At 45.2% G+C, this 118,031-nt stretch overlaps 3 protein-coding genes across 4 annotated transcripts in view; 1 reads left to right on the forward strand and 2 right to left on the reverse strand.

Moving 5' to 3' along the window:
- Positions 1-336: 336 nt before the first annotated feature.
- MSN (moesin) lies at positions 337-88,677 on the reverse strand. The gene is made up of 13 exons (XM_070759595.1): positions 88,563-88,677; positions 37,791-37,874; positions 27,444-27,539; positions 24,736-25,010; positions 22,587-22,670; positions 21,545-21,691; positions 18,835-18,931; positions 11,289-11,452; positions 10,118-10,248; positions 9,875-10,035; positions 7,636-7,728; positions 4,857-5,090; positions 337-3,552 (listed from the first exon to the last, which is right to left on the reverse strand). The coding sequence occupies exons 1-13, from the start codon at positions 88,572-88,574 to the stop codon at positions 3,388-3,390; spliced, it is 1,743 nt and encodes a 580-aa protein (XP_070615696.1). The 5' UTR covers positions 88,575-88,677; the 3' UTR covers positions 337-3,387.
- A 19,467-nt stretch (positions 88,678-108,144) lies between these two features.
- LOC139171388 (voltage-gated potassium channel KCNC1-like) lies at positions 108,145-115,610 on the reverse strand. The gene is made up of 2 exons (XM_070759596.1): positions 114,866-115,610; positions 108,145-113,553 (listed from the first exon to the last, which is right to left on the reverse strand). Exons 1-2 carry the CDS (start codon positions 115,358-115,360, stop codon positions 112,753-112,755), a joined length of 1,296 nt encoding a protein of 431 aa, XP_070615697.1. The 5' UTR covers positions 115,361-115,610; the 3' UTR covers positions 108,145-112,752.
- A 296-nt stretch (positions 115,611-115,906) lies between these two features.
- LOC139171389 (voltage-gated potassium channel KCNC1-like) overlaps positions 115,907-118,031 on the forward strand; it is a 12,497-nt gene continuing 10,372 nt past the window's right edge. The window contains exon 1 of one of the 2 annotated variants that reach the window (XM_070759599.1): positions 115,907-115,927. The gene's annotated coding sequence lies outside the window, so the exon portion shown is untranslated. Of the gene's footprint in view, positions 115,928-117,232; positions 117,352-118,031 lie in introns of those variants that run through there. The other variant, XM_070759598.1, reaches the window with a different exon arrangement.

Genomic DNA, 118,031 nt, shown 5'->3' on the forward strand with positions numbered 1-118,031 from the left:
ACTGCGTTCCACCCCGTCCTGCCTGCTGCCCACCCCTTAATGTGCACGTCCCCTCACAAGATTTCAGTGCATTTTTGCTACCTGAGCATGTACAGAAGCAAAAACACATGGGGACATGTGTGCATAGCACACGCACATAGCGCACGCATGCACACAACCAAAGCTGCATGTGCAGCGCACCAATAGTGGCAGTATTAGCAATCCTCCCCTGCAGAGCCCACTCCAAACCCACCCGCCGTGTCCCCCCAGAGGCTGCCTTCCGTCCTCCCGCAGAGCAGGGGGCCAGTTGGAGCATCCGGGCTAAGAAAAAACGAGGCGGGAGGAAGAGGCAGCATCTGCCTTGTCTAAACTTTATTGGCACTGATACAAAGTGGGGAGGGGAGGGGGGTCAAGTCAAACACCTCGGACAGTAGCAAGTGCTGGGGGGTTTCCGCTTCCCCCCGCAGGCCGCCTTGCAGACCCTCCCCTGAGAAGGCTGGTGCTTCGACATTACATGTAAAAAGGATGATCCAAAAAAAAAAGAAGAAGACATAATTTACAGCAAAAATTCCGTAACACAAATATAAAGCTAGACAAAAAATAAAATAAGATGATGATGAGTTGGGCAAACTCCCTCCCCCAGAGGGATAGCACATCCCCAGGTGTAGCAGTAAACAGATGGGGGAGCGGAGAGGGACCAAAAATGCCTCCGTGTTTTCTAACCCAATCATTATTAAAAAAGGGAAAAAAATCTAAAACTCTCATTGTAATACTGAATGCATCTTACATTAATTTTTTTTTTGCAAAATATCATCTTTACAAACACAGTATACATTTTCTATGAAGGGAGAGCAGAGTTACTTTCCCCCTCAACACTTCTGAGATTAATATTTTCTAATCATGCATAGCTAGAAGAGAGCATGAAATCAATACCATTGTCACTGGAATACATAATACTGGTTAAAATCAGGGAAAGAGCTGAACCAACTACAGAGGAGGAAGAGGGGACGAACTCACACCCCCTGGAAGCGTCTGGACGGCAGCCCCCACAGCGCCTGGGACAATGCAGAAACCACCTGGGAGGCATTTTTTTTTTGGAGGGGCAAAGAAGGGAAATCCAAGCAGGCCCCTGGCAAGCTTAGGTTGACGGGAGGGCCCAGAAACCAAGTCAGCACCAGCAAATTTTAATGCTAACTCAGAGACACAGAAATCCCCCTCAATGAGAAAATTTGTAGGGAACTGGTTCAAAGCCATGGCATTGTTGTATTTCAGGGGGAGGAGGAGATGGTTGGTCCACACCCTCTCATCCGTCCCTTCCCAAAGGCACGTGGAATCGGAAAGAAGGGGAGGAAGAGGAAGAGAGGAGGAGGGGGACATTCTGAGGGGTCTTTCTTTGGAAACAAGTTGGGCTGCTTACACCGAACGCCCTCTGAGTGCAAGGCACACATCTTCCAGGTACCGCCTAAAGGCCCAGGGTTTGGGGTGAGGCTTCGGGACAATTGTGCGGCAGCTCCTTCTCACCACCTTTAGTGCACTTGACATTGGCCAACCTTGACTTTGGCCAACCTTGACTTTGGCTAACCTTGACTTTGGTCAATCTTGACATTGGCCAACCTTACACCCAGTACAATTTGCTTTTAGAGCTGTGGTCCTGTTTCAGAATAATACTTTTTGGATAAATGCAAGCTGGGATTGGTGTGTGAGTCAGTGTGTGTGTATGTGTGTTGTGTGTGTGTGTGTGTGTGTGAAGGAGGAAGGCCGAAAAAGGCCAAAAGAGTAGGGAAAGACTTGAAGAGTGCTAAGCAAAGGGGGCTTTCAGGAGGAGGCAGGAAAGATTCCCTGCAGAGGAAGCCATTTACAATGAAGTTTGGAAGAGGAGACAGAAGACCCCAGACTCATCTCCAACCCTTCCACATCCATGGGAAGAGTCCCAGGACAGGCACCCTGGGACAATTCAAAAACGAGACTCCTTTGAAAGAGCCAAGCAGCTCAACCACTGAGAGACCCTTCAATAGTCCTGTGAGGCCAACTACCTGTCTTTGTCTAGAGCCGCAGACCTGCAGCCCCCCCCCCCGCCCCAAGGGACGAGGTCTGGAAATTGGGGGAGGGGGGCAGCCACCCTTCTAACAGAAAAGAAAACAGTAGGAGCGGCACCTTTTCAAAGCCTAAACCTCACCTTCCTAACAGCAAAACGGCTGGCAACTTGGGAGATGGAACAGACAAAATACATCTTTGTGTAAAAAGTATTTTTTGGTTTTGCACTATTGGAACTAAAGACGACTTTCGTGAAATGTTCCTCACCCAGAGGAGGGAAAGGGAGTGTCATTAAGGCACCATCAGGCACATCCATGGGCCCAGGCACATGGGAGGCATGTCCTAAAAGGGCTGAGCGGTGTAGTTTTGCAAGCCGCACCGCTTGAGATTTCCAGATGGACCCAAAAACCTCTCTGAAATGTTTTTGACAAGGTTGGCAAAAGGAATTGCGACCGCTCCATGGCCAAACTTTTTTCCTTTTTGGGAAGACAACTCGGAAGAAGGGAAGGAGCATCCAAATTTTGTTCAACGGTCTCAGTAAGGAGCACTTGGAGAACGTTAAGGGAGACCGGAGGGACTGGCTTGGTCTGCTCAGCGGTTTTGCTCTTTGGCGCCAAGAGGGGAGAAGGCACGTTTGGCCACCGCCCTTGGCAGAGGTGGGCTGCTCAGGTGGAACGGTGACGTGTGCTCGCCCCCATGGCTCTGAGTGCTAGTGCAATCCAGCGCAATTCTGCTACTGCAGCTGTGCAGGTAGGAGAATGGTGCACGTAGACGCAGATGCGCCGGTGCTTCGGCATGGGGGTCTTTTCCCCCCCGGGCGCTCAGAGCCACGGGGGCGAGCCCACGTCCCCGTCCCAGCTTAGCAGCCCACCTCTGACCCTTGGGTGCTTCCTTCCCTTCTCCACAATGCCCTCTTCCCAAGCAGAGCATCTACTTGGAGAAACAAAAGCCCCGGCAGGGATTTCGGCAAGGACCGGAGTTAGGACAAAGCAAGGCCATGCCCCTCCAGAGCCCGGCAACGGAGCTTAGGAGGGGGAAGCGGTCCATGGTTAGGCAGAAGCTCCACCAGCAGCTCAGTGGTGCCGGCAGCAGCAGCATTAATAGTTTTCTTATAAGCAATTAAAAAAAGCATCGGGATACATAAGCTCACCAGCCCTGCTAAACAGAGGCAGGCCGATAGAAAACTGCAACAATAATAAGGCACGACTGACTTTTGCTTTTTCTTCCTGTTTGGTCCTATTTTGAACCCCAGCCAAGGAGGCCGATCTATTCACTCTCCTGTAGTGGATGGTTCCAGCATCGCAAATTTGCATGGGGGGCAGAGGGGGGTGGGGCAGAGGGATGGGGAGGAAGGTACAGCAGAGGCCGGAATGACTACATGGACTCAAATTCGTCGATACGCTGCTTGGTGTTGCCCTGACGGATCTGGCGGAGTGTCTTGTACTTGTCACGGCCCTGCCGCATGTTCTCTGCGTGGATCATGTCGTTGGACGTCTTCTTGGTGTCGTCCCGTGCATTGGCCAACTCGGAGGTGAGAGCCTGCAGGGTGGGAAGGGAGAAGGGAGAGACGTCAGCCACCCGAGGCATCCAGAGGGAGCCCGGCCAAGACCTTTCCTCCTGGTTGGGACGGGTTCTTTCTACCTTTGGGGCCCAAGGCTTCATCTCATTGACACTCTCCCAGCAGGGCGTGATCAAGAGTTGTGTCTTGCCCTTGGAAACCTGTCATCTTTCAGCTGTGGCGAGGGGCCAATTGCAGTCCTATCTGGACAGGGAGTCTCTACTCACAGTCACTCACGCCCTTATCACCTCGAGGTTCAACTACTGCAACACTCTCTACATGGGGCTACCTTTGAAGAGTGTTTGGAAACTACAAATTATGCTGAATGCAGCCGCACAAGTGGTCATGGACATGCAGGTGCACCATATAAATACTGCTGGGTGGGTGTGGAGTACTGGCTCAGCTGTTGCAAGCTGTGTTGAAACTTCCTGTTACTTGGTGGGGTAACACCTTGAGTAATTGATGCAATATATATATATATATATATATTCTCCTGCTCTCTCTTTTTTTTAAAGACCCAACTGCAAAATATTTGCCTGTCCCTGCCCTATATTCACAGGGTAAACAATTATGTAGCCACCATCTCTGGGGTGGGGACCGTGAATATAACATCTTATCACATTTGATTTGTAACTGATTCTGTATCTATGTGGGTTTGGTTGGATAGTTCGTTAGGATTTATTATGGGTTTTTACTGTTCTTATTATTAATATCTGACTTTGTTTATTGCATGTACTATTTTCTGTTGTAAGCTGCCCTGAGTTCTAGCATGGAAGACAAATTAATTAAATTAAACTAAAAAATTAAATTAAATCTCTGAAGACCCTGAAGCCATCCATCTTCTGTCCCATCCAAGGGCAGCTCCAGCCCTGGTGCCTTTGTCTTTCTCCTTCGTCTAGCGCAGGGGTAGGCAAAGTTGGCTCTTCTATGACCCGTAGACTCCAACTCCCAGAATTCCAGGGGTAGGCCAAACTTTGCCTACCCCTGGTCTACTGCTTCTCCTCTGCGGCCACTGGAAGGTGTGTTGACTCCAACTCCCAGCATTCCCTAGCCCAGGGGTAGGCAAAGCTGGCTCTTCTATGACTTGTGAACTTCAACTCCCAGAATTCCTGACCCAATTGTGCTAGCTCGGGCATTCTGGGAGTTGAAGTCCACATGTCATAGAAGTGCCAACTTTGCCTACCCCTGCCCTAGCCAGCAATGCCAACACATCTCCAAGCTGCCGAGGTGGAGAAGCACCGCCCAAGTCCATCGGCTTCACCAGGCCGAGTGAAGCCTGCCTCACCTTCAGGTGCTTCTGAACCCGCACATTCTTCTCCGCCTCGGTGGTGCGCTGCTCCTCGCTGCGGTCCTTGATGGAGGCGTGTGCCCGCAGTTCCGCACTGGCCTCGGCCGCGTTCTCGTCCTGCTCGTCATCGTGCTCGTTCTCCGACTGCATGGGCTCAGACACGTGTGGGGTGCTGGTGACGGACTTCAGCTCCTCCTTGGTCCTCTCCAGGTCCTCTTGAACCAGCTGGGCCTGCAAGAGAGAGAGAGAGGGAGCATGCAGCTGGAAGCACCCCGAGAAACCCGCTTGGGTCAAGAGAGCAGAAACTAGATCCGCGAGGAGATCCAGCCGTTTGAGAGAAACACCTCCCTCCGTGACGTCAGAAATGTGGACTTTTACAAGCACTAAAAGCAAAAGCCGCCCTGAGTCTTCGGAGAGGGGCAGCATATAAATTTAATAAATAATAATAATAATAATAAAATGTCGGCTGATGGGTCCTAGGGGAGGATTCTTCTCCCTCTGGAATCAGCTCCCCCCAGGGATTCGAACTGTCTCCACCCTCCTCGCCTTCCGGAATAATCTTAAGACTCATTTATGTCTCCAGGCTTGGAGGCTATTAGATTCTTGCCCCCTTGGCCGATGAATGTGCTGAGAGAAAGTTGATTGAATGGGAATGACTGCTTTTTATGGCTTTTAGATTTTATTAATTGGATTAATAAAATTAATTAATTGGCTCTAAAATGTTATACATTGTTTTATTATATGTTGTAAGCCACCCTGAGTCCTTGGAGAGGGGCGGCTTTTGACTGGCGAGAAAGCTCCAGAACAAGTGGAAATCACACAAATAGCACACTGTGCAGAAAAGTCGCTCTGGGTGCCTTTTCAAAACAAAGGTTTTGAGATTTGAACTGCTGAACTACAGCTAGCAGTTAGCTGAAGCAGCCTGCAGTGCTGCACTCTAACCACTGCGCCACCCGGGCTCGATAAAAGCAGGGTCTCTACGAAAATCTTTGGGATTCTGTCACCAGCCAAAAAATTACCGGTAAGGAATTCCCAATGACCCATTTTATACCCTTTGCTGAGCTGCCCTGGAAAAAGGCTTAGGTGTCTGTAATAACTTTGCCTGGGATCAAAATGGTTTTCATTATTTATATTCTCATCCACCAAATTTCCCTGCCTAATTTTAGGTTATCACAAACTGTTTAAAAAAAGGGCTGCTAAGTGTAGAAACTACTAAGAATCTTTTTTGCTTTTTTGAGGCTCAAGGAACTTTTATTGAGATACTTCAGCAAAAGGGTCTCACCAACAAACCCCTGAACAGTGTAAAAATTCAAATGTTATAGAAATAAGATTAAGGTTCTTTGACACCCGTTTCTTTTGATTTCTTGTCCCGGCCTACTCACATTCCTCACATATTGCATATTAAATGCTAATAAGCTCTAGTAAGAATCTTTTAAATCAAATTAAAATTGAAACACGATTTTCCTGACAATTAAGAGAAAAATAGCACTGCCAGTTAAAAAGAAAAAGGGGCTCCCTGCTTCCTCTTCCCCCAGAGCAGGAATCCAAATTCCAGCATCCCAGAGCGACCTGCTGATGCCCAGCGAATGAGCTGCCCCTCCAGCCAAGCAGCTGGCACCTGTCTGCCGGGAGATTTTTATGCATTTAGCCCTCTGGACAATGACTGGATTTTTCTCCCCTCCTTCAGCTACCTTCCAGGATCCAAAATAGGCAGGCCACAATGTTTGTACAAATTGTATCCAGCCACTTTCATTTGCTTTTGAGAGGCAATTTCTGACTACTACAGCTACTACTCCAAGTGGATAAGCAAGCTAAGTTCCCTAGGGCCCACATGGGCCTTAGTGAGGCTTCCAGAGCCCTTGTGCCAGTATTGGCTTCCTACCAGAGGTGGGCTGCTAAGGTGGAACGTTGACGTGTGCTCGCCCCCGTGGCTCTGAGTGCTAGCGGAGTCCAGTGTAATTATGCTACTACACCTGGGCAGGTAGCGAAATTGCGCGTGGACACACAGGGGTGTCTGTGGAGCTTCTGCGTGTCCGTGTGCGATTCCGCTACCTGCCCATGTGCAGTAGCATAATTTCCCATGTCTGGTTCCTACCTGGATGGGGGCGGGGACACAGGGCATTCCGGTATCGAAAATGGAGCGGCACTCATAACTCCAGGATGGTGGATAGGTGCACATGCCAGAGCATGCACCGGAGTGAAATTTGGCTTCTGCACATGCGCAAGAAGCAAAATTTCAGGAGAGGAGTGCGGGTGCATGAGATTTTGGTGATTTTTGGTGATTTTTTGCTTCCGCGCATGTGCGAAAGCAAAACACATTTCCTGAAATCCCACATGCCTGCATTATTTCTTGCAAGATTTCCTTCCTGCGCATGTGCAGGAGCCAAATCTCACTCTGATGCACACACGCACCCGTCAGTTACCTAGAGCTGTGCGCACATCCACACTGGTAACAGAGGTAAGTTGCAAGCCCCGCCTGCCTTGTGCTCCTCGGCCCAGAAGGACAAGGGAATCTCCGGGCGAATGAGTCAAAGCAGGTGATGTAGGGGGGGAGAAAGAGCGGAGCCCGGAGAACAAGAAGTCATGGCTGTAAGTATTTATATGCACAAGTTGCCAGCATCGGCGTAGGTTGGCTGGACACTGTTTAGAAAACAGTCTTGGCTTTCCCACTTCTCTGGAACAAACACGGCCATTCTTTGAGCGTTATTCCAATTCCCCAGCCCCCTCCCTTCCCCAGTCCTGGTGGGCAGGGCAGAGGAGAGCAACGGGCACTCACTTTCTGCTGCCACAGCATCGCTTCGCTCTCCTTCTTCTGTTGCGCTAATTCCAGCTGCGAGATCCGGGTGGTGAGTTCTAACATCTCGGTCGTCTGCAAGGAGAACAGAGCAGCCCAGTCAAACTTCGGTAAGCTTAGAAAAAGGCTGGCAAGCCTCGGGGCCAAGGCCTCCCTCTCCAGCCTCAGAGGTCGCCAGCTGCACCTGGAAGGCCACTTTTGGGTGGCTTCTCGACCACCAGGAGTTCCAGGCCACAATTCAGGGACTAGTCAGAGCCCTCTCCCCCCCATCAATCTTTATACACCCATTTTTATATTGTCCGGATTAGCTGTTAAATCACAGCTGCAGGAGAAAAAAATACGATTTCCTGAAACTCTCATTTCTTTTCCCTGCTCCTACTTGCAAGGCTCCTTCTGTTGTTTACTCAGCTGCAAAGGTCTAACCTCTGAACAGACCTGCCTTATAAGTCTACGAGTGGGCCAAAGTGGAGAGCAAGGATGGGAGTGGGAGAGACAAGGTGTGTGTTGTCTTAGCATGGCATTATCCAAATGTATGTGTGGGTGGAAACTGATAGGATTTGAGGAGTTTCCTTCCCCATATTTCTGGAGACAGCATCACCACCAGATGAATTTGTAACTGAGAGGCCCAATCGAATAAAATGAAGGTCAATGCAGGGAAAAGTAAAATCCTACACCTAGGTAAGAAAAACCAAAGATGTATACAGTGATCCCTCGAGTTTCGCGATCTCGATCTTTGCGAAACGCTATATCGCGATTTTAAAAAAAAATTAATTAAAGAAAAAACCACTTCCGCGTTTGGCTTCAGGACTCAGCTGGGAAGCGGCGCGGCTGTTTTAAAAGGTCGCAGCCGGCCTGGGGGGCTTCCCAGCACCCCCCCGAACCCCCAACCTGGGTCTTCCCGGCCGCCCACGCAAAGGGGAAACCCCGGCTCCTCGCTGATGCCCGCCGCTCGCCCGCCCACCAGCAAGAGGGGGAAGACCCAGGGAAGGTTCCTTCGGCTGCCCAGCAGCTGATCTGCTCGGTAGCGCAGCAGCAGCGAGGAGCCGAATTGGGTTTCCCCTTTGCGTGGGCGGCGGGGAACGCAAACTCCACCATCTACGCATGCGCGGCCATAGAAAAAAAGGGCGCGCATGCGCAGATGGTGTTTTTACTTCCGCAACCCTACATTGCGAAAAATCAATTATCGCGAGGGGTCTTGGAACGGAACCCTCGCGATAATAGAGGGATCACTGTACTGCTCAAAAAAAATGAAGGGAACACTCAAATAACCCATCCTAGATCTGAATGAATGAAATATTCTCATTGAGTACTTTGTTCTGTACAAAGTTGAATGTGCTGACAACAAAATGAAAGTGATTGTCAATCAGTGTTGCTTCCTCAGTTTGATTTCACAGATGTTTGATCTACTTGGAGATATATTGTGTTGTTTAAGTGTTCCCTTTATTTTATTGAGCAGTGTGTGTGTATGTTTTTTCTATCAGATAATTTTAAAAATTCAGCAAAACCATATATATATGTATATGTATATATATACAGTATATATACACACACATATATACGTACACACATATACACACACACACACACACTAAATATATACTATTAAATAAAATACCTGGTAGTATTTTATTTAATTCGACTTCTATGCCGCCCAGTCCTTTGCGATTGAGTGGCACAGAAGTCAAATTAAAATAAAATACTACCAGGACAACATTTTGAGAGGTGCTTCTTGGGGATGTTTTCTAGATTTGCACCACCACTTCACATTGCTGACCTCGGGCTCTAGTCCACCGGGCCGGACACTTCCCTGTCCTGTGGAGCACAGTGATGCACCTCCCCTTTGGCCACCTTGGCTGCAGAGCTGACCTTCCCATTGAACACCCCTCAATGCAGGCCCCTCTAAAGCTGTAGTGTTCTGGAGGCACACTAGAGGGCACTGTGTGGAGCGGGAAAATACTTGGTTACGATTGGCTGCCACTTATTTAGCTCCTGTGTAAAAGGATGCTGCCATCTAGTGACAGCCGAGTTCTGTCACTGCATTCTGGTGTTCAGTTAATAAAGTTGACTTCTATTCAGTATGCCTGCTCCTTTCTTGATCCATGACATTACTTCTGGCGACGAGGATGGGATTCAAACCATGCATGCAAGAGGCTTCCCTGGCATTTGGGCAGCTTGGAAACTGTGCTAGATGCCGGGGCTGAGCTTTTCCCAGGCAACCTACCAGCTGTTCCTGGGTTGTCTTCTGATCATTGGAGGCCTTCAACAAAGCTTCCTTGGCTTCCTCAGCTTCCTGCCGCTCCCTGGCCAGCTTCTCCGCCTCCTCTTCAGCTCGCTTCCTTTCCTGCTCCAGCTCCAGCGCCCTGCGCGTTTGCTCCTCCAGTTCTGGAGAAAGAGGCCGAGACGTCAACCCCTGCCTTCTGCCCCCAGCATGCCTCTCCCGAGGCCAGCCCTCCTGCCTGCCTACCTTGCTGAGCTTTCTTAGTTTGCTCCTCAATTTGTCGGAGCTTCTCCATCAGCTCTTCTTTCTCGCGTTCAATCTTTTCCTTCTCCTTTTCGGCCATCTCCCTCTTCTTCTTCTCATTCTCCAGCAAAGCCCTGAGAGGAAAGGAAACAAGCCTGCTAAACCTCTATAGGCGCTTTAGGTGTGCAATTTCTACTTAGTCAAAGTTGAAAAGGGTCTCAGAGGTCATCTAGTCCAACCTCTTGGCCAATACAGGATTCTCCCTAGCCTACTTCTGACGGATGATCTCACTTTCCACCAATTTCTGTCTGAAGACCTCTAGCGACTTCTAAACAAACTGAAAAAGGAAGACTGGGAAAACTTGTCCCATCCAAATCTTTTAATTCAACCACATAATCTACATATCTCAAATTAAAACATGGCTTGGAAAACTGATCTCTCCAGAGGATTGTACACTTCCTTTTTAAATTTTTTTTTAAAAAAAATTAGATTTATTTACATTTAAAAACAACATTGAAAAAGAAAATGAAACACCAACTTTACAAACAATACAACTAACATCACACCCACACCAGAAAGAAAGAATTAATAATAATAATAATAATAATAACAACAACAACAACAACAATAATAATTTATTAGATTTGTATGCCGCCCCTCTCCGAAGACTCGGAGAAAGAAAGAAAGAAAGAAAGAAAGAAAGAAAGAAAGAAAGGTATGCATGTTTTTTAAAACGATATTATCTCTTTTATCATACTGCTGATTTTATTGTTGTATTTTTACAGGTTTTTTTTTACTATTGTTGCATTTATAACTGTTGTCAGCCGCTCTGAGTCCGTTTCAGAATGAGCAGCATATAAATACAATAAATAAATAAAAATAAATAAATGCCTATCCACCAGGGCGGGAGTGAAGAAAGGACTGGCCACGCTGGCACGCTCTGAATGGACAACATGACAAATTTGTGGGTGGGAGACAAGGGATATGAACTTTCAACTAGTGAGAAACTCATGTTCAGGCTTCCCTGTGTAGGCGCCAGGATGGCTCCGGAAATAAATTTGAACTCTGAGGAATATTGACTCAGATTATGATTTAGTTCGGATATTACCTGGAACCTTGACATCCTGGCCGGAGAATCCCAGCCAGAGGGCAGCTGTCTGCTCAGCCAACTCACCTCTCCATCTGTTTCTGATGCTTCTCCTCTCGGGCCTGGGCCTTCATCTGCTGCACCTCGATGGTGTCCGGCTTACGCCTGCGCATGTAGAGCTCATGGTTCCCCATGCAGAGAGCCAGAATGCGCTTGTTAATCCTTAGCCGGGGAGCATAGAAGACAAAATCCTTGGCAAAGGAGAAAGGACAAGGTTAAGCCTTGAATGTAGCTTCCCTCAGCCCTCTTCTTCTTCTCCAGAAGTAACAACACAACTTGATTCCACGGGCTTTTGATTTTTAGGAAATTAAGCATATCTCCAAACAAGTATTTCCTTTTGCAGCATCTACCCGTATGGACTATTCAATTTCTTTTATCTTTTGTAACTTTTAATTTGACAAAATTAGTGTGTGTGTCATTGTTCTGTGCACGGCCCTTGAAGCGAACCCACCAACTCAAAAATCCCTTATTTTATGATAAAATCAAATTCTTTATTGAAAAAAGCACAAATGACAAAAAGCAGATTTTGAACAGTAAAGGAAAGGGAGTTTTTTCTCTCTTCAGAGATAAACATAAACAATGTCTGGGAAAGGCACCAAATTTGGCCTAATCAGCATTCCTTAGATAACAAAGTCCATTTATCATTTAAGCATATGAATTTGCTCACCGAAGTCCCAGACAAAAATCATCCAGCAGAGAATGTCTTTTATTGAGGCAGAAATCATTGTTTTGAAGTCTTGTTCAAGTACATCCCCAGTCTAATAGCTCTTTCATTGAGCGGAGTTGAAACTCCACACTCAATTACCCAAAATCCTTTGCCTCTATACAGCCTGGAAATGACATCACATACTGTGCAACTCCTCTCGCCTTCTCAGCAATCTCCTATAGCGAGGGTCTATCCACTGACTTTCCACTCTAATGTCTTCCTCATCCTCCGACTGGGACCACTCCCCCATTGTCACATCATCCCCCTCTAGTGGTTCCTCGGCTCACTCAGGTCACTTTCCCCCTCACTCTTGCTCTCTGCTTCAGCTGGCACCCCTCCTGGCCCAGGGTATCCAGAGGGACCTGGTTCATCCTCCTCAGAATCTGACATGACCTGAGGTGGACAAGGAGCACTCACAACAGCCATAAGACAATAATTTTTACAGCAAGTGGGCAAACTTAAAGAATGCATCCAAAATAGGGGACTCCTGTGGGATTTGAAGCTTGCCACGGTCAGTCAGCTGCAGTGACAAGATCATCACTTCCAGCACTCCCTTCCCAGCTTCCCAACAAGCAAAGTCATTGAGAGGTGCCAGCAGAAAGTTGCAAGGCCAAGACCAGAAGGCAGGTGAGTGGCTACTGCCGGGTGGGGGAGGGAGCACATGGGAGTGGGAGAGGCAAGCACTGGTCAAGGAGGACACACAAGAATGCAGCACCGATCAGAGATGGTACATGTGGGGGTGGGGTTTAACTCAACACAAGAACAAAGGGACTGATGGGGGAGGGGGGGCTACTAGCCAGAAGACCTGACTGGCTCACCTCCGCGGCTCTGGAGGTCCTGTCAGTTCGAGTGGAGTTATGCTGCTGTGCCATTTCAGGTAGCAAAATCATGCATGGAGACACAGGTGCACCCATGTTCCGGAGAGGTTTTTTGCTTTCCTGTGGTGCACCTGCATCTCCGTGCATGATTTCGCTACCTGCCCAGGTGCAGTAGCAGAATTGTGCTGGACTTCGCTAGCACTCAGAGCCATGGGGGCGAACACACGTCACCATTCCACCTTGGCAGCCGACCTCTGTATGTATGTATGTATGTATGTATGTATGTATGTATGTATGTACGTATGTGGAACCCACCCAGAGTTGTTCATCACAAGGTGGGCAGTAAATAAATTCAGTAAATAAATAAATGTACAGTGGTACCTCTACCTAAGAACGCCTCTACTTATGAACTTTGCTAGACAGGAACTGGGTATTCAAGATTATTTTGCCTCTTCTCAAGAACCATTTTCTACTTACAAACCCGAGTCTCCGAAACTGTAACCAGAAAAGGCAGGGAGAAGCCTCCATGGGGCCTCTCTAGGAATCTCCTGGGAGGAAACATGGCCGGAAAAGGCAGGGAGAAGCCTCCGTGGGGCTTCTCTGGGAATCTCCTGGGAGGAAACAGGGCCGGAAAAGGTGGGGAGAAACATAGAAACATAGAAGTCTGACGGCAGAAAAAGACCTCATGGTCCATCTAGTCTGCCCTTATACTATTTTCTGTATTTTATCTTAGGATGGATATATGTTTATCCCAGGCATGTTTAAATTCAGTTACTGTGGATTTATCTACCACATCTGCTGGAAGTTTGTTCCAAGGATCTACTACTCTTTCAGTAAAATAATATTTTCTCATGTTGCTTTTGATCTTTCCCCCAACTAACTTCAGATTGTGTCCCCTTGTCCTTGTGTTCACTTTCCTATTAAAAACACTTCCCTCCTGGACCTTATTTAACCCTTTAACATATTTAAATGTTTCGATCATGTCCCCCCTTTTCTTCTGTCCTCCGGACTATACAGATTGAGTTCATTAAGTCTTTCCTGATACGTTTTATGCTTAAGACCTTCCACCATTCTTGTAGCCCGTCTTTGGACCCGTTCAATTTTGTCAATATCTTTTTGTAGGTGAGGTCTCCAGAACTGAACACAGTATTCCAAATGTGGTCTCACCAGCATTCTATATAGCGGGATCATAATCTCCCTCTTCCTGCTTGTTATACCTCTAGCTATGCAGCCAAGTTGCTTTCCCTACCGCCTGACTGCACTGTTCACCCATTTTGAGACTGTCAGAAATCACTACCCCTAAATCCTTCTCTTCTGAAGTTTTTGCTAACACAGAACTGCCGATACAATACTCAGATTGAGGATTCCTTTTCCCCAAGTGCATTATTTTACATTTGGAAACATTAAACTGCAGTTTCCATTGCTTTGACCATTTATCTAATAAAGCTAAATCATTTACCATATTACAGACACCTCCAGGAATATCAACCCTATTGCACACTTTAGAGTCATCGGCAAATAGACAAACCTTCCCTACCAAACCTTCCCCTATGTCACTCACAAATATATTAAAAAGAATAGGACCCAGAACAGACCCTTGTGGCACACCGCTTGTAACCTGACTCTGCTCAGAATACTCGCCGTTAACAATAACTCTCTGATGTCTACGCTTCAGCCAGCTGCAAATCCATTGAACTATCCAGGGATTAAGTCCAATCTTCACTAATTTATCTATCAGCTCTTTATGTGGAACCGTATCAAAGGCTTTACTGAAGTCCAGGTAGGCAATATCCACGGCACCACCTTCATCCAACACCTTTGTGACATAGTCAAAGAAATCAATGAGATTAGTCTGACATGATTTGCCTTCAGTAAAGCCATGCTGATTTGGGTCCAATAAGTTATTGTTTTTTAGGTGCTGATTTATCCTCTTTTTGAGTAGAGTCTCCATCATTTTAACTACAACTGATGTCAAGCTAACTGGCCTGTAGTTACCAGCTTCTTCTCTACTGCCCTTCTTGTGGATAGGCACAACACTGGCCATTCTCCAATCCTCAGGAACATCTCCTATTAACAAGGATTGGTTAAACAAATCAGTCAGGGGGGTAGCAATGACAGATCTGAGTTCTTTAAGAACTCTGGGGTGGATGCCATCTGGACCCATTGCATTATTTATCTTTAATCGTTCAAGTTCTTCTAAGACATCGGCTTCTAAGATCACTGGAGCTGAATCTGTACAGCTGGAAGCAATGCTATATCCCTCTATAGTATTATTTTGTAAGGTGTCTTTTGAGAAAACTGAACAGAAGTAGCTATTGAAATGGTCAGCGATCTCCTTATTCCCATTAATGCATGTCTTATTCCCGGTACTAAGCTCCGTGATGCCGCAGTTTTTCTTCTTCTTATCACTAATATATCTGAAGAAGGTTTTATCCCCCTTCTTTACAGATTTGGCAATTTCTTCCTCTTTTGAGGCTTTAGCAGCATATATTATCTGTTTCGCCTCCTTCTGTCTCATTTTATACACCTCCCTATCAGCTATACTTCCAGACACTTTATACCTTCTATAGGCAGCCTTTTTTTCATTGACTATAGCCCTTACATCATTGCTAAACCATAGCGGTTTCTTCTTCCTTTTACCTTTAGTTATTTGTCTTACATACAGTCCAGTGGCTTTCAAGATGGCCTTTTTTAATACAGTCCACTGGGTTCTCGCTCCTGCCATTTTATCCCTCCCCTTTAATTCATTATCTAAATATTCCCCCATTGCATTAAAATTTGTTTTTCTGAAATCCAATACTTTGGTTGCATTATAGGATTGCTCACAATGAGTTTTTACATCAAACCACAAACATAGATGGTCACTGCAACCTAAATTTTCTCCCACCTTGACCTCTGAAACCCAATTCCCATTCGTAAAAACTAAATCTAGAATATTCTCCCCTCTAGTTGGTGTCTTAACCAGCTGTGCCAGAGCTGCTCCTGTAAAGGCCTCTACTATATTCTTACTTTTGCATGTAAGGGCACTGGGGATATTCCAGTCAACATCAGGCATGTTGAAATCACCCATAACCACAATATCTCCCTTTACTGCCATTTGGGTAATTTCATCCACCACCTTGTTGTCATATTCCTCAGATTGCCCTGGAGGCCTATAGATCACCCCAATTCTAATGACAGAACCTTCTTTATTTTGCATGCAAATCCAGAGAGTCTCCAGATCTTGACATGTATTTTGAATTAGTGTTGTTTTTAGACTTTCTTTAACATAAATGGCTACTCCACCTCCCCTTCTCTCTATTCTATCCTTCCCATACAGTGTATATCCTGGTATGGATATTTCCCATTCATTAGAATCCTTAAACCATGTCTCAGTTATGGCAACCAGATCCAAATTATCTCTAGATATTATGGCCATTAACTCACAGAGCTTGTTGCTCAAGCTTCGAGCATTCGTGCACATTACCCGAAGAACATTATTTTCATTATTAGTTTGCCCCTTATCATCAACAACTACATCTATTTTATTTGCAGCTCCCTTTTCATAAGCTTCCAAAAACTGATTTATCCTCATTGGTCGGGGACAGAAATCACCCACATCAGTTACATCTCTGTCCCCTTTACCTAGTTTAAATGCCTGTCCAAAAAAGTTCTGAATTCCTCACCGAGCACCTGGGTACCTCTGTATGATGGATGCAGACCATCTCTCTTAAACAACTCCCTATTAGACCACCTACTGACATCATGACTTACATAGCCAAAACCTTCAGCTTTACACCACTGCCTTAACCACACATTAAACTCTCTGATACATGTTGTTTTATCCTCTTGGCCACAAACTGGTAACACCTCTGAGAAAGTCACTGAATCAGTTATTTTACCCAGCTCCACACTTAGACATTGAAAATCTCTTTTTACTACATTAACATTTCTCTGGGACAAATCATTTGTGCCAAGATGCACCACCACATCAACGTTATTACCTTTACTCACAGCCTTGACAATGTTTGTAATCCGCCTCCTGTCCCTGCTGGCAGTGGCCCCTGGGAGACACCTCATCTCCTTCACCACATCCTTACTCTGTCCCAAATCAACACCTCTAACAGTTGAATCACCCACAAGAAAATGTGTCCTCTTTTTATTTCTACTAACTGCACTTGATGGTTTGGTGACACTATGTACCTCGCTTAGGACAACTTCCCCTTTGAACATCCCCTCATTCTCTGCCTGAGGGACCTTGCTAATATCTCCAACATCCTTACTATTTAAATCCACAAGAACATTATAGGAATTGGATACAGAGAGACCAAAATTGCTAAGTTTTTGCTCAACTGCACGCAATCTTCCTGAACCGACAGTTGTCCACACAGCCCTCCTCCTCGGGGGGCACTGTGGAAGTGGAGGCTGGACACATGGCTGCATTACAGCATGTGACTGGGACAATCTTTCCACTTCACACTGCAAGCTACAAACTAAGGACTGCAATCTAGAGATCTCGCCATCTAACCTAGATGTCCTTATGCAAAGAGGGCAGTACCCCAAGTTCCACAAGGTACTACGGAAGACAACAGCCAAACAAGTGTTACACTGCACCAAGCCAGTCATCTTAACAATGTATTGAAATACAAGTACTTAGCAAGAAAATCCACAACCCCTATTGCTACCAAACTTTGCTGATTTTGGTTTATAGTTATATGATTCGCGCCCCGTTAGGCGCGCGGGCCACTACCTTCCTCTCTCCTTCTCTGTGATCTGAAAGTGCAACTTAAAATGGCTTTTTCCTGCTTTTTATCCTTCCCAGTCTAATCCTGCCCCAGCCTAATCTGATTGAACACAAACTGCCAATAAAATTGTCTCTTACAGCCCCTCCTCCTTGAATTCAAACAATACAAATGTAAAAAGCACTACCTTCCTCTCTCCTTCTCTGTAATCTGAAAGTGCAACTTAAAATGGCTTTTTCCTGCCTTTTATCCTTCCCAGTCTAATCCTGCCCCAGCCTAATCTGATTGAACACAAACTGCCAATAAAATTGTCTCTTACAGCCCCTCCTCCTTGAATTCAAACAATACAAATGTAAAAAGCACTACCTTCATCTCTCCTTCTCTGTGATCTGAAAGCCCTCCGTGGGGCTTCTCTAGGAATCTCCTGGGAGGAAACAGGGCCTCCACCCTCCCTGTGGTTTCCCCAATCACACACATTATTTGCTTTTACATTGATTCCTATGGGAAAAATTGTTTCTGCTTAAGAACCTAGTCATGGAACAAATTTAAGTTCGTAAGTGGAGGTACCACTGTATTTCATATTTCTTAATTTCCCACCTCCCAAGATAACCAAGATATAAACATCAAACTTAGAAGATCTTATCATTATCTTGATGCAGTGGCTGCCCATGATTGCTTTGCAAAGGATTTGTGTGATACTCCTGCTCGGTTTTCCCCAAGTGCAGTTGCAGCCATCAAAGGTTGGTTCTCCTTCAGTCAAGGTCCTGCAACACTCACACTAAATTCTATTCACATGACTTCCTGCCCAGCCAGAGTAATACCATCTCTCTATATTAGTTATGGTCTTTTTTATTGCCTGCAAAACTTGCCAACAGTTAAACTCTGTTATCTTTACAGTCAATTGATTTTTTGTTTTATTGCTTCATTCCTTTGATTAGCCTGACTGATTGGCTGAGATAGCACTGCTATTCTTGCTGCTCATTTCTGTTTGGTGAACACAATTTTAAAAAAAGTCAAATGCAGAGGCAAAACCCGCTTTTTAAACCCCCCAATTTCAGGTCTTCAATTTCATTTGATCTGAACTTTCCACTTCTTTTAAATTAATCTCTGAATAAACTAATAGTCTAAAACAGTTAAGGTTGACTCAGCCTTCCATCCTTCCAAGGTGGGTAAAATGAGGACTCGGATTGTGGGGGCAATAGGCTGGCTCGGTTAAAAAGTGCTATTGCTAACATGTTGTAAGCCACCCTGAGTCTAAGGAGAAGGACGGCATAAAAATAAGTAAGTAAGTAAGTAAACAAACAAACAAGTTGCAAAGTGAAACTTACTGGAGCTTTCTTGTCAATAGGCTTGATGACAAACTTCTTATCATTGAAGGAAATGTTTCTGATCTCGCTCCAGGGGAACCCAATTTTGGGTGTTAGCCTGTGAAAGGTGATTCAAAAATTAAACCTCAATGAACAGCTGCATCAATCCAAAACACCGTATTTTTCAGAGTATAAGACACACTTTAGTTTTGGGTGAGGAAAACAAGGGGAAAAGGCCTCTGCCTCTCAGCAATTTGCCAAACAGAAACCAGCACAGATGATATATATATTGTTTACTTTGTATTTCTGTACATGTATGCCTGACCCATATAAATAGCATAGCAAAGAATTGGAGAAATGTACATCATGGCACTATATTAATGCCAGATAAATGTAGTCACACTAACGCCACCCAATTATTTAAATAGATCTACTCCAAACATGACTAAGTCAGGGTTTAGCTCAGCTGCTTTATCTTAATTCTAAACAGGACACTGATACATTTCAGATTATACTTTTACAGATCTTTAAAATTGATGTGGCTTTCTGGAAACATTCTCTATGCTATTTAAAAGAAGATACAGTAGCACAGAACCTCTTCAGATCAAGCATTTATTTTAAAAAGTTTCTTCATTTTGTTAAGTTGTCTATAACAATAATAAAGCAGTCTTTAAAAAATAAGTCTAATTTGAACATTCTAAAGGCATTTATTCAGTTGCTTGTGCTAATCAGGCTCTGCGAAGAGGCAAATTGTTGGGAGGCAGAGACCAAAGGGTGTAGGTGGATGGGGCTACATTTGGTGTATAAGACGCATCCAAATTTCACCCTCTTTTGGGGGATAAAAAGGTGCGTCTTATACTCTGAAAAATATGGAGCCTGTTTTTGTTCACACCCTCCATACATCTCCCACCAATGAAAGTGTTCAGATTCACAATGTAAGTGGAAATTCCAAATTGACTAAACTATGAAACTGAACAGATCTAGGAAAAATGAAGGGCAGCTCCAAACAAGTCATCTCATTTCTAAGGTGCCTTCCGAGGCATCCAGTCCAAGGCAGGAATCAGTTCCAAAGGGTGACCAGGATATAATCCGCATTGTTTGTGTGATGACATCGTGATATGCATAAAGGTAGTCCTCGCAACCACAATGATAACCAGAATTTCTGTTGCTAACTTAATTGCACCCGCTTTGGTCACAGAGTTGTTGAGAGAATCCCTGCAGTTGTTAAACAAATCATGTGGTTGCTAAGTGAATCCAACTTCTCCATCTGGGAAGGTGCTAAATGGTGATCACGTGACCCTGCGATGCTGCAACTTTCACAAATACATGCCGATGGCTAAACGCCCCTTTTTGCCATGGGGATCTGTATAGACTGGCCAATAAGTCACCTTTTTCACATCATTGATAAACGAATGGTTGTAAGTCAAGGATTTCCTATATTGTCTCTTATCCTCCAGATGCCTGCAAATCCAACCTTGAATCCCAAAGGGGCAGGGATCACAAGTAAAGGGGAAATGACCAGTTTAAAATGCCAGGTATATCCTGCCCTACATGTGCTCTAACCTCTTTTTTGATGCAAACTGTGCAGCCACCCAGCTCCATAAAAGCCAGGAAGACCTCCTCATATTGCATTTACTTCAACGGTGCTTCCTTAGATGCAGTGATGGGCTACCAAAATGTTTACTACCACACTATGGGTATGGCTTATGCATTTTGTTTCAACATCTTTCAGTGCAAGCTGGGTGCTCTGGGGTGGAGCTCCAAATTTTGCTACCGGAACTGCGTTCCTGACCGTACCCATAGGAGCCTATCACTGGGTAGATGCCATTTAATAAGACAAGGATCACCCACACAAATCTGGGCCAGAAGAGTGACTTTTCCTAGTAATTAAAAACTGTGTGTATCTAAAATCTCTCGATATCTAAAATTCAGATTTCCCCGAATTCTTGCAGTTTGAAGGTATGTGTAGATGCAGACCATGCAGAGACAATTCAAGCAGTGAGCTTCGCTTCATATCACAGGAAGCAAAACAAATTTTAAAAACCCAACCCTCTTATTCAATCCTTCTGTTTCAAGGATGATGAGTATGAGAGCTAAATGAGCCACAAAATCCCTATGAGCCTAAGAAGCAATTTAATTTCTGGGAAACAATTATGTTGGGATTAGAAAGCAAGTTCCACTTGTTTTTATTGTTGTATGTTTTTAAATTGTTTTAATTGTTTTGGAATTTTAGAATTGTAAGCTAACTAGAGGCACTTGGTTAAGTTGGATAGCTGTCGAAATGAATGAATGAATGAATGAATGAATGAATGAATGAATATTCCAGTAAAAATCTGTCAGTAGATTCACAGACATGTGTGAGAACTGGAAGCAACTAATGGCAAACCAATGATAACACAGAAAGTCACTCTGGCTAAAACAGGGCTAGAGAGATCCAATTAGAACAACATATTATCAGGAACAATGACAAAACGAAGTTAGATTAAAAAAATTAAAAGAGAATTGCTGGCAGACAAAATTCCAAGAATGTGGCAGTATCTAGTTGATCAAAGGAGAAGGTGGCTATCATCATTTGTGAAGATTTTGTCAGATCCAGCTGTGTCCTGCTTTTATAAACCTTCCCCTCTCAATCACCCTCTCTGTCAGGCAGACAGGCAGACACACAGACACAAACACAAACACAAACACACACCACCGTGCACTATATCAGAAGATCAAGGAGAATAGTTACCGGTCATTGTGTTCATAAATGTTGAGCCCAAGAGCATCTACTCCTAACCAGAGTTCTGAGCCTTTCTTGTTCTTAATACTAAAGTAGTTCACACCATACATCTCCAGATCTTGTGCAATTTTTAGGTATTCTAAGATGGCATCTTCTCTGAAAGGACCAAGAAAACAAAACAGATGTTAACGTTAAAAGCTACATTTCGGTGGCGCATTCTCAAAAGCAGAGGTCTTCAAACTAGGCAACTTTAAGACTTGTGGACTTCAACTCCCAGAATTCTCTAGCCACAGCTTCTGGAAGTTGAGGTCCACAAGTCTTAAAGTTGCCAAGTTTGAAGACCTCTGCTCAAAAGCATCCTCTTTTTTGGCAACATTTGGTACTGTGCCCATTTGATTGGAGTATTGCAGCTTTTAGTGCATAGGATTGTCTGCTTTCAGAGTAACAACCAACCAGCTCAGTCAGGCATAGAGACTCTATCAGTCTTCCCATCTGTCTGAAGGGTAGATGGATGACCAAAGTCTCTGGTAAATGAAAGTCAAAATGTGATTGCAACAGTGTGCCCAAAGAACTAACTACCTTGCATCATTAGACATAATTATGCCTTGAAGATGCCCCTGCAAGCAGAATACCTCACCAGGGGACTTGTAAATGACATAAAGGGCTGTGAAAATATTTCCTGACCCCTCGCATCCTGGACAGAAACTGTTTCAACTCCTGCTCTCAAAACGTCACCACAGAGCACTGCGCACTAAGAACAACAAGACACAAGAACAGTTTTTCCCCAAACGCCATCACTCTGCTAAACACTCAACACTGTCAAACTATTTACTAAGTCTGCACTTCTATTTCTACTAGTTTTTTCTCATCATTCCTATCACACATCTCCTCCCACTTATGATTGTATGACTGCAACTTGTTGCTTGTATTCTTAAGGTTTTTTAATTAATATTGATTGTTTCCTCATTGCTTATTTGACCCCTATGACAATCATTAAGTGTTATGCTCTCTTTTGAACCACAAAAGCACCTTTCCTTCTTCCCAGCCATACCTGAGCATCCCCCGATGTTCCTCATGCCACACCTGGATTCTTTCTTCCCACTGATCCTTGTTAAGTTTATGCTGTTCCAAAACTCTATAAGACAAAGAGGTGGAAGACATATTTATTTATTTATTGTATTTATATGCCTCTTACTCCAAAATGGACTCAGAGCGGCTAACAACAATCATAAATACAATAGTAGTAAAAAGAGCGATAAAATACAACAATAAAATCTACAATGCAATAAAACTATAATATCATTTAAAAAAGCATACATACTAGCAGTCAATCCTAATTCCAGGCCTGCCGGAAAAGCCAGGTCTTAACGGCTTTCTGGAAGACAAGTAGGGAGGAGATCTCTGGAGGCAGTTGATTCCATAGGGTTGGAGCCACCACAGAGAAGGCTCTTCCCCGAGGTCCTGCCAACCGATATTGTTTGTCGGGTAGGACCTGGAAAAGGCCGACTCTGTGAGACCTTACAGCAAAGTATGAGGGAGGAAGCTATATGAATAGCTCAGCAAAAACAAATTCTTCAGCCACATGAAGTTCAACCATGAAAAGAACCTCCAAGGTTTCCACTTAGTGGAAGAGATGTGACATGAATGTGGGCAGTAGATAACACTGGGATTGCTTATGGGTCCTCTCCAAGGCTTGAATCTCTCTGGGTGCCTTTAAAAATCTTGTCTCTCGAGTCTTTGCTTCCCAAAGGTTTCTCCTTCTCACACTATTGTTCAATTTTTCAGAATATCTCTTTCCCGGCTCTTAAAGCAACAGTAGTTTGGGATCTAAGTATTATTTTACTATGGAAAAGAAATAACTGAAAAGCACACACCAAAAGCATTTAGCCTGCATTCACACACTGTGCTCAGCACAACTTTATTTGCGTCTTAACTAGAGGTGGGGTCATCCCAGTTCAGACTGGTTTGCCCGAACCAGTAGCAATCCACTGATGATGTTATGGTAACATCATGAAACCAGTTCGGTCAATGCTGGTCCATTATTTTGCGGGGATGGGGAATTTTTATTTTTATTTTCCTTCTGAACATGCGCTGAAGCAGTTTCCACACTGCACATGAGTCTTCGTCAGGTTTTCAGCTTTTTTTGTGGGGTGTGTGTGATATTTTGGCATGCTCACATGGCACGGGAGGAAGCCAACCAGCAGCAAGCTAAGTTAGAACCCACCCCAGTCTTAACGCCATATAAACGGCATTTCCCTTCATTGTGGTTTATTCAGCAAAACACAACTGAGTGCAACGTGTGGCCCGACCAACCTCAAAACAGAAAGATAATATATTATGTAGAGATTTGAAGAACTAAATGATTTGGAATAAGGTCAATAAAATAATGATATGAGAACAATAATGATAGTTTAGGAAAATTATACAAATGAATATTGTTTTTTATGGGGCATTTGGTTGCAATAAAATGGGGGGGGGGTAAATGATTAATTAAAAATTAATAAAAGGGGAATAAGCAAATCTGGCTTAAAATTAAAAGCCATGAGAAATAGTAACTATCTTGGTAAATTAAGCAAATAGCAGTTAATTTGGAAGGGGGCAATTGTTTGAAATTAATGGGTAGATATCCCAGGAGACAAAAAATAGATGTATATTTTTTCTTTTCTTTTTTAGAAGCATATTTACGAAAATATACCTGAAATAAATTGTTTCACATATTAAGAATATATGAATGATTTACAAAATGTATAAGCAGGTGTTTACAATATTGTTACATTTAATTGTATATGGATTAATGTATGGATTATTGAAAAAAATAACAAAAATTGCAAAAAGAAATAGAGAGGATGAGGCTCATCCAGTGTGGAATAACATACAAATTTTATAGCAAAAAAAGTGATATATAAAGCTTCTAATAAAATATACTGATAAAAAAAATAAAGGGAACACTCAAAGAACACATCCTAGATCTGAATGAATGAAATATAGTTTGTTCTGTACAAAGTTGAAAGCGCACAACAGCATGTGAAATGGATTGCCAATCAGTGTTGCTTCCTAAGTGGACAGTTTGATTTCACAGAAGTTTGATTTACTTGGAGTTATATTGTGTTGTTTAAGTGTTCCCTTTATTTTGTTTGAACAGTGTATGTAGCTACGCATTTAAAAGGGGGAACCACAAACTTCACCAGACTTCGCTCTACCTTTGAGGGAGCAGTTTGTCAGTCGTTAGGTAGCCCGGCTTATGAACCTCCTTATTGAAGTCCCCGTATTTGGACTGGACCGCGTAAGAAGCCAGGAGAACGGCTGTCTCCGGGGGACAGTAGATATCATCATTCAAGATGGCCTCCTTCACTTGCAGGAAGAAGAGGCGCTGCGTGATGTCTTGTATCAGCTCCTCGGCAACATCCTCTGGGTAGAATTTGGCCCGGAATTTGAAGAGCAGCGGGCTCTCTTTCCGCACGTCCTGAGCTGTAACCTGCAGCACATTGTGGCAAAATCAGGAGGAGAAAACACATCCAAGAAGCCTCACAACTGAGAACTCCTGGGATAAATACGAAGCCAGGAGGTCTGTGGAGTTTCTCAGGTCTCATTCAGGTCATTGGCTCTCCTAAGGGCGCTATTTCTTTTAAAATATTTTTATTACTTTTTCACTTAAAAAAAACCACAATGCAGTGATACCTCATCTTACGAACCCCTCGTCATAGGAACCTGGGGTTTAAGATTTTTTTTGCCTCTTCTTCCGAACTATTTTCACCTTATGAACCCGCCGCCACCACTGGGATGCCCTGCCTCCGGACGTCCGTTGCCAACCGAAGCACCCGTTTTCGCGCTGGTGGGATTCCCCTGAGGCTCCCCTCCTTAGGAAACCCCATCTCTGGATTTTGTGATGATGCAGGGGAATCCCAGCAGGGGAATCCCACCAGCACGCAAATGGGCACTTCGGCTGGCAACTGAAGTCCAGGTGCGGTGGCGATGCTGCGATTTCGCTGAGACTTCCCTTGCTGGGAAACCCCACCTCCGGACTTCCATTGCCAGCGAAGCACCCGTTTCTGCGATGCTGGGATTCCCCTGCTGGGATTCCCCTGCAGCATCGCAAAATCTGGAGGTAGGGTTTCCCATGGAGGGGAGCCTCAGGGGAATTCCACTAGTGCGAAAACGGGTGCTTTGGCTGGCAAAAGGGGTGAATTTTGGACTTGCACGCATTAATCGCTTTGCCACTGATTCCTATGGAAAACATTGTTTCGTCTTACGAACTTTTCACCTTACGGACCTCGTCCTGGAACCAATCAAGTTGCTAAGACAAGGTATCACTGTAGTAAGTACAGAAGAAAATTAAATTAATACTAGTATATTAGCATTACATCAGCATTAAAGTCACCATATTTATATTATATTAATTAGACACTAGACTATAATTTGATCTAGAGGGCCTTCTGGCTTAACAGCCCCAAGGGTGCTTTTTTAAAGATCCTGGTTTTTCCTTGACGACGTTTTGCTTCTCACCTAAGAAGCTTCTTCTGTTCTGACTGAATGGTGGAGAACGGGAGGTAGCCATTGGGAATACAAGGAATCTAAATCCTTTCATTCTCCGCCATTCAGTCAGAACTGAAGAAGTGTCTTAGGGAAGAAATGAAACGCCTTCCAGGAAAGACCCCAAGGAAATCCACTTGCCTTTAGAAAAAGTGCCCTCGAGGCTACTAAGCCAGAAATCTGTTACCCATGGCCCCAACCATGGGGCCCAGGTTGGAGTGACTGCCCTAAATCCAAGGACAGTTTGTTAAATCTATTCCACTGGATTGACTCGCCTGGTGTTTCTAGCTCAGCCTTTGCCCTCCATTGTAGCTGTCAAGGCTGCCAGTCTGAATTCAGACAAATAAAACTCAGAGTCCTTTTATAAAGTTCAAAAGTGAATTTATCAAAATCAGAACTTGAAACATTGAAAGAAAAGCAAAGTCTGAAGAAAAATGGCGCATTACACACATATCAAAACCCCTTTTTCACCCCCCTGTTGGGCATTCACCCAATCTCCATTGTCCAGATGCATCAGGTGGCACAAGTTGCTCCTCCCGGACTCTTCAGGAATTTTCCATCTAACGGCCTCCGCCTGGCACCTCAGAAATTGAAACTTACTCTCCTCCTGCACACTTCCCAATCCCCCCCCCCGATCTCTACCCCCTCCATCTCTAAGACAACCAAGCGAAAGAATGCAGCAGCATAGCAAATGTTGACAGTAGCCTTCTAACTTCCAGGATTCTGGAACGGCCATGGCTTCCTAAAACCCTGCAGTGTAAAAAGCAGCACAACAGGGAAACCGGAATTGCGTTTTCTGAACTTACGGTTTGCCGTTGTGCTGTTTTTTGCACTCTGGAGAGTTCAGGGAAGCTTCCCGAAGCCCCAGAGTGCAAAAAACAGCACAGCGGCAAACAGGAAGTGCATTTTCCCAAACTTCCGGTTTGCCTGTTTGGGCATTTTTTTTCACCTACCGGGCTTCAGAAAGGCCTGTGCACATGCACGGGGGGCAGCGCGGGGAGGTGCACATGCATGGGGGGGAGGGATGTGGGCAAATGCATGCTAACACACCCACTTCTGTCACGCTAACCAAAAAAAGGTTCACCCTCACTGACCTAGAAGGTTGTCAGGTGGACAAAGCAGTAGACCTGTCAATGCCACCTGAAACGTAGCAGCCTTCTAGAGATGGAAAGAAAGCTGGGAAGGGGCTCCGGATTCAGAGGTGGGGCTGTAGTCTGTCTCGGAGAATGACGGGACCATTGTCTGTGACTCTCATTCAACTGATAGAGGCCCAACCCCACAAAGGCAAACCTGTTCCATCCCTGCCCAAGAAAGCAAATTCTCTCTTTTTTTAATTTGGGGGCAGAAGCAGAAGATAAAATGGGAGGCACCTTCATACCTTTTTATTTAATTTCAACCATGTGGAGAAGCCCTTGGTGTCCTGGTACTGGAGTCCAAAGAACCAAACTTCTCGTAGGCCGATTGTCTTCACCACCTGTCCATGAAAACCAGACATCAATGCATGAGCAAGAGGAAGGGGCTCACTGCACCCCAAAAGGAAAAGAACCACCAGGCCCCTTGTTAGAGAAGCTCCATCCGCAGAACTCTCCCTTCACTCCCCAAACTAGCTGCTTAAGTGAAGGTTCTCAAAAACTATGACTGCAAGAGGCTTTTTCTAGGAAAAAAGATGGGGTTTTTTGGGGAGGGGGGGGAATGGTAGGGAAAAATACAGGATATTCAACAAAGAATGACATATATAATAATTATAATAATTATAATTTTTTAGATTTAGAAGACTCGGGGCGGCTCACAACAGTAGTAAAAAATAATGTCAAAGAACAAATCTAATATTAAAAATAAACGCATATAAAACCCCTCATTTAAAACCAAACAACATATACATACCAATCATAAAATATAAAAGCCTTCAGAGGTGTCTCAGTTCCCCCATGCCTGGCTATATAGGTGGGTCTTGAGTAATTTATGAAAGACAAGGAGGGTGAGAGCAGTTCTGATCTCCGAGGGGAGTTGATTCCAGAGGGCCAGGGCTGCCACAGAGATGGCTCTTCCCCTGGGGCCTGCCAAACGACATTGTTTTGTCGATGGGACCCGGAGAAGGCCAACTCTGTGGGACCTTAGCGGCCGCTGGGATTCATGCGGTAGCAGGCGGTTCCAGAGATACTCTGGTCCAGTGCCATGTAGGGCTTTAACGGTCATAACCAACACTTTGAATTGTGACCGGAAACTGATCGGCAGCCAGTGCAGGCCATGGAGTGTTGTAGAAACATGGGCAAATCAAGGAAGCCCCACGATGGCTCTCGCGGCTGCATTCTGCACGATCTGAAGTTTCTGAACACTTTTTAAAGGTAGCCCCATGTAGACAGCATTCAACAAAGAATGACATATATATATTCAATTAGAGGGGAAAAACACAACCATCATGATGTAGATCTCATTTCTCCACTCAAATGCTAAATGTTCCTTGCAAGCAGTGGTGGGATTCAAAATGTTTACCACCAGTTCTGTTGGCATGGCTTGGTGGACACAGCAGGGGAAGATTACTGCAAAATCCTCCTAATTCCTCCTGATCAGCTGGGACTCGGGAGACAGAGAATAGATGGGGGAGGATCCAGTCAGAGGTGGCATTTACGGGTTCTGCAAACTACTCAAGATTTCCACTACCGGTTCTCCAGAACTGGTGAGAACCTTGTGAGTCCCACCCCTGCTTAGAAGTCCTGGCATTTTTTTTTTCTTTTTCAGATGATGGGTCCATTTTGCTTCTCTAGGCTGAAATCCTGTCATTCAGAATAAAACCTGAAAGCAGCGTGGCCCCTTGTGGCTCCTTTCTGCCTTTGATGGTCCTGGGTGACCAAGAGTGTCCACTGCATCCAAGCGGAAGAGCATTTCCAGATGGCATGCACACGCGCGCACAAACACACAAACCACACACCACTGTGTTGGGCTCCACTCCTCTGGCCAGCTTCTCTCCACCAGGCAACTCCACTGGGCTTTGTGCAGTGTGAACACATCAGCTTTGCTTGGAAGGGGGAAAAGATGCATGGGTGAGGGTAGAGGTCAAAACAGTGAAAATGGTAGAACTATCTTAAAAAGCTGAGGTGGTGCAATGGGTAGAGTGCAGCACTGCAGGCCACTAAAGCTGACTGTTAGATCTGCAGGTCAGCAGTTCAAATCTCACCACCGGCTCAAGGTTGACTCAGCCTTCCATCCTTCCGAGGTGGGTAAAATGAGGACCTGGATTGTGGGGGTGATAGGCTGGCTCTGTTCAAAAGTGCTATTGCTAACATGTTGTAAGCCGCCCTGAGTCTAAGGAGAAGGGCGGCATAAGAAATTGAATAAAATGAATGAATGAATGAATGAATGAATGAATGAATGAATGAATGAATGAATGAATGAATAAATAAATAAATAAATAAATAAATAAATAGGAGCATGCAGTTGCAGGAGCTATCTTGACTTATTTGACGCCCCCAATTCAGTTTGATATGGATGAAGAGTCATTAATATCACATTGGCATTCTCTCTCTTGTCCAAAAGAAGGCGTCAGGGTGTAACTCTTGCAAAAAGCCACAGGCAGCTCTGGTCACCAAATAGTCTGCATTCCATGTGAGAACAGAGAGGCTGCTCAAGATTTTGTCCATCTTATAAGGTATGGGACAGTTTTATTTATTTTTTAAAAATGGGACTTCAGTAGGCAGTACCTAATGAAATCACGATTGCTAAGATTTGTTTTGAGATAGTGTCTTTGAGGTGCCATGTAAAAGGCAACACAAAGTGCTGACCAAAATGATAATGTTTTACAGTTTTTCTACTGGTGCCAAAGGGGGGAGAAATAAAGGGAAAGACAATAGAGAACTTTCTACGGTCAAGAAATGCTAAAAGGAACACTGTAATATAACTCAGTTCAGACTTTAAAACAAAACAAGATTTCAAAGGCACTCTTTGAAAGCAATAAAATAACTGTTTAGAAGTTAAACAGAATACAGTGATCCCTCGAGTTTCGCGATCTCGATCTTCGCGAAACGCTATATCGCGATTTTTAAAAAAAATATTAATTAAAAAAAACCCCACTTCCGCGTTTGGCTTCGGGAGTCAGCTGGGAAGCAGCGCGGCTGTTTTAAAAGGTCGCCGCCGGCCTGGGGGGCTTCCCAGCACCCCCCCGAACCCAGGTTGGGGCTTCGGGGGGGTGCTGGGAAGGCCCCCATGCCGGCGGCGACCTTTTAAAACAGCCGCGCCGCTTCCCAAATGAGTCCTGAAGCCAAACGCGGAAGTTCACCTTTGGCGTTTGGCTTTAGGACTCAGTTGGGAAGCCGCGCGGCTGTTTTAAAAGGTCGCCGCCGGCATGGGGGGCTTCCCAGCACCCCCCCCAAACTCCCAACCTGGGTCTTCCCGGCCGCCCACGCAAAGGGGAAACCCCGGCTCCTCGCTGATGCCCGCCGCTCGCCCGCCCGCCAGCAAGAGGGGAAGACCCAGGGAAGGTTCCTTCGGCCGCCCAACAGCTGATCTGCTCGGTAGCGCAGCAGCAGCGAGGAGCCGAATCGGGGTTTCCCCTTTGCGTGGGCGGCGGGGAACGCAAACTCCACCATCTGCGCATGCGCAGGGGAAAAGGGCACGCATGCGCAGATGGTGTTTTTGCTTCCGCAACCCTACATTGCGAAAAATCGATTATCGCGAGGGGTCTGGGAACGGAACCCTCGCGATAATAGAGGGATCACTGTAGTTATTCTTCACTCTTTGCACAGTTTTTACACTTACAGAAATGTAAAAATACAGCAACTTGGCACCGTGTAGATCAGTGATGGAGAACCTATGGCACGGGTGCCACAGGTGGCACGCGGAGCCATATCTGCCGGCACACAAGATTGAGTTCATCAAGTCTTTCCTGATAAGTTTTAGGCTTAAGACCTTCCACCCTTTTTGTAGCCCATCTTTGGACCCATTCAATATTATCAATATCTTTTTGTAGGTGAGGTTTCCAGAACTGAACATAGTATTCCAAATGTGGTCTCACCAGCGCTCTACACAGCGAGATCACAATCTCCTGCTCCTCTTCCTGCTTGTTATACCTCTAGCTATGCAGCCAAGCATTCTATTTGCTTTCCCTACCGCCTGACTGTACTGTTCACCTATTTTAGGTGAACTGTTCACTGTTCACCCACTGGTCCCCTCCTGTCCAGGAACCACCTAGGCTACTGCTGAAAGTGGAAGGCGGAATGGGATATGACTCGACGACATTAGCTCGGTGGGGCCGGCTGGGCTGGGCTTTCTTGTGACCGCCAAGTCCCTTCTTGTTAACTCTCAGAGCTGCCATTTCTTCTCCGGACATGTCATCACTGCGGGGATGATTCTCTGCGGGTGCCAGACGGAGAGCTGGGCGCAGAGAGCGGGTGAGAGAATAGGTTGTCCTGCCCATCACCAACCTCCCCCTTTGACAACCCTCTTGTTTGCCTGCTCACTTGCTTGCCCAGCTCTCCATCCGGCACTCAGCACTGCAGCAAATTTCCGGTGTTGACATGTTCTGCAGAGAAATGGTGGCACTGAGTTGGCAGAGGGAACTTAGCGGTGGCAAGAAGGCCTCACCCAGCAGGCTGCGCCAAGCTAACGGTATTGGGTCACCACAGAGCCTCCATAAGGAGCTGCTGGGGAAAGGATGGGGGAAGCCTCAGCTGGAGGAAAGAGAAGGCCCCAAATGTGGAAGGCAGACAATTTGGGCTGTCTACATGCTGTGTTTTCTCGGGCAAATCAGGGCATTCCCTGAAAGGTCTGGGACTCTGCTTTGAGACTTGGGCCTCTTTTCTTCCCTTCTTCTCCACCTCCTCCCTATTTACAAAGATGTTCATTTGGGCAGCTTGAAGGGGGCAGAGATCAACAAAGATGAAAGCTGTGCGATTCCCAGTGAGCTTTGGAGAAAAAGTTTTCTGGTATTCAAAGGTGAACAAGAATGCGGCCAAACCTCTTCTGGTTTGTCCACATTCTTGTTCACCTTTGAATATCCTATTCGATCAGGGCTCAACAGACCCTGTGCCTCCTGGGAAAGGTGAGACACGTCCAGGAATGTTTAGAATTCACAACTGGGAAAGGGGGAAAAAGAAGAGATGATACCTATGACATTTCAGAAGGCGCCTATTGTCTCCTTTATTTGAACTGACCGGACTGGCAATTCCAAAGCTTCATATCTACATCAACAGCCTTGCCTGTAGCGTGTCCCTTCCACTGGCAACCCCTGGTGAGTTAATATCTTTAAAGAAGAAATAGCCTTCTGCACCAGCCATCAGACATTAGTATATTAAAAGCAACCACAAGATCAAATCCGACATTTGAAACACGCTGTCAATATCGCTTCCAATGCAAAAACAACTCAAGCGATAAAGAGGGGTGTGGTGCAGTAATGGGTTGCACCTGGAACCCGGGGGGGGGGGGCGCCGTCATGATAGCGAAAATGGAGCTGTGCGCTCAGCTTCAGCTGACTGGCAGGCGGGCACAGGCGTGGACATGAGATGAGGCTTTTTCGCATGTGCCGGGAGCCAAATCTTGCATGAGGATGTGCGTGAGAGTGAGATTTCGGTGATTTTTGCTGGTATTTTGTTTCTGCGCATGCACAGAAGCAAAAATATGGGCAAAAATTCATGAAATCTCGCTCATGTGCACGTCCTCATGTGAGATTTGGCTTCCGATGCATGCGCAGAAGCTGAATCTTGCGCCGATCCATACCAGCCCACCCGCTGGACACACACACACCAAAAGCGCTCTGGGAGCATCGGCAAAGAGGAACCTCTGCCTGGTGTGGTGGGATTATTATTGTTTTTATAACTGCAAAAAAAAGTGAAGAGAGGCTGCATTCTGACTGCTGAAAAGATGCACCACTGTCTTTTAAAAAGTCGTTTCAATGCTTAGCCTTGCACAATGCTATTAAAACTTAGCTTAACATTATTAACTGCAGAGTTAAAGGCTGGGCCACACCAAAACCTGGCACTGGTAGGGGATGAGAACAGGCAGCCAAGCTGTTTTTCTTCCGCAGCAGTGCAGGCTGGGCAAGTTGGAACATTCAGTTGGGCAAAAAAAATAAAAATAAAGTATGGAACAATTACTTTGATTTCCCACTGTGACCAGGCTGAATGGGTTGTTTCCTTTGCAAATCAACTTCCTCCTCTTGCAATTGTCCAGAGACAGTGGTTGAATTCCAAAGCTACATTAGAGAAAGAACAGATTAGATGCCCTTCCTCAGAAGACACCATTCTCCGGCTGAGGCCCAGCTCTTGTCAGCCCAGAGGTGGGCTGCTAAGGTGGAACGGTGACGTGTGCTCACCCCCGTGGCTCTGAGTGCTAGCGGAGTCCAGCACAATTCAGCTACTGCACCTGGACAGGTAACGAAATCGCGTACTGACACGCAGGGGCGCCCGTGTTTTGGCACGGTAACCATGGAGTCCAGCGTAATTCTGCTACTGCACCTGGGCAGGTAGCCCTGCTTTGCAGGTGGAAGCAGGGAGGCTGAAGCAGAGGTGGGCTGCTAAGGTGGAACCGTGATGTGTGCTCGCCCTCGTGGCTCTGAGTGCTAGCAGAGTCCAGCGCAATTCTGCTATTGCACCTGGGCAGGGAGCAAAATCGTGCACAGACACACAGGAGTGCCACAGGCTTGTGCACCTTAGCAGCCCACCTCTGCTTCCCACCACCAAGGCCTCCCTTGAGCCAGGTAGCCCTGCTGTCCAATCTCAGCCAGGCTCTGGAGGCAACCTGTCACTTCACAAGAGAGGGGAACCACCAAGGTATTCCTGACCCAGATCTCTCCCTTGTGGGGAGCTGACATACAAGGGTTATCAGTATGCAGCTGATAAAAGCCTCGCCTTGCATGCACAGAAGCAAAAAATTGGCAAAACCCGCCAAAAACTCACTCGCATGTGCATCCTCATGCGAGATTTTGCTTCCAGCGCATGCGCAGTAGCCAAATCTCACGCCGATGCTCACGCATGCACGCTGGACAGCTGGAGATGCGTGCGCAGCTCCATTTTTGCTACCAGGACGCCGTATTACCCTGTACCAGCTGCAACCCACTACTGATATCAGCAGTCATGAAGTGGCACCACAAAAACGTTATTTTTGCTCCAAAGGACATGGCTGCCCCTCTGGAAGTTATCTAATGGAACAGAAGTCTAATTTGATTAATTCGCTGCATTTACAAAGATTATGGAATTGGAATGAATCTAAGCTCCTTAACCTGGTTTCTTCAGTCCCACTGGCCCAACCGCCTCCTTGCAGAATTAAAGCTACTCAGATCTTAGCTCACTCCAGACCTACTTTTTGTTGTGAGCTACTCCTTTACATTAGATCATTTGTTCATTCATTCGTTCATTCGTTCATTCATTCATTCAATTTCTTTAGTTTCTCATCTCAGTCAAGGATCCTGGGTGGCTTACAAATTAAAAAATTATTATTATTATTATTATTATTATTATTATTATTATTATTATTATTATTATTAATTAGATTTGTATACCGCCCCTCTCCGGAGACTTGGAGCGGCTCACAACAACAAAACAGTAGAATCCAATGGTTAAAACAATTTAAAACCCTTAATATAAAAAACAATCATACATCTCATACAAACCATACGTAAAGCGGAAACTTTACAATCTCCATTACAAATACATTACAATCAAAACACTAATAACTTTTTAAAACAATCTAAACAAAAGAAACACCCAAAATAAATATACACTGCTCAAAAAAAGAAAGGGAACACTCAAATAGCACATCCTACATCTGAATGAATGAAATATTCTCATTTAATACTTTGTCCTGTACAAAGTTGAATGTGCTGACAACAAAATGAAATTGATTGTCAATCAGTGTTGCTTCCTAAGTGCACAGTTTGATTTCACAGAAGTTTGATTTACTTGGAGTTATATTGTGTTGTTTAAGTGTTCCCTTTATTTTTTTTTTGAGCAGTATACATAGCAGCCCAGATATTTGGCAAATATAGCCGGAAATGGAGCTCTTAATGCATTCCGGGGGAGAGGGGCGGCTCAGCAACATAGCCGGGTAATATATTTATTTGGGTAAAACATACTAACTGTTCCCTACTATTGTGTTTTATTAAGATATTATGACATCCTAGACATCTAAGTTTAATAACTGGATCTCTGACCAATGAGCATCAAGCCTCTCACCAATTAACAGAGTAGCCGTCCCACTGATTGACAGGGCACTTGGATGCCCCTCCTGTTGTGTAGCCTGAGCCTCCTTCCCCCAATTGTAACCCATCGGCCCTGATCCTAACCTCAGAGGCAACAGAGTATAAGTTCATGCCTTCCTCTATATGACAATGCTTCCCACGTTTAAAGACCGCTACCATCTCTCTCCTCTTAAGCCTTTTCTCCTGTAGGCAGTAAAGGGCTGCTGCCTGGATGTTGGTGGTGGGGTGCAGATGCCCTCCGGGTAAGGGAAATAGAGTTGTAATGCGCAGCTCCAGCTGACTTGCTTGCAGAAGCAAAAAAAATGGTGCAAAACACCAAAAGCTCATGGTCGCGCACATCCTTGCGCAGGATTTCACTTCCTGCGCATTTTCAGGAAGCAAATATCACGCCGAGTGCATGTGCCCAACGCCCGCCCGGAGGCATCCTGGCATACAAAGCTAAGTGCAATCCTTCACTGCCTGTAGGTCAAACATATTCAAAACCTCTAAGCACAGAATTTGGTTTCATTTTGGCAGTCCTTCCCTGCAATTTCTGCTCGCTGGTTCTGGTTCTGCTCTCTGGGGTTACCGAGAATTAATCTACTCCAGTATTGGGTTCCTACCAGTACGGGCCAAACTGTAGCTATGGTAGGGAAAATGGAGCTGCACACTCAGCTCCACATCTCCGGCGCATGTGCATCTGAGTAAGAGTTTGCTTCTGCGCGTGCCCAGGAAGCAAAATCTCATGAGGAGATGCATGCATGAGCAAGATTTTGATGGTTTTTTGCTTCCGCGCATGTGCAGAAGCAAAAAAATTGTTGAAATCTCGCACATGCGTTCCCCTGCAAAAAAAATGGTGCAAAACACCAAAAGCTCATGGTCGCGCACATCCTTGCGCAGGATTTCACTTCCTGCGCATTTGCAGGAAGCAAATATCACGCCGAGTGCATGTGCCCAACGCCCATGCGTTCCCCTGCAAGATCTTGCTTCCAGTGCTTGCGCAGAAGCAAAATCTTGCTCAGACATGCACAGGTGTGTAAAATGGTCGCAGAGCTCCACGGGAAGCACAACATTAGCGGAGGCAAGTGGAATTAGTATGCCGTCCCGAGTCTTTGGGGAAGGTCAGCATACAAATCTAAATAATAATACAGTGGTACCTCAAGATACGAACCCCTCGTCTTACGAACAACTCGAGATACGAACCCGGGGTTCAGAAAAAGATTGCCTCTTCTTATGAACTTTTTTCGTGTTACGAACGCCAAACCCGAACTTCCGGGTTTGGCGTTCGGGAGGCTGCTGGGAAGCCCCCCGGCTGTTTTAAAAGATGACAGCTGGGCGGCGGGGCTTCCCAGCAACCTCCGACCACCGAACCCGGAAGTTCGGGTTTGGCATTCGTAACACGAAAAAGTTCGTAAGAAGAGGCAAATTTTTTCTGAACCGTTCGGAGGCTGCTGGGAAGCTGCGCGGCTGTTTTAAAAGGTGACAGCCGGGCTGGGGGGCTTCCCAGCAGCCTCCGAACGCTGAATGCGGAAGTTCGGGTTTGGTGTTTGACTTCGGGAGACGGCTGGGAAGCCGCCCGGCTGTTTTAAAAGGTCACAGCCGGGCTGGGGGGCTTCCCAGCAACCTCCCGAACCCCGAACTTTTGCCGAACTTCCGGGTTCGGGGTTCGGGAGGTTGCTGGGAAGCGCCCCAGCCCGGCTGTCACCTTTTAAAACAGCCACGCGGCTTCCCAGCAGCCTCCGAACGCCAAACCCGAACTTCCGCGTTTGGCGTTCGGAGGCTGCTGGGAAGCCCCGCCGCCCGGCTGTCACCTTTTAAAACAGCCTGGGGGCTTCTCGGCGGCCTCCCGAACGCCAAACCCGGAAGTTTGGGTTCGGCGTTCGGGAGGTCACTGAGAAGCCCCCAGGCTGTTTTAAAAGGTCACAGCCGGGCGGCAGCAGTTTTTTTGCGGGGGTTTTTTTTGGTTGCACGGATTAATTGACTTTACATTGTTTCCTATGGGGAACAATGTTTTGTCTTACGAACCTTTTGTCTTACGAACCTCCCCCTGGAACCAATTAGGTTCGTAAGATGAGGTATGACTGTAATAACAATAATAACAATAATAATAACAATAACAATAATAATAATAATAATCCATCCCTGATCTACACCCTCTTCTGTGTGAGAAAACCTCAGTGAGAGTTAAAGAATGCTTTTGCATTTCTCCTTGTTCAGTCTTCTCAAGTCCTTCTAATTGTTCCTCACTATTATTACTTATTATTTATTACTTATTATTTATTTATTTATTATTTATTTGATATTTATTATTTATTTATTTATTATTTATTATTTCATTTATTCATTATTTCCAGATTCATAATCTTGGAGGCCTTAGAAATCTCTGGAGCCATTCAATTTGTTGTTCTTTTGAACTGTGGTGGTGCCAGAACTCAACACAGGACCCTTGAGGGGATCTGACCAGGGCATATTTGAGGAGGACACTCCAACAAGGCCTTCTAAAGGACGCAATTGATATCTAAATGACGCAGTTGATTCCTGGCCGGCCCGCTACCTTACCTGATCAAAGAGCTGCTTCCCCGTTGTATTGGGCTGAATGGCAAATTCCAACTCAGCATCCATGGTGGTCACTCGCACGCTGATCTGGAATTAGAAGGAGAAATCAAATAAAAATCCAGCACACCAACACCAAACACAATCTCAGCTACAAGAGAATCCCTTAACCAAAAATGGCAGGATCACTGTTGGGAACAACCAGGCAACTTGGATCCAGACATACAGTAGCATTTAGACTTATATACCGCTTCCTAGTGGTTTTCCAGCCCTCTCTAAGCAGTTTATAGAATCAGCCTCTTGTCCCCAACAATCTGGGTCCTCATTTGACCCACCTCGGAAGGATGGAAGGCTGAGTCAACCTTGAGCCGGTGGTGGGATATGAACTGCTGAACTACAGCTAGCAGCTAGCTGAAGTAGCCTGCAGTGCTGCACTCTAACCACTGCACCATCCCAGCGCTACCTAAGAGTACCACTGTTTTATGTTCTCCAGGAAAGAGGCTGAGAACTTCACACAACTGGGCACAGACAAGGTCAAAGGGCAAGACCTCATCTGGGTAAGCTTTCCATCCTGATTAGTGGTGGTGGTGGTTGAAAAATAGGAGGAACTGAGAGCATCACAGTTACTAGGAGGTCTCCGTCACATCCACCACCAGGGTTACAAAAAAAGATCCTGGTGCCTTAGAGCAGTGTTTCCCAACCTTGGCAACTTGAAGATATTTCGACTTCAACTCCCAGCCAGGGGAATTCTGGGAGTTGAAGTCCAAATATCTTCAAGTTGCCAAGGTTGGGAAACACTGCCTTAGAGAGAAGAGAATTCAAGAGTGGAATAGCCTGAAGGAGAAAGGAGGAGCCAGCCATCAACAAGTGAAAAATAATAACAGCCCTATATAAGCCTTTCTGGGCACAATTTCACTTTCCATAGGTCCCAATCCACAAGCCAAACAATGGGAGGACAAGGGGAGGCACTCAAAGACTAACACATTGAGGGGAAAAGGTGCAGCCTATTAACCATTTATTGGGTTGCACTTAAGCTTTTAACGGGCAAATGCAAAGGCTTATTTTGAAAGTGATGTGAAACAATTAGGAATTGGATGGTAGGAACCCAGATGACGAAAAGAGAAATGGTGGCAGTAACACAAATCTAAAGTAGTTTAACATTTATAATATTTTAAATATAACATTTGTATTTTTTATTGGTCAATTGGTTTAATTGTTGGAGTGATGAAGCTATGATAATTTAAATGAAAATAGAAATTTAAGAGGCTCCATTCATGATTTTACCGGATAAGAAAATTGTATGTATGTATGTATGTATGTATGTATGTATGTATGTATGTATGTATTTATTAGATTTGTTTGCCGCCCCTCTCCATAGACTCTTGGGCCGCTAACAACAATAATAAAACAATATGAACAAACCTAATATTTAAGTTTTCTTTTTAAAGCCCTTATTTAAGAAACCAATCATACACACAGACATACCATGCATAAATTTTATAAGTCTAGGAAATATCTCAATTCCCCCATGCCTGACGACAGAGGTGGGTCTTAAGGAGCTTACGAAAGGCAAGGAGGGTAGGGACAACTCTGATCTCTGGGGGAGTTGGTTCCAGAGGGTCGGGGCCGCCACAGAGAAGGCTCTTCCCCTGGGTTCCGCCAAACGGCATTGTTTAGTCGACGGGACCCGGAGAAGGCCAACTCCGTGGGACCTAACTGGTCGCCTGGATACGTGCGGCAGAAGGCGGTCCCGGAGATATTCTGGTCCAATGCCATGAAGGGCTTTATATGTATACTACTAGGCACTGATGTTGTGTTTTTATTCACATATGTTTTATTTTAAGGTGGAGGGGAAAAAAACTTTATACCCGGGGGGCGGGGGGAGATTGTGGCCCATTGGGAGCCCAGCGAAACCAGTGTGTGTATGTGAGTTGGGGGGGGGGAGGCTTCCCTGGGATGAAAGCAGAGAAAGTCCCCTGCCCCCTTGCAGAAGAGTTAAGTGGAGGGAGCAGCCTGAGCTCCAATACTAAGACCAAGAATGGAGAGGTTACTTCTTCACCAGCCACCTTGGCAATCAAGAGAAAAGACCGTCACTGAATTTGAGAACACAGTAATAAACCATTATTTATTGGCTGCCAATCAGTTTCCAGTCACAATTCAAAGTGTTGGTAAAGACCTATAAAGCCCTACAAGGCATTGGAGCAGAATACATTTGGGACCGTCTTCAGCCGCACAAATCCCAGCGACCGATAATGCCCCACAGAGTCAGCCTTCTCTGGGTCCCGTTGACTAAACAATGTCATCTGGCGGGCCCCAGGGGAAGAGCCTTCTCTGTGGTGGCCCCGGCCCACTGGAATCAACTCACCCAGAGATTAGAACCGCCCCCACCCTCCTTGCCTTTCTTAAGTTACTAAAAATCCACCTATGTCACCAGGCATGGGGGAACTGAAACACCCCCCAGGCTTATACAGTTTATGCATGGTATAATTGTGTTGTATGGTTCCAATGTTGGTTTTAGAATGTTTTTAATATTAGATTTTTTACACTGTCACTATTTTGTTGTGAGTCGCCCCAAGTCTCCAGAAAGGGGCGGCATACCAATCTAATGAATAAATAAAATTATAAACTGTAATCTGAGATTGCTTCAGACTGCTATAAATATTGTAGTGATCGTCCTTGTTAGACTGTTGTTTTTTTATCATCACAGGGGATTTACATCTTACCCTGGACATAACAATGGGTCATATGGCCCATTCTGGACTCATTACATCACTGACATTTCCCTTTAAGCAGGACTATTTATAACAAAAAGATATTTTGCACCATCATTTATTTATCTATAGGAGTAAGGCTGCACCCTGGCCGTGGGGAGGGCAACGTTCTACATCCTGGGCTTGTGATTGTTAACAAACTGTTTTAATTTTTTTGAAACTGTCTGTCTTTATCAATTGTTTCTGTCTTTCTCAATTGTATATCATAGGAAGTGGGGAATTGTGGGATATGGGGGAGGGAGAGGATATTTATTAACCTATGCATTTTCTTTCAATATTGGGTACAAATTGAATGCTCTGGGGTGGAGCTCCATTTTCGCTACCCCACTGCATTCCCCCTCTTCCGGGCAGTAGCCCACCCCTGCACGCAGAGCTATATCTACCAGCACACAAGTTGTTTCCCTAGTTTAGCTCCAGCATGCACATGTGCACCAATGAGCTGATTTTTAGCTTGCATGGAGGCTCTTGGAGGGCGTTTTCAGCCTCCGGGGGACCTCCAGGGGAATGGGAGAGGCTGTTTTTATCATCCCCAGGCCTCTGGAAAGCCTCTGGAGCCTGGGGAGGTTGACAAACAGGCCTACTGGGCCTACCAGAAGTCGGGGAATGGGGAAAATGGGGGTATCATGTGCCCAAGCATGGGGACAGGGCAGCATGTGGAGGGTCATATGCACAAGGGGGCAGATTGTAGTTTGGCATTGAATTATGAAACTGAGCAAGAAGCCGCTCCGAGTTCTCGGAGAGGGGCGGAATACAAATCTAATTAATAATAATAATAATAATAATAATAATAATAATAATAATTATGGTTGTAGCACACACATGCCCGCAATAGCACATATGCGCACACTTTCAACACCCAAGGGAAAAAAGGTTCCCCATCATTGATCTACAGTATCTGGTAAATTTTTAAAGGCAGCCTTTGGTGCAGTGTTTCTCAAATAGGGGGGGGCACGGAGCAATGCCAGGGGGGCATGTGTTATTTATTTTTATTAATTATTTAATTAGATTTGTATGCCACCCCTCTCCGAAGACTGGGAGCAGCTCACAACAAGAATACAAATTACAAATTCAATGATTAAAACAGTAGAATGGTTAAAAACCACCACAGAGAAGGCTCTTTCTCTGGGCCCCGCCAGACGGCATTGTTTAGTCAATGGGACCCGGAGAAGGTCAACCCTGTGGAACCCAACTGGTCAATGGGATTCGTGCGGCAGAAGGCGGTCCTGAAGGTATTCTGGTCTGTTGCCATGAAGGGCTTTATAGGTCATAACCAACACTTTGAATTGTGACCGGAAACTGATCAGCAACCAATGCACACTTGAAACATGTCTGGGATAAACATAGATCCATCCTAAGATAAAATACAGGAAATGGTATAAGGGCAGACTAGATGGACCAGGAGGGTTTTTTTCTGCTGTCAGCCTTCTTTGTTTCTATGTTTCTTCCTGGGTGGGGCGGGGGGCATAACAGAAAATAATTGAGGAACACTGCTCTGGTAGAACCTGCCTGCCTTCTCCTAGTAAATGGTCCTTTTACATCTATGAAGAACCCAAATAAAGCCCGGAACTATTGGAAAACAGCCAGGAAAGCAGCCAAGAGGGGGCAGAAAAACAACCCAGAAAGCCATTCAGTTTCCCCAACAGCACAGGAGCTCAAAGGACAGCAGTTGCCAAAGCACACAAGAGGCCACTTGCAGGGATAAATTGATTCCAGAAATTGTCAAAAAAGGTTCTATTTCCCAAGCATCAGTGATCATGATCTCTGATGCTTGGGCAATAGAGCCTAAGTGGCGCAATACAGCCTCGGTGGTGAGCCTTGGGTGGCGCAGTGGTTAGAGTGCAGGACTGCAGGCTGCTTCTGCTGGTCACCAGATGCCAGCAGTTTGGCAGATCGAATCTCAGTAGCTCAAAGTTGATTCAACCATCCATCCTTACAAGGTCGGTAAAATGAGGACCCAGATTTTGGGGGGCAAGATGCTGACTCTGTAAACCGTTTAGAGAGGACTGTAAAGCACTGTGAAGCGGAATATAAGTCTAAATGCTAAATTATCATATCATGGGCACCGGCAGCAGCCATGATATTTGAAATTATACATTGTGAATTGCACAAACATGATGAATTAGATAAAATAGAAGTGATTGTGTAATTTATCCTCCCTTACACCTTGTTACAGCCAGTAAGGGCCCGCAGAATCGGCCTTCTCCAGGTCCCATTTGCCAAACAATGTCAATTGGCAGGACCTTGGGGAAGAGCCTTCTCTGTGGCAGCCCCAACTCTGTGGAATCAACTGGCCCCAGAGATCTATACTATGTCCTCCCTACTGGTTTTCCAGAAAGCCGTTAAGACCTGGCTTTGCCGGCAGGCCTGGAATTAGGATTGAATGTTACTACATATAGGGTTTTTTTTAATATATAGTAGTTTTTGTATTGTAGATTTTATTGATGTTTTTACTGTTCTTTTTATTAGTATTATATTTATAACTGTTGTTAGCTGCCCAGAGTCCGTTGCGGAATGAAGCAGCATATAAATGCAACAAAATGAATGAATGAATGAATAAATAAATAAATAAATAAATTTGTGCCATCCGTTTCCCTCTCCCGTCCCTGCCAAAGACTCGTGTTAGCATCCTGCCTCTCTAAAGAATTAAATAATTCAACCAAATATCCTGTGGCATTCATGCTACATGCTAAGCTACAAACTCAGCTCTCTTAGTTCAAATCAAACTGAGTTAGGGTTTATTTCACATAATGCATGAACCCTAAATGGGCTTTATGCAAAAATCCAACTGTGACATTTTGGATCCACCTTACAGATAAATGGTGTATAAACTGCAGTTGGACAAAACTGAATGTAACTAGAACAACCAAAAATAAACTGAATCAAATTAAGAGTAAATCAGGAGTAAATTAGAATAATTCCTTTAGTAAGTCTCACTTCTGCCAAATTAAAAGTCACAATTAGGCGACAACTTCTAGAAAGAACCAAGGTTGCTCCCGGGCCTAAATTGTACATATAGACTAGATTAGTATTTCTCAACCTCAACAACTTCCAGATGTATGCGCTTCAACTGCCAAGAACTATGTTAAAGTGCAGACATCTTGAAGTTGCTAGGGGCTGAGAAGCTCTGGTCTCAGGCCAGGGCCAACCTCCAGCCACTGTTTTTAAGGCCACACAAGTTTCCATAACTATCTCTGCTTTTTTCAAAAGGTTTTCTAAACCACCACCTCTCCCAGAAAACCAGGATGGAGACTGAGAAAGTTGCGTTACTATTATTTGTGCTGGGGGGGGTTTTCCTAGGTGGTCCACACACTCTAAATTAACATGCCTTTAGGTAAGATAATAACAGTAATAGTACTGTAAAAACCTAACAATATAGTAGGCTGCTAAGGGAAGAATAGAAATTATCTGGTTTGTAGCGTTGTGTTCATTTGTTTGTTAGGTTTGTTATGTCTTTTATATAGGTTTGTAGATGTTTTTATGTATACTGTAGATGTGTTTCCTTTTTGCTCTTTAGTTCTTTTTTCTGTATTTTTTAAATTACCTAATAAAAACTGTTTAAAAATAAATAAATAAACAAACCTGCCAGGATTATGGCATTCAAAAACACAGGCCCTACTAGTCTCATAGGGCAGGTTACAACCTGACCAAAAGTTAAATCTCTTGGCTTTTTAGACCCGCAACTTATCTCTTGTTTACTGCAGGTAGAAAAGCATTTAGTACAAGCAGATGAACTATCAGAATAACAGAGTTGGAAAGGACCTTGGAGGTTTTCTAGTCCAACTCCCTATTCAAGCAGGAGATCTTGTACCATTTTAGATAAATAGTTGCCTACTCCCTTCTTAAAAGCTTCCAGTATTGGAGCAGCCACAACGTCTGATGTCTGGTTGATTGTTCTCACTATTAGGTAGTTTCTCCGTAGTTCTAGGTTGCTTGTCTCCTTCGTTAGTTTCCATCCATTGTTTCTTGACCTGCCTTCTGGTGCTTTGAGGACTAGGTTGACCCTCTCTTATAGCAATAGCACTTAGACTTATATACCACTTCACAGTGCTTTACAGCCCTCTCTAAGCGGTTTACAGAGAGTCAGCCTCTTGCCCCCAACAATCTTGGTCCTCGTTTTACCGACCTGGGAAGGATGGAAGGCTGAGTCAACCTCGAGCCTACTGAGATTCGATCTGCCAAACTGCTGGCAGTCAGTGATCAGCAGAAGTAGCTGGCAGTTGGCACTCTAACCACTGTGCCACCGAGGCTCTCTTCTTTGTGGTAGCCCCTCAAATGCTGGAAAACTGCTAGCATGTTACTCCTACTCCTTCTTTTCACTAGACTAAATATCCCTTTCAATGTTTTATGTTGGGTTTTTATTATAATACATTGTTTTGTTTATGGATGCCACCCTGAATCCATCAGGAATGAGCAGCTTATAAATTTAATAAAATAAATAAATAAATAAAAATAAAACTTCCAGGTCTTGCAGACAACCATGTACTGAATACTTGCTGCTGGCAAGGCAGGCACACCTGGGAGGCAACTCCCTCCCATCAGCCTGGTGGGGCAGAAGAGAACAGGAGAGAGTTTCTTTTTCATGCACAGACTTGCACCCTCCTGGAAGGCACCGTTTCCTCACTGAACATAAGAGCTTAAAAAGAGCCATGCTGAATCAGGCCAAACCCCATCGAGTCCAGCATTCTGTGTCACATAGTTGGCTCACCAATTGTCCAAGGGGATCTTGAGCAGAAAGAGAAGACAAGACCCTCCCTTCCCCTTGACCCCCAACAAATGGGACCCAAGGGAATCCTGCCTGCCTCAACCAACATAGAGACGGCACATGGACATCCGTTTCAATAACCACCTATGATACACTTGGCATCCATGAATCTGTCTAATCCTGTCTTGAACCTATAAGGCTGACAGCTGTCACGACCTCTTCTGGAAGTGAATTCCATAAACCAAGGACCCTCTGGGTAAAGAAATATTTCCCTTGATTTGTCTTCGCTTTCTTACCTATGAGCTTTAGGGAGTGCCCCCTCGTCCTAGTATTGTGTGATAGAAAAAATGATTTTTCTCTATCCACCTTTTCTATCCCATGCATGATTTTATACACTTTGATCAGGTCACCTCTGCAATGCCGTCTTTCAAGGCTGAAGAGACCAAGGCGTTTCATAATGGAGGGGCTCCATTTCCTTGATCATTCTTGTTGCCCTTTTTTTGCACCTTTTTCAGTTCCATTATATCCTTCTTGAGGTGTGGTGACCAGAACTGTACACAGTAGTCCAAGTGTGGTCTCACCACTGCACACGCATCCCTTAAGAGCTCCTTAAGTGGGATCTATTTGGGGCAGGCAAATCACACTGGTGCCTGGTAGCACTTTCTCGAGGCCTATTTGCAACGGGGCCTTCGCAATGTTTTCCGTAACCACTTTCCAAGCCCACCTTTTGTTATAGCTGCACGGCTTTCAAATCACAAATGGAAGAAACAAAAGCACCCAATGTTACTTCTAATTATGCCTCCTCCCGCCCCTGCCCCCCCTCTGCAGGTGATGCCATATAGCTTTGGTTCACATTTGTCCCCTTTTCAGAGTCCTTAGAAACCAAAATCACCTTGTGCTGTGATGCATGTGGGGTATTCATTGGGTCAAGGTTCCAGGTAATATCGGAACTAAATCAGAATCCCAGACAAAGTACTCCTCAATGTTCCAGTTTATTGCCAAAGCCATCCTGGCACCTACATTGGGGAACCTAAATCTGAGTTTCCTGCCCAGTTGAAAGTTCACATCCCCCCACCAACGAACTTGTCACATTGCCCACTGAGATTGTGGCAGTGTGGCAAGTCCTCCTTCCACTTCCGCCCAGGTGGGTGGGCCTAGGATAGCCTTGAACCACTTGAAAGAATGTTTTGTGGCTGCATCTGTTCCCTCATGAAAATTATCCCTCCCAAGTTCCCATAAACATCAGGCCTTCTATAGATAGTGTGGCAAGCTGTTAATTTCTTACCAATTTCTGCACTGGCTTGAAACATTGGTTGCTACTAGATGTCAATAGGCTTCATCATAGATTTAGATGAACCTTCAAAATCCAGTCCTCGAGCCTTGCTCAAGGAAGCACTTCCATATCAATCAATCAATCAATCAATCAATCAGTTAATCAGAATACAGCTGGATGGGACCTGGGAGGTCTTCTAGCCCAACCCCCAAACCATTTCAGACAAGTCCAGCTGTTCCACTGGTTAATTATCTTCACTGTTAGGTCATTTCTCCTTAATTCCAGGTGCTTCTCTCCTTGATTACCGTAGTTTGCCTTGCCTTCTGTTGCTTTGGAAAATAAATTGATCACCTTGCCTTTGTAGCAGCCCCTCAATTACTGGAGCCTGTCACCCCTAGTGCTTCTTTTCTCTAGACTGGTCAGATCCAATTCTTGCACTTGTTCTTCTTATGTTTTTGCACTTTCTTTGCACTTTTCCCAGTGTCTCAAAATCTTTCTGGTGATCAAAGATGGATGTAGTCTTCCAGCCTTATTAAGGCTTTATAAAGTAGCATTAATATTTCATGTGATTTTGATTCCATGCCTCTGTTTATACAACCAAGGATTGCATTTGCTTTCCTGGCTGCTGCCCCACACTGCTGGGTCATGTTTTAAGTGATTGTCCACTAGGACTCCAAGGTCCCGCTCACAGTGACTGTTTCTGAGCCAGGTTCAGCCCAATCTGGAGCTTGGAAGATGCATGGTTAGAATAGTAATAACAATAGCATTTAGACTTATATTTATATAAATTTTTAATGTTTTTAAATTATTAGATTTGTCTTGAATTGTTTTAATGTTGTTGTGAGCCACCCCGAATCTACGGAGAGGGGTGGCATACAAATCTAATAAATGAGTGAGTGAGTGAATAAATAAATACACTGCTGAAAAAAATAAAGGGAACACTTAAACAGCAGAATATAACTCCAAGTAAATCAAACTTCTGTGAAATCCAACTGTCCACTTAGGAAGCAAGACTGATTGACCATCAGTTTCACTTGCTGTTGTGCACATTCAACTTTGCACAGAACAAAGGATTCAATGAGAATATTTCATTCATTAAGATCTAGGATGTGTTATTTGAGTCTTCCCTTTATTGTTTTAAGCAGTATACCTAAAGACGTATTCTGCTTTTACAGCCCTCTCTTTATCTTTGGCTGGCAGCTTTCAACCTTCAGACCAGTGACTTAAAATAAAATTCCTTAATTAGCCTGGCAGTTTTTTGCTGGAGTCTTGGAATAAGGTTAACGATTGCAAAGCACAGAGCAACCATCAGGGGGCAGCAACAGGTTTGCTTCCTGACTTCCTTTGCTGTCATCTAGTGGACATCTGGACTTTTGTAAATGAGATTATTCCCACCAGTCCTATACTAGCTTGGAGGCAGGAGCCTAAACCAAAAGGCTTTCTCTTTTTACTATCTTTTGGTCTGAGCAATAGCAAGAACAATAGCATTTAGACTTATATACCACTTCAAAGTGCTTTTGCAGCCCTCTCTAAGCGATTTACAGAATCAGCCTCTCACCCCCAACAATCTGGGCCACCTCGGAAGGATGGAAGGCTGAGTCAACCTTGAGCCAGTAGTGAGATCTGAACTGCTGAACTACAGCTAGCAGTTAGCTGAAGTAGCCTGCAGTGTTGCACTCTAATCACTGCTCCACCCGGGCTCCGGAAAGAAGGAAGGTGTGACTGAGCCGTTGTTGTCAGGATGGAATGAAAAAGGCACCAGGCCTGATGAGCAGTTTGTTCAATGGAGCCAGAAACACTTCCTGCAACATAAAGTCTGTGGAACTCTCTGCCATGCCCTGGATTGATGTGCCCCGCTAAGACAAATGGAAACCAGAGCAAGCCAGAACCCCCAGAAGGAGGGTCAGGATGCCTTAAAACACCACAAATTCAGACAAAAGGATAGCTCCCGGGTTCCTTAGATGCGTTTTGCTGGCTGCTTGGGAGGCAGAATTCTGGCTGGGCTGGATTTAAACTGCCCCTTGCCTACTAGCCCAGACTCCATCAAGAATGGCAGTGCTTCTCAAACAGTGAAGAAATACATGACGATTTAATTTTAACCTATTAAAGACCCAGATGACGAAATAAGGATTGGTGGCAGCATTGGATAAGGAGTTAACACAGAGATAAAAAGATCAAATTAGATATTGAGTTAAGATGTTAAGATGTTAATGTTTTATTATAAATAGAAAAAGGGAATATAAGGAACTAGATTTCATAATAGTGTTATTTGTAGATGAAATATATCTCATGAGTAGTTAATTTTAATTAACTTAGCAAAGAAGAGGATAAAAAGTATATATTAAAAGCATTATTAACATTTTCTTTTTCTCTGAATGCTTAATGTATCAAAGAAATATCATTAATTATTATTTTAAGCATTGATTCTGTGTTTTTTACTGCTCATGTTGTTTTATAGTATGTTGGAAGAAAAATAAAGAAAATGTTATACCCCCCCCCCCAAAAAAAAACCCGGGCAGTGCTTCTCAAATAGTGGGGCAGATCCCGCTGGGGGGCATGAAGCGATGCCAGGGGGCCACGTGGCTCCAGGGAACATGCTTTTTTGCCGCAGGAAATAGGATTTTTTTTGCACTAAACAATAGCACATAGCACATAATAGGAGATATGAAGCACATATAACAAACCTTAAGAGACACCATGGAAAATATTTAACAGGGATGAAAAGAAAGGAGGAGAGAGACAGAGATAATGAGACAAACATAAGTCTCTCAAAAGCTAAGAGGAAGAAATATGACAAAGAGTATGTAGCACTTGGCTTCACTGGGACTATGGTGGGAGACGAGGAAAAACCGGTATGTTCACCATGTCTAAAAGTGTTGGCAACAGACAACATGAAGCCAAATAAATTAAGGTGTCACTTAAACACATCACATCCCAATCACGCTGATAAGTCACTTGAGTTTTTTCTGCGAAAACGTGCTGAATATTGCAAACAATTGTCCCGACAGAGTTGGAGGGGTGCGAAATGTTTACTTCTTCCTGGGGGTGTGGAGGGTGTAACAGAAAATAATTGAGAAAGACTGAAGCAGGGCAACAAAGAGACAGCCACTGCAGAGGCCACTACAGCAGTACTGCTTTTAGCCGACCACATTGTTGGACACATTCTGGTCCTTCCAGATGCTGTCTGTGGGATTCTGGGAGTTGATGTCCACATATTTGGAAACTGATGGAGTTGAGAAACAGTTCCAGATGGATAAGAAGCCCAGCAAAGAACTTCCAAAGTGCTTTTGGGAAGAGACTCTCTGACTCCCAATGCTTCAGAGTTGCATTACCCAGGAGGGGGCAGAAATTCCCCACCTCAAGATGTGTCTCAAGGGATGTGGCTGCCCATATAATTTATTTAAATGTATTGAGAGTTTTCAGTGGACTCTTGCAACGGTTCCCCTCTCTCCATCTCTAGTCTTGGCATTTTGCCTGAAGGAGGAAAATCCCAACTCTGGCGACAAGCAAATGCTTGCCATTGCTGAAGGGATTATGTTTAATTAAAGCAAACCTTCACTGAAAGAGGCCTTTTCATATCCTTAAGCTAAGCAGAAGCAGAAGGCACTCCCAGTTTATGGCCCTGGGGGTTTTTTTTTGGGGGGGGGGCACAGAAGGATGTTTCACCTTCCACCTGGAATGCGTCCTGAGATTTCCAGCCAACCAGGTTTTCTTCCAATAGCTGTCAGGAAAGGGGCAGTCAGCACAGGGTGGGAGTTGCACATTTTGCAAGTAACTCAGTGTTTCAAACCTACTGCCTCCTTCTTTCTCCATGTAGACAAGGAGTGTTTGTTTGCATAGCCAACTCCAACCAGCAGGACTTTGCTGCTGGAGAGAATTGGACTGAAATTATAAATCAGACGTAGGCCATCCTTCGTAGGGACAGCAGTTGTACCTGTCAAACCTTGGCTGTGAATTCCAAAAAACCACCCTAACTAGGACAGTGATGGTGAACCTATTTTTGCCGAAAGAGCCTGCGTGCGTGCTATCACCCATAATTCAATGCCTGGGGAGGGCGAAAACAGCTCCCCGCTGCCCAGAGACCTTCCGGAGGCTAGAAACGGCTTGTTTCCCAACTTCCCAGTAAGCCCATTCCCCCTCCCAGCTCTATGGAAGCCAAAAATGCCCTCCCAAAGCCTCTGTGCAAGCCAAAAAGCAGCTGGACGGCACACACATGCATGTTGGAGCTGAGCTAGGGCAACGGCTCACATGCCAGCAGATATAGCTCCGCATGCCATCTGTGGCACCCGTGCCATAGGTTCGCCATCATTGAACTAGGATTAGCAAAACGCCACTGCCATGTTCACTAAAGAGTATTACCACTGGCATCTGGCCCCAGCTAGGCTTGATAAAATATACCCCAGTTGCTGGAAATGCAAATATAAAAATGGTACACATTACTACATGTGGTGGTCATGCCCAGACGCAAAAAGCTATTGGAGCAGGATACGATCATGGATCCAAGAAATCACAAATGTACAAACTGAATTCAAACCAGAGACATACTTATTGGGGATTATTAGAGGACAATGGACAAAAGAGAATCACTATTTAATGATACATATTCTGATGGCTGATAAAAATAGTTTTCACACAGACATGGGAATTGGAGAGCTGTCCCCTGGAAAACATGATTAAAAAATATAATAATAGAAAACACCCTCCCAGAGCCTCTGTGTGAGCTGAAAATCAGCTGGCAGGCGCTGGAGCCGAGCTAAGGCAACAGCTCGCTTGCCAGCAGATAGGCCAACACGTGTGCCATAGGTTCACCATCACGGGTATAGCATTTCCTGCTTGAACAGGGGTTGTACTGGAAGACCTTCAAAGCCCCTTCCAACTCTGTTAATCTTTTTTTCCTAGAGGGGCAAGTCTGACATGGACTGGACCCTCCTCCCCCAGGAGCTTCCCACTGCACACGAGCACGGCATGGAACAACGATGTCAGGAGTGGCTGCTGCCACCAAGGTCAGAGTTCAAAGCCTTAAGCCTGAGAAGACCCCCTTTATGGCCATAGGGACCAGGAGAAGGAAGGACCCAATATCTGAGTCTTTTGGAAGCAGCACAGCCACCGCCTTAGGTTTTGCAGAAAAAAAACCTCATGGGAAGCTGTTAATTTATCACCACCTTCTGCACTTCAAGGCACCCAAATTTATCTATCTATCTATCTATCTATCTATCTATCTATCTATCTATCTATTAATTAGTTGGATTTCTATGCCGCCCCTCTCTGAAGACACGGGCGGCTCACAACCTATTAAAAACAGTACATTACAATAAAATGAATCCAATTAAATTAAAACTACATGGTTAAATAAAATCCTTAATTATATTAAAAATCAATTCCAGTCATTTGTACAGCAATCATAAAATCATTCGTTGGCCAGGGGCTAAGATCTAATCGCCCCAAGTCTGATGACATAAATGAGTCTTAAGACTCTTACAAAAAGCGAGGACGGTGGGGGCAGTGCTGATTCCAGAGGGCTGGGGCACCCTCAGAGAAGGCTCTTCCCCTAGGTCCCCCAAACAACATTGTCTAGTTGACGGGACCTGGAGAAGGCCAACTCTGTGGAACCCAACTGGTCAGTGGGATTCATGCGGCAGGAGGCGGTCCCGTAAGTAGTTTGGTCTGATGCCATTTAGGGCTTTATAGGTCATAACCAACACTTTGAATTGAGTCCAAAAACCAATTGGCAGCCAGTGCAGACCGCGGAATGTTGGAGAGATATGGGCATGTCTGGGTAGGCCCATGACCGCTTGCGTGGCTGCATTCTGCACAACTTGTAGCTTCCGAACACTCTTCAAAGGCAGCCCCATGTAGAGAGCATTACAGTAGTCGAACCTCTATCAAATTCTATCATTAGAAGCTCCCAATTCCTTCCCAGCCCCAATTGCTTTTGGGGAACCATCTGGGTTCAGGCCTTGCAAGATTTAAGAACAGAAATGTCCATGTAAGCCTACTGCACCTCTGCCTCACCTCTAAGCGAAATAAACCTCTGCCTTTGGGGGACCTGTCCCATCACCTACATTGTGGAATCCTCCCTTGCCTTGGAAAAGATACATTGTCTTTTCCTTTTCCCTTTTCCCACAATGATAAAAGCTTCCTTTGGCAAGTGCTCCTTATCCTCCTCACTGTTTATTATCCATGCTTTGTAACCTGCAAAACGTTTGATTGCTTTCCTTGTTCCCATCAGTTCCTCCTTGGACATGACACAAATTGTGTGCAAAAGATGGAATGCCCTCACTTATTAAGGTACACAGGAATTATAGATTTGTCCCAAGCAGGAAGAGGATATAATTAAAATACAGGTGCAAAAGCCATCAGAAAGGGCTGCCCATGTGCAGGTGATCAGAGTAGGGATGGTGGCATTCCCAAAACCTTGGCTTATATGTTCCTAACAGCCTGTTCCACCAGAAATCTGCCTCTGGTAGAGCCGAACGGTTAAGAGAGAGGGCAGGTTGGGCGCGGAACAGGAAGCCGCAAACATCCGGTTCAAAGATGCCTCCCCCAAAGCAGCACAGGGAAACACTCTGTAAACGTGGCTTATTTTTAGCAGTGTTGGTGAAGGAAGAGCTCGGCATCCTTGGTGGACATTCATGGTTCATCTTGCCAGCATTCACCTGGTTAGAGGGGGGCTCCCCATTCTCAGCCCTGGCTGGGGGAGAAGAGTGGTGGGGTCTGGGCAGAACTTAAGGACTCCTAAGGCCCCACTTCAGTTAAGCGCCTGCAGCGAGAAGATTCAACATGTCTAGAAGCAGGAGAAAAGCCCCCGATGTGTGTTTGGGGGGGGGGGTACTTTTAAGTACTACACCATCATCCATCTATAGCTCTTATTTTGCTTTGTAAAGCCAGAACCCACTGGACAGTTTGATTTCACAGAAATTTGATTTACTTGGCGTTATATTGTGTTGTTTAAGTGTTCCCTTTATTTTTTTGAGCAGTATATATATGGAAGTTTTATAAGAATTAAAAAAGGGAGAGAAAGAACAAAAGTGACTTTAGTTCTTTTTCTTCCCCCTTTAAAGTCAGAGCACATAATTCTCTTCTCTCCATATTCAAACTTTTTCAATCAACAGATCCAAAAATTTCCAACTCATTTTTTTTTTTCAATTTTTGGCCAAAAGTCCATAAAGTTTCCAGACTTTTATAAAAGTACTTGCTTTATCCTTGATCAGATAGGTCACTTTTATCATTTCTTCAGATTCTGCCCTCTTCATGCACCTGGCCAGGTAGCAAAATGGCACGTGGGCACACACCTGCATATCCACATGCAATTTTGCTACCTGCCCAGGTGTAGTAGCATAATTGTGCTGGACTCCGCTGGCACTCAGAGCCACGAGGGCGAACACACATCACCGTTCCACCTTAGCAGCCCCCCTCTAGCTGTCCCCATCTCCCTTCATTGCTTTGGGCAATAAGGCCATTTTTCACAGGTGTTTGGGTCATAGATTATGAGCAGAGGTGGGTTTCAGCAGGTTCTGACCAGTTCTGGAGAACCGGTAGCTGAAATTGTGAGTAGTACGGAGAGCTGGTAAATACCACCCCTGACTGGCCCTGATCCCATCTATTCCCTGCCTCATCAATCGCAGCTGATCAGGAGAGAATGGGCATTTTGCAGTATCTTTCCCTGCCACGCCCACCAAGCTACGCCCACAGAACCAGTAGTAAAAAATATGAATCCCACCATTGATTACCGGCCGTTTCTGACCTCCAGAGGGCGTGGGAAGCTATTTTCACCCTCCCCAGGCATTGAATTATGGGTGTGGCACTCGCGCATGATGTGAGTGTGCATGCATGCTCTTTCGGCACCCAAGGAAACAAAGGTTCGCCATCACAGCCTCAGGCTATGGCTTAGAAACCAGGGGGCAGCAATATGGTGTCACTGCTGCACAATGGATGTATGACAATCAGCCAAAGGAACCATAAGCTATGATTGATAATCATTAATTAGATTCATATAATATCTCAGGTTTCACCTAAACAAGCCACATTATAACTTAACACAATATGTAAACACAATCAGAAAGCACAGGTCTGTGACATAACAAGCACCTCTCACTCACCCCCCACTCCCAATGGCACAATCAAACTGCCAGATAATGAAACTTTGCAGAAAACTTGCTATATATAAGATGTTGCAGGGACAACTGCATTAAATCCATTAAGGCACAAAGATTATATTTCTAAACAAACTTGAACAATGGGCACTATCTAACAAAATGATATTTAATGATGAAAAAAGTAAGTTTAATATTTAGGCAAGAAAAACAAAATGCACAGGTACAGTATATGTGATACATTGCTCAACAGTAGTAACTATGAAATGGATCTTGGAGTCCTAGTGGATGATCATTTAGATATGAGCCGGCAGTGTGCAGCAGCTGCCAAAAAAGCCAACACAGTTCTAGGCTGCATCAACAGAGAGATAAAATCAAGATCAAGTGAAGTGTTAATACCCACTTTATAAGGCCCTGGTAAGGCTACACTTGAAAAACTGCATTTAGTTTTGGTCGCCATGATGCAAAAAGGATGTTGAAACTCTAGAAAGAGTGTCGAGAAGAGTGATAAAGATGACTAGGAGGCTGGAGGCTAAAACATATGAAGAACGTTTGCAGGAACTGGGCATGGGTTTAATGAAAAGAAGAACCAGGGGAGACATGATAGCAGTGTTCCAATATCTCAGGGGTTGCCACAAAGAAGAAGGAGTCAACCTATTCTCCAAAGCACCTGAGGGTAGAACAAGAAGCAATGGGTGGAAACTAAACAAGGAGAGAAACAACTTAGAACTAAGGAGAAATTTCCTTACAGTTAGAACAATTAATCAGTGGAACACCTTGCCTCCAGAAGTTGTGAATGCTCCAACACTTATTGAAGCCTGCTACATGAAAATAAATGCCCAAACTGGAAGTTTGGGAAAACGCACTTCCGGTTTGCCCACTGTGCTGCTTTTTGCATTCTGGGGCTTCAGGAACCTTCCCTGAACCTTCCGGAGTGCAAAGAACAGCACAATGGGCAAACTGAAAGTGCTTTTTTCTAAACTTTCGGTTCGTCCATTGGGAGCTTTAGGGAAGCTTCACGGAAGTGTTCAGAGGGCGAAATGGCCTTTTCCAAGGTCGAAAATCAGTTGACCAGCCTGCCTATGTGCGCTGGAGCAGACAGAGGCCAAAGTCTCGCGTGCCCTCCGATATGGCATGCCATAGGTTTGCCATCTTGGATCTACACTAAAGAGCTGACCAGAGTCCAGGATTTCACCCTTGCTAAGCCCTTCTTTTTCTTGGCCCCACCACAGGTAGGAAAACTGGGCTGTCAAAGTGTGGGGTGTAAGATTTTGTCTCCTCCCAAATAACTCCACCAGGGTGAGTCCAGCTTACACCTGAGAGTAGAGCAAGAAGCAATGGGTACAAACTAAACATGGAGAGAAGTAACTTAGAAATAAGAAGAAATTTCATGACAGTCAGAATGAATGATCAGTGGAACAGCTTGCCTCCAGAAGTTGTGAATACTGCAACACTGGAAGTTTTTAAGCAGATGTTGGATGACCATCTGTCTGAAGTAGTGTAGGGTTTCCTGCCTAAGCAGGGGGTTGGACTAGAAGACCCCCAACATCCCTTCCAACTCTGCTGTTTTTTATTATTATTATTATTATTATTATTATTATTATTATTATTATTATTATTATTATTATTATTAAAATGTCCATGGCTTTGTGAAGGCCCTGCCCTTGGCTACTACAGGCAGGCAGAGTCAGAGCTGGATAAGAGGCTTACCCCAGATGACCATTTCTGGCCAAAGCTATTTCTGGAGCAGACCTCATCGTCTGGGCAGGCCCAGTGACCCAACCATCACTTTTCTGAGCAATCGGACTTCTCGGCAGTTACTCAGCCAACACGATGAGCCATCACAGGATCAGAAGTGCCCCACCCGGATGGATGGGTGGTATTTTTAAGATTGTCCCAAGAGTCTTTACAGAGCTTGGTCTGTCCTCTTGAAACTTCCTTTTTTGACCAAACTACTTTACAACACTTTGTGTCAGATTAGAAAACCTGGAAAGAAGGAAATGAGGCCTGTGCTAAATAAAGACATTAGTCTGCCCTTGGATATCAAAATAGTTCTGGTGAATGGTGAAAAATCTTCCACAGCACAAGTGTTTCTCACAAATTAGCTGAGTGCATGAGGGAGCAAGAAGGAATAGAAGAATATCGTAATTCTCACGGGGTATTATCAGAAAAGGTGCAGGGCAAACCTATCCAGAAGTGCCCTCCGGAATTAGCTGTCCTTACCTATCCCAACACCCTGCAGAGCAATTGCCTTGTGTCTTTGCTAGCCTCTGTGCAAGCACAATGGACAAAACCACCTCAGAAACCAGCTTGGGTTCTTCACTGCAAAGACCATGCTATAATGAGCCTGTCTCAAGCTGATGAAGAAGAATATATATAGTAGTGCTCAAAAAAATAAAATAAAGGGAACACTCAGATAACGCATCCTAGATCTGAATGAAATATTCTCACTGAATACTTTGCTCTGTACAAAGTTGAATGTGCACAACAGCATGTGAAATTGACTGCCAATCAGTGTTGCTTCTTAAATGGACAGTTTGGTTTCACAGAAGTTTGATTTACTTGGAGTTATAGTGTGTTATTTAAGTGTTCCCTTTATTTATTTTTTTGAGCAGTATATATAAAAGCAGAGCAGGCCCCCTGAAGGGAATAAAAATGGGTCTCAAAATGGGTGAACAGTGCAGTCAGTTGGTAGGGAAAGCGAGTAGAATGCTTGGCTGCATAGACAGAGATATAACAAGCAGGAAGAGGGAGATTGTGATCCCGCTGTATAGAGCGCTGGTGAGACCCCATTTGGAATAACACTGTGCTCATTTCTGGAGACCTCACCTACAAAAAGATATGGATAAAATTGAACGGGTCCAAAGACGGGCTACAAAAATGGTGGAAGGTCTTAAGCATAAAACTTATCAGGAAAGACTTCATGAACTCAATCTATATAGTCTGGAGGACAGAAGGAAAAGGGGGGACATGAGCAAAACATTTAAATATGTTAAAGGGTTGAATAAGGTTCAGGAGAGAAGTGTTTTTAATAGGAAAGTGAACACAAGAACAAGGGGGCACAATATGAGGTTAGTTGGGGGAAAGATCAGAAGTAACATGAGAAAATATTATTTTCCTGAAAGAATAGTAGATACTTGGAACAAACTTCCAGCAGACATGGTTGGTCAATCCACAGGAACTGAATTTAATCATGCCTGGGATAAACATATATCCATCCTAAGATAAAATACAGGAAATAGTATAAGGGCAGACTAGATGGACCATGAGGTCTTTTTCTGCTGTCAATCTTCTATGTTTCTATGTTTCTATAAAGAAACCAGGTCAAACCGACCTATTTTTGCAAGCCAGAGTCATCACTCCATTAGTTTTGTATTATATTCATGGTTTTTGCTTGGCTGAAATGTCTATGAACAAGGGACAAAGTGAGAGATACCCTTGCCTGTTATTATTGGCTTGGCACTAGAGCTTTGAGTCCCCAAATGTGATATTTTGAGACATCTGCTACCTGCCTTAAGGGGGGAAACATTCCTTCAACCCCTTTCATTGATCATTTTTTTAAAAAAATGGAAAATGACACGCTGCAAAACAAATCATCAGCCTCCAGCAATAGTGAAACACACCAAAGCATTCTTAGAAAATCAAAATGTTGGTAATGGTTCTATGGAGACAACGTGCCTTTGCTAGAAAAAGGAAAAGGTCACAGGTAAATGAGGGTTGCTAAAGAGGGAGGGCTTAGAGCAGTGATGGCGAACTATGGCATGGGGGCCACAGGTGGCACGCGGAGCTGTATCTGCCGGCACGCGAGCTGTTGCTCTAGCTGAGCTCCAGGGCACATTTGCACACCAGCCATGTGATTTTCAGCTTGTGTGGAGTCTCTGGGAGGATGTTTTCTCCCTTTGGAGTGCCTCTGAGGGGAGGAGGGCATTTTTGCCCTCCCCAGGCTGCAGGGAAGCCTCTGGAGCCTGGGGAAGGTGAAAAGGGGGCTTACTGGGCCCAGCAGAAGTTGGGAAAGGGGCTGTTTCTGGCCCCCTGAGGGCTGGGGAGACAATTTTCCACCTCCCCACATTAAGTGTGGGCACTTGCGCAGATGCAATAGTGTGTGCACACAGGCTTTTGGCACCGAAGAGAAAAAAGGCTCACCATCACTGCCAAACAATGTTGGTTAGCAGAGCCGCGGGGAAGAGCCTTCTCTGTGGCAGCTCCGACCCTTTGCAACCAACTGCCCCCGTATATTCACACTATCACTGCCCTACCAGCCTTCCAGAAAGCCATTAAGACCAGGCTTTTCTGGCGGGTCTGGGACCATAAATGACTGAAGGTTTGAAGGTTTTTAATAGGGTTATTGATTGTTTTTATATTTCATTTTGATACTGAAATTTTCATAATTGTTTTTTATATGTTGTTAGCTGCCCAGAGTCCACTGGAGTTGCGCAGCATATAAATCTTGTTAAACAATTAAACAAAAAAACAATTTGCCAAGAGGGCTGGAACAGTCTAAGAATCAAGGACGGAATGAGTCAAGGTGAGGAGCTCCTGTCCTTCTTGACAGCCACTGGTTGCATACATATTTCAGGCTGAGCCACTCTTGGATACATAAAACAGTATTTCTCAAGCTCGGCAACTTGAAATTGGGTGGACTTCAACTCCCAGAATTCCCCAGCCAGCATAGAGTTAGGAGTTGAAGTCTGCCCACCTTCAAGTTGCCGAGCTTGAGAAACACAGACATAAAAGTCTTGGGAGAGGGGCGGCACACAAATCAAACAAACAAACAAATAAATAAACAAATAAACAAACAAACAAACAAACAAACAAATAAATAAATAAATAAAAGAAATTTGAATCCATACTTTGTGTTCAGTCAGGCCATGTTTGCAAACACAGCTATGGGAGTCAAACTACAGGCAAAGTAAAAAATATACAAGCTACATTTTGGTTGAGTGGGTTATATAAAAAAACCCAGAGGTGGGCTGCTAAGGTGGAACGGTGACATGTGCTTGCTCCTGTGGCTCTGAGTGCTAGCAGAGTCCAGCACAATTCTGCTACTGCACCTGGGCAGGTAGCAAAATCGTGCACAGACACGCAGGGGTGCCACGGGCATGTCCATGCACGATTTTGCTGCCTGCCCAGGTGCAGTAGCAGAATTGCGCTGGACTCCGCTAGCACTCCGAGCCACAGGGCCGAGCACATGTCACCGTTCCACCTTAGCAGCCCACCTCCGAAACAAACTATTGTTTGGCTCCACCTATTCTGACAGCCTATCCGGCAGCCCAGACTGCATTCTTCTGCATGTTTTCAGAACTGACGAGTCTCTCTGGGTGCTCACATTTTCCAACCTTAAAACTGTTATAACTGAAATACAATTACCGTATTTGTTCCTGAACAATACGGCGCATGACTAAATCAAAAATGACTTTTGACAGCAGTTGTTAGGAATTCCCCACCCCGTGTAGAGAATGATGGCCTTCAGCCCTCACTTCCTCAGCAAAGGCTGGAAACTAGCTTCCACTCGCCTCAGTGGTGCCACCTCAGGGAACCAGATCTGATTGGCAAGGATCCCCTCTCCACCAGATCCACTTGGGAAGCAACTGGCCAGAACATTCACAGCTTCCGTCCACTCAATCACAGCTCTCTTTGGCATAAGGCTAGGATCCCAGGGAACTATTTGAGCTATGAAAAACTAGCACTAAATGGCACAAATAATCATCATTTCCACTATTTTGTTGCTGGCATCTAGTGACCAATTGGATTTCTGCTATGTATGAATCCTACCCCACAAATATGTCTTAGTGCCTCCTATGTCATTGTCATTTTTTCTTGTAACTGACCCATCCTTACATCCGTCCAAGGTCGGTAAAATGAGGACCCAGATTATTGGGGCAAGAGGTTGACTTTGTAAACCGCTCAGAAAGTGCTGGAAAGCTCTATGAAGCAGTATATAAGTGCTATTGCTATCACAACTCAAGGGGAAGCTCAAAATAATGTAATAATTCTTTGAGCTATTTCACCTGATTAGTTTTGTTGCAAATAATTGATTCAGATGACGGTTCAAAAAAAAATTTCTGAATGGGATCCAAAGCAGAGATATGCCCCTCCCTTACACCCTGTGTAAAATTAAACAATTGAACATTCTCTTTACAAATATACGCTTCCTTTAAAGCAGAAATACTTCTATGCTTTGTTTCAAATATTAGAATCCAATTCTGCATAAATGGTTTGGTTGCAGATTAGCCTAACACTAGAAAATTGTAGGGAAACTAGACAAAAATTCCAGTTTTCCAGAAAACAAGGAAAATTTGGGATAGACGGCATCACCACCAGATGGGTTTGTAACTGGCTGACAAACCGTACTCAACAAGTAGTCATTAATGGTACTACACTTACATGGAGGAAATATCCAATGGGGCACCATAGGATTCCATCTTAGGCCCAATACTCTTCAATATCTTCATAAATGAGGAGGCAATAGAAAGGGAACTCCTCAAATTTGCAGATGACACAAAGCTGGCAGGACTAGCCAACACCACAAAAGATATATTTTGGTCACCACATTACAAAAAAGATGTGGAGATTTGGGGGAAGGGTAGGGCAAAGAAGAGCAACTAAGATGATTAAGGGCCTTGAGCCAAAAACATGAACGGTCTAGACCAGTGATGGCAAACCTATGGCACGGATGCCAGAGGTGGCATGTGGAGCCATATATGCTGGCACATGAGTCGTTGCCCTAGCTCAGCTCCAACGTGCATGTGTGTGCCAGCCAGCTGTTTTCTGGCTCACACAGAGGCTCTGGGAGGGCATTTTTGGCTCTAGGGTGGGGGGTGACATTTTTAATCTCCCCCAGCTCCAGGGAAGCCTTTGGAGCCAGGGGAGGCTGAAACACGAGCCTACTGGGCCCACCAGAAGTTGGGAAACAGGGCTTTTTCAGCCTCCAGAGGGCCTCCAGAGGACTGGGGGAAGCGGTTTTCACCCTCCCCAGGGATTGAATTATGAGTGTGGGCACTCATGTATGTGTGATAGTGTGCACACACACTCTTTCGGCACCCAAGGAAAAAAGGGTTCAACATCACTGATCTAGAAAAAAGAAGGACAGGGGTGAACTAATAGCAGTATTCCATTATTTGACAGGCTGCCATAAAAAAAGAGGGGGTTAATTTATTTTTCCAATAAATTAGAGGTGGGGCACATGCAGGCAAGACAAGACACAATGGATGGAAACTAATGAATGAGAAATGCAACCGGGAATTGAGGAGAAACCTCCTAGCAGTGAGGACAATTAACCAGTGGAACAGCTTGTCTTCAGATGTTGTGGGTACATCACCACTGGAGGTAGTTAAGAAGAGACCGGACAGCCACCTATCTGACCTGGCATAGGGCAGGTCAGAGGTGGGCTGCTAAGATGGAACGGTGACATGTGCTCGCTCCCGTGGCTCTGAGTGCTAGCGGAGTCCAGGAGAATTCTGCTACTGCACCTGGGCAGATAACAAAATTGCGTGCGGACATGCAGGTGTGCCCATGTTTCAGTGTGGGTTTTTTACTTCCATGCATGCTTTGGCTGAATGCAGGGGGAGGACTGCACTTTGCGATACATTAGAGCAGTGATGGCAAAACTTTTTCATGCCGGGTGCCCAAAGCGCAAGTGCGCACCCCCAAGATGCAATGCAAGCACTTGCCCCATGCATCTGCCATGCCGCCCCACACATGCACCCCATCCTTCCTCGCCCATTTTTGGCTTCCAGGTTGGTGCAAGAGGCCTTCCAGGCCCAAAACAGTGTGTGTGGCGCGTGCGTAGGTGAACCCCCAAAATGCAATGCGAGCACCGCTGCGCATGCACCCCACCTCCCCTGTGCATGCGTGTGCCTACCCCCTGCATGTGCCCCACCTCTACGTATGGATGGCAGAGACCCGAAGATCAGCTGGCCAGCAGGAGGTGTGTGTGGATGCATGGTGCACGTGAGTTGACTGCTGGCATATCCACAGAGAAGGCTCTGGGTGCCACCTGTGGCACGTATGCCATAGATTCGCCCTCATGGCACTAGAGTCTTCTGCTTCCATCTTGTACACTATGTTCTTCTTCTTGCCTTTTCCCGATTAAGAACTTCTAGGAAAGCCAGTTTGCATGCCGAACATACAACTCTGCCGGGGGGGGGGGGGGGGGTGTTTAGCAATTTATTTTTACAATTTTTCTTAATAAAACACTCCAAGTACCCAAATGTCAATATTTCAGAGACACAAGAATAGTACCTCTATTAGTAGTACCAATAATACCAAGTGGTACCTCTACTATTCGTTCCGTGACCAGGTTCTTAAGTAGAAAAGTTTGTAAGAAGAAGCAGGTTTTCCCACAGGAATCAATGTAAAAGCAAATAATGCATGCGATTGGGGGAGGGTGGAGGACCTGTTTCCTCCCAGGAGATTCCTAGAGAGGCCCCCAGAGGCTTCTCCCTGCCTTTTCCGGTTACATTTTTGGAGGGTTGGGTTTATAAGTGAAAAATGGTTCTTGAGAAGAGGCAAAAAAATCTTGAACACCCAGTTCTTATCTAGAAAAGTTTGTAAGTAGAGGCATTCTTAGGTAGAGTTACCACTGTATTAAATAACTATCCCAAAAGAATTTGTGGATCAAAAGGGATAGAATAGGAACCTGGCCTTTCCTAACCCAAGTAATAGCAACAGCACTTAGAGTCTTAGACTGCTTTACAGCTCTCTCTAAGTGGATTGCAGAGTCAACATATTGCCCTCAACAATCTGGGTCCTTGTTTTACTAAGGATGGAAGATTGCGTCAGGGTTGAGCTGCTGAGAATCAAACTGCTGGAGTGAGTAATGAGTTAGTCTGCAATACTATATTCTCCAGTTTACTTTTAATCTTTATTGAGTTTTTTTAGTTATAAACAAACCGCATATAAACAAGAATTTGCAAAACAAACAAGAAATTTATTTTTTTTACCATATGGGAAAACTTTTACAAGTGGCTAGAAATGAGAAGAGATAATGCAAACAAGTTAAATAAACAGGGAACAATTGTTAAAATGTGATTAACAAGTGTAATGAAAATAGTAAATAATATAGATGCAGGATAGAGAAGTATGGATATATGTGTGCACGTATATATATATACAGGTATATATGTAAAGCTAGAAGAAGTAACACTGTGAAGTGTAAATATATCTGGAAATGAAATACAGTGGTAGCTCTATTTAAGAACTTAATTCATTCCGTGACCAGGTTCTTAAGTAGAAAAGTTTGTAAGTAGAAGCAATTTTTCCCATAGGAATCAATGTAAAAGCAAATAATGCATGCAGACCCATTAGGAAAGAAATAAAAGTTTGGAATTTGGGTGGGGGGAAGAGGAGGAAGAAGAGGAGGAGGACAGTCGTTGCTGAAGGAAGAAGGTGATGGGAGGGGAATCAAAAAAATCCAAAAGTTTAAGGCTTAAAAAAAAAAGAGGGACTCTGAGGCGTCGAGAAAGAGCACGTGCCTCCCATACACCCTGCACGAGGCTGCCACCCATACACTGTGGCAGAGAGAGAAACCCAGGGGGAATGGCAGGAAACTGGCCGGGCCTTTGTGCCGCTCTCAAATTTCCTGGATTTTTTTTCAGGGCTCGGGTTCTTAAGTAGAAAATGGTTTTGAAGTAGAGGCAAGAAAATTTTGAACATCCAGTTCTTATCTAGAAAAGTTCTTAAGTAGAGGCGTTCTTAGGTAGAGATGCCACTGTAATTGCAACTGTAGTTTTAAAGTAACAATATTAGCTCTACAGTAAAGCTGTTCCTGCAGAAATGCCAAGAGTGATCCGAACACCAGGCCCAGCCAACCCAGAGGCTCCTTCCCTCAGCTTTGCAGAACAGCAGGACTTATCCTTGAAGCACAGAGCAATTATCACTGCTGCACATTTTTACCCCTCCTTCAGAGTTTAGCCCTTCCTAGAGGTGAACAGCTGAACAGAGTTTATTGTATTATTTGTATTTCTAGGCCCTGCTTCGCCGTAAACTCAGGGATGCTTACAAAACAAGAATAAATACAAGTAGAACATGTAAGAAACCCAGCAAATTTGGACAAGAAATATCAAATTGACTAAATCAACAACTTATAAAGAGAACCAATATAAAATGCTATATCAGTGGCATTTAGCACCAAAAAGATTGGCTAAGATATACCAAAATTGTAATTAGGCACGTTGGAAGTGTAAAGAAGAGCAGGGCACCTCCTTTCATCTATGATGGTTATGTCCCAAAGCAGAAAATTACTGGAGGAAACTGAGAAAATGGTTACAAGAAATAACAGATAGAGTAATTGAATGTATGCCAGAATTCTTTTTATTAGGCATTATTAGAAGACTGTATGCAAAAAATGTTAATTATCTTAATACTACACATTGTAACAGCTGCAAGAATTGCCTATGCGCAAAAATGGAAGAACCCACAGTTACCCGGGGATAAGGAGATAATTAAAAATATATATATGAATGTGCAGGAATGGGCCGATTAACTATGGAGTTAAATGATGAAAAGGACTCTGACCTGGACAAAGTGGTACAAATGGACACAAAAAAGAAATGCAAATTCTCAGTAAGAGATGGAACATTTCGAAGAATTATATGTGCAAATGTATAAATATAGAAAATATCGTACAAATGTAAATATATGAATGTTGACCCATCTGTAAGTACAAAATGTAAACATTCAAAAAAATCAATATGTGTGTGTGTGTGTGTGTGTGTGTGACATGGTTTTTTTGCTGAATTTGAAAATTAAGGGAGACTAGGATAGATCTATTTCGGCCTTATTTTGGCCTCATCAGCTAGCCATTACCCACTGGGACTTGAACCTGCAACCTTTGCCTTGTAATATATATATAAAAGAAACCCAGATGATAAAACTCATCTAAATCTAATCTAAAAATCCCAGTTATTAAAAAAACAATCATCCATTATTCATTCCATCACAACTATACATATGACCGGAGCAGGGTGCCAATGCTCAACGGCCCCAAGCCTGCGGGCAAAGGTGAGTTTTTAAAACTTTACGAAAGGGTGGGGACAGTACGAATCTCTGGGGGGAGTTGATTCCAAAGGGCTGGAGCTACCACAGAGAAGGCTCTACCCCTAAGGTCTCACCAGGCAGCATTGCTTAGCTGACAGGCCCTGGAGAAGGCCAACCCTGGGGGAATCTGATCCATCATTGGGGTTCATGAGGCATGTGATGGTCCCTCAAGTAACCTAAGCCATGTAGGGCTTTAAGTCGCCCTTAAAAGCAGGCTGGAGAAACCCAAACTCAACCATGATTGTGATGGTGGGGTCTGCCCGCTGCCATCCATGGGTAAAACAGAGTCGGACTTCTTTCACTGGCATCCAGCATTGTCAGCATCAGGGGCTTGAGATCAACAGGAGGGAGAAACCAAGTGAGACTGGCCAGAGGTTTCTATAGCATCTCCACAACACAGAATCCACAAAATCTGGGAAGCCCAAAGGACAGATACCTATAGATAGAGATATACATGGAGGTGGGCTGCTAAGGTGGAACGGTGACATGAGCTCGCCCCCGTGGCTCTGAGTGCTAACATAGTCCAGCGTAATTCTGCTACTGCACCTGAGCAGGGAGCAAAATCGTGTGCGATTTCGCTATCTGCCCAGGTGCAGTAGCATAATAGTGCTGGACTCTGCTAGCAATCAGAGCCACGGGAGCGAGCATACATCACCGTTCCACCTTAGCAGCCCACCTCTGGATACACACACACACCATCTGAAGACGCAGATCAGCCCCTGGCTGCTTTCCCAAAGGGAGGCCAGGCGTGCTAAGCCCACCTCAAGGTACCACTTGATCCACAGGGCCCCCCACCCAGCACAACAAGATTCAGCCATGCCACTAAAGCAAATTCAAAAGAGCTGCTGTCGCGTTGTCCCCACCACCACATCCTTGCAGGAGGGCAAGTCTGCCCCAGGACCAAGGCTTCCAAGCGGCCTGCTTAAGAGGCCTCCTGTGCCCTGTTAGAGCCATTGGGGCAACAGTCAAGCGCTTTAAGAATGACGCAGGCATTAGATCAGTGGTTGTCAACCTTTCTAATGCCATGACCCTTTAATACAGTTCCTCATGTTGTGGTGACCCCCAACCATAAGTCTAGTGCTGATTCTCCCAACAGAGCTTTAAGCTGATTGGCAGGAAGGTCAGAGGGACACCCCCACTGTAATCGTCTGATTGATTGGATTGTAAAAATATGTTCCAAGGCTCCAGAATAGAAGCTTTAGTTCCTAACACCATGGGAAATTTGTCTTTTCCCAGGGTCTTAGGCAACCCCTGCGAAACAATCGTTCACTCCCAAAGGGGTCCTGACTCCCAGGTTGAGAACCACTGCATTAGATAAATTTATTTTGAGGGGGGGCATACATTTATTTTTCTATAAACAATACATAATTACTAACAGTAAAACAAAGAATAGAATAGGCTTGAAATGGAATTTAAGATTTAAGAAAATGATGATTAGAATTGAAAAATGAAGAAAAATTGCTTAGCCTGTTGCTTTTTAGATTGAAATTAGCTATTGAAATTATATTTCAGCTTTTTTTAAGTAAAGTTTTTTTTGGTTTGCTTTTTCTTAGACTGAATAATTACCATAGTCATTTGAAATGTGATTTAGGATATTTTACTAATTTTTACAGAAGAGATTTCACAAAACTATTGTTATTCGTTGAAGGCATATGTGTTGTTTGCTATGTATACTGTATATGCTTTTAAAGTGGAGAAAAATAAAAAAAATCACACAGAAAAAAAAAAAGAATGGCGAAGGCACAGGAAACCAGAGCTGCTCGCTTTGCTACGAAGAAAAGAGAGGGTGGAGGATTCAGAAAAGAGGCACTTCCTGTTATTAAAAGTGTCTGCTGAGCTCATAAAGGTTTTTGTTCTGTCCACTTTCATTCTCCCTTAACCTAGTTGGGTTGGTTGGTTTTAATGTTCTGGTTTTCTTAGCAGCTGCATTTTGGGTTTCTGCTCTTTTTTTCATTGCATTGTTCTATTTTTATGCAGAAAAGCAGGCTGTCTTGCAAATAACAAAACAGAAAGGAAAGGCCTCATCCATGTGTCTTTCTTTGGACAATGCTGGGAAGAAAGTGGGGGGGGGCACCCCTAAGGACAGTGTTTCCCAACCTTGGCAACTTGGAAGATATTTGGACTTCAACTCCCAGAATTCCCCATACAGCGAATGCTGGCTGGGGAATTCTGGGAGTTGAAGTCCAGATATCCTCAAGTTGCCAACGTTGGGAAACAATGCCCTAAAAACAGTGATTCTCAAATAGTGGGGCGGGCTCCCCTGGGTGGCAAGGAGCAATGTCAGGGGGTGCGTGACCCTGGGGAATTTCCTTTTTTTGCTGCAGGGAGTAGGGTTTTTTTGCAGTGAAGAATAGCACATAGCATAGAGCAGGAAAAGAGGAGAGAGACTGAGATAATGAGACAAAAATAAGTCTCCCAAAACCTAAGAGCTTGGCTTCACTATGACTATGGTGGGAGACGAGGAAAGATCAGTATGTTTACTGGGTCTAAAAATGTTGGCAGCAGACAGCATGCAGTCAAATAGTTTAAGGTGTTATTTAAACAAATTACACCCCAATCACGCCTCTTGAGTTTTTTCAGCGAAAACATGCTGAATACCGTATTGCAAACAATTGTCCCAGCAGAGAGTTGGGGGTGGGCGCGAAATGTTTACTTCATCCTAAGGGGGGGGGCGTAACAGAAAACAGTTGAGAAACACTGCCTAAAGACAAATGTCATGGGGAATATAACCCGGTTGCCCACCCTTCTCATCATAGCAAGGTGGAGGCCGGCAGAAGTGTGGGGGTACAGAAAGCACAAAGATCAAGCAAGAGCGCCCAACTCCTGAAGGTCTCTCATTGTTCTTCGTCTTAATGCCCCCCCTTCCAAAAAATGACTTCTCACCCTTCTAGGACTGGGCGAAGGGCAGCATCCAGTCCTTGAGCAGGGCTCCCTTACAACAGAACCCCTTGCAGGGGCAAGGATGCCTTCCCCCCTCTTATCTTTTTTTAAAATTTGTATTGTGTTTGAATAAGTACACACCAAACAAAACAGACATACAACAAGCATTGGGGGGCCATCTATGGCCCCCTTTCTGTCAGAAGCTGTTGTCAGAGATACAAATAGATAAGTAATGAATGGAATGCATGTTTGACTGTCTGAATGAGAATGATTGTTTAAGGAATTGGGGTTTTAGATTAGTTACCGATAGTTTAATTTCAAATTTGGATTTAGGATGCTATTGTTTTTTAATGTGTTCTAAGCTGCCCGAGTCTTTGGAAAGGGGCAGCATATATATATATGTGTGTGCGCATGTGTGTGTGTTTGTGTTTTCATAGATTTTCACAGGTACAGGTATGAAGGTCTTGGCATATTCGGGTTTCAGAGATATCTGAAACCTTACAAGTGAAGAAACCCGAATATGCCAAGACCTTCATATATACTGGTCAAAAAAATAAAGGGAACATTCAAATAACACATCCTAGATCTGAATGAAGCAACACTGATTGACAATCAGTTTCACCTGCTGTTGTGCAAATGGAATAGTTGTGTAAATGAAATATTCAATGAGAATATTTCATTTACACATCTATTCCATTTGCACAATAGCATGTGAAATTGATTGTCAATCGGTGTTGCTTCCTAAGTGGACGGACAGTTTCAACCTTCACTATGATTCTGCAATTCTTCTATGCTTGGTTGCCAATAGAAACAGGAGGGGTTTGGTCATTGGGGGGGAAGAGTGCAGGAGGCCCTGTGAAGTGGGATAAGTTTCATTTTCCTAGAAACCAGGTGACCAGGAGGAGACCATTAGAAGTTGCATTCCATAAATGTGACCTGGGTCTGAAGATGCGTCCACCTGACGGTTATCGACACTAGGATTGGCCAATCTCCAAGAGGGGGGGTCAAAAAGGGGTTTTGATATACACATGCATTGCACATTTTTCTTCAGTCTTTGCTTCCACCTTGATTGCTTTCAGTTCTGATTTTTGACAAATTCACTTTTCAACCTTAAATGGACTCTGATTTTTCTGAAATACTGACTGTAGCAGTTGACAGTTTGATTTCACAGAAGTTTGATTTACTTGGAGTTATATTCTGTTGTTTAAGTGTTCCCTTTATTTTTTGAGCAGTGTATATATGTATGTATGTAGCATATTTTTGCTGATAATGAAAAGGAAATATGTGTGTGCGTGTGTGTGTACGTTATTATCATCAGCAAAAATATGTTTTACACACACACACATTTAAGACTCGGGGCAGCTTACAACATAAAAAACAACAGAAAGCACCCTAAATCCAAATTTGAAATTAAACTAACTAATCTAAAATCCCAATTCCTTAAAAAACAATCACTCTCATTCAGACAGTCAAACATACGTTGCATTCATCACCATCCATTTGTATGTTAATTTATTTGACTTCTATGCCGCCCAATCCCAGTGGGACTCAACGCTATACACTGCTTTGTCCATGTTATGATTATCCTATGAATAAAATTACTTCAAGGACCTTTAATTGTCCCCCTCTTTATCAAGCAGGTTTGCCGGAGAGCTGAGGGGGGGGGAGCAGCCGTACCCCATACTCGAGGCCCCACATCAACCAGCGCCTACTGAAGGGCAACCAGCTACAGAGGAAGCAAACCAGGCCGGCCGGAGCTTCTCTGTGGGCGCGGGCCTTGCAAGAGCCGAGGCCGCCTCCCCAAAACGCGGCCGCGGGGCTTCTCGAGCGAAGCGAGGCGGCCAAATAAGGCGCTTCTTCGAGACGCAGCGGCCGGGAAGGGCCCGCGGCGACGTCATCCGGAGGAAGCGTTGAGTCACCCTTTCCTGCGAGCCTGGCGCAGGGCCCGGGGAGGCTGCGGCGCCCGGAGGAGCGGAGGCGCCCCCCGGCCCAAAGCGCGGCAGCCCTGAGGGAGGCCCGCGGGAGGCCGCGGCGCTTCCTGGCCCCACCCGGCTGCGGAGAGCGGCAGAGCAAGCCTGGCACCGACACGGTTCCTCTGCAGAATTTATCTGGGCCCATTCTTCAAGCTCGCAGAAGTTCTCGGAGCGGAAAAAAAGACTAAAAAAATTTTGAGAGAAAAAAGAGCTAAAATCCTCACGTTGTGATTATTATTCCAAGTTGGAATAAACTCTTTGCTGTCAGCTCCACGGAGCCCAGATTCCTAAAGCGCGGCCCTTCCTTCCCCACAATTGGAATGGAAATGCCAAGCATGCAAATGTGAAACTTCCACCAACCTCAGATGTAAAAATTAACGCAGGCACTAAATGGCATTGAAGCAAGCAATTAAGTAAACCTAGCCCTAATCCTTTTTTTTAGGGCAAACTTTTCCCAATATTCTTTATTATTTTTGACGATCATTAAGTGTTGCACCTCATGATTCTTGATAAATGTATATTTTATGTACACTGAGAGCATCTGCACCAAGACAAATTCCTTGTGTGTCCAGTCACACTTGGCCAATAAAGAATTCTATTCTATTTTTTATCTCCACATCCATACATGTATCAATGCATATGTACCTTAAAAATTTAAACAAATTATCCATAACACATATAATTTCACAATTCTCTCTAATCTCTTACATTGCCACAACTACACCCACATATTATTAATTTATCAGTCTGTGTTTCTATTTTCCCTTCTCACTCCTGTCACTCCCATTGTCTGTCTCTTCCATCTTCCTTCCCTTCACTCCTTCCTTCCTTCCTTCTTCCTCTCACAACCCCACCTCTTCCTCTCTCCTACTTCTTTTACCCTCTCAACTTTCCTGTGAATGATTTCTATTTCTAGTAATTCTTATATTGAACAGACTGATATCTTGCTAAATAATTATATTATTGTTGTGTCACCCCTCCACTTTTAATATTATTTAAGGTGTTTATTACCATCCTTTAATTCTAGGTACATGCTTTATAATTAATGCTATCTCCTTACTCTAGTTTTGTTATCTGGGTTATTCAATTTTTTAAATCACTCCTAAACTTTTACATTTATAGTCCCTCTATTTCAGTATCTAATTATATTCATGCTTAAATATAGAGAAGAATCTGAATACAGTGGCACCTCTATTTATGAACTATTCTAGATAAGAACCAGGTGTTCAAGATTTTTTTGCCTCTTCTCAAGAACTATTTTCCACTTACAAACCTGAGTCTCCAAAACTGTAACAGGAAAAGGCAGGGCCTCTCTAAGGAATCTCCTGGGAGGAAACAGGGTCAGAAAAGGCGGGGAGAAGCCTCCACGGGGCCTCTCTAGGAATATCCTGGGAGGAAACAGGGCCGGAAAAGGTGGGGAGAAGTCTCCGTGGGGCCTCTCTAGGAATCTCCTGGGAGGAAACAGGGCTGGAAAAGGCGGTGAGAAGCCTCCGTGGGGCCTCTCTAGGAATCTCCTGAGAGGAAACGGCCTCTACCCTCCCTGTGGTTTCCCCAATCGCACACATTATTTGCTTTTGCATTGATTCCTATGGGAAAAATTGCTTCTTCTTACAAACTTTTCTACTTAAGAACCTAATCACGGAACGAATTAAGTTCATAAGTAGAGGTACCACTGTATTATATTGTTTGAATGAAGTCTTATAATTGGATAGAATATGAACCTAACCATAATCCATCATCCAAAACCAGTGGCATTAGTGAGCAACTCCAAAAATTGATTCAGGGTTGCCCACAAAACATATCAATTCATTATACAGATATGAGGGGAACAACCTATGATTTCTTTTTAAAGGGAGTTTATGTCCGAATAAGTATATGGCACAAAATGGGGGATTTACTTTCAGTTTCGACTGAATCAAACAAGCTAACCTCCTAGGGGGAAAAAATATTGTGGGACAGGAAGCCCACTCTGCGTTGCCAGCCTTCTTTTCACACGCGTCACAGCTCCCATCTTGACTTTTTTGATTCCACTCCGCAAAAGAGTCCTCATAGCATATTAGTCTGATCTGCGCAAGGAATTATGAAGACAGCTTTGTGAACGACTATAGCACTGCAGGATGTTGTGAGTAAGGCTTCACTGAAAAAAATGAACTTAAAAAAAAGGAAGGATTTGAAAGTTGCTAGATCTGACAGTTAGACAGTTTCACTACTCTCAGCAATTTGGAAATAGGAGCTGGTGAGTCCATCCAGTTCAGCTGCAGAGTTCCCAAGCATGGGGCCAGCCTCCCCCATCCTGCCAGTTCAAGCTACTCAGTACTTAGAACAGTGTTTCCCAACCTTGGCAACTTGAAGATATTTGGATTTCAACTCCAAGAATTCCCCAGCCAGAATTTGCTGGCTGGGGAACTCTGGGAGTTGAAGTCCAAATATCTTCAAGTTGCCAAGGTTGGAAACACTGGCTTAGAATATGCTGCTTTTCAACCTCATTCTCCCACTCGCTAGTTGCCCAGTCAGTCCTATCTGGTGCCAGGTAGAAAAAATTCCCTGCTTCTTCCAGACCAGCTCTTGTTCCACTACACAGTGGTCTCCAAACTTGGTCACTTTAAGACTTGTGGACTTCAACTCCCAGAATGGGGAAATGGCTGGGGAATTCTGAGAGTTGAAGTCTACAAGTCTTAAAGTGACCAAGTTTGGAGATTCCTGCATTAGTATTTACTATTGAAATTCCTTTCAAAACAGGAGAGGAGCAACCCACAATTGGGAGAGTGCATCTATTTAGTGACCAGGTGACCTAGCAACACCACCTTGTTCATAATGATGGGGAGATGGTCTCCTGGGCTTCTTTTACTTCCATCCAGAGCAGATAGTAGGGGAGGGACACCCACCCACCCACATATAGAGGACCACTTTTCAGAGTTAAGAAGGCGCCCTGGCCTTCAGGAGTTTGGGGACTTTTAGTTTCTGGAAAAACCTGGAGGAAAGTCCACTCAGGTTTTTTTTTTGCCTCAGGTTGTTACTAACCTCAAACTGTGAGACCAGAGACTAAAACAGAGCCATTTGCTTACTGGATGCAGTTCTAACTGTCTCATTTTTTATTTGCCTGCTTTTGTACTTCTTCCATGGATTTTTAGATACTTTGACCACTTGAGGGGAATAAGAAAGGCGGCTGAAGTACACTTCACAATGCGCTGCCGTCCCTAGAACCTTCAGCTCCACTTGGAAGAAATGCCTTTGCACAAGGACACACAACCCACTTTTCCGGCTGGCAAGCAACACAACCTGGTGCAACTGTGCTGAATATACTTCGGGCTGCATTTTGCCGCAACCCCTTCAATTCTCTGCAGCAGCTTTCCCTGCCCTTCTTTTCCTCCCCACCTCTCTGCAAGCCACAAAAGCACCCAAGGATCTTAATCAGATAGAAAATCTGGATGACAAAATTAGGGTTTTTTTAAGAGAGGAAGAGGAATTTGGTGCTAATATAGCTAAAATAAAAAGCCTTATTTGGAGTTAGAAGCAATAAATTAGAAAATCAGTGATTGAAACAGTTTTCAAAATGAATTTTACAGCAACAATCTGCTAATATAAGCACTGTTTTAATTTAACAGGTCGGGACACCCAGGAAAGGTATTAAAGGTGTGAAGAGAAGGGAAAGGAAGGGAGAAAAGGAGGGACAGATGGAGAGAGAGATAAGGGAAGAAGGAAGAAAGAGGTCTAGGAGGAGTGAAAGTAGGAGGAAGAAAGAAGGAAAGAAGAAGTGGGTACAAGAAAGGGTAATTGATGGGGCAGACTGCTGTTGTTCAACATTTTTAAAATCATTATTAAATAGGGGTTTATGAATAAAGGGTAAAATGTATAATTATGAACTCTGTAAAATGTATAATTATGAACTCTGTATGATGTACACAATATTGGAAGGTATATACATGTTGAATTTGTATTTGTGAAGGTGGAGAAAAATAATTTTAAAAAGTTTTTTTAAAAAGCACCCAAGGACCAAGGCAGGCAGCCAGCGGCACCTGGCAAAGGAGGGAAGAGGCCTCTAAGCCAGCATTTATTAACAGGCTGTAAACAAAGAAGGTTGCGCCAAGATATTTAGGTGGTGTTTGATCTGCCATTTTTAATAGATTGGTTAATACTTTATACTGCCTTCTGCTTAAGTTGCTTTGTCCTTCAAAGAACAAGCACTCCTTTGAAGTGTGGGCCTCTTGTATTTTTCCTGGGTTGTTTTTTTTGTGACCCAAGTGCTGCTGGGGCAGTACGGGGTTCCTTCTACAGCCCCACAGAGTGCTGTGTTGGTCACCATGGCTAGTCATGAATTTGAGAGGGGTGGCCATATGAATTGGAAGTAATAAACAATCAGAGCTTCTTTAAAATAAAACAGTAGCAACAGCTCTTAACTGTTAGTTTCAGTCCAATTTGATTCAGAAGCCAACTTCAGAGAACTAACGAATAATATTGAAGTTCTGGGATTCTATCCAAAGTTTTGTATCTTTGATTCAGTGGAACAAATGAGTGGCCAATGTAGTGAATGAGCCTAGAGCAGATCCCAGGGATCCCACTGTGGCTACTAAAGCCCATCCATTCTTTGGTTGCAGGTCAACTCATGTGGGATGAGGAAGACCTCCCTCCCTCCTCCAGGGCAGACTAATTTGAAGAATCAGCCCATCTCTTCAATCTAGATATTGAAAGGGACGGTAATTTCTTAGCCTTTGAAGAACCTGCTGGAGGGCTTAATTCCAAAGAACTAAAAAAAGAAACTAGTGTATTTTTCAGAGTACAAGACACACCTTAGTTTTGGGGGAGGAAAAATACGGGAAAAATCTACCTAACAGGTATTCATCTGGCTAGCATCCTTAGTCTGTTCAACTTCAGTATATTATTTTATCCCCTGGTTAGGGCTGGAAAAGCCTTTTTTCAGAGAGAGTGGGAATTAAAACAAGCCTGCAAAGACTTAGGGCAGGGGGAAAAATGTCTTCTAAGGGAATAGGAAGCCAGGAAGATGGTTAACATCTAGCTGGGGGGAGGGGGGCTTTGAAAAGCTATATTCGTAGTACATTGCTCAAAGAAATTAAGGGAACACTCAAAGAACACATCCTAAATCTGAATGAATGAAATATTCTCATTGAATACTTTGTTCTGTACAAAGTTGAATGTGCACAACAGCATGTGAAATTTATTGTCAATCAATGTTGCTTCCTAAATGGACAGTTTGATTTCACAGATGTTTGATTTACTTGGAGTTATATTGTTTTATTTAAGTGTTCACTTTATTTTTTTGAGCAGTATATAAGATGCACCCAAATTTTCAGCCTCCTTTAGGGAAGAAAAATGTACATCTTATACTCTGAAAAATACGGTAAATCTGATTTAAATATATTGTAAGTAAATTAAGCAATGTCAATTAAAAGCCAATTTGTTGGTAGTGATTAAGGCACAAGGCTAGAAGCCAAGACACCGTACATTCTAGTCCTATATTTGGCACAAAATCAGATGGGTAATCTCAGGCCAGTCCCTTTGTCTCAGCCCCGGAAAGCAAGCAATGGCAAACCACTTTTGAAAAATATTGCCGGAAAAAATCTGCAAGGACTTATCCAGACAGTCTCCAAGCTCAGACACAACTGAGCAGAAGTAAACTTGATCACTTTCCATTTATTTAGCAATTTCCCCTTCTTATGGTGAAAACTGCATGACTGCAGCAATTTCTGGAGGGACTGGAGAAGCTCCAAGGCCATTTTGGAGGGGGGAGGGGGGAAAGCTGTGTTTTATGCCATTTGTGGGGAAAATCATCGAGAGGACACAATGATTTGGAGATCTTCACCCAGAGGTGGCTGCTAAGGTGGAACAGTGACATGTGCTCGCCCGAGTGCTAGCGGAGTCCAGCGCAATTCTGCTACTGCACCTGAGCAAGTAGCGAAATTGCGCACGGCCTGTGGCATCCCTGCGTGTCCGTGCGTGATTTCACTACCTGCCCAGGTGCAGTAGCAGAATTGCGCTGGACTCCGCTAGCACTCAGAGCCACAGGGGACAAGCACACGTCACCGTTCCACCTTAACAGCCCTCCTCTGTCTTCACCATCCCAAGGGAGCTATGTTAAGTAATAAACATAAAGAGCTGAAATCCTTTTTAATAAAAACCAAGCAGCTCTTCGTGTTAAAATAAAAAAAGGAAACACTCGTTACACTTTGGGCAATAACGTGCCAGGGAAGAATTCCGGTGAAGTGGTTGCATGAGAATTGAAGGGGGCTAGCAAGCAAGGAAGTTCTAGCTCTCTTCATGAAAAATCAGACAAGGACAAAGTTCTTCCTTCCACGCGCAGGGAAAAGAGGAAGAAGATGGGAAAGGATGTTCCTTGAGGTCCTCCAAAGTTGAATTTAATTACAGTGGTACCTCTACTTACAAACTTAATTCATTCCGTGACCAGGTTCTTAAGTAGAAAAGTTTGTAAGAAGAAGCAATTTTTCCTATAGGAATCAATGTAAAAGCAAATAAGGTGTGCGATTGGGGAAACTACAGGAAGGGTGGAGGACCTGTTTCCTCCCAGGAGATTCCTAAAGAGGCCCCACAGAGGCTTTTCCCCACCTTTTCTAGCCCTGTTTCCTCCCAGGAGATTCCTAGAGAGGCCCCACGGAGGCTTCTCCCTGACTTTTCCGGTTACAGTTTCGGAGGCTCGGGTTTATAAGTGGAAAATGGTTCTTGAGAAGAGGCAAAAAAATCTTGAACACCCAGTTCTTATCTAGAAAAGTTCTTAAGTTGAGGCGTTCTTAGGTAGAGGTACCACTGTATAGGGAAGTTACCTTTGGAGAACCTTATGAATGTCAATTTCTATCTTCTTTCCCAGTTTTTTTTTCTTTCTAATCATAGTAACACAACAGAAAGCTTAGTAAATCAGTGGAGGAAGCATAAAAAAGAGCAGGTCTTTAGTAAAAATGTAATAAACGGTATTAATTAAAGGAACATCTTGTTTCTGGCAACAGCTATTAAAATGCTTCCAAGAAATAGTAGAATGTGAAAGGCAGCAGATAGAACAGTTCATTTATTCCTTTTTGCAATAATTGCTCAGTTTTTTTCCCTTAAAAGGGAAGACGATCTTCCCAACCAGCTTTATAACCACAACCCATTGAGCACTGTACCATTTCAAAAGGCAAAGCTCATCAATTCCTAAGCATTTCTAACACTGCAAAGGTATAGAACAAAAGTCTTAAATAAAAGCAAGTTGCTCTGAATATTTTTTTTTTCATTTTTTTGAACAGAAGTCTGACCCCTTGGAGAGCCCTGGGCCTCCACCTCCAGCCCGGATTTTGCTGGCAACTGAGATGGCCTGGGCTGCTTTTCCAAGAAAGAGTCTAACACAGAATTGAGCCCGGAAAACAAGTGGTGACCAGCACCAACCTACAGCCTCTGTGTGGGCATGAGATGATTGTGATTCCATTCATGGCTAGCAGCTTTCTTAGGTACTTTTCATGCACAAATATACTGGAGCAGCCCAAATGCAATTCAATGAATGCATGGATAACGGTTGCCAAGTTCTGTAAATGTGCTCCCCAGCTTTCATCTGAAAACCGCCATGGGGCATTGTTAGGAATCCCCCTTCCCTCCCCCCCTCAGCCCTTTCGAGAATACTTCCAGAGGAGTTGCACCGAAATTCCAGCCCTGAGCCACATCTCCTTACAGAAATTTGAATTCCTGGCTTGTCTGGCTTTAATTCCAGATTGTTCACCCTCATCCCACATACTACTGAACTGAAGCAACATCTGAGCCCAATTTGCTTGGGGTTAATGACAAGAAGCAGCAATAAAACTACCATTATTGAAATACTGATGAAAACTCACAGCAAAGCTCCAGCTGATTTCTGTTGCATTGCTGGCAAATAAAGGAACAAGATGAGCCCCACAAGGCACTCCAGGCTAATGGCCATGCTGACAAGCAAGGAAATCAGCCCCTTCCACTCACTGGGCATGTAATATGCAATCAACTGATGGGGCTTTAGACTTAACAGATCCACGCTCTGATCTTTCTTGCATAAATGAGGAGTTTCAGTTCCACATCCTGACCAAAAGCAGATCACTCTAAATGTGAGCACCCCAGGGTCCTTGGAGAGGGGTGGCATACAAGTCTAAATAATAATAATAAGAATAAGAAGAACAAAGAAGATAGAAGATAGAAGAAGAAGAAGAAGCAGAAGAAGAAGAAGAAGAACAAGAACAAGAAGAACAAGAACATAGAAGATAGTAGTAGTAGTAGTAGTAGTAGTAGTAGTAGTAGTAGTAGTAGAAGAAGAAGAAGAAGAAGAAGAAGAAGAAGAAGAAGAAGAAGAAGAAGAAGAAGAAGAAGAAGAAGTCAAAAATGAGCAAGCAATACTACTGTGGGACTTCAGAGTGACTGAATTTTGAAACATAACACACCAGATATTCTAATTGTGGAGGGAAAACAAGTATGGATCATCAACATCGCAATCCCAGGAGACAACAGAGTTGAAGAGAAGCAGCTAGAGAAATTAGTGAAATATGAAGATCTAAAAATCGAGGTGCAACGACTCTGGCATAAGCCAGTGAAAGAGGTCCCAGTGATACTTGGCACGCTGGCTGCAGTGCCAAAGGATCTCAGTGGACATTTGAAAACCATCGGAATTGACAAAATCTCCACATGGCAATTGAAAAAGGCCACTTTACTGGGATCGGCACCCATAATTTGCCGCTACATCACAGTCTTAGGTGCTTGGGAAGCACCCGACTGGTGACGAAATACGAAATCCAGCATAGTGATCTTGTTTGCTGTGTTGTATTGACATAATAATAATAATAATAATAATAATAATAATAATAATAATAATAATAATAATATCAGTGACGGCGAACCTATGGCACAATTGCCAGAGATGGTACGCGGAGCCATATATGCTGGCATTATGGGTGTGGGCAATCATGCATGCACGATAGCACACACATACTCGCTTTCGGCATCTGAGGGAAAAAAGGTTCACCATCACTGCTCTAAATGTAACTGGGATACATTTCTCAAGAAGTCTTCACCAAGACTGGCCAAGAATGAAATATTTGTGGTTGGTCAATATTTTCAATAGTCGTGCAATTCCAGCAGTCAAACCTTGATAATAAAGGGCTCTTTTATTTTACTGGGCTAATTCAGAGTTTTTAAGTTATGGCTCTTTTAAGCAATAAGAAACAAAGCTTACTTCAATTTTTTTTTAAAAAAATATTCTAACCTAAAAAGAACCCTAGAGCAACTAACCTTAAAATTTAAACATTCTTTTAAAAAAGAAAATCAAGTCACAAAAATGACAGAATCCTTTTTATTCCTTAAGCCTAGAAATACCAAAATCCTTTTTGTTTCCATCGCTTTTGCTCCCATCAGTAGCCCTAATAATGTTTATGAAATTATTCAACATACAAATATACACAGATGTAAACCAGACACAAGTAGCCTCAATGTCTATGGAGATTATCAATCCTCCAAAGGTGCTTTTGCAAACGCTGAACTGTGTTTTTCCTTGAAGCTGTTTTACTCCTCATCCAAGAAAGTTCTTCAGTTCTGATTTTTCATTCAATGAAAAATGAAAAAGTCCAGCTGCCTTTTTAAAAAAGCACCTTTGGGATAAGTATCCTCCATGCATCTGGAGAATGTCTGGCAGAAGGATGGTGACAATAAATGGATTTCTGGCATGGCTGCTTTGTTTAGCCATTTACTATGGTGTTGGAAAGCACTAAAGTGTTACTGTCTACAAAGCTGTTCAGGAACACCACACCTCTGCTCTGCTAAGAAGACAACTCTGGAGTTGTGATGAATTCCTGACCACAAAAATAGGTCAATTCTGAGGTCAGGAGAAGAACTTTTTCACAAAGACTTAATTCTGAAAGTTGTTCGCAAATGCTGAAGGGCACCAAGTTTTAGGAAAGATCGTTTACCTGTTCAACCACCCAAGCCCTGGATTTTGTTGCTATGAGACAAAATGAAGATATGGTATCACAAGACTGCTTTTCACCCTTAGATGTTATCTGACCATTACAGAAATAAATACTGAATGCAAGCCAGAGGCATGGAAATAACCAGCAAGACTACTTGCAACTTGTAATTTCTATTCTAGTACAAGTGGAAAGTTTAATTAAACACACAAGGAGCAATCAAAGTACTAGTATAACCAATATAGTATTTTAATTCCATTTTCTACTAGATTTGTTTTATTTCACTTCCTTTTGGCCCTGCCTGCTTTCTAGATTATGTTGGACAAACAGATCTGGGCTGCAAAAATCCAGGCGGCCATGAAAGGGCAGCAAAGGCACACCAGAAAAAAATGGGGGGGGGGGGTTTAACAGCCATCAACTGCTCATTTCTGCGCTTTGCAGATCAAATAGGGCAGGACCAGGAATGTACAGGACTGTAAAGAAGTTGTACATTCCTGCTGTAATCTCTGAGGAGGAGGAGATAAGGATAAGGACCCTGAGTCACCAACTCCTTCAGATTGCGAGGGGCGTCTTACTAATACCCTGAGGCTGGTGGAGTCTTTGGATGGCCCTCTGACTCATAAACTCTTCCCATGGTGTAATTTTAATGTAACAAAGAGGGATGAAGAATCTCATGAATCTCATGAATAAAATGAAGAATCATATGAACAAATTAATTTGAATTAATTTCAATTAACCAGATTCAGGTTTTCTCTTGGAGCAATACCCCTTTATGCCAGTCACTTCTCCCTCTCAGCCCATCCTACCTCTCAGGGTTGTTGTGGAGAATCCAAAATACCCCTAAAGAAGGGTATTAGGCAAGTTTCCTTCCATGGGTTATTTATAAACATAATAAAGATGGGATTCAATTTTTTTTAAAAAAATCTAAGACTTAATCTTGCATCTGAGATGCCTATCTCAGATGCAAGGTTAAGTCTTAGACTTTTGCACAGGCAGCTGTGCAAATTGAGTAATATAAAAAATAAATAATACCCGAGCACAGATTTCTGCCTGGAAAAACGGGCACTTCTCAGACCATCAGGGTAATTCTGGCCCACTTAAAACAAGAGTGCTACTCAGGCTTAAGGCAAAAGACGTACTTTTGCCTTAAGAAGGTTAAGTGTGCATTCTTAGGTTATCATTTGCAGTCATTGCAAACAAAGAGACACGATTGGTTTCTCAGTCTTGGTCCTTTAAAATGTGTAGACTTCAATTCCCATGGTTTCCTGGCCGGCTAGGGAATTCTGGGAGTTGAAACTTCTTCAAGTTGCCACAGTTGAGAAATGCTGCAGTAATAGATCGCATGGATTTTCTTTTGTTTCCTTTTTTTTTTAAAAAATATGAAATCAAATCAGACAAAATAGTTTCTATCCATGATCGTTGGAAGCGAGGGCAACTGGCCCAAGGGTTGTGGGAATCTGAGGAAATCAGCCCCCCAGGAGTTCACCTGGCAATTAATATATGCTTACTCTGGCCATAAGTGGTGCTCAGAAGATAGAGGTGGGCTGCTATGGTGGAACGGTGATGTGTGCTCGTCCCCGTGGCTCTGAGTGCTATTGGAGTCCAGTGCAATTCTGCACTGTACCTGGGCAGGTAGCTAAATCACACAAGGACACACAAGGGTGCTATGGGCGCCCCTTCATGTGCGCAATTTTGCTGTCTGAACAGGCGCAGTAGCAGAATTGTGCTGGACTCCATGGTTACCATGCCAAAACACTGGTGCCCCTACATCCTATCCAAAAGGACCCCAGCTAGGAATTCGATTCGGAAGGCTGAATACAAGGACAGTCTCGTGGATTTGTCCTGCAGATCCACCTTCAAGCTATGGAATCATAGCTATATGAAGATGGCTGCAAATGTACCCAATGTTTAAAAATGTGCATTGCTTGCTGGTGGCCCCAGGCATGGGGGGGCGGAGGCGGGAGGAGGAGGAGGCGGCCTCCAAAGGGAACAGGAAGAGAGGGGAGGGGGCCCTGTTACGACATCCGCCTTCTCAAGAGAAGGTCTCCAAACCCCACAGTGGGGCTAGCCTGGTGTGTCAAAAACAAAACAAAAAAAACATCTTCCTGCCTAGGAACAAAGCAGCCATTTGGTTTTTCTTTCTTTCTTTAAAAAAAAATGGCAGGGCTTTAAAAAAAAAAACCTGAAGAAAGGAAAGCTGCATCTCCCTCTCATTTCAAAGGTTATACCCCTCAAGTATCAGATACCCATCTCTTTAAAGAAGCTATTGTACAACCAGAGGAACAAGGAGTGAGAGAATCAAACTGATATTTCGCCAGCAGTGGGAGGTGGAGGGAGAGGGGAAATCCACTCACAATACCCTTAGTATTTTAAGGAAGCTGTGCGTTGCATTCCCCCACACACACATACCCATCTATGCCATTTTGAAAAAAAACATTGTCCTCTTGTGAGCGAATCAAAACTAGTCACCGATTTTGCTCCTTAAAAGTTTCCAGCTAGAAAATAACCCAAGCTGGTCCTTTCTTTTCTCATTGAATCTTTTCCCCTAAAATCTTCCTGTTTTTCCCCAAAAGAAAGTCAAGTACAGACATGACACACTCCACATTTAGCACACCTCACCTTCCTTAGCCAAGGGAGCCATTCCAGTCAAGCTCAGACAAGGCTCTGCAGCAACTCCGAGCTCATTTGCCATCTCCAAACTAACATATTCTTGGCACAGTGAAGATTTGCAATGGTTTCAGTTCAAAACTCCTCTTCCAAAGCCCGAATTCAGAAAGATACGGATTGTTACAGCTTGTCAGCTATGTATACTGCTCAAAAAAAATAAAGGGAACAGTCAAAGGAACACATCCTAGATTTGAATGAATGAAATATTCTCACTGAATACTTTGTTCTGTACAAAGTTGAATGTGCACAACAGCAGGTGAAATGGATTGCCAATCAGTGTTTCTTCCTAAGTGGACAGTTTGAGTTCACAGAAGTTTGATTTACTTGGAGTTATATTCTGTTGTTTAAGTGTTCCCTTTTTTCTTTTTTTTTGAGCAGTCACAGGGAAAAAGTCTGAAATTTCATTTTGAAAGACACAAGGAAGAATAAAAGATTATGGAAGCTCTCCAAAAATGGCTGGCCCTAGTCCAAGGTAAGGTAGCAAAACCAGGCCAACCACAAATGTGATTAGCAAACAGGGGAGCTGTCATCAGTCCCCCCAAGACAAGATGCTCTAGGCCAGTGGGGGCGAACCTATGGCACGGGTTCCAGAGGTGGCACACAGAGCCATATCTGCTGACACGCGAGCCGTTGCCCTAGCTCAGCTCTAACGTGCATGTGTGTGCTGGCCAGCTAATGTTTGCCTCACAGAGGCTCTGGGAGGGCGTTTTTGGCTTCCAGGGAGCCTACAGGGGATGGGGGAGGGCATTTTTATCCTCACCCCTTTCCAGGGAAGCCTTTGAAGCCTGGGGAAGGCGAAACACGAGCCTACTGGGCCTACCAGAGAAACAAGCTACAGTATTTCTGGCCTCCAGAGAATCTCCAGGGGGCAGGGGAAGCTGTTTTTACCTTCCCCAAGCATTGAATTATGGGTGTGGGCACTTAGGCATGTGCAATAGCATGCACACACACACTCTTTCGGCATCCGAGGAAAAAAAGGTTCACCATCACTGCCCTGGGCACAAGCCTCCAGTCTCCAGAGCCGTGTGCTGCTCCCCAAATGGTGCCCCCCCCCAACTGTAACCGTGAGCTCTGCCTCGCTCCTGCTTGGCATCAACAGGTTCTCCTGCAGGGCTAAATCTCTGCGCACCGTGGGACTTATTTTTAACTTGAAAGAATATTACAAAGCAACACAAGTTAATAGGCCAGCCTCCAAGGGCAGCAGTCCCTTTGGCATTCTTCAAAAATAAACATGGCTTCATTTAGGAGGGTGCCAACCAATCCTGTGCAAAGATGCAGGTAAGGTAGGTGAGCGAGAGCATCCCAGAAGTGATAGTACGGAGCATCTGCCAAGCACCGCTGCCGTCTGGTGAAAGATCCGTTTGTAAACAGCTGTGCCCACACGGCAGCCATTCTTATGAGCAGCCACAGCCAGCCAGTGACATTTTTTAAAAGCACAACCAGCCACAAGTTACCTTATACTACTGATGGCAAACCAATGGCACGGGTGGCACAGGTGGCTTATGGAGCCATATCTGTTGCCCTAGATCAGCTCAAACGTGCATGTGTATGCCGGCCTGCTGATTTTTGGTTCAGAGTCTCTGGGAGGGCATTTTTGGCTTCCAGAGTGCCTCTAGGGGAGATGAGGGAGGGCGTTTTTACCCTCCCCTGGCTCCAGGGAAGCCTTTGGAGGGCAAAACACGAGCCTATTGGGCCCAGCAGAAGCTGGGAAACAAACTGTTTCCAGCGTCCAGAGGGCTTCCGGGGGGTGGGGCATGAAAAGCTGTTTTTGCTCTTATGGGTGTGGGCACTCGTGCATGTTGCATAGTGTGCATGCATGCTCGTTTGGCACCTGAGGGAAAAAAGGTTCACCCTCACTGCCTTATACCTTGGAACTAGCATTATAGTACCTTGGCAGCCTCCCTGGCCACGAGGATCCAACTACAATTCTACAGGGATCCAACTACAAATTCTAATCAGCATCAGAGCCCGCCCCCCCCCCCCAGTGCTCACATCTTGCAATAATTGCCGCCTCTATGTTGGTTGAGGCAGGCAGGATTCCCTTGAGTACCATTTGTTGGGGGTCAAGGGAAAGTCTTGCCTTCTCTTTCTGCTCAAGATCCCCATGTTCAATTGGTGGGCCACTGTGTGACACCGAATGCTGGACTCGATGGGCTTTGGCCTGATTCAGCAGGGCTCTTCTTATGTTCTTAATAAGGTCTCAGAATGACTTTGGGGAACAAGGGCAAAGAGATGTTGCCTAGGAGTAGCAAGATAAAGAGGACACAACCTGTGGCTGGGTGGGGCAAGAGACTTAGAAAGAACCCTCCCCAAGATGTCAGGCTGCAGAATTGCACAGTACTTTCAAATTCTGTGAATGTAGCTTTGCCATAAAGCAGAATTAATCTTATCTGTTTTCTGTCTGGGTGACCTGGTAAGGCTGATACATATGGACAAAACCCATAATGCTTCAAGGGAATTGCTTCCATTTCAGACTAGGGATGTCCACAATACTGGACTCCAGATCCCTTAGACCAGACCCGTCTAGACCAGGGGTAGGCAAAGTTGGCCCTTCTATAACATGTGGACTTCAACTCCCAGAATCCCTGAGCTAACACAATTGGCTCAGGAATTATGGGAGTTGAAATCCACATGTCATAGAAGAGCCATCTTTGCCTATCTGATCTAGACCATGTGAGATCATTTGGAAGTTAGAAATCAAATGTATCTAAGTGTATACCACCCACACAATGCAACAATGTTTTTAAGGCAATTATTTTTCAATGTATGCATGTACATTGCATGCCTACACACTTCAGTTCTATTGGTTCAGCCCTCCACAACAGTCCCAGTTTGTCATGTTGGCCTCTTGGGAAAATTACACCTACCCTTAGACCAACCATTGCTACTACTGAGAGTTATGTGCAGCTTTCACTTCTCTGCAATAAAGGAGGACCGCCCCCTTTTTCTTGCTCAGCTTTCTGGATTTCCAAAGAATCTGATATCGGTAGAAACAAGATGCTGGCCTTGCAACTCTTCCAGCAGGGCCCTTGTGGCACAAGGAGACAGGAAACCCACAGGCCTGGCAGGGAGAAGGGCCATAAGAGCCAGGGTGGCGCAATGGAGTGCAGCACTGCAGGCTAACTGCTAGCTGTAGTTCAGCAGTTCAAATCTCACAACTGGTTCAAGGTTAACTCAGCCTTCCATCCTTCCGAAGTGGGTAAAATGAGGACCCAAATTAATAATAATAATAATAATAATAATAATAATAATAACAACAACAAGAAGAAGAAGAAGAAGAATAACAACAATAATAATAACAACAAGAATAACAACAACAACAAGAATAATTTATTAGATTTGTATGCCGCCCCTCTCCGAAGACTCATTGGGGGGAATATGCTTACTCTCTGTAAGCCGCTTGCAGAGGGCTGTAAAAGCACTATGAAGCAGTATATAAGTCTAAATGCTATTGCTACTGCTATCTTCCATCACTGGGGCCTAAGATGGTGAACTCTAACCACTACGTCGGAAGGGTGGTGCAGTGGTTAGAGGGCAGTATTGCAGGCTATTTCAGCTAACTTCTAGCTGTAGTTAAGCAGTTCAAATCTCGCCACCGGCTCAAGGTTGACTCAGCCTTCCATCCTTCCGAGGTGGGTAAAATGAGGACCCAGATTGTTGGGGGCAAGAGGCTGATTCTGTAAACTGCTTAGAGGGGGCTGTGAAAGCACTATGAAGCGATATACAAGTTTAAATGCTATTGGTACTGCTATCTTCCATCACTGGGGTTTCCAGACCAAGGAGGGTCAGAGAATAACAGCTGGGAAAGGCCTCCGACTATCCCAGAAGGAGTTGATCCGCCTTTCCCTACCCAGGCAATGTTTATGGGAGAAACGGATGAACCTACTGAAAGCTATGGAAGCAATACAAAGAAACACACCCAAAGCCAGAAGTGGACTGCTAAGGTGGAACGGTGATGTGTGCTCACCCCCGTGGCTCTGAGTGCTAGCGGAGTCCAGCGCAATGCTGCTACTGCACCTGGGCAGGTAGCGAAATCGCACACTGACACACAGGGGTGCCCATGTTTTGGCGCAGCAACCGTGGAGTCCAGGGCAATTTTGCTACCTGCCCAGGTGCAGTAGCAGAATTGCCCTAGGTTCCGCTAGTACTCAGAGCCACAGCGGCGAGCACATGTCACCGTTTCACCAAAGTCACGGATCACCAAGACACTACGGCAGGCAGGTCCCGCTGGCTGGGGAATTCTGCGCCTTGAAGTCCCCACAGCTTCAAGTTGCCAAAGTTGAGAAACGTAGGCAGAGAACGGAAGTCCCATCGAGGGAAATGGAAGCTTTCCTTCATTAAAAAAAAAACACCCGCCTTCTCAAACGGCCCCTCCCAGCTGAGGCAGCTACAGCCACCCGCCCGCTGAGGCCCAGCAACAGGCTGGGCAGGCCCATTTGCGCCCTAAAGGAACCGGGACTCTCCTTACTCGACGGGCGAGGGAGCCGAGTCGGGCCTGCAAAAGCGCCTCTTCAGAGTTTGACGCCTCTGGGCCTCACTTGGACAATTGGCCACGCGGGGGAAATCCGCCCTTGCTTAAAAGTCTCGCGCCGCCGCCCAGCCTGGAAAGCGGGAAAGGTTCGGCGGGGGTTCCACCGGCCTCAGCTCATCCGCCGCCGTTCAGCAGCCGCGGCATCCTTCCTGCCAGCGATGCTCCACGAGGCCTTCCTCCCAAGGCCACCGCCGGCTCCGCCTCCACGTCCCAGAATCGAGGAGGAGGGCGGTGGGGAGCGGGGTGCGGAGAGGCTGGGCCGCCTCGCCCTTTCCACCCGGCGGGAGCGAGCAGCGGCATCCAGCCAGACAACCCGCGCGGTCCCCCGCTCCGGCCAGGCTGCCCACGAGAGGGAAGGCGGGCCTGTGCGGGAAAGCTGCCGCGCCCACCGGCCTCCCTGAGGCGCCTTCCCGCCCGACGGGGCAGCCCGGCGCTCCCACTCGAGTACCGCAGGGTGGACCGGGGGAGGGGGGGCTCCGGCCGGCCCTGAGGTCAGCGGGCGACTCCCGTCCACCGCCGCCTCGGGCCCACCGTGCCTCCCCTCATACCGGGAGGGGCCCGCCTGGCGCAACGGGTGAGGCTGCCGTTCGCTCCCGCCAGGAACGGCACCGGCTCGCTCCGAAGGGCTCAGCCGCATTTCCCGAACAGCGGAAGCGGCCAGCGCGTGTGCGGGGGCCCCCCGCGAACAACGCCCAATTCGCCGGGGGGGGGGGGCAGCGGAGCCAAACCTCCGCCCCCAGCACCGGTTTCAGGCAACCTCCGCGGCCTGTAAGAGGGGAGACCCCCGCGTGCGACCTCGGCGCTCCTTCCCCGCCACCGCACATACCCCCGGGAGACGCCCTTCCGCTCCGCGCACTCCGAGCGGCCGCGATGCGATGCCGCCGCAGAAAAGGGGGGCCCGGCCCTCGGCCTCCCCTATCCGCCCCCCTCATACCGTTTTCGGCATCGTGCCGGCGGGCTGGGCGTCCTCGGGGCTGCAGGCGTCTCGGCTGGGAGCTTCGCTGGACGGCGGGTGACTCGTCGGCAGCTTAAGAGCCTCGGCCAAAGCGCGCCGCCTTTATTCGGGGCCGGCGCTCTGGAGCCCCCGCCCCGACGCTCCTGCCGCTCGCCCGCCCTTCCCGGGCGGGCCTCACGCCCTCCCCGCCTCGGGACTTCCCCGACTCGGCGCCTTCTGTCAAGGCCGCCCTGCGAGGGCGAAGGTGGGTCCCGGGGAGGCTCCGGGCGGCCGCCCAGCATCGCTCCCGGCCCGGGAAAACAAACGCTCGGAAGCATCTGGCGTGCGGGACCGACGGGCGGGAGACACGCCGCTTTCCCTCTGGCGCTTTTCTCCCCGGTGGGCGGCCGAGAGCGGCTCTTGGGCCTGTGGAGAGCGACCCGCCTCCGCTCCCCCAGGCCGTTTGCCAGACGCCGGGTGCCCGGGGCGCTGAGTGCGGCAGGGAGGAGCGAAATTTCTTCCCCACACCGTCCCCACCTCAGCCCCGTATCAGCACGCCCAGGCGGCCTTTCAATCAGCGGGGTTTCCCTTGGATCTGTTATAGCAATAGCGATAGCATTTTTAAATTTTTTTTGTATTATTATTATTATTATTATTATTATTATTATCCGGGTCTGCCGAGAGGGGCGGCATACTAATCTAATAAATTATTATTGGTATTATTATTATTATCAATACAACACAGCAAATGAGATCACTGCTGGATTTTGTATTTCACCAGTCGCTTCCCAAGCACCTAGGACTGTGATGTAGTGGCAAATTATGTATGCCAATCCTAGTAAAGAGGCCTTTTGCATTTTACATCATCATCATCATCATTATTATTATTACTATTACTATTATTTCTATGCCGTCCCTCTCGGAAGATTCGTGGTGGCTCACAACCTATGAAAAATGGTAAATTACAATAAGATGGATCCAATTAAATTAAAACTACGTGTCAATCTAAAATCTCTAATTGTATTAAAAACCAATTCCAGTCATTCATATAGTAGACATACAAACATTCGTTGGCCAGGAGCTAAGATGTGAATGGCAGCATAAGTGAGTCTTAAGTCTCTTACAAAAGGCAAGGGGGGGGAGCACTGCAGATCTCTGGGGGGGGAGCTGATTCCAGAGGGCCGGGGCCCCCATAGAGAAGGCTCTTCCCCTAGGCCCCACCAAGCGACATTGTCTAGTTGATGGGACCTGGAAAAGGCCAACTCTGTGGTACCTAACCAGTCGTTGGGATTCCTGTGGCAGTAGGCCAGTGATGGCAAAAAAAAAATTCCTCAGGTGGTGAAACAGTGTAGGCGTGCACTATTGAGCATCTGCGAGTGCCCACACCCATAATCCTATGTCTGGGGAGGGTGAACACAACTTCCCTCGCTCCCCGGAGGGACTCTGCAGGCCAGAAATGGCCTGTTTCCCAATCTCTGGTGGGACCAGTAGGCTCATGTTTCACCCTCCCCAGGCTCCAAACGCTTCCCTGGAGCCTGGGCAAGGTAAAAACGCCCTCCCCCATCCCCCCGGAAGTTCTCTGGAAGCCAAAAATGCCCTCCCAGAGTTTCTTTGGAAGCCAAAAATCTGCTGGTCGGCGCACACATGCATGTTGGAGCTGAGCTAGGGCAATGGCTCTCGTGCCAGTAGATATGGCTCTGTGTGCCACCTGTGGCACCCATGCCATAGGTTTGCCATCATTGCAGTAGACGGTCCTGCAAGTTATCTGGTCCAATGCCATGTAGCAGTATATTTAGACATATACCACTTCACAGTGCTTTACAGCCCTCTCTAGGTAGAATAACCATATTGCCCCAATAATCTGGCTCCCCATTTTACCCACCTCAGAAGGATGTAATGCTGAGTCAACCTTGAGCCTACTGAGATTTGATCTGCCAAACTGCTGGCAGCTGGGGATCAGCCAAAGTACCTTGCAGTACTGCACTCTAACCTCTGTGCCACCGAGGCTCTTTGCCCGAGGACCCTTTGAAACATTCCTGTATTGTGTCATAGGTACTGCATTGTGTAAATGCGGACGGTGGATTCATTTCATGCCATTCTCCTGTCCTGCCTATTCAGGAACTGAAGTACCCAGAAGTTTTCTTGTAAATTTGCACAATTGATCCTGAAGGATATGCTCCATATACACTGAGGCTCAAGGTGACTTCCAGCAATCTGAGTCATTTGTTAGGATGGTTGCCATTTATAGCAATAGGGTCATTCTTTGTCAAGTGGACCAGGTGTCCACTTGACTGACTTTTGCAGCCTTATTTGAAAAGAAACCATCACAAAAACAACATGTGATAGAAAAAATGTGCTCTTTCTAATGAAATAAAAATGAAGATGATTGAAAGTAAGAAAACAGAGAGGTCTGTTTCATCACCTTCAATCATCTTCATTAGAAAGAGCAAGGTTTTTTTCTATTGTTCTCTGTTTCCTCACCTTCAATTATCTTCATTTTTATTTCATTAGAAAGGGCACATTTTTCTCTATCATATACAGTATACTGTTTTTATGATGGTTTCTTTTCAAAGCTTCAATTTTACCTGGTCCACTTGACAAAGAACGACACAATAGCATTAGCATTTAGACTTATATACCACTTCATAGTGCTTTTACAGCCCTCTCTAAGCAGTTTACATAATGCCCCCAACAATCTGGGTTCTCATTTTACCCACCTTGGAATGAGGGAGGGCTGAGTCGACCCTGAGCCGGTGGTGAGATTTGAACTGCTGAACTACAGCTAGCAGTTAGTTAAAGGACGCTGCAGGGCTGCACTCTAACCACTGCACCACCACTCCAGTGCAGTGGTTAGAGTGTACCATCTTCCTGAACCCTGGAATATTGGACTAAGGCAGTGTTTGTCAATTATTTTCTGTTACACACATACACACTCCAGGAAGAAGTAAAGATTTTGTGCCCCCCTAAATCTCTAGTGGGACAATTGTTTGCAATATTCAGCATGTTTTCGCTGAAAAAATTAAACGACTTAGTGTGATTTGGATGTAATATGTTTAAGTGATGCCTTAATTTATTTGGCTTCATGCTGTCCGCTGGCAACATTTTTAGGGTCTTTCCTCATCTCCCACCAGTCACAATGTAGCCAAATGCTACATGGGCTTTGTCACATTTCCTTCTCTTAGCTTTCAGGAGACACATTGTGTCATAATCTGCGTCTCTCTACTCCTTTCTTTTCTTCCCTGTTAAATACCCTGCTCAAAAAAATAAAGGGAACACTTAAACAACACAATATAACTCCAAGTAAATCAAACGTCTGTGAAATCAAACTGTCCACTTAGGAAGCAACACTGATTAACGATCAATTTCACATGTTGTCAGCACATTCAACCTTGTAAAGAACAAAGTATTCAATGTGAATATCTCATTCATTCAGATCTAGGATGTGTTCTTTGAGGGTTCCCTTTATTTTTTTGAGCAGTGTATTTTCCCATGGTGTCTCTTAAGGGTTTGTTATATGCACTTCATATCTCTTGCTCAGTGCTCTGCGTGCTATTGTTCAGTGCAAAAAAACCCCTACTCCCTGCGACAAAAAAGCACGTTCCCTGGCGTCACGCACCCCCCTAGCATCGCTCTGTGCCCCCCCAATAGGGTCCACCCCACTATTTGAGAAGCACTGGGCTAAGGGAGCCTCCTTGGCAGTCCCTCCAAAGTCTGGGACAGGGGAGAAGGCCATTTACCCAACAGTTGAGTCTTTGATGGGCATCTTCCTCCAATGGCCAGTTAGTGGCCAGTTCATAGCCCGAGGGCCCCATCTGGACAGAGTTGTCCCTCGTCTCCCCTATCCAGATTGGTGTTATGACTAGCACCATAGTTGCAGAGAATCCTTGCATACAATCTTCCTAAATTTTTAATTGAGACTTTTTTTCCTCCTCTAACACAATGTGTCTGTTGATGGATTGGCACAATGTTTCCCAACTCTGGTAACTTTTAAGATAGGGGGACTTCACCCTCGTCCTTCGGTCCTGTGCAGAACACACTGGGCAGCAAGTGTCCGGTCATTTAGGTGGACTGCAGTTCCCAGAATTTCCCAGACAGCTTTGCTGGGAACTGCTTTTGACTTGCTTTTTAAACTGCCTTGAGTAGCTTGTAAGTAACTCAAGACGGCGTACATATTTCCTCCTCCTGTTTTCCCCACAACAACAATCCTGTGAGGTGGGTTTGGCTGAGAGAATGACTGACAGGCCCAAAGTCACCTGGCCATTTTTCACGCTTTATAGGTAAGGGATAGAACTCCCGGTCTCCTGGTTTCTAAGTTATCTCCATCCATTCTGACAGCGGGCTCTGAAATTTAGTTGCTTTTGGGGCATCTCCATACTCTGAATTCTAAATTGAAATTATTTTTTTTATTTTTATCCATCCAGCCATCTATTTATCTATCTACAGTATCTATCTATCTATCTATCTATCTATCTATCTATCTATCTATCTATCTATCTATCTATCTATCTCCATCCATATCTGTCCGTCTGTCTGTCTGTCTGAAGCAACTCAGGGTGGCGTACAATATTATAAATACAAACAATATATGTGAGAAATCTAATTATTTTAAAAGGACATATACAAAATTAATAAAAATCGAAAACCCCTTATGCAATCATCCACATTCATACAATTAATTATTCATATCAGCTGGGGACAATCTCATAACTCACGGCTGCCATGCCCGCCAGCAGAGATGGGTCTTCAAAGCTTTACGAAAGACCAGGAGGGAGGGGACAGTACGTATCTCCGGAGGGAGTTCATTCCAGAGGGTTGTGGACGCCACAGAGAAGGCTCTTCCACTAGGCCCCACCAGATGACATTGTCTGGCTGACGGGACCTGGAGATTTAATTACTTATTCATATAAGAGCCATGGTGGTGAGTGGTTAGAATGCAATATTGCAGGCTGACTTTGTCCACTGCCAGGAGTTCAATCCTGGACTGAGTTCTTGTTTGTCAAACTTCTTTTGCTGTCTTGAGAGTTCAAGCCCACCTAGCTGAGTTCTCTGCAAAGGGGACTCAGGACTGCAGAGTTTGTTGGAGAGGAGATGTTTGCTAAAGGAAGGGTCGCAGGCCCAGAGGGAGGAAATCTAACATCTGTAATACCAAGTTCTACAAAAGATTGTTTCCAGAATCAGTAATTCAAAAGGCCCAGCAAAAATAAAAGTCAGCTTTGTTTTGCAGTGGTCAGTTTGGAAAGATCCAACATGGCCACAACAATCCAGTACAATCCACAGCCTCATAGGTTCCTGGGTTCTTCTTTCCATTCAAAATTTGCCTCTTCATTTTGTCAAAATCTATTTTTAAAAAAACTAAAAATAACCTGGGCGTTGCCAGCTGCTGTCAGCCACAACAGACTTTGTGGAAAACCCAACAGTGCCAGGCTCAGTTCCAAAGTTCTAGAACGTTGCCAGTTTCTCATAAAGATGCTCTTTTTTCCCCCTTTTCAGCAAAGATGAAAGTGGTACAATGGTGAAAGTGGTGGATTGGGCCCCTTTATCCCAGCTAGCAGGGGAGTGATTTTGCTGTGAAGATAGCAGGAGTGTCGATGCTCGCAATCTGAATTCCCAGAGAGAAGGGAAAGAATCTAAATGTACTTCATTATGCCTAAGACAATTGTGGCGAACCTATGGCACGGGTGCCACAGGTGGCACATAGAGCCATACCTGCTGGCACACAAGCCATTGCCCTAGCTCAGCTCCAACGTGCATGTGTGTGTCAGCCAGCTGATTTTTGGCTCCCACAGAGGCTCTGGGAGGGCGTTTTTAACTTCCAGAGAGCCTCTGGGGAGATGGGGAAGAGCATTTTTCCTTCAGCTCCAGGGAAGCCTTTGGAGCCTGGGGACGGTGAAACATGAGCCTACTGGGCCCACCAGAAGTTGGGAAACAGGCATTTCCTTCCTCCAGAAGGCCTCTGGAGAGTGGGGGAAGCTGTTTTCACCCTCCCTTGGCATTGAATTATGGGTGTGGGCACTTGTGCAAGCGCGATAGCATGTGCACACACTCTTTTGGCACCCGAGGAAAAAAAGGTTCACCATCACTGGCCTAAGAGAAGCCATGTTCTGTTCCGGTCACTTTCCCAGCTGCTGGTTGAGATGGGTTGGGGTTGAGAACACAGCCTCAGGCCAAGTCAGATCTCTAGAAGGTGCAGCCCCAACAGACCACAATTCATACCATGCTGATCACCTCTCAGCTTGACTACAGCAATGCACACTACTTGGGACTCCCCTTGAAGATTCCTCAGAAGTTTAAACTGGCCCAGAATGGAGTAAACTCTGTTTCGTAAGCTGCACTGGTTTTCAGTTGGCTTCTAGTTATGATTCCGATAATGGTGTTGGCTGCTACCTATAAAGCCCCACATAGCATAGGGCAGTGATGGCTAACCTTTTTGTTGACGAGTGCTTAAAGTGTGTGCCCGCGTGCATGAACCCATAATGCAATGCATGCGCGATTCCCTCCATGTGCCCCTCCTGCCACACTTGTTCATGGTCCCCATGCATGCATGCATAACTCAAGAACATAAGAAGAACCATACTGAATCGGGCCAAAGCGCATTGAGTCCAGCATTCTGTGTCACAAGTGGCCCCCCAATTGTCCATGGAGATCTTAATAATAAAAACTAATAATACTGTAATAATTTATTAGATTTGTATGCCGCCCCGCTCCAAAGACTCGGAACAGCTCACAACAAGCAATACAAAATACAAATCCAATATTAAAAACAATTTAAAAACCCTTATTAATAAACAATCATACAACCCAAACAATTCATGCATAAAACGGAACAGCAGAGGGGTATATATCAATTTCCCCATGGTTTTCAAGAGTTCAAAAGGCAAGGAGGGTGGGGGCAGTTCTAATCTCTGGGGGGAGTTGATTCCAGAGGGCCGGGGCCGCCACAGAGAAGGATCTTCCCCTGGGTCCCGCCAGACAACATTGTTTTGTCGACGGAACCAGGAGAAGGCCAACTCTGTGGGACCTAATGAGTCGCTGGAATTTGTGTGGCAGAAGGCGGCCCCGAAGATATTCTGGTCCGATGCCATGTAGGGCTTTATAGGTCATAACCAACACTTTGAATTGTGACCGGAAACTGATCAGCAGCCAGTGCAGGCTGCGGAGTGTTGACGAGACATGGGCATATCTCAGAAAGTCCATGATAGCTCTCGCAGCCGCATTCTTGAGCAGAAAGAGAAGGCAAAACCCTCCCTTTCCCCGACCCCCAACAAATGGTACTCAAGGGAATCCTGCCTTCCTCAACAAACATAGAGGCGGCACTTGGACATCTGTTTCAATAACCACCTATGATACACTTGGCATCCATGAATCTAATCTGCCTTGAAGCTATCCAGGCTGACAGCCATCACGACCTCTTCTGGAAGGGAAATCCATAAACCGACGATCCTCTGGGTGAAGAAATATTTCCCTTTATTTGTCCTCACTTTCTTACCTATGAGCTTTAGAGAGCGCCCCCTTGTCCTAGTATTGTGTGATAGAGAAAAGAATTTTTCTCTATCCACCTTTTCTATCCCATGCATGATTTTATACCCTTCAAACCAGTCACCTCTTAAACGTCACCTTTCAAGGCAGAAGAGACCAAGGCGTTGCAACCTGGTTTCATAAGGGAGGGGCTCCATTTCCTTGATCATTCTTGTTGCCCTTTTTTGCATCTTTTCCAGTTCCATTATATCCTTCTCAATGTGTGGTGACCAGAACTGGACACAGTACTCCAAATGTGGTCTCTCCATCGATTTCTACAGAGGCAATACTTTAAATTTATTTATATACAGCACTTGCTGACTTATTTCCTAATCATGCCAAGCATGGAATTTGCTTTTTTTACTGCTGCTGCACACTGGGTTGACATCTTCACTGAGCTGTCCACCAAAACCCCAAGATCCCTTTCTTGGGTTGTCTCAGAAAGCTTGGTCCCCATCAGTTGGTAGGTATAATTGGAGTTCTTTGCCCCGATATTCATAACTCCCTCCTATTCCACCCAACTGCACATGTGCACACATCTCCCACATGGGCTGTCCTCCCCGGGCATGTGTGGAAGGGACCCCAAAACCAGCTGGCTGGTGGGAGGCGTTTGCTAACACGCAGTGGAGCCAAGCTGGGTTGATGGCTCGCGTGCCTGCAGAGAGGGATTTGTGTGCTACCAGTAGCAAGGATGCCATAGGTTCACCATCATGAGCATAAGGCCTGGTTAGTTTAGGAACCACCTGTCTCCCCTAATGCCTCAAGCTGATCTTATGTGGCAAGGACGGCATGGCGTGCTCTGAGCCTGGAAGTGGCTGTCACAGCACCTACTGCCTGGAATCAGGTTGCGGTCTTGCGGTCCAGACGACCCCTGCCCTGCTGGTGTTCTGAAGGTACTTGGACTTGGCTATTTGCCCAGCCTTGTCCCGGAGGTGGGCTGCAGTGATGGGTGAACCCAACGGTGTTCGGGTTCGGCAAGTTCAGACGAATTTTACTCAAAATTCGGCCGAACCCGAACCGAACCCGAACAGGGAATCCCTCCCATGAAGAGATTCCGGGGGCGGAGCCTTGATGTCACTGGCAGGTGGCTAAGGACACCAAGGTGATCACTTCCTGGATTCCATGGAATCCAGGAAGTGATCACCTTGGCGTCCTTAGCCACCTGCCGGTGACGTCAAAGCTCCAAACGCCGAACATGACCCCGAACTTTGCCCAAAGTTTGAAAAAAAAATGTGTTCGTGTTCGGCATACCGAACACCGCAAAATTCGGTACGGACCCAAATTCTGTGGGTTCGGTTCGCCCATCACTAGAGGGCTACTAAGGTGGAACGGGGACGTGTGCTCCCCCGCCTGTGGCTCTGAGTGCTAGCGGAGTCCAGTTCAATTCTGCTACTGCACCTGGGCAGGTAGTGAAATTGCACGCGGAGATGCAGGTGCAGTAGCAGAATTGTGCTGGACTCCGCTAGCACTCAGAACCACAGGGGGGGGGGAGCACATGTCCCCGTTCCACCTTAGCAGCCCACCTCTGTTTCTCTCCCTCTGGTTGGTTGTCCCTGCCATCTTTTTCATTTCACGTTGTTTCCTTGTTTTAAATGCTTTTAACAATCTTTTCAACTTGGCAGGTTTTAATTGGGTAATCAAGGAGCACACAATTGCATGACAACATCCAAGGAGTGCAGGAGTTGTTCAGTTGATCTTCTCCCTCGCTGCCAATTCCCTCACTCAGTCACTCATTCAAACACCCGTCCACCCTACCCAACCGCCCCACGCACACTTGGCCTGACTGACAAACTCTGCAATATTGCAAAGACTCAAAAGAATAAAGGAAGTTGTGAGACTTGCTTCCTGTGAATAAAACAAAACAACTGAAAAGTCACTTGGAGAAAAAAACAAACTAAAATCCCTACATTGGCCTTTGATTTAACCAGCTGTTTTTACTTCCGTTCTTTGCCAGCTACTCATAAACATAGCAACCTCACTCCAGGCTTCTCTATGTTGCCTGCTCAAACCCTGGCAGGTCTGCACAGGCCAAGCTTCCTGCACACCCCTCCTCCTCCTCCTCTTCCTCCTCCTGTCCCAGTCTGAGTAACTTGAATAAGGAGCCCCGTAAGGCTCTCGGCTTCTATAATAATAATAATAATAATAATAATAATAATAATAATAATAATAATAACAACAACAACAACAACAACAACAACAACAACAACAAAAGCCCATTATCCAGCTGACTCTGCCTGTCTGTAGTAGTCAAGGGCAGGGCCTTCATAAAGGGGCATGTGGACATTTTAATAATAACAACAGAGTTGGGAGGGACTTGGAGGTCTTCAGGTCCAACCCCCTGCTTAGGCAGAAAACCCTACACAACCTCAGACAGATGGTTATCCAAAATCTGCTTTAAAACTTCCAGTGTTGGAGTATTCACAACTTCTGGAGGCAGAAGTTCCACTGATCAACCATTCTGACTATCAGGAAATTTTTCCTTAGTTCCAAGTTACTTCTCTCCTTGTTTAGTTTCTACCCATTGCTTCTTGTTCTACCCTCAGGGGCTTTGGAGAATAGCCTGACTCCTTCTTCTTTGTGGCAACTCCTGAGATATTGGAACACTGCTATCGTGTCTCCCCTGGTTCTTCTTTTCATTAAACTAGCCATGCCCACTTCCTGCAACCGTTCTTCCTATGTTTTAGCCTCCAGTCCCCTAATCATCTTTGTCGTTCTTCTCTGCACTCTTTCTAGAGTCTCAACATCTTTTTGCATCGTGGCAACCAAAACTGAATGCAGTATTCCAAGGCCTTATAAAGTGGTACTAACACTTCATGTGATCTTGATTCTCTCCCTCTGTTAATGCAGCCTAGAACTGTGTTGGCTTTTTGGCAGTTTTTTTGGTTTCATTAATGATTGAAGTAAGCAATCATTCCTGTTAATGATTACTTCAGCTTCAACCGCAGCTATACATGAGAACTTGCAGCTCCAAACTTGACTGCAGAAAATACGACTTCTGCAATAGAGTGATCACTGCCTGGACTGCACTACCTGACTCTGTGGTTTCTTCCCCCAACCCCCAAAACTTTAACCTTAGATTATCTACAGTCGACCTCTCCCTTTTTCTAAGAGGTCTGTAAGGAGCGTGAATAAGCGCACCACTGCCCAGTGCAGGGCTACCAAAAATTTTACTACCACACTGTGGGCGTGGCTTATGCAGGATGCTCTGAATTTTCTTTCAATGCAAATTGGGTGCAGTGGGGTGGACTTCATTTTTGCTACTCCACTGCATTCCCCCACATCCGGGCAGCAGCCCACCCCTGACTGTGCCTATCGTCCCTGTCCTACTGTCCTCTTTTATTGTTACTTTTACAAATTACTACTATCCTATACATATCCTATGCTGACCAATTGGCCCCCATCTTCACCCAAATCTTCAACAAATACTAGAGTTGTGCTATGTTCCTTCCTGCTTCAAACGCTCAACTATCATCCCAGTGCCGAGGAAATGAATGACTACAGACCAGTTGCTGTAACATCTTTAGCTATGAAAACCTTTGAAAGGCTAGTGATGTTCCACTTGAAAACTATCACAGATCCACTGTTAGACCCCCTGCAATTTGCATACCGAGCATATAGATCAACAGATGATGCTGTTAATATGGCTCTACACTACATCCTTCAACATCTTGAATCTCCAATGACCTACTCAAGGGTCCACTTTGTAGACTTCAGTTCAGCATTCAATACCATCATACCAGACATTCTCTTAACCAAACTAAATCAGCTAGCGGTACCTGAACACACTTGTAAGTGGATCACAAACTTCCTAACAGACAGGAAGCAGCAGGTGAAGCTAGGAAAAATCACACCAGATACATGTACAATTAGCACAGGTGCCCCCCAAGGCTGTGTACTCTCACCACTTCTCTCTATACAATAATGACTGCATCTCAAACGATCCATCTGTTAAACTACTGAAGTTTGCAGACGATACAACAGTGATCGGTCTCATTCGAGACAATGATGAATCCGCATACAGGTGGGAAGTTGAACAACTATCTTTGTGGTGTGACCAGAACAATCTAGAACTGAACACACTCAGAGCTGTAGAAATGGTGGTAGACTTTAGGAGAAACCTTCCGCCCTTCCACTACTCACAATACTAGACAACACAGTATCAACAATAGACCTTCAAATTTCTAGGTTCTATCATATCTCAAGACCTAAAATGGTCACCTAACATTAAAAACATCATCAAAAAAGCACAACAAAGAATGTTTTTTCTGCACCAGCTCAGGAAGCTCAAACTGCCCAAGTTGCTGCTGATACAGTTCTACAGAGGAATCATTGTCTCTCATCTGCACCTCTATAACTGTCTGGTTTGGTTCTGCAACCCAACAGGACTGACACAGACTTCAGAAGATAATCGGAACTGCAGAAAAAACAATTGCTGCCAACCTGCCTTCCATTGAGGACCTGTATACTGCAGGAGTCAAAAAGAGGGCAGGGAAAATCGTATCCTGGACACAAACTGTTTCAACTCCTACCCTCAAAACATCACTACAGAGCACTGCACACCAAGACAACTAGACACAAGAACAGGTTTTCCCCAAACACTATCACTCTACTAAACAAATAATTCCCTCAACACTGTCAGACTTTTTATTAAATCTGCACTTCTATTTCTACTAGTTTTTCTCATCATTCCTATCATCCTTTTCCTCTCACTTAGGACAGTATGACTGTAACTTGCTGCTTGTCTCCTAAGATTTTTATTAATATTGAATTGTTTCTTCATTGTTTATTTGACCCCTATGACAATCTTTTTGTACCACATGATGCTTGACAAATGTATCTTTTTCTTTTATGTACGCTGAGAGCATATGCACCAAGACAACCTCCTTGTGTGTCCAATCACACTTGGCCAATAAAATTCTATTCTATTCCATCCACGTTTGACCAATAAATAAATAAAATAAATAAGACAAGAGAGAAGAAATGGTGTTGATGCTGAAGGCAAATCATGTGAACAGGAAGTTGTTGAGTTAAAACGTAGCCGCTGCTACTAAAAAGACAACGGAAATTAAGTTCCTGGCCGGAAGGACTCCCCCCACACACTGGTCTTCTGATCCGTCAACCTGCACATGACAAAAATCTCAAGATGTTTTCTTGGCATGGTGCCCTCCAGGCACTTGCCTGCCAGATCTACTCCCATCCTTTTTCGAGTGACCGAAGGGGCGGGTGAAATTGACTGTGATCTGCAGCTGGTGAGTGCAAAGTGAAGGAAAAGTTGCTGGGATACAGATTCCCCACTGGGCCAGCTGCAGACCAGTCGGGGAGAATCCCAGCCCCCCTCTGCTTGGTTTAGTGGTACCATCTGCCCTCTATCCAGTTCCTGCCACAGATTGAAGGATGCATGCAGACCGACTGAGATGTTGGAGACATGGGCTGGAAAATAAGGGCTGGCATGGTGTGTTAAAAAGAACTCCAGACCTGGTCCTGCTAGTGAGGTCACTGGCTTTTATTTTATTGGTTTGTTTGTTTGTTTTGTCAAGTACGTATTGGTAGTCTACAAAGATATAGCAATGTTTATATTCATGATACTAGTAAGAGAGAAACATTAGGATGGGGGACGGAAGGCACTCTGGTGCACTTATGCACACCCCTTACTGACCTCTTAGGAATCGGGAGAGGTCAACAGTGGAGAGTCTAAGGGTAAAGTCTTGGGTGTTAGGTGACGATACTAGAGTCTGGTAGTGAGTTCCATGCATTAACTACTCGGTTACTAAAGTCTTATTTCCCGCAGTTGAGTTTAGAGCGGTTTACTTTAAGTTTGTATCTGTTGTGTGCTCGTGTGTTGTTGTGTTTGAAGCTGAAGTAGTCGTTGACAGGAAGGACATTGTAGCAGATGATTTTATGGGCTATGTGTAGATCGTGTTTAAAGCGATGTAGTTCTAAGCTTTCTAAACCTAGGATTGCATGAGGATGTTGTGTGAGGATGTTGGTTGTAGCCACCATGCTCTGGACAGCCCTGCTGCAAGTTTGGGTGAGTCCTGGAAGAGTCAAAATGGTCAAGATGATGACCTTGGTTAAAAGCTGTATGGTTGTGGCTGCCATCTTGCCTCCCCCATGAACACACCTGAGCACCTCCTGCTAAAGACTGAAATGCTTGGCCAGGCAGCCTTTGTTTCCCTAGAGGAGATAACTCATTCAGAATTGCAATCTGGAGAACTGTCTGTAGTCACTCTCCTTTGGCCACAGTGATCACAACATCTCCTCCTTGTAGAAACAGGTCAGCTTAATGTTAGGTGTCTGTGTGTGCTTTTCAATTTTTCCTTTTTATTCTGATTTGGCTGCAGTTGCAGTAGATCAACAGAGCTGAGGGAGCCTATTATCCTTTGTTTGTTGACTCGCCTTGGCTCCAGCTCTGTATTTATTTGCTCAAGATTAGACCACAGTCAGTAGTAAAGGGCCATTCTCTTGACTTGTGGTAGATAAAACAAACAAACAAAACACCCAGATGTTTGCCAGGAGTCTGGAGAGAGATTTTATCTATCGGCTGCCAATAGCAAATATTGGGATTTGATTGCTCCAGCCGGAAGCTGTATTAGAAGATGTACACTGCCCCCAAACAAATAAAATTAAATTCAATGCAGAGAAAACTAAAATCCTACATCTAGGTAAGAAAAACCAAAGACATACATATAAACTGGGTGAAACCACCCTCAATAGCAGCGTCTGCGAGAGGGATCTTGGACTCTTGGTGGACAACTAGCTAAATATGAACCAGCAATGTGCAGCGGCAGCCAAAAAATAATAATTTATAATAATTTATTAGACTTGTATGCCGCCCTTCTCTGAAAACTCGGAGAGCCAATACAATCCTAAATTGCATTAACAGAGGGATACAATCTAGAACTAGGGAGGACTAGGACTCTATAAAGCAGTGATGGTGAAACTTTTTTTCCCCAGGTTCCGAAAGAATGTGGATGTGCGCTATTGCACATGCATGAGTGCCCACACCCATAATTCAATGCCTGAGGGCAAAAACACGGCTCCCAGAGGCCCTCTGAAGGCTGGAAGTGGCGTTTCCTAACTTCCAGTGAGCCCAGTAGGCTAATGTTTTGCCCTCCCCAGCCTCCAAAGGCTTCCCTGGAGCTGGGGGAGAGTAAAAACGCCCTTCCGCATCCCTCTGGAGGCTCTCTGGAAACCAAAAACACCCTCTCAAAGCCTCTTTGTGAGCCAAAAATCAGCTGGCCGGCACACACACATGCACATTGGAACTAAATTAGGGCAACAGCTCGCGTGCCAGCAAATATGGCTCCATGTGCCATAGGTTCGCCATAACTGCTATAAAGCCTTAGTTAGACCACACCTTGAGTACTGCATCCAGTTTTGGTCACCAAGCTACAAAAATGATATTGAGACTCTAGAAAAAGTGCAGAGGAGAGAAACTAGGATGATTAGGGGACTGGAAACTAAAACATACGAAGAGAGGTTGCAGGAACTTGGCATGGCTAGTCTAGCAAAGAGAAGGACCAGCGGAGACATGATGACAATGTTTCAATACGAGAGGCTGCCACAGAAAGGAGTGGTCAGGCTGTTTCCCAAGGCACCAGAAGGCCAGACAAGGAATAACAAATGGAAGCTGACCAAAGAGATTCAACCTGGAAATGAGGAATTTTCTGACGGTGAGAGCTATCAACCAGTGGAACGCCTGCAGAGGCTGTGAGTGCTCCAACACTTGAGACCTTCAAGGGGAGATTGGACTGCCATTTGTCCGAAATGGTATAGGGCTGTGGTGGTGAACCTATGGCATGTGTGCCACAGGTGTCACACAGAACCATATCAGAGGGCACGTGAGACTTTGCCATGTTTCAGCTCCTGTGCACATGGTATTTGATAATATTCCACCTTAGATTCTGTACCACTCTTTCCATTTTTATAATTGTCCTTTTTGTTTTTCTCTTTATCGAAGAGTTCTTTGTGCAGCCATGCTGATTTTTTTAAGATCTCTTATTTTTCTTCTTTATTGGAATTTGTGCTATACTGGATTTTTATAATCTCACATTTCAAAGTTTCCCAAGCTACTTGTGTTGTTTTCCCCTTGAGGATTTTCATGCATGGAATCCTTTTCAATCACTTAAATTGATTGAAATCAGCTCTCTTAAAATCAAAGACTCTCGTTTCACTTTGTTCTTTTTTTAAAAATCAGTTTTTTTTCTTTAAACATGTTATTTTAACACAGATCTATATCCAATTCCATACGTTATTATTTGTTAATATACAATATTTCATATGTTTACATAGTCTCATATCATTGTCTTCATCTCACATTGTCTCTTTCCTTTTTTTTCTAGTTTCACTTTGTTCTATTGCAGTGATGGCTAAACTTTTTTGTAATGTGCTAAAAGCAATGCAATGTGCGTGCGACACCCTCGTGCCCCACCACGCATGCATGACACAGCTCTGCGTTTCCCTCACCCCTACGTGCATGCATGGGCACATGACCCCCTGCTTCCCATGCATGCACATGACCCCCCACTCCATTCCGTTTTGGGCCTAGTATGCCTCCCTGCAGCCTCCTGGGGCCAAAAACAGGCCAGGGGGAGGGGCCACCACCCCTGCACTCTCCCTGTCCCCCCACTTCGTATATACACGTGACTCTCCCACCCCTGTGCATGCACGTATGTCTCTCGCATGCACCCCACCCTCCGCATATGCGCAAGATACCCGAAAATGGCTGGCAGAGGGCACACGCACATGTGTGGTAGAGCTTAGCTGGGCGATGGGGCTAGTGGGGCCTCTCAATCCGCCGGTTGCCTCAGGCCGCAGGGGTAGTAGGCCAAGTTGGCTCTTCTATGAGGAGTGGACTTCAACTCCCAGAATTCCTGAGCTACCATGATTGGCTCAGGAATTCTGGGAGTTGAAGTTATAGACGATTTTGCCTATCCCAAAGGGCTTTTTCTCCGAGAAGCCCCAAAAAGCGCTTTTGGCATGAGAAGGGAGGGATGCAAAACAGGGGGGAGGGATTCCCTTGGTTCCCCTTCCCCCACCCCCGGCGGAGCGCTGAGTCGGAGGAAGCGAACGGGCGGGCTGAGGAGCTCAGGCCGGCCTGTCGGGGCAAACACGTCAGGATTTCCTGCTATTGTAGCCCAAACTGCGCAGTGACATCATGGCCGTCGTGGGGACTCCTCCTCCTCGAGGGGCCGATTGCCGGCCTTATATGGCCGGGACTGAAAGCAGCTGAAGCGGGGGCAGCCTTGGCTGAGGAGATGAGGGCTGGAGAAGCAAGGCAGGGAGGGCGCGAAGGACTCCCGGCAGCGTCTGGGTCGGCGGCCGCCGCCCTCAGTTGGGGGTTGAGCGTGAGGCGGCATTCGAGTTCTCCCACCTGGGAGAAGGGAGCAGCCGCGGAGCGGCCCCGGAAAAGGTTCTCCGCCTCCGTAGGGCTACGGAATGCCGCCTCAGGGCCAGCCGCTCCCTTGACAGGTAGCTCGCCTGGCGCCCCTCTGTCCCCCAACAGTCCCGTTTTTCTAGGCCCAGATCTTCGGGGGGGGGGCAAAGAGACTCCCCCCAAAGGAGTCCTTATGGCAGCTCCCACTGCTGTAAATCCTGCCTATTTTGACCTGCATCGGTCTAACAAGTATGGGGCTTTAATTGCTTGGTCATTTTATTTATTGATGCGATTTATTGATGAAGTGGCCCTGGAAAGTGTACATCCTAAAACAAGAAAATTATTTTTAAAAGTACGAAAAATAATTCCTGAATGTGGAGGGGGGGGGAGTGGCTAGTGTGTTCTTTGAGGGTGAGATCTGTGCCGGAGGGTAATTCCATCAGAAAGCATGCCAGACAGTTCTCAACTGAAGAGCCATGCTAAGACAAACCCATTGATCGGGATGAGAGAACAAAAAAACCCCAATCCCATAAATGCCCAGGTTAACAAGAACCACAGCAGTTGCTGTCCCTGAGCAATTGTTGAAAAGTGAGTTGGAGAAAGATCTGGAGAACTACTCTGGAAAAAAGAAAATTCTGTGGAAAGTGTCTTGAACACATCGGATAGGGTGCCCAACAACAGGGCAGAAGGAATCCTAGTGGCTGAGGAAATCAGTGGCAGAAACAAAGGTCTACTATGCTGCACAGAGATGGCCACATGGGACGTCGGGGTACTGTCAAATGTGAGATGATCAGGTTAGAAACTGATCTCCTTGGAGTCGGTGAACTACAATGATTAGACATTGGCTTTTTCCAGTCTGGTGACTTCGCTGCCTATTCAGGAGAGGATATCAGGAAAACAAATGGAGTGGCATTTATGGTAAACAATAAACCTCCTAGAGCAGGGGAAAGTTTCTCAACTGCCAGTGACCGAAGTATGACACCAGAATTCATGCCCAGCCCCTCAACATCACGGTTGTCTAAGTCTATGCCCCAAGGAACCCACCCTGAAATGGAAGGCATTCATTCGTTCGTTCGATTTTTATGCCGCCCTTCTCCTTAGACTCAGGGCGGCTTGCAACATGTTAGCAATAGCACTTTGGTTTAGCCAAAAGACTGAAACCAAAAAAACATTGTTTATATCCTGGGTAACCAGTACAAAAGTTAGCAAAGAGGAGGAGACGGACGTCGTCTGGACTAAGTGAAAAGAGTGATGCAGGTGAACATTTGGTATAATTTTTGCCAAGAAAACATGAATATATGGTTCAAACAGCACAAGTGATGAACTGTGGTTGGAAATTTAATCATTATTGGAATTGCAGAAAAGATACCACACAAGAAGCCAGAGAAAAAGTGCAAGGGGAATCGAGAACAAGTGGTGAGAACATACTGAAGAGCTGTACCCAGGTAACAAAGGGGACCATCCTCGGGATGAAACTAACTCAGAAATGACCTGCCTTCAGCCCTCAGTCCTGAATAGCCAGGACTGAGCCTTGGCAAATTTACCGCCACCTCATTTAATCCCTGGCAGCCATCAATGCCAGCATAGGAGATTCTCAGTCATACAGGTCATAGCTGACTTACTGTTGTCTCATCAACCCATTGCGACAAGATTCAGCAGTCCATCTGCATTTGAAGGACAAAGACCACTTGAAAACAACAAAGTTCACAGTTTGGATAGAGAGGACTGCTGGTTTGAAAGAGTGGCCAAAGAATGCATCTGTTTAGAACTCAACTGCCATAGAGGGAGAGGACTAAGACCCCACCTATCTCTTGTCTACAACACAGCCATTTCAGCAATGCCAAGATTCCACACCTATTGGTATGTGATCCTTGAGGGCACAGCTAAATGTCTATGTGGCCTAAATGCAAGTGCCAACGACTGCAGATGACTGCAAAGAAACAGTCCTTCCATTTTCCCCACCCCATCTATTCTGACAGTACTTATCCTTCCATCCATCCACCATCAGAACTGATGAAGCTTCTTGGATGAAAAGTGAAACAACTTCTTCCTCAAGGGGGGAAAAAACCACCAGTCCAGTTGCCTTTTTGAAAAAGCACTGTTGAGGTTCCCACATTTGTTGCAGGCAGTAATAAAGGAGGCAGAGTGTAGAATACATGGTGCAGATGCACCATTAACAGAATACTAGCAGAATAACTGAGTTGGAAGGGACCTTAGAGGTTTTCCAATCTGAACCCCTGCTTAATCAGAAGACTCTACACCATTTCAGACAAGTGGCTGTCTAATTTCTTCTTAAAAGCCTCCAGTGACACAGCACCCACAATTTATGGAGGCATGTTATTGCAGTGATGAATAGTTTTCACTGTAAGGAAATTTCTCCCCTTGTGGGTTCTCCCCTTGTTTAGTTTCCATTCATTGACTACTTTTATAGGCATTGTTGCAAATAAGAAAAGTAGTGGTGGTAAAATGTTCATCATTATTAGAGCAATCCTCTTAAAAGTAATTAAAGTTACCATAAATCCTGGACCACGTTTATGTTGTCCAAGAGCTCCCTCTGCTGGGAAGAAGTAGTGTTTTTTTTAAAAAAATTCAAGCCAAGAGAGGACACTACTTACAAACAAGCTGCTTTTAATTCCTAAAATCTGTTATTGCCATTCCTTCACTAGTTGGGATTTTAAAACAAACAGATTGTTCAGTTTAATATATTTTATTTTTTATTACATTATAAACTTCATATAAATCAGATACTTTAATTTTAAAAAAGGTAAAATTGAGCTGTTTAAAAGTTAGCATCATAGATGTATAATACAAAAGCATTATTGAAATGAAGCTGAATTTCAATATTTCAAAAATGGATAAAAATTTTATGGAATGTTTAACAACAAATATTGCCACATAGTTAGAGTTCTGAAATATTTTCATTGATGCATAAATTTGCTACTGTCTTCAAAATAATACCGCTAATTAGAAAAGCTGACTAAAACGTTAAAATTAGTGGAGTTTTACAAAATTACATAGCTTAAATTTTCAGGGGAAAAAGCAATTTGGAAGCTGCTAGGGAAAAATCCCACAGATTAAATTTTTTGACAAAGTTAGCATTTAGCATTTTAGATCTATGTACTGCTTCACAGTGCCTTAAGTGGTTTACAGAGAGTTAGTATATTGCTCCCAGCTATCTGGGTCCCCATTTTACTGACTTTGGAAGGCTGAGTCAATCTTGAGCCTATTGAGATTCGATCTGCCAGACTGCTCGCAGCCAGTGACCAGCAGAAGTAGCTTGCAGTACTGCACTCTAACCACCACACCACCGCGGCTGTTAGGTTGACATTTCTCCATCAAATATGAGTAAATAAGGCACGAAGCAGTGCAGGAAAAAGAAAGAGCTGTAATATTCACAGAATTATTCTTCAGACTAATGTGACAAAGAAAACAGGTGCTACTTGCTTAGTCTTAGACCTGAGAGACACCCAGAGCATCTTCTCTGCAGTCTTAAAATGGTACTTCTGGGATCCCAATTTAAGCTGAGCTTTGTATGGACACACCCGACCAACTTACAAGTATGAAACCCTTCTGAAGCCGTGCTGCAGATGGTGGCTTGAAGTTGCTGAGGAGTTCAAAAAGTTCACAGAAGCTTACAAATCTCCATATGGTTAAAAATCTCCATTTCAAGACACCACAAACTTCTCTTTGGCTCTGATTTACTTCCTGCTGCCTGTTCCAAGCATAGTAGAGTTAATTGGGGCAGGCACAATATTTTGACACACTATGTGAAACCAGTGTCCGCACAGTCCTCTAAGCTTGGTTGGCCTTAGTTTGGGTTCCTGTGCAGATTAGCCTCCTGAGCCAGCCTCCCCGCAGGAGTGGAAAGTGGGGAGATGGGCTTTGAATGCAGTGCAGAACCACTAGGGAGCAAGTCGAGGGTGGTGGAGGAGCCCAGTTAGGTGTCAAGACTGCAAATGGCTTCACAAAGGCCAGCTTTGAGGTTCCTGCAGGATGACTCCCCCCCCCATTTATATATATGCACAAAGAATTACATAACACAAACATATATCGATAGAAAACACAGTTCCTATTTGAGTTATAGCTCAAGATCGGTCTATAAGTCTTTCATATACTTATCATTTAAATTTTAAAAATAATACATATTTGCAATTCTTTAATCATTTTATCCATTTTGGCACAATTAAAAAATTTACCTTATAATTTCATTTGGTATATTGTTAATTTTCCATTTTTGTGCATACACAACTGCAGCTGCTGTTAAAATATGAAATATGAAATAGTATATTTCCTTTGAATAATTTTCAGTTATAATTCCTAACAGAAAGATTTCTGGTTCCCAATCAATATGTTCTTTTGTTATTTCTTCTATTATTTTTCTAATCTTATTTCAATTTTTTTTAGCTTCCTCACATGTCCACCATTGATGATAATATGTATCATTTGCTTTCTAGCATTTCTAGCATATAGGCAAGGGTGGGCAAGAGGCGGGATAGCGTGGAACACCGTTCCACCAGTGGAAATGGAGCTGTGCGCGCATCTCCATCACCACCAGCCGTGCACGCGCAATGCATGCGAGATTCTTTTGCGCATGTGCAGAAGCTGAATCTCACCGCCCCAGCCAGCAGCAACACCCCCCTGCTATGTAGGCCCAGAGAGCACGGTACTCATCCAGTGGGCATGGGGCACCTCTGCCACTGCTGCTGCTGGGGCTGGCCGGTGGCTGTGGGGCTGGGTCCTGCAAGGGATGGCAGCAGCGGTGGTCAGTCCTGGCCGGGAGCTGCCAGCCAGTGGGAAGAAATCCTCCAGGGCGGGGCATGTGGGTGGGCATGACTGGTGGCGAGCAGTGGCAGAACACCTGCCAGCGTGAGAAGCTCCGCATGCGGTGCCTGGTCATCCGCTACATTGGCCACCTCTCCGAACTGTTTGGCCAGGAGACGCGCTCACTGCCCCACTTGCTGGTGCCGCCCCGCCCCCGTGTGCCAAGGTGGCCGATGTAGCAGTCCGTCTGCTAAGGAGCCACAGGAGTCCAGGGATGAGACCAGCGAGATACTGCTGGAGCCCAGGCCGCCCTTGGCCAGGCAACAAGAGAGGTGTGGGAAAGCAGGGCCGAAGTCCGGAGAGGGGCAGCCACCACGGGTGCCGTGAGCCATGGCTGGGGCACTTCTGGTCTGGGCCTCCAGCACTATGCTTTGGGTACTATGCGCATACGCAGGAAGCTAAAGGGGGTGCACACACACGCACCCCACCACCACCAGAGCGTTCCAATAGGGCCGCCAATGGCTGCCCTTTACTGCATATGGGTGATTTTTTTTTTACATCTTTGCAAGATGTGCTGGGGGGGAAATGCCATCTATAAAACATCTTGCATTGGTTTTCTTTGTATGCCATTGATATTGTAAATTTTAAATTTCTCTGCCACATTTTTCCATTTAGTCAATTCAATATTATAACGTAATGGGAAGGAGACCTTCGGACTGTTCTGGCTCTCGCACAGGGTGGTGGTGATAGGGAGGTGGTTGTTTGGTTTCTTGGGAACAGTGGAACAGCCCAGCCCTCGACTAGGCTCCAAGCTGTCCGAGGGGACCTCTGGCACAAGGGCAAAATGGCACAAGGGCATAAAGACTACTGGGAGGAAACCCGGACTGGGAGACAATAAAGGGTTTGCCAGGGATTTGTTAGAATAGAAATGGTGAGATCATCCAAGGGCATGGGGTGAGGTATCATCAGTACACTGATGATACCCAGCTTTATATCTCCACCCCATGTCCAGCCAACAAAGCAGTGGAAGTGATGTGCCGGTGTCTGGAGGCTGTTGGAGCCTGGATGGGTGTCAACAGACTCAAACTCAACCCTGATAAGACGGAGTGGCTGTGGGTTTTGCCTCCCAAGGACAATTCCATCTGCCCGTCCATCACCCTGGGGGGGAACTCCTGACCCCCTCAGAGAGGGTCCACAGCTTGGGCGGCCTCCTCGATCCACAGCTCACATTAGAGAAACATCTTTCGGCTGTGGCGAGGGGGGCGTTTGCCCAGGTTCACCTGGTGCACCAGTTGCGGCCCTATTTGGACCGGGAGTCACTGCTCACAGTCACTCATGCCCTCCTCACCTCGAGGCTCGACTACTGTAATGCTCTCTACATGGGGCTACCTTTGAAAAGTGTTCGGAAACTTCAGGTCGTGCAGAATGCAGCTGCGAGAGCAATCATGGGCTTTCCCAAATATGCCCATGTTACACCAACACTCTGCAGTCTGCATTGGTTGCCGATCAGTTTCTGCTCACAATTCAAAGTGTTGGTTATGACCTATAAAGCCCTTCATGGCACCGGACCAGACTATCCCAGGGACCGCCTTCTGCTGCACGAATCCCAGTGACCAGTTAGGTCCCACAGAGTGGGTCTTCTCTGGGTCCTGTCAACTAAACAATGTCGCTTGGCGGGACCCAGGGGAAGAGCCTTCTCTGTGGTGGCCCCGACCATCTGGAACCAACTCCCCCCAGAGATTAAAATTGCTCCCACCCTCCTTGCCTTTCGTAAGCTTCTTAAAACCCACCTCTGTCGCCAGGCATAGGGGAATTGAGATACTCTTTCCCACTAGGCCTTTACAATTTTATGCATGGTATGTCTGTATGTATGTTTGGTTTTACAATAGGGGTTTTTAACTGTTTATATTGGATTGTCATATGCTGTTTACTACTGTTTTTAGCCGCCCCGAGTCTACGGAGAGGGGCGGCATACAAATCCAATCCAATCAAATCAAATCAAAATGGAAACCATAAGAAACCTGGTTTAAGAATATGATAACAATACGTAACACTGTTATTTATTTTTATATATATAAATAATATATAATATTTATGTTCTTTTTTATGTGTGTTTTATGTTTTGTTTGGTTTAGTTGTATATGTTATTGGATAGTTGTATGCATGTCTTGCTTGTATATATGTATATTTTGTGTATTATATGTTGTTCTTTTAATAATTATTCAATAAAAAAAAGAAAAAAAAGAAACCTGGCTTGTAGTGTTGTTGCAGGCGTCATTTCAGGTTCAACCCACAAAATGACTTTACAGGCTACTTTATGGAATGCCTCTCCGAAGGACAAAAAGCTGACATTGCAAATGTGTCAGACCCCGATACACTTATCTCAAATGCAAAACAGGCTAGAGCAGCCCCCCCCCCCCCACCAGCAGGGATGAAGGTCAGCAAGAGAAGCAGTGTAGGACCATCCCATTTAATTGGGCTGGGCATTCTGGGAGGGAAAGGGGTTTCCTCCCCCAAATAAAAGCCTCAATCACTGCATTAGACTTCTGAGGATGGTACCAGTGACCTTGCCTTCTCCTCTCTCCTCCTCTTCTCCTTAATTACAGCGGAAGTATAATAATGCTTGAATTTTATGAAAAAGATGGGAATGGGGATAATGATGGTTAGCAGGCCACAAAGCAACGCAAAGGCTGCAATCACTTTGCAAGATGTCCCCATGGGATATATATCACCATATCCAACGGTGGTCAAGGTGATCACAGCCCACCAGAAGGACGTGAAGATGTCATGAAACATCTCATCTGTTGGATTCGTGATCAACTCGGCAAACAACATGACGGTGCCAAAGAAAAGGATTTCAAAAAGGAAAACCCACATCAGGATGGCAACCTCCTTCAAGATGGACTTGAACATGTAGGGGAAGACTCTCAGCATCAGTGGGGTCTCCAGCAGCTTGAAGACCTTCAAGAGTTTGATGATATACACCACACGGAACAAGTTCAGCCAACACGGCAGAGTTTGAGGCTGGTGTCCACGTCTGCTGAAAAAGAGGTCCAGGCAAACTGGGAAAAGCACCAGGAAATCGACCACATTCAGGGGCTTTCGGAAGAATTTCTTTTTGTCTGGGCAGGAAATGAGTCGGAAGGCAAATTCACACATGAAGCAGAGAATGAAGAAGAGTTCCAAATGGAGGAGAGAAGGTATCTGTGGACACAACGACTCTATTGAGGGGTAGTGGAAGTGGCCGTCTTCTCCAAAGAAGTTTTCACGTTTGACTCCTTTGGCACAAAGGATGGTGATGAGGGCGACGTTGAACAGCAGGGACATGACCGCAAAGCCCTACAAGGAAGGAGAGGGAGATCCCACATCAGTTGCCAGGAGTATCACCTTCTCAACTGGATTGTAAATCACTCAGAGGACTAACGGAGCCATAGATGTCAGCCAAGGGCTACTATTTTACCTTAAACCTACATACAATTGTACGTATGTTCCCCCGTATGTGTTACTTCTCCTTTATCTTATTTTGTGATTAAGTTCTTCCTGATTAGTCTCCCCCTCCCATCAAATAGTGGTAGGAATAAGTGGAGGATGTCTATAGGAGGCTAACTGCTTCCATTTCCAGCTTCCAATTCTGAAGCCAAACCACCATCATTTACCATTCTGTCATCGGGATGCTTTCCACTTCTATCTGCCTCCTTGAAAGGTCTACGAAAGGAAGACAAAACCCAAAACATAGATCTCTGGGTCATTAGAAGGTGCTCTGCAGCCCTAGTTGAAGGAGTTGGGGCTCTTGATTTTAAAGGGCTGGGCTAGAAAACATTCAGAGTAAAATGTGTTCTTTTCCAAGATCGATAACTCATCACTTAAAAAGAATATTCATGACTAGATGACAGTGATAGATCTCTATGGTGTCAAACTGTTTTTTCTTGGGAGATCCTGAAAACAGACCCCAGCAAACGGCTCCAGGCTAAGTTCGAATTTCTCTTGCTCCCATGGGAGGTTTCTAAAGTAGTTCACCCATCTGCCCTCCGATCGTCAGAAGAGCCCTCTTAATAATAAATAATAATAATTTATTAGATTTGTATGCCGCCTCTCTCCGAAGACTCGGAGCGGCTCACAATATATAATAAACAATGTAGCAAATCCAATACTTTAAAAGATATTTAAAAACCCATATCATCAAAATAACCATACAACTCAATCATACCATATATAAATCATATTAGCAAGGGGATACCTCAATTACTCCATGCCTGGTGGGTGGGGGCGTTTCTACTCTCTGGGGGGAGTTGATTCCAGAGGGCAGGGGCCACCACAGAGAAGGCTCTTCCCCTGGGGTCCGCAAGACGACATTGTTTAGTTGATGGGACCTGGAGAAGGCCAACTCTGTGGGACCTAATTGGCCGCTGGGATTAGAGATTAGAGAATCCCGACAGGCTGAAACAAGGAGCAGAAGAGGAAAAGGATGGGAGGGACAAAATCAAAGGGGGTTGAAATGGGCAGGATTAGGAACAGCAGTAGAGGTGTGATTCTGCTACCTGCCCAGCTGCAGTAGCAGAATTGCGCTCGACTCCGCTAGCACTCCGAGCCAGGGGGGCGAGCACACCTTAGCAACCCACCTCTGCCAGGAGCCCCCCCCCCGTCGGCTCACCATGGCCCAGGCCGAAGAGCGCGGTTCCTCCAGGAGAGCCCAGGCCCACGGCGCCCACCGCACGCCCGCCTGGCGCGGGCCTCGTTCCAGCAAGCCGTGCAGGTCGTCTCGACGGCCGGGCACGCCGCCTTCCTCCTCGTCCTCGTCCTCCTCCTGGTGGTCGTCGGGGCAGAGCTTGCCCCAGCAGCAGGCGGGCAGCAGCCGCGCCTCCGCCAGCCCCCAGAAGGCCAGCTCGGCCCGCAGAGCGGCGCGGCAGGCAGCGGGCCCGTGCAGGTGACCGCTGCGGCACAGGTGCAACACCTGCTCGAAGACGCGGCCGCTGCGATCGAAGAAGAACTCGCCGGCGCGGGCGTCGAAGGCGAAACGGGACGCCGCCCCGGGCTCCGCCAGCCCGCTCAGCTTAGTGCCCGGGAAGGCGGCCAGGGTGGCGCGGCAGACGCGGTAGCGGAGGCCACCGACGTTCAGGGTCACTCTGCCTGAGGGGTCCCCCTCCATGGCCGGCGCGGGGCTCCCAAGAGCCAGCGGAGAAGGAAAAGTGGCGGTGCTCGGGCGTCGAGTGATGCCGCTGAGGAGGAGGACGAGGCCGCGCTGTTGAGCGCTACTCGCCTGCCTCTCGCTGCACTCAGCCGGCCCACCTCACAGGGCGCCAAAAGGAGGAGGAGGAGGCGCCGCTGAGGGAGCCCCCGGCCCACCTCCAGCTCACCGTCGGCCGGGCCGTCCCCGCTCCCCTTCCGCCTTCCAAGTGGCAAAGGCGTGGGAGACTCGGGCGGGCAGCCTAGGGGTGCGCAGTCTCCCAGGCGAGCGGCGGAGAGAGTCAAAAACTCCCCCCTCACAGTCAGCTGGAAGAGGGCCGGCTGCCATTGCGCAAGGAGAGAAGGGCCGCCCCGCCTCCCCTCCCGGCCCGGAGCCCCCGCCCGAGGGGGGGGGGGACATTTCCTCAAAAACACGAGGGGTGTGTGTGTGCCCGGAAGACCCCCGTCTCTCCCCCCGCACCCATCCCATCCCCCCCTTCCCGGAGACCTGAGCTTTTCCTGACAGCGGGATAGTTACCCTAAAACAAAGGTAGAGTTTGCCAGCTGCTTTGTCACTTCCCGTCATGAAAAGCGTTGGAATAGAATTCTTTATTGGCCACGTGTGACTGGACACACAAGGAATTTGTCTTTGGTGCAGATGCTCTCAGTGTCCATAAAAGAAAAAGAGACATTTGTCAAGAATCATGAGGCGCAACACTTAATGATTGTCATAGGGTACAAATAAGCAATGAAACAATATTAATAAAAATCTTAAGGATACAAGCAACAAATTACCGTCATATAGCCATAAATGGAAGGAGATGGGTGATGGGAATGATGAGGAAACACTAGTAGTAATAGTAGTGCAAACTTAGTGAATAGTTTGACAGTTTTGAGGGAATTATTTGTTTAGCAGAGTGATGGCGTTCGGGGGGAAACTGTTCTTGTGTCTAGTTGTCTTGATGAGCAGTGCTCTGTAGCAACGTTTTGAGGGTAGGAGTTGAAACAGTTTGTGTCCAGTTTGTGAAGGATTTCTCTTGTGAAATATTTTTAGACTCTTGATTGTAATTAATATGTGATATGCAATGCGGGTTCCAGACAGGTGAGCTGTATTCCAGAATTGGTCTAAAAAATGTTTTGTAAGCTTTGGTTAGCATTGCCAAAGAAGAAGCTATGTAAGATTAGATTAAAAACTCTTAGTGCTTTTTTGGCAATGTTGTTATGGTGGGCTCTGGCACTTACATCATTGGATATGAGTACTCCGAGGTCTTTGACAGAGTGAGGGTCATCTACAAGTTTGTTTCCTCCAAAAATTAGAGACCATGGGGAGAAACAGACCCCACATGTGGGCCTTTGCCCTCCCATCTCTCTGGGCAGAGAAATGGGCTCCATGGAGTACCAGAAATGTGAGGTTCCACCAAAGACTTCATATTGTCCCCTTGATTGTCAGCTTGACAAAGTTGGGCTGAAAATTAAATTCTAGGCCACTGACAAAGAGCAGGGGTGATGGGGGCTGGTTGCAATGATTAGAATAGCTGCTGAGGAGTTTTACATTGTCATTTTCTAAAGATGCCTATGATTACGCTCAAGTTATATTATTAATCATTTGACTACATTTGCTTTGGAAAGAAAATTGTTCAATTTCTGAAACAAAATAGAGTTGGTACTTCTTCTTCATGTGTGTGTGTGCGTGTGCATTTTATTTTATTTTTTTTAAATTAAACACAGAAGAACATCACTCTGCTATTGTCAAAGCAACGGGAGGAGACAGAACATGCTGTTCAGCAGAGGATCTTATGCAATCTACCCCCCCCTTCCCTCCCCAACCCCTCTGGTGCCTCTGTTTATAGCCTGGTTTTGTTTTTTGGCCTCCGTGAGTTGGAGCACATCTTGTTTTTCTCTCCTCTTCGTCTCCTTCCTTTTGCAGGCTACTTTTTTCCAAGCGCTCTGCAAAAGTGTTCTACAAGATTAAAGGTAAAAATATATAAGCTAACAAGAAGTTTGTTGTTGGAGCCTCTGTACAGCTGTGGAAGGAACCAGGAGTTGAAAAGTGGTGTTCTTTTATGTTGGGGAGGAATGACCTAAAACAGATTTTGGGGCTCAATAGCCTTTGTCCAAGAAGGGCCCAGGTCTGGTGCTTTCATTTGGGTGGCATTGTAAAAGACTCGAGTTGCTACTACCACTTCTGTTTGGGCAGAAACTCGCTGAATATGCTTATAGCCGCCTCGAGTCTGCGGAGAGGGATTATTATTATTATTATTATTATTATTATTATTATTATTATTATTATTAACATTTAATTACAGCAGGAACTTTTTTACTCTCAGGTATGGGATTTATGAGCTTCAGAGCTGAATTGTAGTTCTTATTTTTCTCATGGATATATATTTATTTTTCTTATTTTTATAATTCATTTTTTTATAATATATTTTTTAAAATAATTTTATAAATCATTCAGGTAAAGCTATGGAAATATTTGCTCAAATTTTCAGGAGATGTTATGCATTTGGTTAATTTTTTTTTAAAAAAATCCTTGTTTTTCAAATCATGTTCCCTGGGCAGACAATTAAAGAAGCAACTGGATTTCATGTTCCACCTGGATCTTTCTGAGGAAATTGCTGGGTTAATTACTTTGGGCTCCATAGCTGGAAAGA

The sequence above is a fragment of the Erythrolamprus reginae genome, chromosome 8 (genome assembly GCF_031021105.1).
Source record: "Erythrolamprus reginae isolate rEryReg1 chromosome 8, rEryReg1.hap1, whole genome shotgun sequence".
Lineage (NCBI taxonomy): Eukaryota > Metazoa > Chordata > Lepidosauria > Squamata > Dipsadidae > Erythrolamprus > Erythrolamprus reginae.

Coding starts and splice junctions, on each gene's coding strand:
- MSN (XM_070759595.1), bottom strand. Junction 7,729..9,874: donor AGACAACCCAGGAACAGCTG/GTAGGTTGCCTG, acceptor TTCTCCTTGCAG/ACGACCGAGATGTTAGAACT. Junction 3,553..4,856: donor GGGTTCAGAAGCACCTGAAG/GTGAGGCAGGCT, acceptor CCCACCCTGCAG/GCTCTCACCTCCGAGTTGGC.
- LOC139171388 (XM_070759596.1), bottom strand. CDS start 115,360: ATGGAGGGGGACCCCTCAGGCAGAGTGACCCTGAACGTCGGTGGCCTC. Junction 113,554..114,865: donor GCTCTTCGGCCTGGGCCATG/GTGAGCCGACGG, acceptor CCTTCCTTGTAG/GGCTTTGCGGTCATGTCCCT.